Genomic DNA, 141902 nt, shown 5'->3' on the forward strand with positions numbered 1-141902 from the left:
GGGTGGGGAGTGTGTGCAGGAGAAAAAGCCGAGAGGTAACTTTTAACCCTCGAGACGCCGGCAGGGCGGGGACAGGCGGGGATGAGGGGCTTCAGGGATGCTGGCCCGGGGCGTCCGCTGTCTCGCTTCTCGGGTTTCGGGAAGCTCTGGCTCGGACATAGCCAGAAAAGCCACCTCGGTGCTCACTGTGGATGGAGCTCCGGGAGAATTCGGCTGTTATGCGAAAGATCTCCGGGCTGTTGTGTGGCTTGGGTGGTGGGAGGCAGGGGGATTCAAGCCAACTTGCCCTGTTTTGGGGCAGACTCGGCACCTGTCAGCTTTCGGGTCGGTGCACACATTCCTGACATGCGTTCACACCCCCTTCTGGTGACCTGACCTAAGCGCACCCCCCGGGGTGAGAGCCTGAACCCTGAAATGAAGGCAGGGGAATCCAGGGCTGGAGGGGTTGGTTTCCAACTTGGGCGAGTCACCCCTTGCATTCAAGACACCTCCCGGCCCCAGCCAAGAACATGGTTCTAGAGAGAAGTTCTTGCAGCCTGCATGCTTTTCGAGCTTTTTCCTTAACGGGGTCATGGTTTGCGACCCTGTAGGGCACTGGCTTGGTGCCCAGTGAGGTTGCCTAACTAAAAGGAAGACCAATCCAGTTCCAATCTAGCTCCAGCCTGGGAAGTCCTCTGGGGAAGACGCCGACCAGCCAGAAAGCTCCTGGGACTTCTTAGGGTGCTAGGGACCCGCCCACCATGTCACAGCCATTGGAATTTGGGCAGCTTTGGGATTAGGACCTGGAGGAGAAGGAGGTGGTCTGTGCGGAAGCTTCCGTGGCCCCTCAGACCTGCAGAGTATTGTTAAGGCCTCATGAGGTCTCTGGCAGTCTCTGGCCACTTGGAACAGATTCTTCATAACCATGAACTTGGTGTAGTGCCTAGCAGTAATCCTCCAGTCCCAGCATTACAGAAACGGAGGCAGGGGGAGATCACAAGTTCAAAGACAACCTGGTCCATAGAGTGGTTTCGGGCCAGCCAGGGCTACAGAGAGAATCTCATATTTAGAAACCCCAAAGAGTGAGGGGATGACTCTGTGGGTAAGGGGGCTTGCAACCAAGCCTGATGAATTAATTTCAGTCCTGTGAATCCGTGTCATCCGAGGACAGAACTGATGGCCACAGGTTGTCCTCTGACCTCCACATGTGTATGCACTCACATAAAATAAACAGGCAGTCAGATAGTAGATAGATAGATAATGCTTAAAAAGAAAGCAAAACAAACCCCCAAAGACAAAAAGCTATATGAATTTACCTTACTTGGTTTTGTGATGCTGTCGTTACATTCCCTTTTGGTTCCAAAAGTCCTCCAGGCTGAGGTTTAACTGGAGACTCTCCTGCCTCATCCTCCTGAGCACAGAGTGACAGGCCTCTGTGACTTGACCTACTTTCAGCCATATCTGTGGCTGCTGGCTCTCTTGGCAGCTTGGGGAAGTGACTGTCAGAGCTCAGCACAGCTGGGCTGTGTGCTCTCGGGGTGGCCCTCGCCTTCACCCAGTCACAGTCACTGTGCCTTAACTGCCCACACTACTGAGGACCTTCCATGGCAGCTGCCTGCCAAGGTCCTAGCCTGTGCCAGAATCTCTTGGTGCCCTGATTTTAAGATGAGAAAGCCAAGGCCCCAGTCCACAAGGCCTCTTGGCCAAGGCAGGGGTACAAAGCAAAGCCTGGCCCTGAACTAGAGCACCCAGGAGCAGGCACAAAGCTCTAGCTGAGGTTTTACACGGCCTCTGTATTCTGAGACTGATAATACCTCCCTCCCAGGACTGGGGCCCAGATTAAATGAAAGAACTGTGTGCCAGGCTCCTGGCATGCAGTGGGCTCAAATAAACCTTGGTCCCCTCTGCTTCTGGCCAGAACTCCTTCCCCATCTCCCGGGACTCCCCCTCCCTCATCTCAGCCATCCCTTACAGAGGGCAGCTGAACCACTGCCCGAGTGTAGTGGTCCAAGATTGAGGATACAGTGTCTATTTAAAAAGCCCTTTGGATTTAAATTGAACAATCCCCCCCTCCCTTTTAATCTCCACGCTTTTAACGGCTCACTTCATGGACATTAATTTTAATGGGACGATTATTACCCTGTTTGGAAGCCTGCCCCTCGAAACACTGGGCTCACAAGGTGGCACCGGGTTGGCTCCCAGCAACTTGGATGTTTTTGAAACAGAGAGAGTACAGCTTTGGCTGTGGGGAAGGGGAGGAGAGGAGAAGAGGGTTATGGAGGAATAGGGTCAAGGGAAGGCCTCTGTCTCTCCATCACTGCATCGGAGTCTCTAAAGTTTTCTCATACCAGTTATCCTGACCCTCTCTGCACTTGGTCACTGAGAGCTGGACCTTGAAATTTATCCTTTAAAAAGCATGTGTGTTTGCTCTCTCCTCTCCCTCTCTGTCTCTCTGTCTCTCTGTCTCTCTCTCTGTCTCTCTCTCTGTCTCTGTCTCTCTCTCTCTCTCTCTCTCTCTTTCTCTCTCTCTCTGTGAGAGGAGAGAACTTACTCCTGCAAATCCTCTGACCTCCACATACACTCCATCCCACCATGTGGGTCTCAGGATTGAACTCCAGTTGTCAGGTTTGGTGGCAATCACCTTTATCTACTGAGCCCCAGAATGGGCCCTTTTGAAGTTTCCATTTCTTCAACTGGGAAGTAAAGATGCCGTCTATCTCTACCACACAGGGCTCTTACAGGCCACCCCGCCCCCACTAGCCTGGAGCCTAGCATTCTATGTTCATTTAATAAAGGGGCCAGATCTGATAGCACATGCTTGTAATTTGTGCTACTCAGGAGGCTGAGGCAGGGGCATTACCAGGACCTTTTTGCACTACAGGGTGAATTGAAAGCTGACTTGGACAGTTTACTGAGGCCCTGTCTTAAAACAACTGCTAATCTGAGGGCTGGGGTTACACTTCAGAGTTTAGTACTTGCCTCAAATGCAAAGGGCCCTGGGTCCTGGGTTCAATTATAAAAGACTTTAGTTGTTAGTCACTCGGAGCCCTCAGAAGAATGCAGTACATGTGCAGCCTCCTGTCTGTGTCACCCTCAACAGTCCCTGAGGTCTAGTGTTGACCAGACAAGCAAACCCTTGGGCCAGTAACACAATGCTCTCCCAACACTTCCACCAAAATGAACTTTGCTAATAGGTTGCAGGCTCTTGTTTGACACCTGGCACCCCCTCAGGGAGTGAGTTTGAAGCAGACCTGGGCAACATAGCAAAAAGGAAGGAGGGAAGGAAGGACGGAGGGACGGAGGGAAGGGGGGAGGGAAGGGAGAGCTGTAGGAAGTTATTTCAGCCAGCCACGGGATTAAAGGCAGCTCCTGGGGCAGAGGCAGGTGGGATCTCTGTGAGTTTGAGGCCAGCCTGGTCTACAGAGGTAGTTTCAGGACAGCCAGGGCTACACGGAGAAACACTGTCTCAAAACACAACAAAACAAAAACAAACAACAACAACAAAGCCACTCCAAGAAAACCCAGTTCATAAAATTCCAAATGAATTTTTTTCTGAGAAGGCATCCCTCTCGTGAGTCTGAGAAGACTCCTCACGGGTCCAGCGGGAGTGTAGCTGGAAGATACGGGTCAAGACAAAGACTGACTGGTTGAATGAATGACCATCTCACAGAGAGAATGGATGAATAAGTGATGACCAGCTGACTCCCTGACTGAATGATTTGGAATAATAAACAGATAGATGGATGAAGGGATGAAAAAAGGAACTTTCATTGGTCTTTTTCTCTTTTAGCATACAACGTGCGGGCTGGAGAGACAGCTCAGACGTAAGTACATTCGCTGCTCTTCAGAGGACCCAGGTTCAGTTTCCACCACCCACATCTGACAGCTCATCACCTGTAACTGCGAGGGGATCCAGTGCTGCCTGGTCTCTGTGAACATCTGCACACATGTGACATATATTTACATATACACACACATACAACACATGCATGCCCACATACACATACATATATACACATACATATATATGCATACACATGCATACACATACATATATATATACATACCCTTGCATAGCCACATACACACATATATACATACACATGCATACACACATATATACACACATACATATACACACATATATACACACAATTTAAAAGTCTAAAAACACAGTAATGAGCATGGGAAATGTTATAAAACAACATACAATGGTGTCTATGTGTATGTATTTATAAGTACATGTATGTATGCGTGTATACACGTGTGTGTATGTCTGGCCCAGATCATTCTTTCATTTCCCACAGAAATCAACACTGTTTGGTTATATAGTTCTCTTCTTTGATTAATACATTTTTTACTCTCTCTGGTGTTTGAGAGCCAGGAAGCCTTTCCTCAGGTGTTTTAACACGTGTGTTTGTGTCAGTGGCAAATGAAGGGACAGCTGTTGCCTCTTCCACACAGCTGTGTTTCTGGAAGACATCTGTCAGTGCCAAGTCCTGGCACCAGGAGACAGCTCACAGTACCCTGCGTTCTTCTCGAGGCTGGGGATAGCAGGGTGATAGATTTAAGTCGGGGAGCCAGAGGGAGCTGGGTCATGGCCATCGTAAATGACAGTTGGGTGCCTTGGCAGGCTGCTCCTCTCTCTGGGCCTTGGGTTTCCCATCTACAGACTGGAAATGCCAGACGTACCATCGGGATGGCTGTGAGTGCTGAACCGGAGAATTTATGCAGGGAGTTAATGACGTGATCAACGGGGAAAAATGACTTGTGGCCTTTGTGGTTATCTTGGGATTAGTAAATATCCACTTAAGAAACAAAATAGGGACTGTGACCCAACCCCGCTGAGAAAACAAGGGGAGTCAGTCAGTTCTCAGAGGTCCTGGATCCTGTCCATCCTGGGTATCGTGAGAAGATAGGTAACCCTTCTCCAGGGGCTTCCTAACGACCCCTCCGGTGCCTTCCCCTGAGAGCCTGGTTGAAGGTAAAGAGCAGACAAACAACCACAGCAGGGGAAACACCAAATTACCAATTATAGTCTATCAAATACAGTTGAATTGTTGAAGAACTGGAAACCTCCCTCGAATAAAGCCTAGATCCTTGATTAGGAGTCAGAAGACACAGGACTGATTCCACTTGGCCCCAGGCTGTGACATTTGCACCCCATTGCCCCTCATTTAGGCAATAATCACCTTCCTAAGGTGAGAGAGACTTAAGCTGATAGGAATAGAGGGGAGGGTGACTGTTAGGACAGCCATCCTGAGAGTCCAGGGACTTAACACGGGTCCTCTTTGACCCTGGAACCCCATTCTAGATATTCAGTTTCCACCAGTAGGGACAGAAACCCAAAGGCTAGTTATGGCATCTAGCAGTCAGTGGCTAAAGCAACGCCGAACACCCTGCCATGCACAGAGAACAAATCCTATGGCCCCAAAATGTCAATACACTGCATTTGGGAACCTTTCACCAGGCAAGTTGCTCAGCGTGTATTTAATGCTAGAAGCAGCGGCTACAAACAATGTTCCGTTATTCACTCCACAACCTAGGCGGAGGGGCCTGTGTGCCCAGCTGGCCTTTGCCTGCTTTTACAATCGTTTTATTGCCGTATGGCCATCCCATTCATCTCTGTACAGGAGCTCGGTGTCTCCGTCCTGCGGCGGCAGAATTGAATCCCTTTGTGGTAATGGATAGCTCAAGAAACTGTTATCAGGCTCTTACAAGAGGAAAAAAAATAAATGTGTCAATTCCTGGCTCAAAGGAAGGTTGAGTGTGCAGTGCTAGGATCTTGTCAAGGGGTCAGGTCAAACTGATGATGCTGTCCAGCATCCTCTGCGAGTTTGTTTTAATCCCGATGACACCCTTGGATCAAGATGGCGGTACAGAGAGGGAGAGATTCGGGTACACATCAAAGCTGGCTGTCAGGGCTCTCGGGTGGGAGAGTTGGTGGGCAGAGAGGAAAGACTCAGGTTTCTCCCTAAAGCATCTGGCTGCTGCCGTTGCTCCCTGAGACAGGAAAAAAAAAGTCGGACGAGGTTCCAGAGAACTCTGTTGGTAAGGGGGGGCTTGTCTGGAACAACAAAAAGTTGGGGGTGACTTGGAACTTGAAAAAGAAGACCGTGTTGGGGCTCTTGTTTCACAAGAGTCTGGTGAACATCATGGTGGGAATTGTGCCTTGGGACTAGGAGGTATCTCACGAGTAGGAGTGGTCTCTGCACAAACGTGAGGCCAGAGTTTGAGTCTTTAGCACCCACTTAAAAAGGGGGCTTGAGAAGGCACAGCAATTATGAGTGCTTGCTGTTCCCCCACAGGCCCAGATTTCCATCTCCAGTGCCCTGGTTGAAAGACTCACAACTATATTTAGTAATCACAGCTCCAGGGGACCCGGCACCCTCTTCTAGCTGCCTTGGGCACCTGCAGGCCCATGTGCATGCAAATACACACACACACACACACACACACACACACACACTCACACACACTCACACTCACACAAACACGTAAATAGAAATAAAATTAGAAATAACAATTTTATAAACAGCTAAGTGCGGGTGCATATACCTGTAAGCCCAGTACTTTGTGGAAGCACAGCAGGACTGAACCCTGGATTTTGAGTGATACCTGTCCCATGATAGAAAGATTCTTGCTCCTCCTCCTTCCAGTGGGTGACAGGTCTGGGGATTAGGAGACAGAGGAAGTTGGGGGTGGGCAGGGATGATGGATGGATGTAAGTCATCCTGTTGGGGCAGCAGCAGAAACTATCAACAGTGGGCCCAGAAGAGGCTGCTGACGAGGGAGACGTTGCTGCCCCATTGCAAGAGTTCCCCGAGTCAGGGCTCTCTAGAGGAAGCAAACGTGTAGATCATGTGTGCATGTTTTGAAGAACAGTGGTCTGGGTGGCTGGTTGGCTGTGAGACAGGGCTAGCGAAATGAGCACTGGGCAGCTCAGTCTGAGAAGGTGGACGCCTCGGCAGCTCCAACCCGTGCTGGAGGCCAGGAAAGTTGCTGGTTCTGAGCCTGATATGAAGGCTGAAGAAGCTGGGGTCTGATGTGAGCAGGGAGCAGCAGGAGGCACATTGTGTGAGAACGCTGCCTTCCTTTATTGGAAGGGTGCGACTCAATTTATGGCAGGCCCCCTCTACCCCAGGCACTGCCTCATGTGTCAGACCTCTTTGGAAACATCCCCACATATACAGCGAAGAAGTGTTTCAACAGCCTACGGGACAAACAAAACTTACCATCACCCTGCCTGAGGCGGATACTCTGTCTCCTCTACAAGTACTTCTGGGAATTCAGTTGATTGTTATCCCTCCCGGCCCCAGCCCCTAAGGGGTCAAAAGCTGACCATGTGACTCAGGGCAGCTTCAGTCTGTGACTTCAGTCTGTCCTGAAGACCGGAACCATCTGGAGGCCACTGGGGTCGCAGAAGAGTCTCTGGCCTGAGGCAGCTGCACAGGGGCTCAGTGACTTCCTGAACAGGCCGGTTCAGGGTTGAACTCTTGAGCTTGGTGCCAGAGGATCTGCTTGACTTTCTTAGTCATCCTTCAAGTTCAGCCATTCTTAAAGTCAGCAAGACTTGGGGTCTGGTGCTTGTAAATGAAGGTTTAGGCTTCTAAGGAGCAGGTATGGCAGAAGGTGCCCCACATAGCCACATGGTTGACGATCTCTCTGTCTGCCAACGACTTATGTATGAATCAGATTGTTCTCCCTCCTTCCCTTCCTCCCTCCCTCCTTCCTTCCTCCTTTCCTCCAACTTTTTTCCCTTCCTCCTCTCCTGTCCCCTCTCTTTCCCACCTCATCCTTTTTTTTCTTCTCCTATCCTTCTCTATCCCGTCTTCCTCTCACTCTGTATATATACCAGACTAGGTTCAAAATTGCAATTCTCCCGTCTCAGACCCCTGAACACGACAGGTGGGCCCTCACACCAGGCTTCATTCCTTTCTTATTGCGTGTGTCTCTGGCTGCACACCGGCAGCCACACGTTTCTGTGCCTCCAGGTAACTGCAGAACCCAACAAGGACCACAAAGCAACCCCGGCAAGCCCAAGTGTAGCCTCTGTGATGGTTGCTAAGTTGGACACTCCAGAGAGGGTGTGGCTTTGCCTCTTACAGGTGGCAGACCTTGGAGCTGCTCAGGTTCTCCAAGGGCAAGTGGGTTTTCAAGTTCATTAGGAAAGGGTAGGGCGTTCATATGCATCAAGAAGAAACAAGAGCAGAACCCCATAGGTCCTGACCCCCAGGAGACAATCTGTTACCCCAGACTGAGCCCTTTCTCCTACTGACTAATAAAATCCTCACAAGAAAGCATTACTTACTGTAAATACTGCTTCAGCAACCAGCTTTAAGCACAGGCAACCTGACTGTCTTTAGTTTCCTGCACGAAGGAGTAGCCCTTACTTTTCGCCCTAGGCCATCTTTACTGTGTTGGTATGGGTGTCCATGGCAACCCTTTTACTGGTGCACCAGACTGGAATGGGAGGAGAGTCTCCAGATAACTGCTGCCAGCTCTCATCACACATGCTCTTTGGGCATCCTTAAAGCACCTAGTGGGGGTGGGAGAGATGGCTCAGTGGTTAAGAGCATTGACTACTTTTCCAGAGGTCCTGAGTTCAAATCCCAGCAACCACATGGTGGCTCACAACCATCTGTAATAGGATCTGATGCCCTCTTCTGCTATGTCTGAAGACAGCTACAGTGTACTTATATATAATAAATAATCTTTCTTAAAAAAGCACCTAGTGGGCTGGAGCTCAACCTGAACACAGTAGGACCAACTCAAGATAAGTTCACTGTGGGAAAGCACAATGTATAGATAATGAAGAATGCAGGCTTGGATCTGTAATCCTAGCTCTTGGGAGTCTGAAGCAAGGGGAATCTCCATGAGTTCAAGGCCACCGGGGCTACGAAGTGAGCCCTTGTCTCAAAAATGATAATCACAAAGTCCTAATTCTGTCCTCTCTGAAAAGTCCTTCTGTTGGTATTTGGGTATATATCCTCTTTCTCTCCCTCCTCCCTCTCTCCTCTCTCCCTCTTCCTTCCACCCTCCCTCCCTTCCTTTCTCCCCTTCTTCCTTTCAATTTAACCCCCCCACACATACTATTAACAGCATAATGTCTCAGCACTTAGAAGAAGAAATAGGCATAGTCCCCACCCCTAATCAAAAAAAAAACTGTGCAATTGATAGTTTTTGGGAGAGGGAAAAAAATCAGTTTACTTCAGTGCAGTGACTCTGGGTTTATCATTCATACATCAGGGTACGTGCTCAGGATCAGTGGACCAGCACAAACTGGACGACATCACTCCCATTTTCAGAAAGATTTACGTTCATGTGCACTGGTGTTCTGTCTGCGTGTCCATGTGAGGGTGCCAAATCCTCTGGAACTGGAGTTGCAGACAGTTATGAGCTGCCGTGTAGGTTCTGGGATTTGAACTCGGGTCCTCTGGAAGAGCAGCCAGTGCTTTTAACTGCTGAACTATCTCACCAGTGCCCCCATTTTTTTTTTTGTTTGCATACTGTGCCATTTTTGTCTGTTTGATTTTTGTGTTAGTTTTGGTTTCTTTCTTTTTTTTTTTAAAGGATGTATTTTTTTTTTTATTTATATGAGCACACTGTCTCAGACACACCAGAAGAGGGCATCAGATCCCATTACAGATGGTTGAGAGCCACCATGTGCTTGCTGGGAATTGAACTCAGGACCTCTGGAAGAGCAGTCAGTGCTCTTAACCGTTGAGCCATTTCTCCAGCCCCAGTTCTGGCTTTTTTTTTTTTTTTTTTTTCTTTAAAGATAATATGAAGCTGAAATTGGATGGGCAGGAACAGAGGATCTAGGGGAAGTTGGGGAAGAAAAAGAGTATGACCAAAACATTGCATAAAAACATTTAAAAATTAAAAAAATAAACCTCAAAGTAGGTTTTCTGGAGAAAAGTTAATTATTATTATTTTTAACTACACACACTGGTTGCACACACCTTTAATCCCAGCACTCGGGAAGCAGAGGCAGGCTGATCTCTGTGAACTCAAAGCCAGCCATCACTACACAGAGAAACTCTATCTCAAAAAAAAACAAAAAACAAAAATAATTTTTTTCACAATGGACATGACCGTCTGTTGCTAAGGTTGGATAAGGTTTGCATGTGGAGTGTCCCTCCAAGGTTTCCTGTGTTGAATTTAATCCCCACATTAGGTTCTACAAGTGTGGAAACGTAACTATGCTATTTTGAGGCAGGGCTTTGGGGAGGAAGCGACAATGAAGGCCCTTAGGGTGGGGCTCCCATGCCTGAATCCTGGTGGTTAAATAGAGAGACCGGAAGAGATGCCCACAGACTCAAGTGCTCCATCTCTGCCATGTCAGAGGAGGGCACTGTATCCTCCGAGCTGCGGATGCTGGGAATAAAATTCAGGTCCTTCAGGAGAGCAACAGGTGCTTTTAATCACCCAGACCCAGAATCTTTTCTTAAGGCTTCGGTTCTCAACCCTTTGACCGGGATCACAAATCAGACATCTCGGATATCCTGCATACCAGATATTTAGGTCATGATTCATAAGAGTAGCAAAATTACAGTTACAAAGTAGCAATGAAATGATTTTATGGTATGTGTGTGTGTGTGGTCACCCCGGTATTGGAAGGTGGCAGTGTGTGTGTGTGGGCACACCAATTTTGGAGGATGGCAGTGTTCAGAAGGTTGGGACCGCTGCATTCAGGTGACACACAGGCTTATTTCCTAGTGTTTGACTCATAGCATCCTCATCTGCCACATCCCTCCCAGGAACAGCTTCCAGTGCTGAGAATGGAAGGAACTGGATCCTGCCTGCGGTCTCATGGAACTGGCATTCTAGATCCTTCTATTTGGACCAGGATGGTCTATCTAACAAACGTCCCATGGTGACCTTTACATCACCTGATTGCAGTTTTCTGTCTCTCACTCGTTTTTCCGTGAAGATTGCTTCTAATCTTTAATATTGACACTCTTGGCGTTTTTTCTGTTTATTTACTCCACTTTTTTTTGGCATTAGAATGGCCGGATGGGGTGGACCATTTCTGTCGGTTTGTCTGTGTCTAACCAGTCTGTTGGAACTTACTGAGTTTTTAAAAATGGATTTACTTGGTGTTTTTTTTTTCTTCTGTTTCTCTACTTGCCTCGGAGTTTATGTGCACCGAGTACCTGCAGGTGCCCCTGGAGGCCAAAGGGCATCAGATTCCCTAGAGCTGGAGCAACCTGACATAGGTCCTGGGAATGGAACCTGCGCCTTCTGAAGGACCAGAAATGCTTTGACCCACTGAGCCACTTCTCCAGGTCTCTGATGGTGCTGCTAATATCACTCCATCAGAAAAGAGACAAACACAGGGGAGAAAGCCATCTAGTTTCTTACCTGCCTAGATGTGAGTTAGTGGTTAATTGGATCACTATCCTCTAGAGTCCAAACAAACAAGAAGCAGACAAACATACAACCCAGTAGAACTTTTGGGTTTGCAAATTACCAGTTGTGTAGTTTGGGGTATGCTACTCAGACTTTAAATTCTTGGGTCTCCTCATCTCTAGGGAGTCACTATGCACCTGGTAATTCATTACCCCCTGCCTGCTTATCACCAGCTTCTAAGCTAACAGCCGGACATCTATCTGCAGCTCTGGCAAATTGCACTAATATAAAGTTACCAAGTGTGTTGTGTGTTGTAATCTGACATGATCTGAGGGATGAGCATCAGGCAGACATGTTGGATTCAGAGTCAGGAGAAGTAGAATCCTGTTGTGATTTGAGATACAGAAGATGTGTGAGCGAGTCCTCACCAAGCCAAGGTGAGGAGATATCCCTGAAGCGGGCAGGGTAGCTGCTGGGCATTCCTGTAAGAAATAACTTCTGTTGGGTTCGTTTTCAAAGGTGCCTCGAAGAGACAGCAGGGTTGGTTTCATTACAAATGAATAGAAGACACTCCTGTGACTAGAGCCCCTCCCCCCTCTACAAACTAGAAGTTTAGAATAGAAAATTACTCACAGCCAAGCTTGCCTGCAAGGCCACACGTCTGATGAGCTTTAAAATAAACAGGATATAAAATGTAGAGATGACCCACACATGGCCTTTGTTGATAAAACATCGATGGAAACAACAGAAAGAAATATAAAACCCAGATGATATGAGCTTGTCCTCGGTTGAAGAGGAAAGGGAGGAAGAGGCTGGCTTGCGTTTAGGTTTCAAATCTTTTTACTCCTTCAGCACACACAGCCTTGAAGTCAAACTGGGTCGCTCTTCATGGCTCCGACTCTCCAATGCTCTTATTACAAAGCAAGGATCACCATGTCTCACCACTATGAAGGGGGAGGAGTGCCATCTTATACTACATCAACATAAAAACAATTCTCACTTGGAAGAGGAAAATACATAGTTTATTCTGCAGCCAAAGAGGAGTGACTGTGCTGTGGGGACTGTCCTCTGATTCTAAGAAAGGAAGAGGGTCTGGGGAGGCTGGAGGTTAAAGAGATTGTGATGAATAGAGGTCAGATGAGACACTGTATTAACCAGCACACAGGCCACACAGAGACAGGCACATAGGCCTACAGACGCACACAAATACACAGGCCACCCAGAGGCAGGTGCACAGGCCTACAAACTGACACACAGACTACACAGAGGTAGATACACAGGTCTACAGACAGACATGCAGGTCACACAGAAGAAGTAGACACACAGACCTGCACACACACACACACACACACACACACACACACACACACACACAGGCTGACTGGTGAAGGCTCAGGCCTCCGACCTGAAGGCTGTATTTATAAAGTCCGTATAAAAGTGGCAGTCTGCCAGAAGTGGCTGTCTAACAGATGACATCACCGTTTACTTTTGGGTTCTCAGGACATCCAATGTCAGCCATTTTGTGCTGACTTAGAACACCCCTCACCCCACGTTCAGCATTAGCCATCCTCACCCACATCAGCCCCATGTTGTCAAAACGTAAACTGGCCCCTATGTCTTTCTGTTCACAACACATATGTGGGGACATGGACTTAGGTCACCCTAATCCCATGCTCCAATGAGGCAGAGGTTTCATGAAAAGATGCAAAATAGGGACCCACTGTTGTAGGCTCAGGCACTATCTGGGGACATTCTGAACCTCGGGTCAATGGAAGATAGGAGTCGACCAAGCTAATATAGCAAAAGGTTTGTCACAGGGCACTAGGTTTGACGCAGAAGAGGGAACAGAATGATTAATAAGGACACGAATGATAGCCCAAGACAAACCATAATTATACTCTGGACCTGCAACATTCCAATCTCCCCACAGTGACTGTAGTTCTGATCAGTTAAGCAGTCTTGCAGAAGGTTCAGTGGGAGGTGGGGGTTCTTTCCAGAAAGTTCCTTCACAGATCCTTTCCCCCTGTACTGCCTTTGGACTTGTAGTCCTTCTGTAAATCTCTGCTGATTTTCCATGGCTGTTTTTTTTTCTTCTGTTTATCAGCTAATAGCTTAAATGACATTTCCTTGGAGAGGCCTTCATGACCACCCTTAATTGGCTCCTCTGTCTGCCAATCACTTTGTTATCTGACCTTATTTCTTATTTTTCTATATAATCTTTCCTGCGGATTCAGACATGTACATTAAAAAAAAAAAAAAAACCTCTGTTTTATTTGAATGTGAATTTTTAAGAAGGCAGAGATGTTGTTTATTTGGGTGTAGTGTGTGTAGATTTGAATGCTTACTTCAGGTTGGGCTGGCTCCACAAAAAGAGTGCTTGCTGCCCGGCCTGATGACTTGAGTTCGACCCCTGAGACTCACTTGGTGGAAGGCAAGAATTCACTCCTCCAAGTTGTTCTCTGAACGAGACAGACAGACAGACAAACAGACACACACACGCGCGCGCAAACTAAATAGATAAAATGCAATAAACCGCACTTCATTAAAAATGCTACCTTTGCAATATGTATATAGTAGCCTTTTAAAACCAAGTTTGCTGGACGAAGGAAAAGTGCTTCCTCGGTACAAAGGTGGCAAAAACCAGGGATGGGGTAATGGAGGGGCGTGGCTGCCCGGAACCTAAGAGCCGCGGTCCCGGAAGTCTCCGGCCGACTACGGACACTTCCGGCGGATGGACAGTCCGTCCACAGCTGGCAGCCCCAGAGTGACGCGTAGACTCGGGAGCGGCAAGCATGGAAGCCCATAACCTAGAAGAGTTCCGCCGGCTCTGGCTGGAGGAGTTGGCGCAGTCCCAGGCGCTCAGGCGACGGCGGCGGCTCGAGGCTGGGGAGCGGCGGCCGCGGAGGTCCGAGGCAGGAGCGCGCGGCGAGCCGGCCTCGGGGTACCTGGCGCTGGCCCAGGGTCTGCTGGAGGGCGCCGGCAGACCCCCGGCGCCCAGGCTTGGCCGGACCGACAGGAAGGATGCGACCAGCCGTTCGCGCTCACCCCCGGACCGCGAAGCCAAGGAGCCCGAACCGTTGGTGGACCAGCTCATCCGTGACTTGGTGAGTGACCAGGGCAAGATGGCTTTCCCTGTGGCCCACCCTATGGAGTGGCGGACGCGGGCACAGTTGCGACCCTCCACGCCCAGGGAATCCCTGGAAGCAATGATTCTCTTCTGGCAGCTTTGCCTATAAACATTTTGGGGTGTGTCAGTAGGTGTGTCCGTGCTCTTGGGCTTGCAAGAGGGTAGAGGAACGCTCGCAAACATCAATGCTCAGGATACTCTCCCCACCCCACCAAAGAGAATCCACCCAGAAAGGACTGCGGGTGAGTTTGAGAAATCTGCTCTAGAAACATTCTTAAGCTTGTAAGAAAGGCTGACTTTGTAGAGGAAGGTCAAGAAAATGCAGAGGATGGAATGTTCATTTTTCTCTGTATTCTTTGATTTTTCTTAATGTAACGTATTATAAAAACAAAACAAACAACAGCAAAAAAAAAAAAAAAACAAACAAACCCACAACCATAAATCAGAAGAAACTAAAGGATTACAGCGAAGAAGAATTCATTGGTCAGTATTTTTAGGAGGCTCTTAGCCTTTGGAGGGTATGGGTCCCTCAGAGAATCAGGAAGCTCTTTCTCCAGCCTCATTTACCAAGGCAGGATAATCAAATCAAGAACCTCTGACACGGATCCATGGCTTACAGGTTAAGAGTTAGGTCAGAACAGAAGGCTTTAATGGTTTCACTCAAACCAGGTTCAAAGACAATTCCTACAGTTCAGTAGGGGATACTTTTCTGTTAAGTCAAAGTTGTTTAGAGAAGTAATGGGGTAGACCTGGAGAGATGGCTCAGTAGTTAGGAGCGCAACATGTACTTCTGGAGTTGGGTTTCTAGTACCCATGTCAGGTGGCTCACGACCTCCTGTAATTTCGATTTCAGGATATTTAATGTCTCTGGCTTCCATGGGCACTTGTACACATGAGTAACCCCCTACTCTGGACACACATAGACACATAATTTTTTAAAATATGGTTAATATTATGCAGTGGAAAGCTTTATTTAAATGACACCACTAGCTTATATTTTGAGTTTTAAGGCCATCTTTCTTTTAAACAAGTAAGTGTCTGGTGCTCTGCCTTGATTCTGAAAATGGCCATAATGTGAGGCAGATGACTATTTCCTTTTACATATGAAGGGACTCCAAGACAGTTCTTTTTGTTTGTTTTGCAATTTTCTTAGGATTACCCAACTGGGAAATTCCAGGGATTGAATTTGGATTCCTGTGTTTCAACTTCACCAGGTGAAGCTTGAGTTTCCTCCTCCCCCCCTCCCTTAACCCCCCAGGCCTTAGTGCTGTGTAGGTTCCTGAATCCTCTTAGACCTGCTCACCAGCAGCTTAGGGAAGTAGCTCCACATATGATGACTGAGAACCTGCAGGGGTTTAGATACTGTCAGCTAAGTAGCCTCTGTTGGACCCTGTGCTGGCTGGTTTTGCGTCAACTTGATACAAGCTAGTTTTACCGGAAAGGAGGGAGCCTCTACTGAGGAAATGTAGCTGTAGGATTGTGCTATAGGCAAACCTGTAGGGCATTTTCTTAATTAGGGATTGGTGGGAGAGGCAATGGTGCATTGTGGGTAGAAACACCTGTGGCTTGGTAGTCCTGGCTTCCATAAGGAACCAGGCTGAGGAAGCCAGTAACCAGCACCTCTCCATGGTCTCTGCAGTAGCTCCTGCCCTCAGGTTCCTGTCCTAACTTCCTGCAATGATGGACCATTGCAGGAATAATGTGGAAGTACAAGCCAAATAAACCCTTTTCACTCCTCAACTTGTTTAGAGTCATGGTGTTTATCACAATTAAAAACCTTGACTAAGATAGACCCTAAATCCTATACACAAGACTTTCTGGGCCTCACACTCAGGCAGCATCCCAAAATCAGAAAGTGTCCTAAAGTGGAAGGCGTCATGGAGGAAGATCCAGGGCATACCAGAATCTTAAGTTCCGTATGGACTTGGCAAAAGCCGTCCCTGTGTCCTGTCCCAGGGTTGACTGATAGTAGGCACCTCTGCCAGCTCAGAAGCACCACATTACGTACTTGTTAAGGTTTCTTTAGAGCAGCGGCCCACTCTCCAATTAATGACACCTATACAAATAAAGAGGCAGTAAGTCTTTATGTGCTCAGGTGACTGGAGTTATGGAGGCTGAGCCACCCAACATGGGTGTTTGGAATAGAACGTGGGACCCTTGGATGAGCAGACTCTGCTCTTAACTATCAGTCTTGCTGTGTAGCTTAGACTGGCATCAGATTCTCGCTTTCTTTGCTCTCTCTCTCTTTTCAGTGTGTGTGTGTGTGTGTGTGAGAGAGAGAGAGAGAGAGAGAGACAGAGACAGAGACCTGTAGATGTCTGTGTGTTCAGCTTGCATGTGGCAATCAGAGGACAGCCCCAGATGTTGACGTATAGGCACCTCCACATTTTATTTGACCAGGAGCACTGTCAAAAAGCTCAAGCTAGCTGTCCTTTGAACTTCTAGAGATCTGTTTCTTCTCTCTTCTCACCTTCTGTGGGATCTCAGGCATATGTCTTCACCCTTGGCTTTTTACAAGGGTGCTGGGGGGCGAGATCTAAACTGAGGTCCTTACACTTGTAAGATCCTAGAGTTACAGACAACTGGGAGCCACCATGTGGTTGCTGGTAATTGAACTTGGGACCTCTGGAAGAGCAGCTAGTGATCTTAACTGTTGAGCCATCTCTCCAGCCCTGGCCTGGAGCTTTTTCTTTTCTTACCTCCACCTCCTGAGTGCTGTGATTACAGTGCTAGCTTGGTGCTGGCTGTCCAGTGCTTCATGGACAGTATCTTCATCATCCCAACAAGCCTCTCCTCTGGCCATTTTCTGCTGTCCTAGTAGCTTGGTTTTTAAGGGACTGTAAACTCATCTTGCATCTTCAGTCTAAGAGATGGCAGTAATGTTTATTGAAAATCCTCAAATCCCTGTGGCAGTCAATGTGAGCCCCACAGCACATGGAGGTCAAAGGGCAACTGAGCAGGTGTTGGGGCCTTGGCTAGTTCATCAGGAACTTTGTTCCATGTCTTACCAGACAGCTTTGTGATGATTTGTTTTGTAGTGGTAACCAGAATTAGGTACTAAACATGGTGGGTAGTGTAGGGTGTTCTTTCCAACTGTTCAGTTTTCTTAAAGTTTATACATGATCTGAATAAAACCATTCTATGTTCCAGCATGGTCACAGGCAAAGCACACATTACTTCAAGGAGGTTTTACTTTCTTTTTTATTTTAAAACAACAACAAATAGGGTATCTTAGTTCTGTTGCTGTGAGAAGACACTGTGACCAGGGCAGCTCTTATAAAAAAGCATTTAATTGGTGGCTTACTTATAGTTCTGTAGGTTTAGTCTGTCATCCTGGTGGGAAGCTGACAGGCATGGTGCAGAGCAGTAGCTGAGAGTTTGACATCCTCTTGATCTGCCGGCTGAGAAGTGACTGTGGCTTCTAACCTCCTCCTCTAAGACCACACCTCCTAATCCTTCCCAAACAGTTCTTCTAGCTGGAGAGCACATAATTAAATATGTGACTCTGTGGGGGCCATCCTCATTCAAAGCACCACACAGGTGTCACTATGTAGACCAGGCTGGCTTTTAACTCATATATCTTCCTGCCCTTTCTGGAATCGAAGATGTGGCTGCTATGTTGGAAGAAGTGGGTTTTGAGTGTGTTCTTTCGGTGGAACTGTCTTTTGTGAAAATTGTTTTTGAACATTTTATTAGTCATACTTTGAAATGTGCAGGTCTTAACTGCACAGTGTGCCACCTTCTCGAGTGTATGTGCATGAACACATCTGAAACAGCTGATCCTGGGACTGGGATCGTAGCACCATGCCCTCACTGTGTTCTCATCCACAGGGCCTGACCACTCACTCCGCTTTTGACTCTGCAGTGGCATCAGGCATCTTTACTCTAATCTAGGTCCTTGTGCAGAGCCTTATGGACAAGTTGTCCAATGCCACGATAACTTTGGTTAGATGGTTCAATGGTTTGAGGCATAGTGCTTCCAGGAACAAATGTCTGACCTTTGGGATAGGTACCTGTTTCTCTTGGTTACTTGCTCAGGAGTAGAATCTCGGGGTTGTGAGCATACAGGTAATAGTTACAGCAGTGTACCCCAGAGGCTTCCCGTTTCTACCTGTTGTACCCAATAGAACAAAAGCAACATTGGTTTGAGTGCCAGCACTGCAAGGTAAACTCTAGCTGGCAGGGTCTGATTATTGTGTGTTTCTCCCAGAGTTTCTGAAGCAGGAGTAGCTCCTGGAAAGGGAGGTGGACTCCCCGAGACCCCTGAGCCAAGAGGCTGATGCAACCGAGGTGTGCAAACCTGGGGTTGGCTCTTGTCTCGTAGCTGTGTCACACTAAGACCTCCTGTAGCTCACGTTGCTCTTGAACATGCTACAGCTGAGGGTGAACTGGATTTCTGATTCTTCAGCATATGCCTCCCTCACTGCTCTTAGGCAAGCACTCCTGCAACTGAGCTACATTTCCAGCCCCTGTCATGGTTTTTGGTGCTGTCTCCATTGCAGAATCACTAGTGTGAGGGCAACCAAGAGAAAAGTTGCCGTTCACTGGGCACAGCCGTATCAGAGTATCTTTGGCTCACAGACAAGCACAGCTGAAGTGAAACTGTGAAGCCCTCTGTGCAGCCTTGCCTTCTTACAAGAAGCTTTTAATAGCAGCACTTGGCCAGCTTGCCTCTGGGAGGGGCTGGTGAGTACTCATACGGGCAGTTGGCAGGCTTGGATGGGCCAGTGCAAGGGATGGTAGGCCCTGGTTCGAATCTCAGAGGCAGTAGTTACTGTCTTTCGTGTCCCCCTTCAAAACCAGGTTGTTGTGGACAGCAGTGGCATTTCAGTTATGCTCCTGCGAGCTTCTTCAGTGCAGGGCTCTGACTGCCAGTTGCTTGGTGGAATTTTGTTTATGTGGTTGATCACATCTGACCCACAAAGACGCAGATACCTAACTCAGACTGACCTAAAAGCACCCACTGGCATCTGTTGACCCATGTATTTGGATCCATAGAAGTGTCCAGGAGGTGGTGCTCATTCTGGTGCTGTCACCCAGTCCTGCTTGTCGCTGGTTGTCCCGACGGGAGGTTGTCCCTACTTTCTCTCTTCAGGAGAGGAGGGCTAGCAACTGCAGCCATGGGTTCTGACTGGTCCAGACTGGGTCATCTGAGCAATCTCGAGTCAATTACTGATTGAGATGGCCCAGATCTGTGTCCAGTGCCCACTCCTGTTCATCCAGCAGGCCTGTACCCATTGTTGAGCTAGAGCTGGGGAGTCAGTGGTGGCCAGCCTGGACTCTACACTGGCCTCTCCAGCTTCTTGACTGTTAGAATGGTGTTAGTGGATGCAAACCAGCCCTGGTAGACTCTGGATCTGCTCAACTCATATTCAGACCCCACTGCTGGCTAGCTGTGTCTCCTGGTGTGCTTAACTTACTTGGAGTGACTCCCCTGTCTCTGCTGTTCTCTGCATTCCTGTTAAGGCTCAGTTCAATTCCATCTGCTGTATCAGCTGTAATCCCATCCAAGTCTCTCTTCTAGCTAAAATGTCCTGTTCGTGCTGTTCGTTTGAGAAAGTCGCTCAGTGTGCTCACTTTGGCAGCACGTGTGCTGAGATTGGTGCGATGCAGAGGTTAGCGTGGCCCCGTCAAGGACAACATGCAAACTCTTGGAGCGTCTCATGTCTTTGAAGTAAAGAACGAGAAGGTTGTGTTTTGATTTGGCATCTCTGGTTACTAGTAGATGAGATAGTGACATTTGAAGACTGTTAGAAATGTTGCACTTAAGGAGAAAACATATTTCATTGAGCTGTGTTGTAGACACGTTTCTCATGGCTGAAATGTGAAGCAAAGGGCACACGATTAATTAGAGAAACATTGTAAGACCGAGATGATCACCCCACACCATCCTCTCCATCGTTACTAGAAATCACTGTCCCATGAGCTACAGAGTGTACAGTGCTGGAACTAAGACCCAGGTTTTCTTCTCAATCCAAAAACTGTTCAGCCTTTGTTTTGATTTTATAATCAAAATAAGTATGTTTATATTCTGGGGTGAAATAAAGGAATTAGTATAGTCATTCATGAGCTATCAGGCCTTTGCTTGGGGGCCTTTTTCCAGGATATGTGTGTGTATTTACTAACACAAACTTGCATGTCTTTACTGGAAAGTTCTGCTCTTTTGATTAAAGAGGTGTGGGCTTTGTCCGTCCATCTATCCACCCACTTATTTGTCCATCCATCCTCTCCTCAGTCCACACTATTCATTACGTGGCTTGTTAGCACCAGACATTGTTCTAAGCTCTGGGGACACAGCAGTAAACAAGACAAAGTCTGACCTATTTGAGTAGATACTTGCTGGGCAAGCAAGTGCTTTGGAGATAGAGAAGAAACCCTAGGCAGCGTGGAGAGAGTCTTCAAGGAGAGGGGCTCAGCCTTACCCAGTGCTGCCCTGCAAGGCTTTCTGGAAGACTGAGCTGCTTGCAGAGGACTGGGGGAGGGGCCAGCAGAGATTCTCTGGTGCCAGTGGCTTCATGGTTATGCAAGCTGAGTGGTCACATGGGTCATACCCTGCACTTAGTTTAATGCTTGCAGTTATTCTTTATTTTAAATGATGTGAGTATCTATATGTCAGTCTGTGCACGGTGCCAGCAGAAGCATCGAGTCCCTGCAGCTGGAGTTGGGGGTGTTGTGAGCTATCTGACATGGGTGCTAGGAACCTAGCAGGAGCAGTAACTGCTCTTAACCACTGAGTCACCTCTCCAGCTCCTACAGTTCTTTATTATTATTCCCTTGATTTGCAGCCCCACAGTTGTTAAAGTCCTCTTGTCTTAGGAACCCTAGCTCACTTGTTCTCACACCAAGCTCTACAATGTCTGCAGCAGACACTGATGGTGGGCTGTGCTGTCACTTACCAAACAGTTCACATGCATGGTCTAGCACTTCCTGAGCTGAACCCTCTTCCTGTGAGCGCCTCTTCTGCCTTCTGTTCAGCCTAGGTCCTGAATCTCCAAGCCTAGCTTTGACTCAGCTGGGCTCTGAAAGCAGAGGCTGGCCTGTTTGCCACACAGACTTTCTTCACTGCCGCGCCCAGCCTTCTGGGAATTGATAGCTGCTCTTTCTTCCTCCTTTCCGCGTACCTAGGATGGAAAGACCAGTACTGCACAGTCCCACCATGGGGGTGGATGGCATCTAGTGTCACTGTGGCTTGAGAAATAACCTGGTAGACTGAGAGAAGTCAAAGACTCTCAAAATAGTCTCATGTATTTGGAAAGAGCATCAGATATTTCCTGGGAAATCACCAGCAGGTGAGGAATGAGACTGTACTTCACAGTTTTGAAACCAGTTGTAAATAAATAAACTTCAGGTGTCTCCCAGGCATGGGCAGTGTGCAAGATACTGGGCAGGTTAGCTTCAGTAGGTGGCAGCTGTCTCAGTGGGCAGTCCTCGGCTTGATTGACTTCTTCTGCTGTTCTCCTGCTGGGCTTGGGATTACTTTCGAAGTGAAGAGAGATAAATCAGCTTTTTGTGCACTGCTTAGGAACTTAACCTCTCTTTATAGCAAGAGAAAGGATTCCTAAGCTCTAAATAGCTGACTTACTAATGAGGCCTGGATACCTTGGGGACCATCTCCTGTATTTATTCTGTTTTATATGCAATGACTTATCTCCATAAAAGATTTACCTCTTTCAATATAGAGGCCGTTTCTCATACATTTGCTAATAGCACCTCCCTTCCCCCAGCACTAGGCATGTCCCTGAATTCACAGTGTTTTGCACATGCATTAAGCTGGGTGGTGTGCCTCCTGTAGTGATATCTAGGGCCTTCAGAAGAGCAGAAGTCTGTAGAGGTGGCTCCAGTGTTGCCTCTGTTGGTCTATGGTGCACTTTGGCATTTCTATTTGCTTATGCAGGGAAAGGTATCTCAAGACAGAACAGTGCCTATTTTGAGAGCGTTTGAGACTTTCCACAGTCTTATTTTCTCAAGCCACAAGTGAAACTGGATGCCATCCATTCCTGCAGTGGGACTGTGCAGTGTGAGGGGTTGAGATAAGCTGTGCAGACAGCAGGTCTCTCCATCCCAGGGTTAGCAGAAGCGGCCTTGCAGATCTGTTTAAGTACCATCTCGACAGAGCGCCCGAGTGGCGGTTGCCCCAGAGATATGTGTTGGGAAGTGCATCTTGGAGTCGGGTTCTTCCCCCTGCACTGATTTAGTCTTAGTAATTATAATTGCCCCTCTTCTGCTGAACAGGAGAAGGCAGATTAGGTTTCTAACACGACAGTACAAAGGCTGTCCATTTATGGAGATAGGCTTATAGTAGAACACGAGGACATCAGCCTCTCTGGGGACAGATCTCGTCACAGTTTGTCTCAGCGTTTTTTTGGAGTGAGGCCAATAGACTTTGGGAAAATCCAGTATGCACTGACCTTAGCTGTAACACAGCCCCTTTGTGTGATTCCTTCCTGGAATCTGCCTATGATTTAGGGCCATGGGTCTTAATATGTAACTCATATAAAGCATCCATGAGAAAGATCTGTGATCCTTGCCCATGAAATTTGGGGGACACTAGTTCTAGGAGGTGCCCTGAACATTAAAACAATGCCACATGCGATTTCAGTGTCAGACCGACAGTCACTGAGAGGCAGAGACTGAAAGCCATAAAGCTGCATCCTCACCAGCAAGTGCTTTCTTTGTCTAGAGCTTGAGCTTTGAGAGCCGCACTGTCACCTTTGTCAGCTGACATTCTTACAATGTCCCACTGCCTTTAACACTTCTGTGCTGTTCTTTCCTGAGAACATCCATCTTGTCTTTCTGTCACGGGGTTGTCTAGGTGGCAGCTTGACAGCATCCTTAGTATCAGGTTTTCTTCACACACAAGTGCAGGCAGTGTCTGCACATTCTCTGTGCACCATGGGAGGAATGGCTTTGTGTCATCATAGGACACTCCTGCAGCCGCTAAGTGCTTGGGGGAACTGGAGTGACTGCTCTGTCGCTGCAGCCAGCCCAGCTGCATGGAAGTTAGTGTGTGGGCTCCTGACTGTGGTTGTGTGTGTCAGGAGCTGCCGCTGCCTCCTTTCCCCTCCTGCCATTCCCTAACCAGTGGTGGAACAGGGAAGCTCAGCCTCATGGAAGTAGGGGAGGGGACTGTTTTGAATTGACATTGTTAGTCATTTTAGAGTTTAGAGGCAATCCTAAGAATGGTGATTTAAAAGAAAAAGTTGGCTCTGCAGTGTTGTTTACGTTCTTATAGTTCAGCCTAGAAACAGTGGCTATCTGGAGCACAGAGTCTGTCTGACTGTTGGCACGATGGCCCTAACAGTGCTGGTGGTCACTGCATCCTGGTGGGCTTCATCTTTCTCCCCATGCACCATAGCAAGCAGTTAGGCCCTTTAGAGATGGTGCTGCTGCTTTGGGTGTGTGTGAGTCCTCCACTGAGTGGACTCAGCCTCACTCTCTAGGCCTCTTGTCACTGCTGGGAGTGTTGCTTACAGTGGGGTAAGTTAAGGGGCAGTGAGTCACTAACAGGCAGACTTGAGAGTGATGGGGAGGTCTATACGGAGGAAGAGAAAGGAGCTAGCTCCCAGGTAATGCAGATCTTCAAAAGTGAGACCGTCTTCCATGTTTTGAGCATGGGAAATGGGCCAGTGAAACAGGTATTTGTTGGGAGGCTCAGAGTTATGCCCAGAATAAAAGCAAAAGATGGCATTTCATGTTCCTCTCAAGACCAGTTTTTAGTGTGGGCCACAGCTTGACAGAGCACACCTCACCCTGTCTCATCCTGCCTGCTTAGCCTCACCCTGCTTTAACTTTTGCTGTGTGAGGATAAAGAAACTAACTTCCTCTTTCTTTGCCATGTGGACAGACACAGTAATGTAAAAGAAAAGGCTGGAGGCCATCCAGGGTAGCTTTGAATGAACCTTGCATGTGCCTGCTAAGTCAGAGACCAGAAGTGACTCCCATGGGGGCCTGAGGTGTCTCCAGTTGCATCTGGTTGTCTGTGGTACTCTTCACCGGTGAGTTAAGGTAGTCACTGTAGGCAGGGACCTTTCTTGACATGAGTCCTGCCAACTGTTTTCTTAGGGAGGACTCATGCCTTCCAATTATCCTTGCAGATTTTTTCCTGTTTTTCTGCATGGCCAGCATTCTTCCACTGAATGAACATTCTGTTCCTCCTTTGTCCACAGAGACCTGTCAGCATCCTTTTCTGGGAGAGCCTTTTGACCTATGTGCTTAGCCTGTTTTTGCAGCCAAACGCACCATTTCTGCTAAAGCTCCAGACTCCTTCAGTGCTGAGACTCCTAGATGAGTAACATGACTCTCCAGCATTCTTTACACTCAGTCTTGGGAGGGTTTGACGGCTGCTCATTCCTTAGTACAGTGGAGACTGTTTTCTGAAGTGGCCACCTCACGGTGTGGAAACTTACAGTAAGCAGTGAACTAGCAACTTGCTTCCAGCCTGCAAGTCAGTGGTGATGTCAGCCAGAGCTTATTAAATGTGAGCTTCCTTCCCATGCTTAATTTGTTGGGACAAGGGGTACACTCTGCAGCTGAGAAGCAACACCCCGATGGCTGGCAGGTGGCCCTGGGAGTGGTCATGTCATTTGGCCTTTCTTCAGCCCTCTTAGTTGCTTTTGTACGATGAGATCCGCTCGACCTTATCTTTCAGCTGACCTCTTACCTCATCTCTGGTTGCTTACCCTAGGGCAGGCGAGCTCTTGTTGCTGTGCGTTACTAAACAACACTGAGAGTGGCTTTGTTTGTACTGGCTAGCTCGGGTTAACCAGATGAGCTCCTCGCCAGAGGAGAGGTGGGCCTGCCCTCCAGTCAAGCAGCCTCCACCCTGCTCTTTTGCCCCAAAACATGTCAGTGACCTGGTCGGTTCTTCACCCACCTCCAGTGTTGAGAGGCTTGGTCGGCCTTTGGGAATCAGGCCAGCTTTCTTGGGCACCTGCTGCCTCAGGTTTTTTCCTTAGAAGTCAGGAGGTTTCTGACACACCTTTGCACCCAATCCCAAAGCGTCTGCTTCTCCTGGAACATCGTGGGAAACAGTCACATGGATTTCACAGTGACTGAAAGGAGGGTGATGTGGGGGCAGAGACCCCATTTTTTTAGGGTTCTCCCTGAAATAGCCACAGCTGTGTTTACCAGCAAGAATGTCCAGTGATGGAAAGGCCTAGAAGCACACACTGCTCTCAGCCTCGCCCTAAACAACTTTCTTTCTCCACAGAATGAAATGGATGATGTGCCCTTCTTCGATGTCCATCTGCCTTATGAACTGGCAATCAATATATTTCAGTATCTGAACAGAAGAGAGCTGGGTCTGTGTGCTCAGGTAAGCTCTTGCTCATTCATGTCCCACGGCCCCCAGCTCTGACCAAGTGGGGGAGCCCCACGAGCCGTGGGTCTGCAGAATCACCTAGTTGACAGACGGGACAGCAGCACAGCAGCTTTCTTAAAGGCCGCTCTGAACTCTAGGCTCTTGTTCACATTCCCACTCAGTTCCTGTCTTCTGGTGACCGTCCTCCATACCAAGGCTGACTTATGGCTGACATCCTGGGCTCTGCCTGCAGCGAGCTAGGCTGTGTAAACATATCACATTAGTACAAAGATGTAGCCCTTAAATCAGACTAGTCATTAGGGTGGCAGCTGAGGGTCAACCCAGGGACAGATTGGTGAGGTCATGTTTTAGACAAATAGTCTAACTTACTCTTTAAATAGCAGAACCCCATTCCTAAGGCGACTGAGAAAGGACACACAGTGAGGGAACTGCACAGGAGTGTTGTTCATGTCATGACTCTGAGCGTATGCCTGTGGGGTGGATCATTGGCTAGCTCGGTTATGTGTACGTGTGTTGTGGGAACTCTTTCCCAGGGGAGACATAAGCAAACATCAGGTCACTAATGACAAAGCACGGTCGCACCAAAGTGTTGCCCGGGGAGCCTGAGAGTCTACTGGGCTTCCTTACAGAGCATGGGTGAGGTAGACCTGTAAAGTGTAGGGGACCCCAAAGCACCATGCCCAGAAAGCTTCACCCCGGCATTGATGTGTACCCCAGGTGCATAGATGGGGTCCTCCTTCAGTTGATCTCACAGTTAGTACTCCAGTTCCCTGGAGACTCCCTGTTTGGGCAGAATTACATACTCATGGCTGGGAGGCACGTGGGACCAGGACTCTCCAGTAAGGGTCTACTGACTGTCCCCCCCACTGTCTCTGAGGGAGGTCAGTAGGTCAAATCAGGCCCCTGTTCAGCAGTTGCAGCTGCCCTGATGATGGTGATAGTTGTCAGCTCAGTGGACAGTGCTCTGCAACAGGAGACCATCAAAGTCTGGGGTCAGCAGTGGTCCCTATTTTTGACCAGCCATGCAGTGGGGAGGCTGGGGTTTATGCTCCTAAAATTGCTCTCATCTTTTTGGCCACAAGCATGTGATTAAATTACCTTTTTTCCTTTTCTTTCTTTTTTTTTTTTTTCAGTTGTCACAATCCATATGTCTATTAAATCTGAGTGAGTGCTCAAGGCCTGATCCCTAGTGCCACCACCAGAAAGAGAAACAGAGTTGCATTTGGCTAATGATGTAACTTTAGTGTGAGGCTCTGGGTTTAAATTCATCAGTGTGAAAATAAAAATCATACAGTGGGCATCTGTCAATGGTCAGCATGACTAGCATGGAAGTCAGGGAGTGTGTCACATTTCAGTGGATACAGAACAAGCACTCAGTACACTTCAGCATCCAGCACCCTTGTTCGCAGTAAAAACTGCACAGAAGTATCTGCTTCATCAGTTACTTACAGATGTTGAGCTCCTTGGGTACGTGATCGCAGCAGCGTTGCTTGAGTGGAGATCCCAGCGTGTGTTCTTGCTGCAGTATGTCCATAAGAAATGATGGAGTCAGGGAAACCTTGACACTCGGAATGTGCACGAAGCTCAGGCTCTTGGCTGAATGAAGAATACCTGTGAGGTCGTCTCTCCTGAGAATTTGTTGTTTTCTGGCTCACATGTTAGCTCTGCTCCCAAGAGTGAAGAATGAGGGCAGGGTGAGATCAGCCTGGTGCCAGGAGCCTTGGATCCTGTCTGCCAGCTCTGTCCTGCAGTCGGCACTAGATGCTCTGACTTACCTCCTTCATATCAATGCTCTGCTCTTCCATTATGTGGAGAGCCTGGCCGTAAAAAAAGTATTGTTTTTCTTTCCAAAGAATTTCTCAGGACACGATAGGGTCAGGTGACAGAGGTCCCCTGTGGTTCAGTGAGGCTGCCCTTCAGGAGAGATGGGCTCTGCTGGGCAGTTATCCTGCAGGTGTGAATTACTTAATTTGCAGTACACTGGTCTACATCTCACCAGAACGTGTCCTAGTGTGTCCATTTGGCTCCTGTGTGTACATGTGTGAGTCAGTGTGTGAGTATTTGCACACACACTCCTGTGTGTACATGTGTAGCATGGAAGCTATCCTTATCAGAGCCTCTTCATGGCAGAGATACAGTTGGCTGTGATGGGAAGCTGGGCTTTAAAGGTCTTTACATGAAGACAACCAGGGACAGCCCGTAGTCAGTAGGATTGGCTTGGTTTCTATCATTGTTAAAATAAACTACAAAGTAATAAATATAAGCAGTGTTTTCATGTGTTCTTGTATGTTTGCTTTTGCAGTGGGGAGAAAGTCCTGTTGAATAGGGACCTGCTGCTTTATGGGCTTCTTCTTCTTCTCCTCCTCCTCCTCCTCCTCCTCCTCCTCCTCCTCCTCCTCCTCCTCCTCCTCCCTCCTCCCTCCTCCCTCCTCCCTCCTCCTCCCTCCTCCTCCCTCCTCCTCCTCCTCTTCTTCTTCTCTCTCTCTCTCTCTCTCTCTCTCTCTCTCTCTCTCTCTCTCGCATAATCTTAGGCACCTTGGGATGTTAGTGAAAAGGGACATGTTGTGTGAAATCGGCACCCTGAACTTGTGCTTGTGGAGAGACTGGTTGCTTAGCTCTTTATGCCAAGCTGCTCTTGGATTAACTATAAGGAGGCCTGATGAGAGAAGCCTCATGTCCACCCTCAGCTGAGGCTTTGCCTCCCCCCACATCTCTTCTCTCTGTTTTCTGGGTTGCATGCTTTCAGCACCAAAGTGCTTCCCTTCAGCTGGCACCTGCGCACTGACCCCTGGGCGCAGTATGGGCACTGTTTCTGCTGAGAGGGCTTCATCCAGAAGGTCATGAAAGTGGCAGGACCTTTAGGAAGCATGTTCTCGGCCTGACAGCTCTAACACTTTGCTGTTCATAATTTTGTGTCCATTTTTTTCCATGCCCATGGGAGTCCTAGCATTTTAAAGGGTGATATTTTACCATGTATATTGAGGAAGTTAGCTAATTTTAGAATTACAGAATTGTTTCATTTCTATGAGAAAACTAAGTGCTGTTGTATTGCAACATGAATAATTCCGAAGAGGAATGGTTTCAGGTATTTATTTCTCCCTCCTCTACTCCTGAGACAGGGCTTCTCCCTGGGTGTCCTGGAACTCCCTCTGTAGACCAGACTAGCCTCCAACTCAGAGATCTGCCTGTTTCTGCTTCCTGAGTGGTGGGATTAAAGACATGTGCCACTGTGTCCAATTGAGCATTCTCTTCAGGATTCTGATGTATTCTGTGTGTGAGTGTCCTGGCTGCATACCTTCACACACACCACTTGCATGCTTAGCACCCACTGAGGTCAGAGGTGTCACGGATGGCTGTGAGCCATCATTTGGTTACTGGGAACAGAGACCTGGTCCTCTGCAAGAGCAACAAGTGCTTCCAACTCCTGAGCCACCTCTCTAACCCCCTCCAACATTCTTTTTAAAAATGTGAAAGTAACTTTTTAAAGATTTATTTATTTATTTTATGTGAGTACACTGCAGCTGTCTTCAGACACACCAGAAGAGGGCATCAGGTTCCATTACAGATGGTGGTGAACCACCATGTGGTTGCTGGGAATCAAACTCAGGATCTTAATCTCTGAGCCATCTCTCCAGCCATGAAAGTAATCCTAAGTCCACAGGAAGCTGCAGACAGGCTTGCAGGCAGTGGCGTGTGTCTGTGTCTATCCCTCCCCTGGGTGAGCCCTCATATGCCCAGCGGCAGTAATATCAAGGACACTGACGTTGGTCCTCCGTGGTACCTGCTCAGGTTTCCCTGTATTCCTGGCTCTGTTGTTTCTTATTGTGGGTGTAGATATGAGTGCTCCTCACCACTGTCGTCATACACAGGGCTCACCAAAGGGGTCTCTGTACTCTTCCCGGACACCAACCTCCCCCTGCTTTTTCTCCACCGCATCTGCAGCAGCCCATTGCAGCCCTTGGTCAAATGTTATAGCTGTGTGTCTTAATGTGTAGTTTTAGTGGCAGAATTGCATGTGCAGTAACATCACAGTTTTCAAATAAAGGGCAAGAGGTTGCACGTGGAGATCCAAGGCACGGTGGTACATACCTGTAATCCCAGCACTTGTGAGGCTGAGGCAGGAAGCTCATGGAGGTTGAAGACCAGTCTGGGCTACATACTAAGACTCAAGCCAGTGAAGGGAAGGGAAGATGCAACACTGAACCAGTGAGCAAGAGGCAGACAGGACCAAAACAAGCTAGTAGTTCTGGAGCAGAAGCCAGGGTGTCAGAGCCAAGCTGTCAGCTTTCATGGCATGCAGTGTCATGAGCTGGCCAGACGACGTCCACACCAGGATGCTAAACTTGCATGTTTACAGTGCAGCTCGGATCTGTCTGCACATCACCAAGCAAGGCTGAGCAGACGCGCACCACGACACCACAGGCGCCAATCCCAACCGGTCTGGTGGCAGGAGCCACTTCTAGTCCCTGGTTTCTGTGGCTGTCTTTACACAGAGGCTTAGAGAAAGGTGGAGCCACTCCAGGAGAGTTCTGAGCTGAAGGAAACAGAATCAGTGGGCTGAGTGGTGGCTACTGGAAAGCCTGTCTACTGTTAGCTGTACCATTGTGCAGGAAATGTTTATGACTGAAACATCAGAATGAGAATATAGAAGGCAGGAGAGTAAGAAAATCAGAGCCTCCTGGGCACAGAGCATATCAGGGGATATAGGTTCATGAAAACAAAAGGAGCTCCTTCCCTTTGTCTAAAAGTTGGATTTTTGAGGAATTGAGCTCACCCTTTCTTTCTTCACATTCAGAGGGTTCGCTGAGGGCCAGTGTGGAAGTTTGGGCCGGGCTGGGTGCCAGAAGTCCCACACAGAGATCTCTGGACAGAGATGGGAGTAGCTTCTGTCATCTCTGCTGCTGGGTCCAGCTGGGTGGGCCAGTTCAGGTAAAGAGGAGAAGCCCCGAACAGGGAGGGGGAACCAATTCCGCTGCTTCAGCTGATGAGGCTGGCTTGCCCTGGTTTCTTCCACTGCTATGCCGGGCTGGGCTGAACCAAGCCAGCAGGAGGCTCCAGTGTGAAACGCAAGAAGCTTTGGGAGAGGAAATCTCTGCTCAAATGGTGGTGTTAACAGCTCTTATAACTGAAGTTCTCTGACTGCAGAGTGATTCTTGTACACCTTTACTTTTGAGCAGCTCCCCCCCTCCCCATATACAGTTTTTGGAATGGTTCAGAGTCTGACATCAGATGCTTCCTATTGGCTTGGCCTGAGGTCTTGGGAAGACCTGTCTACATATTTGGGGGTGTGTGATCCTCCTTCTGCCTGGAGCTTATGTGACCTGTGGTCACATCTTCACCTGTGGAGGAGGGTTTTGGGGGGTGACCGATGTCACTTTATGGTGTGTTTGGGGGTGCGGCAGTGCAGTGCTTATGGCAGAGTGAAGGGGCCTGATTTCTTCGGAGACTAGGAAGCTTCCTACTGTCTCACTTAATATTCCCGGGGCTTCACTTTTCTCGACTGAGAACCAGGGTACCTTCACAGCCTGCCAGTTGTCCCACAGGCCAGGTGCTGTTTCTGACAGCAAGTGCCAGAGTGAAGAACTTGCTTTGCAGGGGTGTTAGTTCTGTGGAGTGAGCACCTCCTAAGCAGGGTAGAGCTGATAAAGAACAGAAGGGGGCCTTCCGATGAAAATGGGAGGGAGGGTGGGAGGGAGGGAAGAAGGAAGGGAGGAAAGAAGAAAAGGAGGGAGGGAAGGAGAGAGGGAGGGAGAGGCCATGTAGAAGTCCTGAGGCAGGTGCAGCTGAGGATGTCCTGCGGAGCCTCCTGTGAATGAGCAGTGGCAGGAGAGTCAAAATGGCTGGGCTATGGTGTATGCACAGTGGCTTGCTAATGTTTTCCTCTTACAAAGACATCATGAGGGCCCTGTACCTGTGTCCTGGTAAGAGGCCTTTGCAGATGGAGCTCAACAAAGGTCCTGATGAGAGAGAGTGGCCATGGGTACCTGGATGGGGACAGGATAGTGTAGGTAAAAGGCAAGAGCTCACCTGGGGATGCATACCGTGGAATCTTGCAGAGGAGTGGACGTGGCGATTTGATGAGAGTTATACAGTACAAGTGGGTAGAGTCAGGACTGCCTGTGTGCTGGAGGAAGGGAGAAGGGATGGTTAGCTAGGACGGCTTGGAGCATAAGCGCCGTTTCCTAGGAGCAAGCTTGGGGACGGCCAGTAGTAGTTGAGCCTGCAGTTGAGTCCCCAGTTGAGCCTGCAGTTGAGTCCCCAGTTGAGCCCTGGGTGCTCTCAGCACATCAGTAGTAGTTAAGGCCAGAGACCAAAAGAGAAGTGACATGGTGAAGTGAGTATCAGGAGGGTGCCTGGGATGATAGTGATGAGACGAGGGTTCATGTGTGAGGCAGGAAGAAGGCAGCATTTCAGTTGCCTTTCTTGTTCCTGTCACCAAATGCCTGACCTAGGGAGACAGCATTGACTTTGGCTTATAACATGAGGTTATAGACCCTTGTTGAAGAGCAGGCATGACTAAAGGTGGCCCTGTGGCAGAGGGGTAGAGAGGGCAGGAAGAGGGCTAGGTTGTAAACCCCAAGGCTCTTCCAACTTCTAGCTATACCCACCTCCTAAAGCTTTTTTGCCTTCTAAAACAGCTGCTCCCCACCAGCTGGGCCCACATAAGCCTGGCACTAAGGCCTGAAGGCGTTCAGGGCAGCAGTAGGGACCAAAGGTACAAGTATGGCTGTTTACCATGTGTGTCAGGACTCAGAAATGACCAGTGGTATCAGCCCCCTTGAGGAGTGAGCTCCATGGGGGCAAAGCTCCTGGGATCAGGAGCACACAGAATGGCCCTGCTTCATAGTGCCCTGCCCAGGTCGACCTGGAGTGTGGCCCCGTGGAGAGTGCCATGCTCTCTGTCTACTGGAAAGCCTAATACAGGCACAGCTAATAAAGCCAGGGTTTTAGCCAAAGGCTTTTTTCCCTCAGTGTGGTAATCACAGTGGTGCTATAAAGCAAAATACTGGAGTCACTTTTATTAGCAAGTTCTTGCAGCTGAGGCTCACTCAGTGGGGCTTTGAGCTTGGTATTCGAGTCCTGGGCTATTAAAGACCATTAGACCTTTGGAAATTCAGGCTTATAAAGTTGCTGGATTGTGATATAAGAAATCAAAACCATTAGAAGTGCTTTTCTTTGGTGGGGCCCTTTCAGATTTGTGAAAGTTTGACTGCATCCTTCTGTTTCCTGAGTTAAATCCTTTAAAGGCTATCTCTCATCTTCTTTCAAAGGACGAAGCCACCTATTTTGTATATTCCTGATGGCTCTGTTGGTGCATGTCTCTGTGTAATACCTGGTTATAGGTACAGTCAAGACCCTGTGGAGATCATTCTTAACCCCTCTTTTGTAAATCCTCCAAGAGAGGGGTGTGTGTGTGTGTGTGTGTGTGTGTGTGTGTGTGTGTGTGTGTGTGTATCTAGAATTTAAGCTTTATTCTGAATATTCATCTTGGAGAACACGGTCATAAAGCATACTTGTGTTCTTAGTTACTGTTCCATCACTGCTGATGGATCTAATACAGCTTGATGTTTTTCTTGGAGATGGTTATAAAAGACTGCTGTGGCTTCCAGAACCTTTCAGGTTCTCATGGCTGCTTCAGACTGGTTCCTGTAAGCAGTTCTTCCCTTCCTTTGTAGTCTCTGCACACCAGGTCCAGATGCTCCGGAGACACTGGGGCCTCCGAGGAGGAGCAGTATGATCTGGTTGCTGATTTTCAAGGGTCCTTCCTCCGGTTTAGTGTTGTGATTCAACCTCCCCAGGCAGGAAGAAGCAACCAGCACACACTTGCAGAGGGCCCAGTTTGTGCAGCTGGAGATAGGAGGTGGGGGAAGATTGCTGCCTCAGGTTACGCTGCAGAGCTGGGCTAAGATGTGCCTAGCACGAAGCAGAAGTGTCCAGAAGCAGATGGATGTGGAAAACTTGGCCTCCTGTGCCCTTCCTTCTCTTAGAGATAAACAGTACCAGACTACAGAGGCCCTGAGGAGTCTCAGCAAAAGAGTCTGTTGCTCAAATCAGTCTTTTCTTAACTGATTTCATGGTGGGCTCTCTCCTCAGAAACTTGCCAACACTCCAAGAAGCCATGCTTTTCACTGCACCTGCCAGGCTGGGGGCGTGTCAGTGTCTCTGAGCATCTGTGTCTTGTTACAGTAGTTGTATCAAAGGCTTCTCATAAAAGTTGGCATAGAGCTTTTTGTCAAAGATGATTATGAATTCTAAGGGTCAAAGTTCATACCCTGTCCTTGGAGCCAAGCCTTTGCTCCCCTTAAACATATTAGGTCCTGAGTTCTAGTAGCCTGGAGGGGAAGCACCTTCCACTCTGGAGTTGAGTGTGGCTGCTCTGTGACAGCCTCTGCTTCCTTCCCTCCTTCATGTTCAGCCTCATTCTGGCGTAGGCAGATGAACAGACATTGCTTGGGTAGAGTCATGGGTAGGCTCAGCTGTGGACCAGACCAGCCAGAAATAAAACCACAGTGTTCTGTCTAGTAAAAACTGGGGCTCCACTTTCCTGACCTTTTCCTGCTCTTTACAGCCTGACCATGTGTGCTCAGATGAGGGTTTATGTGGGCCCTATGGCTGAGGTAGAGGAGTGTGGCCTGACAGCGCGGTTAAGTGGATTTGTGACTGATAGTGCGGCTGTGTCAGCACAGGTTTCCTAATGGATCCATGGCAGCTGTGGGTTATGTCCGTGGTTGGTCTTCAGCCGTTTCTTGGTTAGCTCCCCCTTCCTTTCATTCTTCCCCTTTAAAAACAAGACACAAAGACCCAAAGTTCACATTTTCCCAATGACTAATACATGTGAGAAATAGTTTTTTTCTGTGGAGGACACAAGTGGGGCTCATGTTATCTGAGGAGTGTAGACAGTGGGCAGAGGGGCTGCATTTGATATAGGTAGGGTATTCAAAATATAAGGACGTAGGCCTGGAGAGACAGTACAGGAAGTGAGAGGTTGAATTTTGTGTGTGTAAGGGATGAGATGCACATTGCACATGAATACTTGTGGAGGCCAGTGTGGGGTCGGTCCTTGGGTGCTGTCTACTCTATTTATATTCTCTCCCCTCCCCCTTCTCTTCCCTTCCCCCCTCCCCTCCCCTCCCATTCCTTCCCATTCCCTCTCCTCTCTTCTCTGACTTTTCTTTTTCTCATTGGTCTCATTGGCCTTGGGCTTACTAGGCTCACTGGGCTGGTTGTTCCCCAAACCCCAGTGATTCTCTTCCTTCTCTGCCCTGTCACCACACTGGGATTGCAAATGCATGCCATCATGGCCAGGTCCCCATATTTGTGTGATAGAGCTGTCTCTTCAGTCATATTTAGAACATTAAAAAAGCATTTGTATGCTTATGAGTATTTGCCTGCTTGTGTGTATGGCACCATGTATGTGCAGTGCCAGTGGAGACCAGAAGAGGGTGTCAGATTTCCAGAACTGGAGTTAGAGGCCATTGTGAGCCGCCACCTTGTGGGTGCTGGGAACTGAACTTAGAAAGGAAGGGCAGCCAGAGCTCTTAAACAACTGTGCCATCTCTTTAGCCCTACATACCCTTTGGAACTTTGTAAAAATTGAACTCTAGTTCATGTTTTGAAAGACCTTCAAGAATGATGAGTACTAATTTGAAGTTGCTGATGGGAAAATGAGAAAGAAGAGCGAGAGACTTCGTTGTAGCTGGAAGCTCCTAACAGTATTAAGTTCAAGTAGGTGGCAGAAGAACAAGGCTGTCCATAATAGAAATCTCTGCCTTTATTAACGTTTGGGAGACTTAACAGCACACTGTTCCCTGAGAAACCATGATGACATGTCTGTCAGTGAATGAATGGACTAGTGTCTAAGGGTTGGGGTGCCATTGGGGGTGGAAACCAGACTGACACTTGTGCCCCGCTAATTGACAACATCGTGGACAATGGCAAAGCTCCTGTCTCAGGGTCACATTCATGGCACCCGACAACGCATGGTTTGGGGGCTGCTCCATCTTGAATATCTCGATCAAAGAAGGATTCACAGATGTTAAGTCTGGATTCGCAGATGTTAAGTAGTTTCTGAGAGGTGGCTATGGAAACCAGTCATATGACAGTGGCTGAAGGAAAAGGAAGAGAAAGGACAATGCTTAACCTAGTGAAAGAATGGCAGGGCACGTGAGGCTATGGAGGAATGCTGAGCGCGCTAGCGAGCAGGCAGGAGCTGCTGTCCTCAAGGCAGCCAGGGGGCGGGTGGTTCATCAGGCTGAGCCAGACTGTTGTGAGAGATGCTCCAGACCGCCTGGACCCCCACCAGCCAAGGACATGTATGCCTAGCTGGTGTGCACAGCTCCTCTTAGTTCTCAGTGTGAGCCTGTGTCACTGGCTCAGAAGACTCACAGGTGCTTTGCACCTTCTTGGTCATTTGTCCTGGTTTTTGCTGTGCAGTCCACTCACAGAGCTGTGGTGAAGCCTGAAGCGTTCTCCAGCACCAGTGTTGTCCCATTCATGGGTGTGGCCGCTTCTAGGAGTGGAGAAGCTATAGCGACGGTGTTGTGGGGCCAAGATCATTTGAGCTCGTGGATTCTAGCTACCTTTCTTTGTTTAAGCTTCTTTTTAGTGACTGTCCTGGAATAGTAGACCAAGTTGACCTTGAAGTCACAAGATCCACCTGCCTCTGCCCCTGCCCTGCCCCTGCCCCTGCCCCTGCCCCTGCCCCTGCCTCCTATTTTTGTGTCTGAGTATTTGCTGGTGAGCACCCCTGTGTGTGCCTGGTGCCATGGAGTTCAGAAGACAGTGTCGGATCTCTTAGAGCTAGAACTAGAGATTGATGTGAGCCACTCTGGGTGCTGGGATCACAAGCATCCACTGCTCCCATTTACTGAATCAGCTCTCTAGCCCTGTTCATTTCTCTTCATCTATTCCTCCATTGTTTATTGAGTTAAACATATTTTCTAATGTACCATTTTACTAACAGTTTTGAGTATTTTCTTTGTTATGTTATTTCAATCACTATTACTATTTTTGGTGTTTTGAAACAGGGTCTCACTGCAGACCAGGCTACGTGGAACTTGCAGAGATCTTTCTTTCTTTTCTGCCTCTGCCTATGCAAGCATTATAGAAGTGCTCCTGGCCTTACAGGAGTGCTCCACCAGCCCCGGCTTCTTCTGCTGTTGCTCAGGTTACAGTGAACTGTATGTAGTTCAGCCACTTTGTCTCATAGCACCTCAGATCTCTGCTTCTGTCCCCACAGTTTACAGATTTCTGTGCACTATGCTGTTGCTGTCCACAGTCCCTGTTCCTCTCTTCCTTAGAGTGGGTGATCTCAGCTGACCTGGTTCTCCACTCAGATTTGTCAGTGAGCCCTCTAGTGAATGCTTTCTGCAGTTACTTGCTTGTAACTCTGACACGTCTCCCTCACAGCTTCTCTTTAGTTACTGTTGTGTTGTTGATGCTGTGACCCCTGCTGGGCATCTTTCCCCTAAGCTGGCTTTCAGAGTGTCTTCAGCTGTTTTGGCCTGTGTTAGCATCTCCTCTCATGGTTGCTTATGTTTCATGCTTGATTCTTTTTGTTTACAGCATCATCCTTTCTAAATTCCTTTAAATTATTATATATATTTAAGTAAACATGTATTGATATTTTCTTAAGTTTTTTTCCATCTTTGGTGCTCTTCATCCCTCTTCCTCAGTAGGGTGAGTTCTGTGGCTCTGGGGCAGGCCTGTGCCTTAATCTCACATTTGACAGAGCTGCTCCTGCCTCTGCGGAAGGGGTGGGCTAAATACTGTCTACATGCTGCTATGGCCATTAAAGTCCTACTAGGTTAGCAGTGAATGGAGACTTCTTAACTGCTTCGATCCAGTGACCCTCCAGCCTCTGCTAAGGGCCCGTTGTATGTTGGGGCACGCCTTCCATCCCAGCAGGTCACAGCTCTGCCTGCTTTGTCCCTTGCTTCATGCTTGTGTAGAGGAGCTGGGAATGTAGAAGACATAGCTTTTTTTGATTTTCTTAGTGCACAACATGCCCTGCACGTGGCATGCTACACTCCCCATTGTTCCTCTTGAGCTGTTTGGTTGGCATCTTGTCAGTCCTAACATAGTGCCTTCTCAGGTAGCTGTGTTAAAGCAACTCCTCTTCTCCCAAGATAAGGGCTTGCTAAGTAGTTCTAGTGGGCCCATAACTCCCTGTGTAGCCCAGGCTAGCCTTGGTCTCACAGCAGTGCTTCTGGTTTAGCCTCCTGAGTGCTGACAGAACAGGCATGAGCCAGCTCGGTCCTTACTGTTGGGGTAGCTTCCCTGCAGGTCAGACAGATCAGATAGAGCCTCTGCAGTGCTTTCCAGCAGCCTGCCAGGCAAGCCTGCCAATGCAGCTCTTTAGGCACTGGGTTTGCCAAGCTCATATGGCCTTCTTTTTTCTTTGTTTTTAAAGACAGGGTCTCACTGTGTAGTTCTGGCTATCCTGGAACTCACTGTTTAGACCAGGTTGGCCTTGAATTTACATATAACTGCCTTCCTCTCATGAGTTCTGGGATTAAAGGCACGCATCACCATGCCTGTCTTCATTCTTTATTGTTATTTTACTTAGAATAGTAAATAGTTCCTGGTCCTTAGAAGGTTTCAAGCTTTTCATGACTTTCCAAGATCCTGAAAAAGTCAATAAAAATATGTGTTGATGCATGTTTAGTGTAGGTGCATGGAAGCCATAGTTCACACATGGACATCAGAGAGCAGCCTCAGGTGTTTTCAGTCCTCGCTTTCCACTTCCAGGTAGGAGCAAGTGCATGTGTGTACATTTGTGTGTGTGTGTGTGTGTGTGTGTGTGTGTGTGTGTGTATCACAGCATGTGTGGATAGAGGTCAGAGGACAACTTTGTAGAGGGAGTTCTCTCTTACCTTTATGTGGGTTCTGGGAATTAAACTCAGGTTGTCAGTTTGTGTAATAAGCACTGTACCCAATGAGCTGTCTCACTGGCCCATCCACAGTCTCTGTTTACCACTGTGTATAGTATGCTAGGCAGCCCTCAGATACCAGCAGTTCTCCTGTTCTTCTTTGTCTTCCACCTTTCCACAGGAGACAGCTTTACCTGGGCTCTGAGGATCCAGACTCAGGTCATTACACTTCTGCAACACGTGACCCACTGACCCATATTCTCCACCCTTTTTCCTTCCCCTCTGCAGTAGTAGGTATCAAACCTAGGGCCTTACACACGCTAGCTAAGCACCCTACCATTGAGCTATAGCACTAGCCCAACCAGCAGGTTTTAATACATCTTCACACTTCTATTCCAACTGTGTTCTCTTACCTCCTCCAAGCTCTGAAATGGTCCCAAGAGTGTTAACAGCATAGGTTCTTGTAAGCTTCTGGCCCCCTCTGTTTACCAGGGTGAACTTGAGCCTCAGGGTGGCAGCAAACATGGCCTCCATCTTGCATCTCCAGTGCATGCTGCAGACTGGTTATGATGGTCTGTGGGGCTGAGAACTCTGGCCAGCTTCATACATTGTCCTGTGATGAAGTAAGCCTGTTTGACCACTAATGAGGCTGGACAACAGCGCCCAGCATCCTGTTGGGGTTGGATTTTGTGCCCAGTGTAGCAGTCTTTTTTTTCTCCATCGCATGCTGTCCTGCTCAGCAGCTCGAGAGTTTTATCAGTACGATTACTATTTTTTAATCTGTGCATATTAGAGTTCTCCATGCAGCATAACTTTAATTTTATACCCTCAGAAGTTTAGGTTATTAAATCCTTCCACAGCACAGTCCCTCAGACTCACGCTCTGTCAGCTGGCCATGCTGGTGCTGTCCACAGGCCCTCAGACACGTGTGGAAAGCTCTTTGTGCTTGTGTGCTTACTTACCTACCGTGTCCGGTTTGTTGTTTAGCATTTTCCTTATTGGTGCATTTCTTTTCTCTTTCATTTGTTAGATGACAGTTTATCATGCCATCTAAAATGTGACGATGCATGGTGGTATAACAGTTTTAAAATCTTGAAAGATAAAACTGGAAACATTTGCTCGTATTTTCTCCACCTCGGAGTGTTTTGTTAATGAGACGTTTTTATGCTGCCATGAGCCTGGGGCTGTGCTCTAGGTGTTGATTGATTTTGGACGGCAGAGACCTCTCTAATTGCAGACCTTGACATTTGTACGCTCTCGTTCTAGGTGAGCAAGACGTGGAAGGTGATTGCTGAAGATGAGGTGCTGTGGTACCGGCTGTGCCGACAGGAGGGGCACCTTCCCCACAGCAGATTCTCCGATTACACCTGCTGGAAGCTCATCTTGCAAGAGTGCCTCGCCAGGAAACACAAGTTAAGAGCCAACTGGAAGGTAGGCAGTGGCCTGTGGCATCCACCGAGGCAGGCAGGCCTGCAGTTGAGGCCTGAAGCTCATTCCCAGAGTGGAGGGAGCAGGCATGCTGAGCAGACCCAAGCCCTGTGGACTCTGCTGATTTCAGCATCCACAGTAGAGGTGCTCTCTCCTGGCCTGGGCCTAGAGTTTCCACCCTCTGGCTAGGAAAGGGGCTGGGGTGGGCTGTCTGATACCCCCTTTCCTGAGTAGTTCGGGTCACTGGAGTCTTGCTCTGTCAAGGTAGCAGCCCCATGCACACAGGCCAGGGAGCTCCTGAGGCGCCAAGGAGCTGCTGCTGGAGAAGTGGAGTGGTGCTGAGTGCTGTCTGCTCTCCCCTCATGTAACCCTTGGCTTGCCGCCCCAGCACTTATCACTCCGAGGCTCTGCAGAAACATTAGATCACAGCTAAGCATTCCCAGAGAAGCGTTTCTGGAGGAGCAAGCTGTCAAGAGTCGTGTTCCAGGGCTCTGTGAGCTCAGCAAGGTGCTTGCATGGCCAAGCTGCTTTCCCACCCAGGCAGCTGAGAATTCACCCATTGGAGATAGGCTAGAGCTCAGCCCTTCTCCTACTTAAAGCTCGATGTGAGTAGACTTTGAAACAAGAAAGCCTTGTCGTGACTGGGCGTAATATTGTTTGAGTGCATGTCTATCCCTAGTCACCTTGTAACCTGATGAATGACAAATGCACTGGGTCTATAACATCAGTGAGCAAGCAGTGCTTCCCACTGTGGGATGGCTGCTTCAGCACTGGTGATGTGAGACCAGCTCACTCTTTGCAGGATGCCAAGCCGCACCTCAGGATCCCTACTAGATGTCAGTAGCGTTCTGCCCCTATTGTGGCACTAAGAAATGTCTCCAGGCGTTGCCAGATGTCCCTTGGTGGCAAAATTGCTTTTAGTTAAGAACTAGTCATTACTAGAGAATTGGCCAAGCCAGTCTTTCTTAGCCCATTAAGACACTACCAACTAAGTCAGATCTAGCTGGCCCATGATGTCTGCATCCACAGACAGTAATAGGAAATTGGAATCTGTGCACCCAGTTAGCCCTCTGACGGAAGGGCAGAGTGGTCTGTGGAAGAAAGCTGCTCAAAGGAGCCAGAGGCCTGAAGCGAAGGTGGAGGGAAGGGCGGCTTAGAGCTGGCTTCCCTGCCTTTCTGTCCAGAGAGGAGGGGGAGCCAAAAGAGTGAACTTGTCCCTGGTTTCAAAATTGGAGATGTCAGCCTGAGGGAGAGAATAGCTCTCTGTGCTGATGCTTTGGAGCATGGTGTGATGCTTCAGTGTGCATGCGTGAAGGACAGGGGAGGAGGGCAGGATGTCCTCAGTCAGGCTAGACACAGGAGAAGTAAGACCATCTGTTATCCTATAATAGTTTACAAAGATGATGTGATGTTACCCCATGTCTGTTCACTGTTTTTCTGTAGCCAGTGCAAACCCAACAGATATACATGGTATGCGGTTGTTTGACAGGTGATCTGATAGATGGACAGCAATGTGGGAGGGGCTTCTGAAGTCCTGGGCCCACCTCCAGACCTGTTAACATGTGAGGACAGCTTGGACGACATTTAAGTGATCTTTCATCAGCACATGCCAAAAGCATCATGGCAGGTGTGATATTCTGCATGCCTTCATTCTAATCAGGTGCCTCACTATAGCACTGTTCCTAGGCCTGTGGCTGTGGGAAGGTAGCCCTAGGGATGGCCTAACATGGCTTGCCTGTGTTTAAGGCTCTGGCCAAGTGACAGGTACAGTGATTTCAGGAGGGGTTGGGCAGGCAGTTGGCTTGGTGACTCCTAGGTCAGTGTCTAGAAACCCAAGAGAAGATTCTAGATCTCTGAGGACTTCCTCCTAGGACTATGAATGCATGTCTGCCTGGACCTACAGTTCAGAGCTGACCTGCAAATGGGTTGGCAGGTGGGTAAGCTTGCCATGATGCTGTTCTTCCTGGTGTTTGCTACCCTTGGCATTCTGAGGTCTGTCGAGAGTGACAGTAATGGTGTGGTTGGAGCCCAGGGTGGGAAGGCAGCTACTTACCTCAGTGAAGTCCTGAGATGCAGCTTTCATCTCAGGCCCTCTGCTTTTTTTAGTACCTTCCCCTCAGGAGAGCTTTTCTGGTCCCTTCTCCCAGGTTCCCGAGGTTTTCCCTTCCTTTAGCTCAGTTCCATCTGATGCCCCTGAATATCTGCCCCTGAACAGTAGCCTTGGCTTAAGGTCTAAGTTAGGGTCATTGTGTAAATTCTTTTGTCCAATTTCAAAGGCATAGCTGTTTAATGGCTTTAATGGAATAGATGTCATCATCTCTTTCCTAACAGAATATCAATCACCATGGCTACCAACCAGGTGTATAGTACATAGGCACTTCAGAGTTAATCCTTGGGTCGTGCTAGCAGAAGTGACAGTTGAAATGTGGCAGTGTTCTTGAACACATCTGCTGTCTGTGCTTCTTTTGGAGCTTACCTGTCTTACTGTGTTCTACTCCCTATGCAGAGATACTTAATGTCCCTTCAGAGTCCCCTAGTTTTTATTTTTAATGTAATTGACATGTTTTCTGAATTGATGACAATTGAGCTATCCAGTCTGGACAGAGTGGTGTATGACAGCTATTCTTCTGATGTTGAATGGATGAATTTAAGCAAGCAGTAGTAAAGGTGGGTAGAGGGAAACAGCAGACAGCAAGACAGGTGCTTACAGTATCTAGCAGAGGTGACTGCAGTAGCCCAGTGGAAAGAGCAGACAAAGGCCGCAGCAGCAAACTGCCTAAAATATCCTGCAGAAATGAGCTGGGAAGTCGAGGCTGTCAGATGGGCTTCCTGGTGGAGAGTTGTCTGCGTGGGTGAGCGTCCTTCCCAACAGAGTGCTGTCCCAGGATGAGCTTCCAGCTTCTCTTTTCTAGGGTTTTTATGCCATGAGAAAATGAGCTGTGTGGCCTTGTGGAGGTCATTTACCTTCATGCAGCTAGTAGCTCCCTAATGCTCAAGGGTAAGGGGTTTGTTTTATTTTTGTGAGACAAGGTCTATCATGTAGCCCTGGCTATCCTAGAACTTGCAGTGCAGCCCACACTGGCCTCAGGCTCCCAGAGGGCCACTTGCCTGTGCTTCCCAAGAGCTGAGGTTAAAGTTGTGCAGCACCTCACCCAGCTTAAGGATGAATTGTTAAATGCCTTAGCAGCTTTCTGCCTTCTCCTCTCTGTTAAGGGAGCCAGGGCCATGTTTGGGTCTACAACAGTGAGCCAGCTTCTCAGTGAGTTCAGACAGCACTACCAATATAAAGTCTATCTCAGTGATCTTGAGAAATAATGCAGAAGCCACATGGGCACGCAGCTGGAGCCTGCCCATCCTACCTCTTTCAGCATACAGCCTACTGTTCCCAAGGAGCAACCCAACCTAATGGTCATACCATTGCCTTGAGAAGCCTGACTCTCACTCAGACTGCCATCTCTCTGCCCCTTCCTGTCTGTCTGCTGCAACGCCTTTCATTTATTCTGGGAGCCCTTTTACGGATCCACTAAGTGCTCTCCTGCAAGCTGAGCTGATAATGTGTGACAGACCACTTCAGGCCCTGTCATGTCAGGGCACACTTGCCTGTGTGCACATACTTCTTTCCACTCAGTGACATTCTGGGGACCGATAGGCCTGCATCTCATGTTCACTGTTCCATACAGACTACATTCATTGCCTCTGGTCTAGAGTCTAACCTGGGCAGGCTCCCGGTGCGTGGTACTTCAGTTTTATCCTTCTGAATGCCTACTGACTGGAGTGTGGTCCATACCATAGAAGATGGTTACGGCATGTGAGAGCAGAACACACTACTGGGGGCCTACTCCAAGAATAGTACAAACCACACCCTTTTTTCACACAGAATCGAAAAGGTGCTGTGAGCCAGCTGGAGCACGTTCCTGATGCTGTTTTGTGTGACGTGCGTTCTCATGATGGTGTCGTCATCGCAGGGTAAGCAAAGCCGTGTCTCTTCGTGTTACTCAGTCCTCATCTTCACTCCCTGCCCAAGCACCTCAGCTTCAGCTTTACAGCGGGAACTGTGTGGAGCAGGTCAGAGGTCAAGCAGGGACAGTTGAGTGTTGGCACACACAGAGCCTGCTTTACTCTCTGGTTTGAAGACATCACTACCAGCAAGGCTGTGGCTGCAGGTCTTCTTCCCCTTGTCTGCAGCCAGGCATTTGTATGTCTCTTGGGTGAGAAATTTCGCATCAGCTCCCGTGAGTTCCCTCGGTTACTGTTCATGAACCCACCATGAAGAATCCTTCATGGTTGTTAGTACTGAGATCTGTTTATACACTTCTTTACTGGGCAATGAGATCAACTTTATTTTAGGGTTAGGTTGTCTCTTGAGCTGATGTCTCAAAATGTAATGTCTCAAATATATAATTTTTGCTGTGTGCCAGATATATACAGATAATGCACAGGTTGTGTGCCAAAAAACAAGACAGAGTTGATTGGCTTTGTGGAAGTGGTCTCAGGGCTGCTGCCTTGAGGACACCAGAAATAAGACTCACACAGCTGGGGGTCACTAGTCTTTTAACTTCTCTCTCCTTTAGCATTACTCAGTGAGTACCATGCGAAAGCCGGCAAGATGGCTCAGAGGTTCAGGGTGCTGCCACCGAAGCTGACTAGCTCCAAGGTTGACGCCCACACTTGTGGTGGGGAAAGGAGAACCAATTTCTGCCAGTTGTTTTATGCCCTCCGCATGTGACATGGCACCCCCAAATGAATGAGATATTAAAAGAAAAGTTAAAGCACCTTTGAATTGAATTCCAATTAGATTTCTGAAATATTTTATAATATTTCATAAAAAATTGTTTCTTGTTTGGATTTTTGTGGATATATGGGTACACAAGTACCACAGCCCATGTGTATAGGTCAGATGACAACTTGCAGGATTTGTTTCTCCTGCCACTGTGGGTCTCAGGGATTCCACTTGGGTTGTCAAATTTGGTGGCAGCTGCCCTTACCTGCTGAGCAGACTTGCTGGCTCTTCTGTTTTAAGGGAGTCTGGCCATGAGGGTTAGCATTATTTAGCTTCTGTTCACTGGCCTCAGCTCCTATATCTCCATGGGCAACCTATCCGTCTGTCTGTCAGGATGTTGTCAGGCCTGCAGCTTCATTGTGAGGTGTGGCAGAGTGCTTTATTCCGTGTTTGAGGACCGGTGATAACCACACAGGGTTACTTTATTCCCACTTCAGGTTTCTGCCTAAACCCATAAGACAGTGCTGGAGGCCATGATGCTGAGATGGGGCTAAGAGTCCTAGGAGATTGCAGATGTAGGATACTTCTTCCCCAAGTCCAGTTAGGAGCATCTTTGAGCATGGAGCCCCAAGAGGGGACACGGACCAGCAGCTCTGAAGGCAACTGCCTCCTCCTCCCACCTCCTCCCTGGGGATCTGCTCAGCACTAGATAGGCCACCAAAGGCCCAGCGATGCCAGTGTTCTGGGATCGATTGTGTGAAACTTGAGCTGTAGGTCAGAGAGGCTCCTTGGCTCCTTTCTCTGAGAGAAGCTCCAGTTGATGGCTCAGTCCGAGACCCTGCCATCTTGCTTGTGTGCAGAACATCTTGTGTTTATCATTAAAATTTCATCTGGCGGTTACGATGCTTGTTTTCTAGGTCAGCTCTTGAATCCCTTTTCATTTGAGACAGTGGTGTTTGTGGTTACCTCATTCCCAATCAATGTTGTATTCTCCAGGCTTTCGAGCATCTCCAAGGAGCCTCTTAAAGAGACAGGACCACCGCTCCTTGCTCTCATTCATGCCAGTTTCCTTAGTCTTCCTTTTTTTTTCTTTGTTTGACCAAAAGGCTGGGTTCCATGTTCCCTCCAGCCTGTAAGATAAGCCTGCAGGGTCAGAATGCAGGCTTGCTTCTCCCTAATCAGTGTTCTCTGTGCACTGGTTTTTGGCTCAGGCTGCATAGGCCCAGGCTGGCATCTTATGGACTGACCCAGTCCTGCTTCTTCTGACTCCTCTTTTCATGTAAAACGGAGTGACTGTGAAGTCACTGCCTGCTCTTGGGCTTCCTGGCTTCCCCGTGTGCAGTGTATTCTGAAAGCTGCCCACCTCCTTGCCTCCTTTACTGTTGTGGGTGTGCTCCCCAGTCACCTTTCTGATGCGCAGACCTCTGTGTAGTCCGTGGCTACCTCAAGTTATGCACCTGTGTTTGCTCAGTCTGCTGAGTCACTGGCCATATCTGTTTGAAAGTTGAGATTTGTAAACATACCATGACATTCACTCTTTGAAAGTGTGGAACTCAGTGCGTTTTAGTAATTCACACGTCTGTACAACTGGTACTCCTTCCAGAGTGTTGTCAGTACCTTACAAAGAAACCCAGGGCCCATTTGTTTGGTTTGGTTTTTTATCTGCATAGTGTTTATCTGCATAGCCCTGGCTGTCCTAGACCTCTCTAGGTAGTCCAGGCTGGCCTCAAACTCAGAGATCCCCTGCCTCTGCCTCCTGAGTGCTGGGACTAAAGACCTATGCCACTACACCCAACATCCCCAGTCCTAGTGTTGATGGGCCCAGTTAGCTCTGCCTCTCTGCAAGAGCTCCAAAGTCCCCTTGACTAGGAAGCACCCCTTTTCAGTGTGGTTTTCCCATGCACCTTTTCATTACTTAATTAGATTTACTATAAAATTCCTCAAATAGTTCCTAATTTTCTCCTTCATTCACCCAACAGAAGACAATAAACAAATCACTTCCTGTTTTCTAAATGTTCTGAGAAGTGATTTGGAGGATGACCTCATAGAATGGGCGTGTACAAGTTAGAAGGCTATGATGTCTCTGAAGATCACAGTTGTGTATGGGCCTGCTGCTGACCAGGCTCTTGTGTGGCACGCGTTTGTGTTAGTGTTATGATTATTTCATGTGGCTGGGTCTACAGATTTTTCTGTTTCTGTTTTGTTGGCACAGTTCATCTTTAAACTTAGAGAGCAGAGGCTGCTGTAGAAACGTCATGTTCTCTATAAATAGTATGTGTCCCTTTAGAGTTTGCCACCACTGCTGTGTTCATATTCTTTTAGCTAGATTCCCTATGTGGGATATTCCATCCCTTAGAAGAATTTTGTATCTTCCACACTCAGAAACTTTGAAAGTTCTTTTATAGCCCAGTATAGTTCCAGTGTAACTTTGTGATTTGAAGTCCCCAAGCCACGCTTTGAGCTTGTTCCTGCATACAGCTCCCTACTCTGTGATATTGCCAATAACGTGGCTGCCCTCAGGACGTCTACTGACCGGTGCCCTTTGAGCTTCTTGATGGTTTGACCCTGTTGGCCACGCCCTCCTTGAGATGACAGGGATTGTGTGTTAGACATTTTTGGCCCCACAGAACCTGCTTGAGCCCAGCACCCAGGAGACTTGGAGAGCGAGTCCCAGAGTCCCAAAAGAAGTCTCTGTGAGCCACTCAACCTCCTATACTCTCCTTGGGGGCCTTTGCTCCTGTCCTATTGAGTCTCTATAGGTCACTCAGCCATGAGACAGCATTCCAGAATGTGAGGACCAGCAGAGGTTCATCTGCCAGGACAGCGCCTCCTATTTCTTAGGAAGAAATGGTTTCCAAAGTTTCCCTCAAATACAGTCCCTTTCTGTCCTGCTGGGCTCAGTGTCCACCTGTATTCTTGTGCTCTGCCCTTGCAGTGCTGCCTGGGAGGCCCCAGACTGCCTTCTGTGCCACACTTCTATCTGGAGTGCTGGGTGGCAGTGCATCAGGAAATGCCTGCCCCCCCCTTCCCCCCTTCTAATTTTGACCTTTGTAAGTGACAAGCCTTAAAATTTTAGGACGTTGACTATATATAAAACTATATTATGGTTTGCATGGATTGGAATTAAATAAAGGTGTAGCTCAGAATAAATATGCTTGCCTAGAAACACAAGGTGTTAGGGCCATTCCCTAGCACAAAGAAAGCACATCAGTAACATTCTGTGTATCTCACTGAGGAGAATTAATGGGAGTAAAGAGCTATGAGAGCACCCTGCTCTGTGGAGCTTGGGCCATACGCCTTCCCGGTGGCCCTGTGCAAGTTAAGACTTGCAAACAGATGTCATCATGGGCTCAGAAAGGTCACAGCACAAGGCGAAGCTGTGGAGCCAAGTAGAGTTTGCTGTAAGTACTGGGGAGAGCCACCTAGTGAAGAGCCTCCCAGGTAGAACCTGAGGGTCTGGGGGGCCCGGGGAGCCCAGCCTAGGCTCCTTTGAGGTCCCATGCCAGCTCTGACGCCATTAAGCTATTAGCTCACCAAAAGCTTTTATCCATGCCCAGGAGTGTGTGGTGGTATGCAGTTAGCTGCCCCCTCTACACACACACACACACACACACACACACACACACACACACACACACTCACATACCCTCAGTAGCACATGTCTCAAGCATCCTGCTTCCATCAACTGGCTCCATTTCTGCACACACTGGAGCTTCGGAGTCTCTCATCTGTTTCAAACTATTGAGTCCCTTTATATGCTGAGGGATGTTTCAGTCTACCCAGGTGCCTCTCCCTGGTTTCCATGGCCACCTGTCTTTCCTGGAGGAAGCTGCAGCTGTGTGTCTGTGTTTTTTTCTCTGCAGATGGGGCTGGAGGAATATGGTTGGTCAGTGCTCAGAAGTTAACTCTCCCTTTACCTAAAAGTGCTTGGCTGTCCTGTTCCATTCATCCCTTAAATTAGTGGTCCTCCGCCCTCCTAACATTGCAACCCCTTAATACAGTTCCTCATGTTGCTACTTTATAACTATAATTTTGCTACTGTTATGAATCATAGTGTAAATATCTGATATGCAGGATATCTGTTATGTGACCCCCCAGTGGAGTCATAACCCTACAGTCTTAGAGTCAGGATCACTAGAGCAGGTGCCTAAGAAATACTGCAGCTTTCTGGCAGCCAGATGAGCCCTGGCTGTCTCAGCGGTAGGCCTGGTACAGGTTTATTTTGTCATCTGTCCACAGGATCTGGGATTTGGATGTTTGCTCTTGGACCTGAAGTTTTTTTGTTTCCTAAGCTTTGGGGTCTGAATTGCTGTTTGGTGTCATCTGTCTCAGGCATTGGTCGTTTACAGTGAAAGATACTTAGAAATGCACATTTAAACACAGTTGTCCAAGGTAAGTTAATGGAACTTAATGACACGCATCTATTCTCCACTTTCTCCGTAACTAAAAATCAGCTGTGTGCCAGTGTTGATAGAAGCTGTGTTCTGAAGCAGTGCGCATTTGCTCTAAATTTTAAAATCTTCTCTGCTCAGGTGTGGCAGTGCTTGTGGTTTCTGAGAGGTCTCCTGGGATAGCAGGGTTTGTTAAGTGCAGACTGGTGATGAGGGTCTGTTACGTCCTTGTCACCCATACACACCCTCAACAAGGACACACATTCTAGCTTTCTCCTCAAACAACCTTCTCCTGGCAGTTTTCCTTCGAGCCCCGCCCTGTGTGGATTCTGTGCTGCTGCTTATGGCTCTGGCCTGCTTCCCATAAGGGGCTCCTCACGACCCACTAGGGACAGCTTTTTAAAAATACTTTGGAATTTATTTATTTTCTGTCGTGAGGCATGCATGCTCTTCTAGTAAATAAGTCTGAGGTAACCTGCTGCTACACGAGTGGAGGAGAGCTTCGCATTTATTACATCTTTAATGAAGGCGCTCCAGAATGTCCTTAATAAATACTGATGAACTCATGGCTGCATTTATCCATCTCTGCTTCTCCAGGGAATTATGGGAAGGGCCACAGCTCCAATAACTCTGCATAATCATCATCGACTCTGACTCTATTGATTGTCATTAACCAAGATGTATGGAAAGCAGTTGTAAGTGTGCAGTGCATGCACCACACAAGGGCCATTAAGACGCTCATTATTTTTCAATTGCTACGTCTTACGCTCCCCTCGATGTCTGCTCTAGTGCATTTCCACAGAGTGGCTGCGCTGTGGACCTGAGTTCATTTTGTTAATTGTGCAATACAGCAGTCATGTTCTTAGAAAACAGTAAATACTCTGCATTTTATTGATCATGACAGAAGCACAGAGCAAGTGAGTTCTCAAAACCTCTGTGTGCTGAGGGTGTAAATACCCTCTGCTGTGTGGGAGCTGTACTTCAGCTTTCAGCAGCTTTTCCCTTCCAGGTTGGAGCCAGCAAATCCCCATTCAGGTCACAGTCAGCAAGTGCCAACCACTCACAGCACTCCTTCCACAGAAGCGCTTCCTAGGCCAACAAAAGCTACAGCTGCTGGTGGCTGCAGAACAGCATGGGGGAAGCTGGGTGGTAGGAATGGAGGGAGGGGCCAGGACACCATGAAGAGCATCCCACACAGGCCCAATACCAGGCCAGGTCCCTCCCAAGGATTGTCAGCACTTAGGAGTGCTCATTTGTAGGGAGGGAGTGTCCCTCTGCACTCTAGGCCACACTGGTCATTTGTAAATCATTGCAGCATTTGTCTGTCTTCCTAGCTGGAGAGAGCACAGTAGCCAAGTCCTGGCACAGGGGTCCAAGGGTTCTGAACCATGGACTGTGTGCTGCCTAGGCCTTCATTTGGGAGCAGCAGAAACAGGGTCCTGTGGAGGAAGAAATTCCACTGGTTTTTCTTTTCTTTTTTTAAAAGATGTATTTATTTACATATGAGTGCCCTGTTTGCATGTACACCCACATGCCAAAGGAGGGCATTGGATCTCATTACAGATGGTTGTGAGCCATTATGTGGTTTCTGGGAATTGAACTCAGGACCTCTGGAAGGGCAGCTAGTGCTCTTAACTGCTTAGCCATCTCTCCAGCCCAATTCCAATGATCTTTGTATATTCTTACCAAGTATATGAAATTGAGCGTGGAAGGCAGTCTTAGGTCAGCCCAGCCCCATGCTCTGGTTCCCTCTTCTGGAGCTTTAGTTGCTGGTATCTGACTTCCCATGAAACAGGGTGAAGGGACTGATGGAGAGAGTCTGGGGAGATGTGGGGGAACTGTGTCCTGCCCAGCTGAGCACACTGTGCTAACCACGAATTCATTGTGTTTTACTTAAATGGTGCTGGTTCTTGTGAGCAGTGTCTGTTGAAGGTCATAGTTTCACAATGTGGAGAAACTTGACATCAGACTGAGGGAGACCTGGGAGCGAGCCCGCTTAACTCTGTGCCTCGGCATTCTTCATTAAACCCACCTCCACTTGTCCAGGTGGCTTGGAAGAACCTTGAACACATTTGAGTGACTAAGAGTTGACCCTGGGGAACAGATGCACCCTTTGCTGCTGGGTGTCACATAGAAGGGGACTTGTTCATCTACCCCCTTTTCTTGTGGCTTCTTGCTTTGAATAAATCTTCTGTTCGCAGAAACACACATTAGAGAAAGCTCTTCAACTGTAATCATTTTAAATTGGTGATTTCCCTGTGTACCAAGGAGCCTGGCTTGGGAGCTAGTGCCACTCTTTTAATAAAAGTCAGCTTCCACCTCTGACCTCCATTTTGCCGGGTGTAGCATGACTGAGAAAGCACATGGTTCTTCATGTCCCTGGCCCGTGTGCAGCTGGGTCTATCCTGCCTCGCTGTGCAGAGGCCACCTGAGTTCTGTGCTCCTGCGGCAGCTAATGTAGTGGAGTTGTACGTGCACACTGTAATTACAGCCATCAGCGCCAAGGTCCAGAGGCTTCTTGACAGTGCCTCTGTCATAGTAGTGTCTTAATTGGTTGAGTGTAATTGTCATTAGGCAGCAATGGAGACATCTGGAGCCTTTTCCACCTCCATCCCTGCATCCCTAGCTCTTCCTGGCCAGTGTGAGTAAGCACACTTAGACCACGCTTAGGAGTTTGTGCTGGACCCTCTGCTTAGCAGTGTTGTTCACTGGTGCAAATGCCCGTCTGCAGCATGGCTCAGCAGCACCAGGTCTCTGCTGTCAGAGCCTGTGCATGGGTCTTGCAGCTCCTATCAGGGCGAACATGCCTGCTTCTCGTGATTCTTTATCTTTGAAGAACAGTTAATTCAAGTGGCTGTCTGAAATTCCACGTTTATGCAAATAACTGGCTTTGCCTGATGTCTCCCAAAGCTAGTTTAGTCTGGAAGGAGATGCAGAAGTCCGAGGAGATCGCTGATATATTGGAGTGCTTTACTCCAGTCAGTACTGGGGGCGGCTGCTGGTTGGGAACAAGGAGAGGTGTTGCTACCTGTGAGGGCGCTGAGCATTATCTGTGCATGAGGTGACGGTGGGCTGCATGGATGGCCAGTGGCCTGGCCTACACGTAGCCTTAAGTCAGCAAGGGAGCCTCGAACGGTTCCTGGAATGTGTAGGATTGTAAGTGTTGGAGAAACCTGGTTTGTCCTGTGATTGGACTGCTGACTGCACTGACAAGGCCAGTGTGAGTGTGATGACTTAGCTGTGCCCTGTGAGTTCCTGCCCCGTGAGTCCCTGCCCTGTGAGTTCTTGCCCCGTGAGCCCTGCCCCGTGAGCCCCTGCCCTGTGAGTCCCCGCCATTCTCCCAGAGCCTGCTTTTCACACTCTTCCCTCCCACTGTATCCCCAGCGGGGGCATCACAGAACACAGTATAGAGATCGTGCATGTGCTGAAAGAGTCCGACCAGGGTTGTCTGCCGCAAAACATCTCCTGGTTTCTCTTCATCTTGCTTTCCTCTCTTCATGTGGAATTGAACCTGGAGAATAGACTCATAGACTGGACTCCTGTGCCAACCTTCCTGTCATCAAGTAGCCTGCTCCAGTGAAGAGCTTGGGTCAGGTTGAGGGTGCCATGCTGGGGCTTTGGTGCAGCTGTGGGGAGCAGCTCCTTGTGGGGTTTCTTATCTGTGTGGTCATCCAGAGCACGTCCTGAAGAGCCTGAACCCCGTGTCTCTGATCAGTCAGGGCCACGTGAGTGTGCAGCTTGGGTTATGTATGCATTGCCACAGTTAAGGACAGTCAGGAGGGTTAGTGATCATCATAGTGTCAGTCAAGTATGGAGAGGCCTCTGCTGTGTGCCCCTCCTGACAGAATGCTATCTGAACTCTGTCCTGCAGAGTAAGCTCACCCATAGGATGACCTGAGCCACATAATATACGCATTTACTGTAGATCGGGAGGGCGTGCTGCAGTGTGTTATAAAGAGAACGACCAGGCTGAGATGGCTCAGCGGTTAGAGCACTGACTGCTCTTTCAGAGGTCCTGAGTTCAATCTACAGCAACCACATGGTGGCTCACAACCATCTGTAATGGAATCTGATGCCCTCTTCTGGGGTGTCTGAAGACAGCTACAGTGTACTCACATAAAAATAAATAATAAATCTTAAAGAAAGAAAGAAAGAAAGAAAGAAAAGAAAACAACCCTGAGTCAGGGTATTCAAAGTTGTCTCATTAAAAAATCTTTCCAGGCCTTGGTGGTACACACCTTTAATACCAGTAGAGGCAAGTAGATCTCTGAGTTCGAGGCCAGCCTGGTCTACAGATGGAGTTCCAGGATAGCCAGGACTACTCAGAAAAAGCCTGTCTTGAAAACTAAACCAAACCAACCAACAAACAAACAAAAAAATTGTTTGTTCCTTGGGTGGTTGCTGTAGCTGAGGGGATAAGAACTTGTCTTGAAAGCTGGGCGTGCTGGGTCCATCCTTGAAACCTGCACAGTGGTTTGGGGACAGTAACCTCCACCAACTTGCCCTCTGGCTTTCACACAAGTGCCCCTTATCCAGCATGCATGCACACAGTGACATAGACATGGAGTCTCACCTGAGGCTGGCTAACTATAGCTGTGGCCACATGATCCTAGGTTTCAGAGGTGACTAGATGTTTATTCTCTGCAGTGAGACTGAGGGAGTGTGGTTAGGGTCTCAGGAACACTGTTCCTTGGAATCCCGGCCCCTGCCGCTCCTTCTCAACCCTCACCCTCCTTGCCTGAGGGATTCAGCAGTAGGAATGTGGACTCTCAGAAACAGGCAGGCACAGCTTCATTTGGCTACACCATCATCCTGAAGGCCTTAAGACAGTGGGTCATCCAGGAAGTGGTCAGAGCTATCGGCCAGAACTAGGGCTCCTGCTTTTCCAGCGGGCGGTACAGGCACTTCTCACGGACACTCGGCAGTGCCTGGCAGATTTGATGTCCTTCGGGACTCTAATGAGTTAGCTGTGCTCCTGGAGGAGGCGTGAAGAGCTTGTTGGCTCTCTGCGTCCCAGCTGCATCTGTGTCTCTGCATGTGTGCGTGCTGGAATGCCAGCAGTGGCGCGTGGTTCTGTGTGTGGTTCCTGGAGTAGGAAGGCGAAGGTAATAGCTTGGTTATGGAGCTGGAGAGCCCGTCCTTCATATCACCCACTCACCCTCCTTCTCCTGCCTGCCTTCCTTCCTTTTTTTTTTTTTTAAATTTTGAGACAGGATCTCACTGTGAAGCCCTGGCTATGCTGGAACTTTGTAGACCAGTCTGGACTCTAACTCATAGGGATCTGCCTGCATCTGCCTCCCGAGTACAGGGATTAAAGGTGGCCACCACTGTCTTTTAACAGCATGGGCTGTGTCCACAGCCTTCTGTGGTCCAGTTGACAACTTCCTCATTAGCCATTCAAACCGCTATAGGAACCCCTTCCAGGCAGCCCACAGGTCTCCATATTTCTCTTGGAACCCAGAGTGTTCTTCTCTTCCAGATACACATCAGGAGATGTGAGGGTGTGGGACACCCGCACCTGGGACTATGTGGCCCCCTTTCTGGAGTCTGAGTCTGAGGAGGAGGATCCTGGAATGCAGCCATATGTCTCCTTTGTGAGGATCAACAGCTCACTGGCCGTGGCAGCTTACGAGGATGGTGAGTACCTCAGTCCTCCCTCCCTGTCTCAGAGAAAGCCTTACTCAGTGCAGTAGCTGCAGCTGCTCCCTGCCTCCTCCAAGCGTACATATACTCACATAATCACCCACCTGCCTCCTATACACAGGACAAATATGCATTCACACACACTCCTGACTCTTTACACACATGATCATGCGCTCCCTCCTGCTTTTAGGTGAAGAATCTAGCCACTAACCCTGTTCATTAGTAGGCATTGGAACATGACACCCATCAAAGCTGGTGTTGAATTCATCCTAGAATCATTGATCTGGGCATCAGTGCCAGGCATGGTGAGACTGGTCAGACCATCTTAAGCAAATGGTGTGTTTAGTTTAAAGTAATAAATGTACTTGGCCTACTTACCCTGTGTCCTTGGCAGTCTAAAAAGAATAGCAACAAGGACGGAGAGGTCCGACTGTGGGCAGAAACTGGGAAGTCAGCACCTGCCGTCCCCTGCCACTCACTCACCCCGCGCACCGCTCCTGATGGCCTGGACAGATCCTGCGTGCGTGGAGCCACTGTGGGTTTACAAAACTGTGAGAGGAATGAGGGGACACGTGACAGTGCTAGCAGTGATCGTGCCACTCTCATGGCCTCCTGCCTGCTCACTGCTCACAGTTCTGTCCATCACTTAGAAAGCGATCATCCAGGGCCATGCACAGTGGCAGGCAGCGTCCTGTCATTTGGTGCAGAACTGCAGGAGCTGTTAAGGAGCTTTGTAACCACCTAGCACTTAACAATGAAGTCCAGAGCTAAGAGTAAATGGAAAGGTTTTAAAATTGAGCAGAACTTTATTCTCTATTCTTGCGCTTTAATGATAGAGACACCGCAAATGGTCATTAGCTAAGTTGAGATTGGAGGTATGGCTCAGCATGGTACTTGCCTGCTACACATGAGGCCCTGGGTTCAACCTTAGCATCCTCCATGCAGCAGCAGGAGCAGGAGCAGCAGCAGCAGCAGCAAGAGCAGCAGCAGCAGCAGCAGGATGCTTCTACAATGGTTAGGCTTTTCCATGTATGCTTGTTGACCTCAGATACACAGCATAGCCTCTTCCTGAGCATGCTTGCTGCTTAGTCTCCAGCTGGCCTTGTAGCTTTGGACTGCTCTGAAAGTAATTCCTGTCCTGCATACTTGATTGGCACATGGACACTTTACCAATGGGGAAACTGAACGCTGGACAATGACGGTGTTGAAGACATATCTAGCGTTGTCTCCTAGCCCTGCTGTTACTGGAGCAGAGTCCCTGACAGCAAACATGGAGACTCGTAAAGTGAGCACTGGACTCACTGTAGTTTTAAATTTTTCAAAAGAGGTAGTGGGAAAGAAAGGTTATTAAGATATGGGGGAAGTGGACCTGTTTAGTAATTGTTCTTTGGAGCAACTCCAGTCTGCATTGTCAGGAAGTCAGCAGTTTCAGTTCACAGGATTCAGCAGAGCCAACTCGATCTACTCGCAAACACCCCACAAAGATACCAACAGTCCAGTTCAGTAGTGTTGGGATAGAAACATGAATCAGCAGCAGCGCCATGACTCAGCAGACCCAGCCAGGCCTCCCCCAATCGGCACAAGTCAGCAGGCCATTACAGGCGTGCTTGCTTTAGCAGAACATCCTTTCACCTGTGTCCACTTCAGGAAAACACTCCTTCACGTGTCTGCTCCAGCAAAACATCATTTGACATAACTGACTTTCCAGAGAAACCAGAAGCTTCCACTCACTCATCACATCTGAGCAGCTTGCAAATAGTGTGCTGCAAGTTAGGTGTGTGTGTCTTGTTCTGACCCTAGTGTCACACCACAGTGTGTATGGTACCAGTGTATGTATGCACGGTGTTGGGCTGCAGGCTGACATGCTTGGTGTCAGGTCATGTATCCTGCTGAATTGTCCTCAGAAGTGTCTCTGTCAGTTGTTAGGCTTTTGGTTTTTTGTTTTATTTCATGTATGTAGGTGTCTTGCCTACATGTACCAGTGCGCCACCTGCCTACAGTGCCCTCGGAAGCAAGAAGAGGACATTGATCTCTGGGACTGGAGTTATAGATAGTTGTGAGCCGCCGTATAGATGCTGGGAATCAAATCATAGTCCTGTGGAAGAACAGCCAGTGCTTCAACCACTGAGCCACTTTTCCAGTGCCCACTCTTTGGCTTTGTGATGGAATGACCCTTAAAGTTCTCTTTTCACACCTGTGTGATCATCTGTACACACCCGTGGCTCACGGAAAAGCAGTGTGTCTGCATATGCTCTCACAAGTAGCATTGTAGTGAAGAGCTTTGTACAAATGTCCTTCATGTGTGTGCAGGGAAGGCATCTCCTGTGGGAGGTTCTCTGGCAGGAGGGTGAGTACAGACACTGTGCTGTCTTCTGTCCTCCAGCAGGTGCGAGCTGTCCCTGTGTTCTCAGGTTGGGTTATTGGAGGATTTGGTAGGGAGCAGCACATAATGTGGCTGTAGCCTCCCCAGTGGGAAGGGTTCGATAGTTTCTTATGCACAGCTGACACTTGTGGTCCTGTGTTTCCTTTGTGGTTGTGTCACAGTTAAGTCCTCATCAATGCTGAGTCTGTTATGGATCAGTAGGAAGTAGACCTGAATACCGGTGGCCTCTGGCACCATGAGACAGGGCTGCTCAGGACACGGCTGACCTGTCTGCTGTCAGTGCTCACAGTTTGTGCTTTAGGGTCTCAGGTCATGTTGGTGGGCAGCCACTTTGCTGTGAGGTAAACTGCAGTCCTTCCAGGGTTCAGTATTCGCTTCAAGCTTTGGCATTGTCCGCTTAGGTGTGAAGCCCATTTCTCCTCCAGCAGCTCACCTCTGGAACCAGCAGGCTTTCACAGCTGAATCAGGTTGTCAGTATATCCATCTGTGACAGTGGCACCTTCTGATCATTTTCCCAGCCCACATGGCCTTGTCCTTAGAATCACCTGGGTGACAGATTGACATATTCCCAAAGAGCTGACTCAAGACTCACAGGTCCAAATATCAAGTGCACATTCCCTTCTTCCATTCCAAGAGCAGTGGCTGCTGCTTCTTGGGCAAAAACCCCTGTAGAAAAGGACCTTGTGCAGTTTGTGGAGGTAATGTCCGGCCTTCCTGTTGTGCCTAAGTGCACTCCGTAAGCCATGGAAGTTCAGACCCCTTGTTGAAGCGCCACAGCTGGTGCCTCCCTGCAGGAGAAAGCCCTTCAGCGCGTCCTCTCTGGAGCTGTGCCCAAGGAACCCCATACACGCACCTGGGGGCTGGGACTTGGCAAGGCGATCCACAGTTGTGATTTTTGAATTCCAACCCACTGGCCTCATATTTCTTGTGCCTTGTTTCCAATTGTCAGCACTGGCCACCCTCCAGTTTGATTTTACCACTAATTGTGCTGCACGTTACCGTCCTGAAATGAATCAAATCAAAATGCTTTTCCTGGAGCATTAGCTAAAGCAAGCGTAGGTTCTGAGTAATGAGCAGCTGCTAGTTCAGGGACAGCGGGGACCTTGCCAGGACTCCATCTGCTCCATGCTTGCCTGCCTTTGGCCTCAAGCCACGACATTAAGGGATGGTAGTGTGCTGAGACCCATTCCCCACTTGGGTTTCTCTTCAAAACTTAGTCTTCAGTGAGAAATGAGATTCGATGCTTGTTCTGTGAGGGAAGGTTCTTGGCCTGTCTGCCTGAGGTGGAGCAAAGAGGCAAGACCTGGTGGCCTTGGACCCCTCCGGTGCCACCAGGCAGGGTGAGGTAGCTCATCTCCTGGGGCACCTCCTGTAGTTGTCATGCACACATCCTGGCGAACCATTTTTCATTTCCCAAGGGATCCGCAGTAGGTGAGAACAGGTCTGCAAGCTTCACAGTTGTAAGAGGTGGACCATATTTTACTTCGGCAACTCTGGAGATGTGGTGCTCCTAGGTTTATGTCTTGAAACAAAGTGAATTATCTGATAGTTTTGTCAGTGTGTTTGATGGTGACGTCTGAATCTAGTGTGCAGCTTCCTTCTTCTCTTCGATCAGTGTTGAAGCTTTAGAAATGGAGCAAAATAATTGCGAAGTTTGTGTGAGTTGTGAGCTGCCTGCCACCTCTGGCTATGGATTGTGGAGATGTTTTCTTTTTACCCATGGGCCTTTTTCTTGTCACTTTTCTCTTGAGGGCAGACTGCACAATTGAAGCTCACTGCCATGCTGCTGCCTGAACTCTAACCAGAGCCATGTGGGTTACAGAGAAAACCTAGTCCAAGCTGCCTTCTCACCTCCACATGTGCATGTGCACGCATGGTGTCCCATGCTCAGTCCACAGACGGCCCCACACAGGACCTGCTCCCTACTGTCTTGTCAGGTGTCAGCTAAGCAGGACAATGGGTGAAGGCAGATTCCCCACAGAAGAGAACAGTTCAGAAAACCATTTAAGGAAACATTTCCCTTCCTTTCTGTTTCTGGAGCTCTGAGAATTGCTAAATTCAGCCTCTCACCGACAAGGCTCACTGACGCTTCCGGATAAGAGAAAACTATCTGTCCAGGTCAGAATTTTTGTTGTTGAATACACCACTCAAGGAAAATGCAAAAAAAAAAAAAAAAAAAAGTTTCTTGAATAGGCCACCTGGGGCTTTCCTGTTGCCCCTGCTGCTGGCCTATTTCCCATGCTGGGTTTCTCGCTGAGGAGGGAGGGAGCTTAGTGTGCCTTGCCCTCCCTCAGTGTGGATAGCTACTAGCTGAGACCAGTCCATCCTGTTTGGTCAGTGTTTTATCAAGCCACAAAGATGGACCAGAACAATGTGTCATGTCTGGACGATCAGCAGCCCAGCAGCAGTGACCACAGCTTGAGCCCTGTTCTTGAGGAGATGCTCCCACCAGCAGGAGCCAGTTGCAGGGAGGAATGTGGGTGGGGAAGGAAGAAGTTGGGAATTGTGAAAGTATCCCATATAGTGATCATGGGCGCTCGCCTGATGAGGTCCTGTCAGGCAGGTCTGGCCAGTTTGAGTACCAGCATGAATAAGTGACAGATGATGCCCATGGCCTTCTGTGATGGAAGGGAGGAGTAAGAAGAGAAGGAGGTTACACAGTGACAGGCATGAGGTCACACGGCTTCTTGTAACTTTGAAATAGTTTCAGAATAACAAGTTACAAATAAAACTTTTATTTCTGCTCAAGATGGTGCATTTGGAATTGGGTTTATACTTCCTGTTTTTTTTAAAGTCTCTGTGTATACACGTGTGTGGGTATACATGTATATGCGTCATGTGCATGTTTGTGCATAATATCTGACCTAATGTCCTCCTTCTGTGGCAGGTACTTTACACACAGAAGCATTTCTCCAGCCCTTCTGTTAAAAGCACGGAGAAACTGAATAAAACATAGTAAGCCGCAGTCTACAATGTTGCTGTCCCTTAGAGAAGAGTAAAGGTGATGCTCAGAGTTGCACTAGTGCATGGGCAGGGGACAGCACCGGACAAGGCAAGGGAAACGTAACGTGGGAGCTCCAGGATGCACTGTGGACAGAAACCTGCCTAGCCCAGGGGCATGAAGATACTTTTATTCTTTTAACAGTCTCTTTAAGAGTAACTAGTTGCCTCATGCACCATGACAGCAGAGCATTATGAGGTAGAAGATATGTAGAAGCTAACACAGAAAAACATTTCTATTTACTTCAGAGCATTTGCCATTTCATCACTAATCATGCACAGCAGTGGCTTCTTAAAAACCAGGCCCTGCTGCACGCTAGCTTGGTGCTGCTTAGACCTATGCGCTACAAGAAGAACATGAGAGTTAGAAGTGAAGTAAAAACACCCGTAGATAATTGATGTATGAAACCATACAGTATGCTTAGCTGAGTTCTTGGGTCTAGCATGAATATATAAAAACAAGTTGTGTTTAGGCTAGCAACAAACAATTAGAAACTGGTTTTGCACTACAATATGAGAAGAAAAAAAGATGGGTGGATAAGAAGGCAAAAGAGATCTGCGAAGAACTAGCAGAAGATGTGATGATAATATATGAAAGAAAAATGAGGGCGGTTGAGGATTACTTAACAAACTATGGTAAGATTTCAGTGCTAGGAATTGTGTGGAATATGCTGAGACACTAAAGAAAGCCATGCACAGGGAAATACGGCCTGCTCACCTGGCTGATAGAGATCCCAGGCAAGCTGTGAGTATGGGGAAAATGGATACACTAATGCTACAACAAAAACCAAACCATAGGGAGCTCCAACCTAGAGGATACACTACCTCTTACGCTTTACACTAAAAACCACAGTGATCAAGACAGTGTTGGCACCAGAGTGGGCCTGTGCACCAGCAGGTCACAGGAAGTCCAGACCATCCTGGTGTCTCTACTTGAGTGAAGTCCTCGGCTTTTCGGCAGACAGCACTCAGCTATCTGCTGTCCCTGACTCCACATTCACTATTTAGCCCTAGCTGGGACCTGAACTCCTACCTCCGCCTCCATCGTGCTGCAGGTACAGGCACGCACCACCATGCCCGGCCTTCTGTTTTTACTTCCTTAGCAATTATGCATAAAATTCTGTTCTAAAAGCAATACATGAGGGGGGGTAGCAAGATGGCTTGCTGGGTAAGAGGACTGTGTGTTCTTCCAGAGGACACAGGCTCAGTTCGAAACACCTGTGTGGCAGTTCACATCCACCTGTAGCTCCAGTGTCAGGGCGGCTGGCCCTGCAGGCACCAAGCATGCAAGATACATATACAAACACTTGAAAATGAAAAGTCCTCTTAAGAAACATTTAACACAAAAGATAGAAGTGACAAGTATGTCATGAGCCTTATTCCTGTCTTCTGCTTCAGTGGCTGTGAGCACATTGATTACACCCTCACACCTGTAGTGTTCTCAGCTTACATGTATAGCTATGCCGTGACTAAAAGCAACTCAGGAAGGAAGGATTTACTGGGCTTTCACTTCCAGTTGTACTCTGTTATAAAGGGAAGTCAGGCAGGAACTTAAGAATCTGGAGACAGGCCTGCTTGCTGTCCCACACAGCATTTCCTCCAGCCAGGAAGCTCATAGTAGGAGCAGTGTGCAGCAGGAACCACTGCTCACACAAAGGCTCAAGCCCAGGTAGCTTTCTTATATAGTCTAGAACCACCTGTCCTGAGAGTGGTGCAGGCCTGTGGGCCACATCCTCTCCTTTACACATCCAAAGCAAGACCATTCCCCTTAGACATACATGGCCAGAGAAGTGCGGCCTGGCAGTCCTTCAGTTGAAACTCCCCTCTTTAATATTTCTTGTTAGTATCTTACATGCATGATTGTTTTGCATGTATGTATGTATGAATGTGTACCACATGTTTGCTAAAGCCTAAGATTAGAAAACAGAGCCTCTGGGATAGGAGTTACAAGCAGTTGTTAGTTGCCACATGGGTTCTGGGAATTAAACCTGCGTCCTCTACAAGAACAGCAAATGCTACTAACCACTGACTTAGGCCAGTTCTCCAGCCAGGGGACTCCCTTGTCTGCTGTCACTAGGCTGTTTGTGGCAGGTAGACTGTTGAGCTAATTGGGACAGTACATATTTCCTGTTAGAAATAAGCAGTCTTTTAAAAGAAGGGGAACAAGGACAGCACCCTTTACTGGAGGCGCTTGGCCTGTGGGAATGGCTGGCTCCTTCTGATCCAGGGAGGTTGTATCCGTGATCGTTTTGGACTCTGTCAAAGTTGAATTCACTTGAACTAATTGATGCATCTTTTAGAATTTGAGCTTCTAATTTAATTTGGCCCACCAGGATTAAATATCCACCATAAAATGATGCAGATTGTGATTGAAAAGAAATGCTGTCACTAGTCAGATTGTCATAAAAGCGTACAACAGATGGGGGGGCACTGGTTAGCATCGCCATGACGAGTGTGCCTCAGGCAGAGCTCCAAGGGCAGTGTCCTGAGGACCTCATGCTGGGCTTGTCGCTCCACAGTCACCAGGTCCCTCCTAATCTCTGAGCTCTGTGAAAGCCCTCAGGAGCTCTCCAGCCCTCATGGGCAGTGTCGCTGGAACTTATGGCAACGGTGACTGACTTTCCAAGTCTTGATGTTGGAGCAGATGAATGAGTGAGTTTCCAGCCTCAGGAAGGACTTAGAGCTATGGGTGTGGGGACGGCCAGGTGAAGATGTTTTGGTTAGTGGCTTTGTTGTAGAAAAGCACACGCTTGGTAGTTGAGCAAGAGATATTTTTGTTTTTGTTTTGTTTTTGAGGTCAGAGAACAAGGCATTGGCAGCCCGGCTGGTACTAACTGTGCCTCTCTTGCTAAAGCTGGGCTGGTGAGCAACGCAATGATTCATTTCTTACACCCAGTTTTGCCCTTGATTTTCTGATATGATTTAATTTAAAAAAATAATGGATAGGTGTGCACCCTAAGGATATATAAAGTAGAAATGGCTGATTTTTTTAAATAAAAGTTTATATTTGTGATTCTTTTAAGATTAAAAAAAAATAAGATAAATAATAAAATGATTGATTTTTTTTCTTTGTAATTGCAAAATGTAGCCTGCCTGGAAGGGAACTGGCTGAGAATACCTTGCTTGCTTACACCTGTTACTCTGTAACAAGTTACCTAGACCTGTGTGTGGGTCCTTGGGAGTAATTTGTTTTTCACGTGTAATAGGTATAACACTCAATCAGGTAAGGGTATTGGGAGCATGCTGGTGTTTGTTTACTTATAATTATTGTAATCCTTCACTTAAAGAAGGATAAGATGTAACTACATTGCAAGTTTTATACTGTGAAAGGTTTTGCTGCGGGACAGACGCTGTGGGAGGAAAGTTGGAGCCTTGTTTCACCGAGTGTGTGAGTGTGTGCCTGCTTTACATTAGCACCAACCCCACACCTTCTCCTCGGATCCAGAACACACTGCTGCAGCTGGCCTCCCACAACAGGTTGTGGGTTTTTTACGCAGCATTGCGTGTGAAAAGAATCAAAGCACTGTGGAAGTGGGAATGACAGCAAGCGTGTCTGTCTTAGGTGCTGTTGAGCACCCAGTCATCATCCGTCCTAGCAGCATCTGACACTCTCTTGGATGCCTTGGATGTCATAAGCCGTCCTAGGGTTTCTGTGGTCTAGCCTCCTCCCGGCTTCGGGCTTGAGAGCTCATAGGAATCTATCTTCTCTCCCTCCCTCCCTCCTTGAGCCTTTAGTTGACCTGCTCATCCCAGCTTCAGCTTCTGCTCCTTTGTCCTCACCTTGGCCTTTGAGCTCATTCAGAATCTAATTCTGAATTCAGTGTCCAGAATATTTCTGACTTGTGTTTTTTCCTCTGGAGGCAGCAGCATGCAGCCTTGGGGGGAAGTCTCCTTCATTCCGCCCTTTCTCTGTCAAGACTTACCTGACACAGCCAGCCCTCAGGACTCTTGCTTGCACTGATGGGAACTCCTGATCTGGGAGGTGACACAGTGGGTAAGATGCTTGTGTAGTTCTCACATATGCTGTGACCCCAGCCCCAATGGGCAGGAGCCTAGCCAGAGCAGTGAGCTCCAGATTCACTGAGAGAGAGATCTCTTCATACAAGGTACACACAGAGACAGAGACAGACAGAGACAGAGTCTGAGAGAACCAGCTTTCGACCTCTGACTTGATATGTTCAGCCCGAGCTGAGTGTGCTGTATGCAGCTGATGAAGAGGTGCATGTTTATGTTTAGTGACTGCTGTGGGTGCATTTTAAATTCCTGTTAAAATGTTTTTCCCTTGTAGAACTCCTTCTGCGTCCTTCTTAACTGGTTGGAGAAAAGCATTTATTTCCATAGTGGGAACGGAGGATGCCAGCTGTCTGTGTAAATAGTCAGCCTCGTTCCGTGTCTCTGAACACAGCTAATTGATCCTGTCTGCTTTGCTGTGGTGATGCTGGGACTGAGCTTCAGGTGTTAACTGTGTAAGCTCAGGAGGCTGGAGCTCACAGAGGGTGTGTCCTCAAAGGGAAGGCTCCAGAGACCACAGCCTTGGTAGTTGAAGGGTCCAGTGTGTGGCTGTCTAAATTGTAGCCTTTTTTTAAAACCATAGGTACATGGAGCAGATCAGAGAGGAAGGGCAAGGCCAGTGTGTGCTTCCAAAACCAGTTCAGTGGTTATTTACCTTTCAAGCAATTAAGGTAATTACCATTGTGCTGAGAAGTAATTGGGGAAGTTCTGCCCTGAGCTCTGACGGGCCCGCAGGGACAGTTTTAGTTGGGACTTATTTTTTTGATGGAAGCCTAATTGCAGTTTTGGCTTTGTGCACACAAACAGAAGCAGCTAATTGTTTAGGCAAATAGCAGATTAATTTAAATATGCATCCCTAATAAAACAAAAATGGTATCCATTATGGTCCTTGTTCCCATGCCGAGGAATATAAATATTGTGCGCAAGCACCATTAGGCGGACTTCTTAAGGACTGTCATCGCCATTGCACAGTGGTGGCACTTTCCAGATACGAGTGATCTTTACAAACGCTAACATAAATCAGCATAAACTCATTTAGATCCCATTTCTACTATGTGCAGTTTCATTACCACACTCTGGCTGGCCTCTTCGGGGAGGTGGGAGGGACGTGCTGCACACTGGCATGGGTGCCCATCTACAGCTGCTTAGCAGCCTTTATGTCTCCTCCAAAGCCTGGCCCTCGTCACTCATGTCACTGCTAATGACTTCCTGGTCTAGGGCAAGTGCTGAGTGCCAGTAGGCCCGGCGGCGGCTGCTCATCAAGGTGGAGGCACTGAGCAGGGAGCCAGCAAAGCTGCCAAGTCCCACCCCTGCCGACTTGGGGACTTCGGCCTTCACTCACTGTCTCTCAGATGTGCTTTGAAAGCTGGTGTTGGGGACGGCCCCCTGCTGCCTTTGTTATCTCCATATGGGGTCTGAGATGCAGCTGAAAATGGAGGCACCTTTTGGGTGCCTCCTCACCCAAGGTCTCTTCCAAGCATGGTGAGGTGGGCAGGCTCACAGGACTGGAGTTTGTCTTTGGCATTGGCTGGTCAGACCAGGGATGGGGACCTGTTCATGGACCTGGGCTCACATCTTGTTTTGTGCTTGGGCTAGAAGCTCTTGTAGGATGGAGCTGTCTCCTTTAGAGAAAGCGCATAGCAGATGCAAGGGGAAACAGTTGAAGAGATTAGTGGTGAGATCTGTGGCATGCACAAGTGGCCTTGATCTCTAGTGTTACCTGGATTGCTGGTTCCAGTCCCTTGTCAGTGTGACAAAGCCTGTGCCTGTCTAGTCAGTTTCCCTTCTGTGCGGCTCCACTGCCTTCTCTTTCTTACAACTGAACATTTCTTACTGAAACAGGAGGTGTGTGTTAGCTGGGTTCATCTAATAGCACTGTTGGGGGAGTGCCGGAGCCCAGCACACAGCCTGCTGCTTTATATGTCACCCAGTGTCAGGAGCCAAGTCCACCTATCGTCCACATCAGACTCTTAAATATTGTATGTTTGAGAACTGAATTGCTTTGGTTCTGACCATTGTTGCTGTCATCTCCCTTAATAGTCATGTGGTAAACATGGACCAGCCCAAATCAGTGCCTAAAAGGTCAGCTGCTCTTTGCCAGGGTGTGAGGACAGATGGACAGATTGTGTGTGGGTGTATGTGTGGGTATGTGTGGTCTGAAGCTTATGGCTTCTTTTCTGTTGCTGGGACAAAATACTGGCCAGAAGTAACTTGGGGAAGAGGAAAAGGCTTATTGGAGTTACACTTGGCACTTCCAGGAACTGAAGCTTGGAGAACGCTGCCTGCTGGCTCAACACAGCCATACACAGCCCAGAACTACTGCCAGGGAATGGTGCTGCCCACAGTGGGCTGGGCCTTCCAATGTCCATCAACAATCAAAACATCCACACCCCACTCCCATCACACCCTCTGTGCTACTCTTGAATTGAGACTCACTTCTCAGATGACTCTAGGCTTTATCAAGTTGACAGCTAAATCTTCATGAGTGACTTTGTTGATGCCGTCAGAAATCCAGTTCATGCAGTAAGGAACTTTGTTTTATATCACCCTAAGCATGGGGCTAATAGGGCTCCTTGATGCTGCACAGGGCTGGGCTAGCACTTGCTCAGTGTGCGACTTTATTGACTCTTTTTTTTCTTCTGGATGGTATCACCTGCTATAGCACTGAACATTCTCATAGCAGAGGCATTGACTCCTCACGTCTGCAGCTCAGGCCGAAAAGTACTGTGATGGAGCTGTGTTCATTGATAATTGGTTTGGTCTGCTGTCTGTCTGTCTGTCTCTCCCTTAAGCTCTCTGCCCCTTTACTGATATGCAGATGAGGGTGTGTGTGTGTGAAGGCTGAGCAGACACTCTATCTCGGCTACCCAGCTGCTACCTTGTGTTCTTAGCAAAGCTTCTGGTTTCTGATGATGGTGAAGGTGACATTGGTGAGCAGAGGCGATGAACACACAGGAAACAGAAAGTGTCTCTCCTTCCTTATAGCACTCTAAAAGATGCTGGCCCACGGTTTCTGCAAAAGCCGGTGTGCCAAGTAGGACAGAAGTCAGGAAGTGAAATGGCTGTGTGGCTTCCTTGGACTCCATGAAGGTCAGTAGAATCACTTGTGTCTAGGCTGTGCTGACCTAAGCATGCATCTTAAGGTCCTAAAGAAGTTACCCAATGATTGCAGGGAGGATGTTGGCCAGTAAGCCAGCAGAGGAGTCATAATGGAGTAAACACATAATCAAAAACAAGGTCTGGAGAAAGATCAAAAGTGTATGTAGGTAGTGAGGCTGGAGAGGCAGCTCAGTAGTTAAGACCACTCGCTGCTCTTGCAGAGGTTGATTCCCAAACCCTCATGAGAAGCTCACACCGTCTATAACTCCAATTTCAGGGCATCCAAGGTGTCTGACCTCATGGGTACTCGTACTCATGTGGTACATATAGGCAAGCACGTAATTAAAAGCAAAAGAGATGTAAAGATGTAAATCGTCTTAATTTGTATTTTAAAAACAAAACCAAATAGATGATATCTCCAAGAAATCCATTTCATGTATTATGTATTTAGAGACAAGTTATTGCTCACCCTGGACTTGCTGTGTTGTTCAGGCTGACCTCACTGTCAATCGGCTGCCCCAGCCTCCCAGTTGCTGTGGTTGCAGGTGTCACCATGCTGGCTCCAAGAATCCCGAGTTAAAAAAAGAAAATAAAGACACAAAGCAAAGTAAACAGATGTGGGAAGCTTTTTGCTTTAACTAATCAGACAAAGCCAACATGATGGGTCAGTGGGAAAGTGAACTTCAGAACATTGAGAAATGGACAGTTAATTCAAGAAAACCTAAGAGCAGTAAATGCTTGCACACCAGAGTCAGTGTTGGGGGACTGTGGTTGCACCAACGCCATTGACAAGGGGTGGCTGGCCCGGCTGTACACAGAATATGGCTGAAGAAGAGGTTGACAGTATGGCTCTGAGTGCCTGAGTCTATTGGAGCTCACTTTGTACTGAGCTGTGTGTGCTGCAGCCAGTGCTGTTGAGAAAAGGATGCCAGTCGCATCAGCCCTCGACTAAAGTGAACGCTGTGTCCATAGCTACACTCCAAGAGTGCCAGGGTGCACTGTGTTGAACAGCTTCCACCCCAGGCAGAATATAGGCGACTTTAGTGGTCCCACCGAGCTCAGCGCTGTCACAGAGTAAGTCATGAAGCCACCTAAGGCTTCTGCAGTCCTGTCTGTGTGGGATGGGGAAACTCTGCTCTTCTCACGATGGAGAACTCAGAGCAGGCATGTGATGTTGAGTACCCAGAGGCTCTGTGTAGCAGTTCCTACTGTGTGACGCCTTAGAACAGACACAGCAGCAGTACTTGGAAGAGGCCGTGTCAAGATGGCCTCCTGGAAGGGAGACGCTAGCTCCTATGTAATGAGTAGGCCCCTGAGATGTTCATTTTCTGTAGCACATGGTCTCTGAGGCAAAATAGAGAGTTTGCCAAAGTATATGCCAGGGGACCACTCATGTCACAGAGCCTTTTGTGCTCTGCCTGTCCTGTTTGATCATAGTTCTTAGAGAAGCAAGCGTGTGTGTGTGTGTGTGTTTAAGTTTTCCCACAGAAGAGAGCTCTATTGCTGTTTGCAGCTTTCAACTGCAGCCACTTAAGTGTCTTGCAACACCTGCGTGTACAGGATGCTACATCAGAGCAAATATCTGGACTCGGGCACTTTCAGTTAGAAATGAAGACAATGGATGCATACAGACGGTTGACAGCAGGAAGGTCAGAACTAGCCCTAGCTTTATGGGTGAGCCATAGAGGAAATCATCGAATTGCTGTGGGGTCTCCCATGGCCTGTTGAGTAGTCCTGTGAGTACTGCTGTCATCAGAGGCTCATGGAGTGACCCCTAAAGTCCTGCACTCGGATGGTGGCACAGGCTCAGAGAGCCATGCACTGTCAGCCTCACACAGTATTCCGAAAAACGGCCGTACGACGGCTCTGTGTCTGCATACCAGCTTCACAATTGTCCTCTGCATTTCTCCTTCTAGGGATTCTTAACATTTGGGACCTGAGAACCGGGAGGTTCCCTATCTTCCGTTTTGAACATGATGCAAGAATACAAGCCCTTGCGCTCAGCCGGGAAAAGGCCATTGTTGCCACAGCTTCTGCTTTTGATGTTGTGATGTTGTACCCCAACGAGGAGGGGCACTGGCACGTAGCCTCGGAATTTGAAGTTCAGAAACTGGTGAGCTCTTACTGTGCTTCTTAGTTTGCATTCAGAGGACCCCTGAGTCTGACATAAGCAGAGTGACGGTGCCCAGGGCGTCTGTTGATGAAACTCCCAACAGCCCACTGGGGCAGGGCTGTAGTTTCCTCCACTCCCCAAGCAGGCTAGAGCATCTCAGAGCACTGAATTGCTTTTCTCTTGTTTTCTGAGCTAAGTTGTGACTCAGTCCAGTTGCTGGGCTGAGGCTATAGCTTAATAGTAGAACATTCCCTTGGTGTCCATGAAGCCCTGGGTTTTACCCCCCTTCTCCTCCTCCTCTTCCTCCTTCTCTCCCTCCTCTTTTTTTTTTCCCGTTGTGTTTGGGCATGTGTTCATGAGGTGTTGGATCCCTTGGAGCAGGAGTTGTGAGTGGTTGTGAGCTGGTAATGTAATGCATTTATAAGAAGTACATGCTCTTACTGCTGAGCCATTTCTCCACCCCAAAGACAGAACAACACAGCAGCACATGCAAACATGGAGGTGGCTTCAGGGCCAGAGTTTGTTTTTGCCGTGGTCCCAGCCTCCTTCCTGCCACCGTGGCAGGCTCACCCTGGAGCTCGAGCTTCATTTCTGGCCTAACACAAAAGTGAGCAGCAGTGGTGCACTGCAGTTTGTGTGCAGAAAGTATTCATCCCACACAGTTGTCTCACCTAGAGCTGGGAGTAGCCTTTGAGGAGGTGCATAGAAGCTAGTGTCTGTCGGGAGCTTGGCTCTAGGATGCCACACGCAGCAGAGCCAGCTCAGGCTTTGCACAGGGCTGACAGGTTCGGCTGTCACCATTCTTGTTCACCAAGCAGAGATCATTTGGTGATGCAGTAGTGTTCATCTGTCTGTGCTGGATTTGTATTTAATTTGAGCACACATCATTTTGGCATGAGTCAGGAGAGCAGAAGAGCTAGCCTTGAGCAAGGAGGTTTGGCTGCTTGAAACCAGCCCCCCTCTTTCTTTCCCTGTGGGATCTTTAGATTTGAATACCGAACACCAGACACCTGGGGTCACTGCCTCATCTCCCTAAGCCTGCTGCTTCAGATGAGCTCTGGGCGCTCAGTTCTCTCTAACACAACCTGACGCTGTCAGCCGTAGAGAGACTTAGGGTGCAGAGCTTCCATTTGTTCTGTGTACCAGCCACGGTTCCCATGTGAACCCCTCATGAAGTGTAAATCCTGCCTTGGCAGTCAGGTGCCATCCTGGGGCAGCCTGGAAGCTTTGGGGGTCGTTTACACTTCGCAGTGAATGGCTGCCACCACCAGTCTGCGTCTCTTGGTCTGCTAGAAACCCAGCCGGAAGATGACGTCAAATGGGCAACCAAAAGGTGTACGTTGGGAAAAAGGCTTTCTGTAGACAGGAGTGAGCGGTCCTGCTGGGGGCAGGTCAGCTCTCCGCATTATTTCCAGTCTGGGTGCCAAGTTACCAGTGTGTGCTATGCATCCCTGGATCAGGCACCCGTGGTCCATGGAGCTGGACCATCTTTGTTCTCTAGCTGTGCTTCCTGAATAACTGTGGCAATGTTCCCAGGTCTACAGTGTTAGTTTGGAGCAGCTGGCCTTTGTGACGGACCCACAGCCCAAGATGTTGGGCTTCTCAGCAGGATTTGGGCCCAGGATTAGCAGAGGCACCGGATGTTTGCTTGTGCTCAGCTCCCTGGGGCAGCATGCAGAACTCAGGCTTTTGAGCGCCTCTGGCACATTGTCAGTGTGGTGCTGTCCTTTACACCATGGTTTTCATAATTCCACCATGGCTCACCCTCAGCGTCCACGCTGCCTGTGATCACTAAGCAGGTGCAGCTGGGCACTGCTCTGGGGAGAAGTGAGTCACTCCTCGAGTGTGCTCTCCCACCACCACCCCTGCACTCAGAGAAGGTATGACAAGAGTGTGGTTTGTCTGTGCTGCTCTCTGTCCTCAGATGGTCACATGGCACAGGAGAGACCTGAGAACAGGTAGTTTGGCTCTTGTGGTGTTGTGTTCTGATGCTCACACATACTTGACAAATGTCTGTTCACTTGGAACTGGGGCAGTTTGATTGCCTCAGTGTCTAGTAAAGCAACAAAACAAGTAAAGATAGCTCTAAACACTGCCACACTTAGGATTTAAAACAGCTGGAAATTGTCTTTCCATCTCACAGCCCGATTCCCACTGGGACTTCTGCTCCCCCAGCCCCAGTTCCTCCCACTGTCACCCCATTTGGATCATAAGGAAGACATCAGGTTTTCTCCTGTGGTTGTGTGGCATTTGCGGTGTGTCTGTGTTACGTCTGCACACTGAAGGACTGGCTGTTCGTGAGCACCGTGCACAAGCTGTGCAGGTGTCTGTAAGCACTGCAGAAGTACCTCCTGGGTCACAGTGAGCTCAACCAAAGGGGAGTGCTGACGTTCTTTCCTTAGTAGGAGTTGGACTGGATTAGATCTGTTCACCTCCAGCTCTGTCCTCAGGCTTCCTGAAGGTCATGCTGAGTCAGGTGGAAGATGGTGTCTCCCTGGCCTTGGCTTCCCTTCTCAGAGTGCACTTTGTGTTTGCTGTTAGAGGCATCTTTCCATTGGACAGGAGCCATGTCCATCCCGGTTGATGGTTCCTGTGCTCAACTGTTTCTATGACCTGGGCCTGTGTACAGACTAAGTCAAGATGTCTGTGGGGGACTAAACAACTCCTCTCTCTACAGGTTGACTACCTTGAAATAGTTCCAAATCCTGGGAGGTACCCTGTGGCAATAGCCACTGCCGGGGACCTGGTGTACTTGCTGAAGGCCGGTGACTCAGCCAGAACCCTTCATTACGTCTATGGCCAGCCTGCCACATGTCTGGATGTCTCAGCCAGCCAGGTTGCCTTTGGAGTGAAGAGTCTGGGATGGGTGTATGAAGGAAACAAGGTATGGAAACGGGCTTGTATACATTAAAAAGGAAGAGTGTGGGTTTGGTTTTTAAGGCAGCCAAAAAAATTAAGCTCTTTCTGTTTTGGTTTGGTTGTTTAAAACAGGGTCTCACATATCCCAGGCTGGCCTTGAACTCACCATGTGCTGGGAGGAGACATGTACACCACCACACAGTGCGTTAACGCTCTGGATGCTCTTGTTTTCAGCTGGGGCAGTGTATGAGCATGGCAGAACAGTCCAAGAATGAAGTGGAGCATGAGATGAGTTCCTCCTCCACTGCACATAAGTGTCCATGTAGAACACACACACACACATAGACACATCTTTAGACTAAGGATGGATCTTTACAGACGTGGAGTCATGGTATGTGACCTGTTCCATGCCTAGTGTTTTACTAGCAGTGTACCTTAGGCAGAGTTTCATCTCTTAGGCCCCCAGCTCCCTGCCCTAGAGTTCCAGCTGGGCTGTGTCCGGCTCTGTGCTCCTCTGCACGCAGACTCTGCTCCCTGACTCACCAGCTACATAGGCTTCCTCTAGTCACACACTTTTCCTTTTAATACTTCTCAAGCATCTGACCAGGGAAAAGAATTGATTGTAATGATCAGCTGAATGAGACATTAATTTTTTAAAATTAATCCTTAGAAATGCCTTGTACCTTAAATAACTTATTACTAGTTCATTGCTTTTGAGGTGGAGGTGGAGGTGTGCTGGCGACGGGACGGGTAGGCATTGTTCAGATGCTGACAGCTGCACCAGTCACGTGATGTTAGTGCTGCACACTCCTCCGGTCCAGAGGAGGGGGCACACGGGACCAAGAGAGCCTTTATCTTCATCTTCACTTTGTCTTCTGCTTGCTCAGAGCAGCCGCACATCAGTCACAGTTGCACAGTTGCTGGCTGTATCAGTTAAGCCACGTACGAAGGTTCAGTGGCTCTTGTGAACTCTGAATTGGCCGTGTGCACTCACCTTGGCAGTGAAAACACCTACACTGTTTATTAGGCTGCTGTGAGCTGCCTAGCAGCAGGTTTGCCTGGAGCTACTCACACACCTTAGTCTGTGCCTCTGGCCTTTATAGCTTGGACTCAGATGAAGACTTTGAGAATGGAGTTTGATCTATCTTCATTTGTACCTGATATAGGACTGGGGCTTAGCTACAGTCCACTACTGATCAACCGTGATAAAAGCCCACTAAAGGATTCTAGTCAGGAGCTTAACTCCCCATAGCCTATAGGAGTATCCAAGGGTGCTATTTCTGGCCACTGGACAATGTCTTTGTACTATGTATGCTGACCACACTGGTGGTTTAGGCCTCACAGCCGTGTAAGCATTGAGTAAGAGTATTTCAGTGTCCACCCTCCATCCACTCAGCTGGCAGGTCATGTGGGCATCGCAGGTACTCGCCACAGCAGTGTATGGCTGGCATCAGAGTGTTAAACAGCATTATGCAAGGATTTCTCCACACTGGTCTGCTTATAAGCCATGTACAGAGCTTATCTGACTGAGCTTGGGAGCAGGGCTGCCCTCTGTGGTGCAGGCTGGAAGGCCTCAGAGAGTTAGTGCTCTGCACCCCTGGACTCTAATGGAACCATTGTTCCTAAGCTTGATTTTTAGGGCAGGGCAGGTGGCCACATAATATTTACCAGCATTTTCTTTGGTTATAAAAAGTCAAAGAAAAAAATGTCTAATTTATATTTTTGCATTTACTTTAAAACAGATTTTTAAACATTTTTATATGTATGGACATTTTGTCTACATGTATATTTATTTGGGCACTAAGCATGCAGTACCTGCAGAGGCCAGAGAGCGTTGAACTTCTGGAAAGGGAGATGGCTGTGACCCACAAGTGGGCTCTGGGAACTGAATTCAGGTCCTTGGCAGAACAGTCCTTTGAACCTGAGCCACTGCTCTGGCCCCTGGACTACTTTTATTTTGACTTGATAAAGATTTCTCCTGAATGAGATATGGGAAGTGCCAGGCGGGATCTTCTTCCCTGAGCCTGTTAGCCACTGCCTGTCATTTGGTTTTGGAACCACGTTAGTGTTGTCCATTTCTTGTGCATCCTTGTGAAACAGGCCATCTTTCTGTAAAGTGTGAATGGAGCCAAGCAGTGCCTTCTCTCTCTCTGAAGTATGATGGAGTCAAGCAGTGCCCCTCCCCCCCAAGTATGATGGAGCTAGGTGTGGTGGTTCTCACCTTTCACCCCAGCATTCTGGAGCAGAGGCAAGCAGATATCTGTCTTCAAGGCTAGCTTGATCTACATAGGAAGTTGAGGCCAGTTAAGGCTCTCCTGAGAGGCCCCGCCTCAGGAAAACAAACAAGTGTAAGTGCTAGAGCTCTCTGCATCACTGTTTTGCTCCTTGTCTCTGCCCATTGGGAAAACTTTGTAAGACATCACAAAAGCTCCCTGCTGTTCTTTGGTCAGGTTTTTGAGCTTTCTAGCATCTCACCTTATGGATGGCCTCACCATTCAGCCCACTCTGCAAGAGTGGCCTGTGCGAGTACTCACAGGGTAAGCTCCTCTTTGAGGACTCACTGGGTCAAACCAGTGTGCTCCTTCATGACATTGACAGTCCTCCTGCACTAAGGCTATTCTTGAGGGGTAACAGCACCCCCCCCACAGACTTCTGGGTGCCCCTTCTCTAGGCTTTGGGGCTGGGAAGGAGAGTAAGGCTTTGCCTGACTTTGCTGTTCAGGTCATACTTTGTCTCTCTCTATTGGATCACCTCGCTTCCCAGCATCATGTGGCAGGGCTAGCAGCTCTCTTAGGCCGGTGTCATGATGTAGAGTAGTGACATGCTCTGTTGGCTGCCTCCCATTGCTCGTGGGTACTCCTTTGGGGGTCCATGATTCTGCTGAACACTTGTTTGGCCTCTCTCAGGCAATGAGGGATGGACCATGACTTCTGGGTTTGGTCCATGCTGGGCAACCGAGGCTTGTATGTTGTCTCATTGCATCGGGCAGGAATGATGGGCCAGGAATGGAGTGTCCCAGCAAGAGGGGTTGCTCAGAGGTCTTTAACTTACAGCAGAAAAGAATTCTGAGTCCCTTATGTCTGTTCTTAGATTCTAAGACTTGAGTGTAAATGTCTTAGAGGTGCCATCACTCAATGACAGCTGACAGTAGAAGAAAAAGACGTTGTCTTGACCACGTCACCTCACACTGCATCAACTCACACTGTGGTGCACCACACGGTCCTCAGCGTGGCCCTCAACATGACCGCTGAAGCTCCAACAGCCTCCTAAGATTTGTTTTTGTCTCATAGTTGGGAATTGATCAGTGCTTTTGTTTCTGTAACCATTTGTAAGAGCACACCATCTTTATTAATCCCTTTGCTGCCTGAATGTGCTCTCAGGGTGGATGGCTAGAGGCAGAGCTGCCACAGGAGAACACCGTGCTGTCGATGAGCCTCATGTCTCATAAAGGGAGCCGGAGCCCCACTTAGTGCTCTTAGCATCGCTCAGTGGATCTGGACACACTTCCCAATTTAGTTCTGGAGCTCTTGGCGTTTGATGGCAGATTGTATTAAGCAGCACGGGGAGTGCATCCTAATGAGAGCAAGGGGTGAAGTCATCGAAGGCTGGAGTGTGCTGGGCAGGGAGGCTGGCTTGGGCTGCAGCAGCTTACATCACGCTAGAACATAATTGCCGAGACTCTGAGCTAATGACTGCCCACGTGCAGCTAGGAAGAGACTTGGGATTGGTGGCCTGCACCGGCTACAAGGTGAGCGTCTGTCTGGAGCCTCGGGTCAGAGTGTGCTGCAGACAGGCTGCCTTCTGCCATGTCTGCCAAAATCAGAGAGCCATCTTTTCTTCTGTTGAGGTTTCTGCTTCTGAGAATCAAGAGTTGATACTTCACATGCAGGACAAGCAAGCAAAAATTGAAAGTTTGTAAAACATTTTCATGTGCTCTCCAAACTTCCTTTCTTATTTACTTCATTGTTAGGGCACTGATAACTAACTCCTGGAGAGCAGTTCTCTGGAAGGAAGAGGGCCCAGCATTGTTACATCCGTGAGCATGATCCCAGGGCTCCTGGAAATTGATGAGTCAAGAATACTTCCCTCTCTGCTCTCAGCCTGTGCCGTCACAGTGACCAGGAATGCAGCAGTTCTGTCTTGTGAGGGTGGACACAGTCACCTCTGGGAATTCCAGAGTGCTGAAAATCTCAGAAATTACCAAAGAAATGAGAAATGAAGATTCGAGGTTCTGTTGTGCAGGTTCTACTCTTAAAATAATGTCAGTACCTGATCTTGGTCGTATTGATAAGGAAAGATGAATGGTGGTGCACTCTTAACTGTTAGTGGGAACCTTGACATGTCCCCACAGAGCTCCAGGGTCACTTGGGACTGTCAGTGGCCCTCAGCTCAGCAGCCTCTGGACTCAGAACTCAGCACTTCTAAGGCCGTGCAGTGAGATGGGTTCTGTCACTTGTTGGGGAGGGAAGTGTGACTGATCTGTGGTTCCTGGAAGGGTGAAGTGACATGGTAGAAGGTTTGAGCAGTGGGCTGAACAGCGCTCTCAGTCATCAGCTTCTTAAAGTCACTTGCTTTGATCGCCCAGTCCAGAACTGGCTGGTGCTTGGCATGTCTGGTGCTTCTGTGCCCACTAGAATTGGGGTGAAGTTGGAGTTGTGCAGGCAGAGCCAACAGGCTTCTAGAAAGAAGTGGACCAAGCTAGCTGGAGTCCTAGTGATCCCTGGGAGGTGTGGGATCCAGCTTCGTATCTTTTCCTGAGACTGAGGTTTTGAAAGAGGCCTATGAGTGTAAAGGGCCGGGCTGGAGAGATGGCTCAGTGGTTAGAGCACTGACTGCTCTCCCAGAGGTTCTGAGTTCAACTCCCAGCAACCACATGGTCGTTCACAACCATCTGTAATGAGATCTGATGCCCTCTTCTGGTGTGTCTGAAGACAGCTACAATATACTCACATATATGAAATAAAAAAAATCTTTAAAAAAAAATTTTTTTTTAAAGAAAAGCAAATGAGTGTAAAGGGCCACACAGAGCTGGTGTGTGGAACTGACGTGGGTGAGGAGTCACTGTAAGGCCCAGCTGGCAGGGCTGGCAGCACACCTTGGATAGCTTCTGTCTGCATACACCCTGGCATGGTTTTGTATGCCACTGATGTTTGTAATATTTTCATTTTTTTAAATTAATTTATCAGTATTCTGAAGGCATTGACCAAATTTACAAAGCATTACATTGATGTATATGATGTCCACTGCCCTTTCTTATTAGGCATTTGAATTAAGATTAGATTTTTACTTAGGGTCTAATTTTTTCAATGGCTTTGCTGGTTATGTGTAGAATTCCTGTCTTGGTTCACCATCCTACACTCAAGGGAGACTAAACTTGGAGTTGACTGTTGGGATTATTTTCCCAGCACAGATGGGAATAGCTTTGGTTTCTCTGTGCCAGATGAATCTCGGGGTAAATATTGCCCAGATAGAAGCTAGATTTGTCAGTGTTAAAATCAGCACTTTTTTCTGGATTTGAGGGACCTGGTGTTATGTTGGCCTCCTCCTAACAGTGAAAACAGTGGCTATGGGGTGAGTTGCATGCTCCCACACTGTCCAGACAGTTGAGACTGACGGGCCGAGCAGGGAGAGAGAGAGGGAAAGAACACACAGCACTGGCCTGTGTGGGCAGAGTCTGTAACTGTTCCAGATGTTTGCTGGATTCAGATAACACCCAGCAGTTAGAAGACTTAGGCTTTTTCCCAGTCCCTAGAAAACTGTGCTTTATTACCTTAGCCCGCATGTCTGTCTGCTGTAAGGTCCAGGATTAGAGGGTGGTTTCATACACCAACTATTTCCAGTTAGATCAGAAAAATGGCCCATGCCAAGCACTGTTGAGGCCGTACTGCCTATTTGTAGCCTGGCTTTCAAAGCCCTCAGAAGTCAGACACCACCTTAGCTTACAAATCTCTATCCACACCTACATGGTGAGTCTCTCTGTGCAGCCCAGAGGTATTCACGTCTTGAATGAGTGTTTCTTCCTGCCCAGGATTAGCTGATGCCTCCTTTCTATCTCCCATCTCATCTCCTCATGTCCTTCTAGAAGCATAGACTTCAGCTTCAGCCTTTGACCCCATTGCTAACCAGCACTGTAGCCCACAACGGCCGGGAAGTGGCACAGGTAATCGGAGCACAGAGGTCCTGACATGTCTGAGGTTGGCACCCACAGGAGCAGAGCTGGTGATCGGTGTGCCTGGTCAGCGTGTGGCATTACCCGATCTACCATTGACACTCCTGCTGGAACTGCATTTGGGGTGTCCTGGAGTAGAGGTTAAAGAGCTGGAGCATTGATGGCCCACTTCCAGGGATCCTACTTCCAGAACTTCCTAGCTGGATACGAGCTGTGTCCTCTGTCAGTTCCATTTCTTTATAGGAAATGAGAAAAGTGGCAGTCTCACCTTGTGGCATTTTTTTTTTTTTTTTTTTTTTTTTTTTAGGGTCAGATGAACTGCAGGCACAGTGGAGTCCTGCACCCAGAATAGTCAACTTGGGCTGAGGTTAGGAAAGGGCTCTCCAGTGTGGTAGCTGGGTAGGAAGGCCTAGGCTCTGCCTGGCTTGCTTACCAGCTAGTCTCTGTACCATGTGCAGCAAGCCATTTCAGATGGCTTTCAGTTCAGTTTCCTGGTAGATAAGTGCAGGTGGCAGTTGAGACTCGGGAGTGTATTCAGAGCTTGTGGGAGAATCGAGTGCTACACTGCTCTGCAGGTCCCCAAGGATGGCATCACAGACCACGCAGTGAGCAGAGGTTGCTATACTGTAGGGAGATATTTATATATAGTGCATCCTATCTAGGGACCATGCACCCACAGTAAAGGCTCTGTCTGTTCCCTACTGACTTTAGCCCCCTTCAGCTGCCATTTGTTTCCATGGTCTGGTTTAGGGACCTTTTCCGGTCCACCCTCTGAGCTGCTGTCTAGTCTAATTTGGAGCTGAAACAGAAGTCAGGCTGGTCAAAAGAAAGGGTAATTAGGTAAATGCCTGGCTTTCCTGGCTAATGTCATCAGGTCTACAGGCTGTTGGAGCTCTTCACTTTTCCTGTCATCTTCCCATTAAAGATACTGTAGCCTTTTCACTTTAAAAAGTATGTGCCCTGGTGTGCAGCCTCCATTTCTCCCTACAAAGTGCATGCACTGATGCCCTGTCTCACAGGGCCCCGTGGCATGTGTCCTTAATACTTGTGAAATGTGAGAAACTGTCCATGCTGCCTTCTGTGATGAGGCACACCAAGCTCACCTCAGGCTTTAGACATGTTTGCATCGTGACTCTAATCCGCTCTGGACAACAAGCATCTGATGCTCACTTGAGTGTTCACGGTGGTCATTCCCTTACCCTCTTCCTCTGGGGAGGTGCTTATGTACGGAGAGCTGAAGCAGGTATAAGCTGCATCTGCTCACTGCTCTAGGGAAACCTTCACCACCCTGAGCATGTGTAAGGAGACAGACACACAGCGACTAGAGAGTCCTGGACATCACAGGATGTGCTCACTCAGTTCCTTTCAGGCTTGGGTCACAGTAGGTGTTGGTTTGGCCTCGGTCTGGTCCTTTGTAGACATCTGCCCACATCACAAAGCCTCAAGCCTGGCACAGCCTATGTGATTGGCACTGCCTTCCCAGGAAGAGCCCAGGTCTGGAACAACCAGGGTTGCAGGTGCATTGGCACGTGGTAGGGAGTGTGCAGGCCTTGCCTACCCAGTGCCTGGCGACGCTCAGCAACACCGTCCCATCCCTGAAATATCTTGGCCTTGTGGGCTTGTCGCTCCAATTAAAACTTACGAACAAGAGCGGCCAGGCTGCTTCTCCTTTGTGTGAGGGAGCGTGGACAGTGCCAGAGCCTGTCTTGGAAGCTGTTGGGGGGCTGTTTGCAGGGAGCTGTGCTCATGTCAGGGAGCCATCTCTTCAAGCCTGCATCATGCAGGGTGCTGCTCAGGGCACCTGAGAGGCAGCTTCTGTTTGCCAACAGTTAAGTCACCTCTGAGACGGTGGTGAAAGTCATTCTCCACATGTTCACAGACACGGCTGCGCCAGGCCTCGCGCTATGACTTATCTCTGGCAAGGACTTAAAATCGTCTCTCTGGCTGGTTGTCAAAAATTACATCATATCAGAGTAAACTGCTTTTAAATCAGACATCCATTATTCATATCTATTAACTGCTTTTTTATTTTTTTTATCGGCTGTTTTGTGTGTGATTTACTTTTCCCCGAGCCTTGTTGCCCTCCCCAGTTGTCCATCTTTCTCATCCTTTTTTTAAATCTGAGCTCATCTGTGAATTCCCTGGGCCACTCACTTAGCCTTGTGTGTGAAGCAGCATGCACAACTTGCTTTGTGGTGAGACGTATGAGTTGTTATTCCTAGGACACATAGCCTTTCCCTTCCTGTCTTTTCTATGTACAACAATGAGTGCTGGTGGCTGTCTTTGCAGAGCTGCACCTTGCAGCAGAAACCACTGGGTGGACAGCAGACGTGTTCATGTTCACACTCAGAGACAGCGTCACTTGTGACCATGGTCAGACTGTGTGGGCCGCACGCTTCATCTGCTTCATCTGGTGCACAGCCAGGCACCGCTCTGGAATTCAGAGAAGTAGGCCCTTGCGCACCCTGTGTGGCTGGCATCTGGTGGTTATGGGACGTTTCCCTCCCTCTGGCACTGGACTGGAATAGGGGCTGGAGTTGTTCTGTTACTGCCCACAGTGTTGACGCCTCGCTGTGTGTGGTCAGTGTTGTTCTTTCTCTGCAGTTACTTGAGTCACTTCTCCCAGCCCCTCACACTTTTTCTGGAGTAGTTTTTAGTTCATTCACATTGTCAGTGAAGCCCAGGCTGCCCTTCCACCTGAAACGTCCTCATCTTGCTGGCCGTCTTGAAGACCAGCCTGGCTAGATTGTTGTTGTTCTAGGTTGACGGTTTGCTCAGTTCTTTGACGATCCGGCTGGTTTTGACTCCCGTTGACACTGGGCAAAGGTGGCTATGGCTGTGACTGTTCATCTCTCTGAGGACCTCTCTCCCTTTGCCGTTAGAAAATCCAGCCCTCCAGCTCTAAGCCAGCCTGGGACCCAGCAGAGCCCTGGGTCAAAAACAGAGAATGGAACCTCTAAGATCATCACTTGGATTTAATTTTCTATGGTTTCACTCCAGTGTCTTTGTATGGATTTGCTTTCATTTATCCTGTTGGGGACTTCTTATGATTCCTTTTAGCCATAGCAAATACTCAGGCAGTGCCTGTTGAAAGCTTTTCTGTTCGCTCTGTGGGACTCAGGTTAGATGTTTTCGACCAGTGTACTAATCTGGCCTCAGTCCCATCTGCAAGTCTGCAGTGTGTTGTGAGGAACTGCTCAGATCTAGCTTCTTGCTCATAGGGTCTCCCTGTATTGCCCTGTCTTTGCTTAGCTAATCCATCTACTGTGAATCCTAGAAATTCTGAGTTCACTTTCTCAAATGTACTCAGTTTGCTGTTTGCCTGCCCTACCACACAATAGGTGAGTGCACGTGCCAACCCCCAGACTGGACGCAGCCAACTCTGTCCTTAACCTGAAACTATGAGTGCTTCAGAAGCCCGTCCCTGCTTCTCTCTGTGTGTCCAGGACTCATCCTTTATTGTGAGCAGGTATTGATTTTCAAGTACCATAGAGGTCTGGGTGGCTCCAGTGGGTGTGGAAGCATCATGCTCCTCTGGGCTGGGCTGAACTGAGCTGCACCAGGGCAGGGTCCTACCTTCACCCCCACCAGTTATCTAAGCTCCACAGGCTCAGCTTTCTGCAAAGATCTCAGTTGTCGTGTCCTTTGTGCTGACAAATGCAGGGTCCCCACCTGACATGGTCAGAGTCCCCAGAGCAGCCCCTAGCCAGGCTCCCTCATCTTTTTGTAATCTCGATGCCGCTGTGGATTGTACTGCTTCCCGATGGTGAGCAGAATGGGCAAGACCTGTTTGGTAGCAGACTTGAGTTGCACTTTGAGACGCTTTTTGTCAAAGACATCATGTCTGCCACCTCATGAGACAAGAGAACCACAGGGCTGGTGTTCTTTGGGCCTTCTGCCCATGCAGAGTGAAGCACCTCTTGTATAAACCTCAGGTCACCTGGGCATGGAAGGAAGAGTTAAGCAGAAAAGGAAAAGCCCACACTGGCGTGAATTCTAGGTTCACTCAGTCCCTAGTCTAAACCAGTTATCGCTAAATACAAAAGCATGCACCTAGCCAGATGCAGGTCCACAGAAAAACCATGGCATCTGGTTCCTGCTGGTCATGCTGAGCTCTGTGTCAAAGGTGGGGCAACAGCATTTCTGCTCCAGGGAGCATACAGCCTCCTCCAGTCAAGGAAGCACTCTCCACTGTAAGTGCAGGGTAACTGCTGCACCTGGCATGCCACAGTCTTGGGGCTGTTTTTTACCCTCAGTGTTTGAGAGCTGCAAGCCGGTGACACAGTTCTGGGTGGCACTTGGGAACACCAGATGAAGCACGTGTGTGGCGAGGATGGTGCTGGAGAGAGCAGAGCACACTTGACTAGATGCAGAGCGCAAGGCTGGCTTGCACTGTTCAGAACTGGCTTCTGCCGGTGCATTTTCTCCAAAGAGCAAAGTGTATTTGGTAGTGATGGGAAAGGCCAGTAGCAAGGAGGGAGAGGGGAAAGCTGTGTCTGCAGTCTCCAAAACTTTGAGTCAGGCCTTCCCTCTGTGACTTTGGATGTGCCCCATCCCCATTCATCAGGTCCCTTGTTTAAAGGGAAGCAGACAAGTTCTCTTTGATTCAAAAGGTTCTTACAATACTGCTGTTGTGGGGAGAGGCGCATCTTCCCTGCTGACCATGCTGGTGAGGCAGCCTGAGGCTCTAAGGAGGTGAGCTAGCCACTCTCTGAAGTTTTGGTAAACTTAAAGTCAGAATTGCATTGCTTGTTCATCAGAACACAACCACAGTTCTGTCAGCAAAGCTCTTCGAAGGCATCTCTGTTTGTTGGCTCATGCTTACAAATGGGTGGTGTCAGTACCAGGTTTAGAAGGACCTGGAGTGTCATGAAGACGGGGGAGGGTATGGCAGACTTTCAGCTGACCCCACTGTGAAGGTAGTAGCTACCTTCTGGTCCTGCCATCATGATTTGTCTGGAAGGCCATAGCCTCTAGGCACCCTCACCAGACATGGTCACATGTAGAAGAATCAGGCCTCCCCACCCAGAGTAGTTGCTGGTGCTTTCCAGATGTTGGACCTGTGGGCCATCTCTTTCCTAATACTATGGCCAATGCAACAGCCCTTCTCCTGCTTGAGACATCAGCTGCTAGGACACAGCATTACGATGGCTCTGTGATCCCAGAAGAGGCAGGTCCCATGTGGGGAAGAGTAGGCCAGCTAGGCCAGCAGTAGCTGGCACAGATATGACTCTTTTATCTGGCAGTATGTGGGCTGCCACACCCATTCACTCCAGAGCCTGCTACACAGAAGATTTGTAAGTGTTTGTCACCTGGCTGTTGAATGATTTATCAAAAACCAGATAGAAACAACTTATCAGAATGGATTTATGTATTCATTGTGGAAGCTCTCCTAGCCATTCAAAATACCCAGAGCTTCTTGTAGTAGGGACACATCTGTAAAACACCAGCCTCGCACAGAGATGGCTTCCATGTACAGAGCAAGAGAGACAGACCTTCAAACTAAAACTATGCATTTATTACCAGACTGTTCAGGGTGGCTTCTTCCTGGAGATGGGCTACAGTGGGCCACCGCCTGCTTCTTTTAAATATTTTATTGTTAAAACGTCCTATAAGAGGCATTATATTTAAAACATGTCTTTATAAGTAGATGAGAGCAGTCAGAATAGTTGAAAACTAGGATTGTAAAGCTGTGTTTTATCAGAAACAATTTAATCTTTCTGAGGGAAATAAACAAATAGAAAACTTGCTGCCTGGTCCCTTAGGATGATGCGGCTCTCATCCCCAGAGGGTCCCACAGATCCACTGCACTACCGAAGGGAGAAGGAGGGCTCACAGTGCCCCGCCTGCCAATGTCCTGGAGCCTCAGCGGATGGCAGCGCACGTCTGCCTGCGCCGTGGTTGCTGCTTACCCTGCTGAACCTGCATTTGATGCTCAGCTAATCTATCGACTCGGCGGCCACATTAGTGCAGAGCACCTGCTCCCACATTGTAGCTGGGGGGAGTTTCCCCTTCTCTCAAGCATCTCTGAACACCTCTGAGAACAACTCAAGTGGTCGTGGGTTAAGACTCACCCAACCAGGGCAATAAAGAGAAAAATTAGTCTAATGCATGGTCTTAACAAGAGGGAGTGTGAGCATGAATAATTGATGTCACTAGGCTGTGGCAATCAGATCAAATGAAGTCCCATTTGCTCAACCTTATTAAAAGAGAGAGAGTGTGGGAGGGAGGGAGCCATAGTAAAGGTCGTTAAGGGACTTGTAGCGTGGAAGACCTGCCTTGGAGATGGTAATGTGTTTTCCAATCTCTGTGGTCTTTAACTAAACGCAATGGTAAAGGTTTCTTTGGATAGTTTTGATCCGTTGAATTATTGAGCATTTTAGAACTACTTGACTGCTGACTTGGGTGTCTTTATGATGAACTCGCAGAGTCTTTTTGGCGGGGATTATCTCTCTGCATCACTCAGAGATGATTCATCCACTTGTCAAAATGGAACTAAAAGAAAGTGGAGGCTGCTGCTGGCTTGTGTGAGCCCAGTTCTTATGCTTCTCCCTCTGCTGCTGACGGCCCGCCTTCCCTGTGCACACCGAAGTACTGCAGAAACAAAGTCATTCCAAAGTATGATTGAGATCTCGGTGGTGATCATTAGGTCCAAAATGGTTTCATTTTTTAAAAAGTTAATAGATCTTTTAAAATTGTTAGACAGAAGCTGTACTTGTCCAGGGGCTGCCGTGGCATTTCTGTGCACGTAGAGCAGGACCCACACTGGGAACATCTTACCTCAGAGCTGCTGCTTAGTGCTGGGGATGTGTTCCAAACACACCATCGGATGGCTGGTTTTCACTGTTCCTCTTCCCAGAAGCCACCTGTAAAAGTGTCCGGCTCAGTGCTGAAGACAGATTTGATCATGTCAGTAACAATACCATCTTAGTTATTTTAAAATTGTTTAAAACATTCTTGTCAGGAGCCAGGCATGGCCCACACCTTTAGTCCCAGCATGCAGGAGGCAGAGGCAGGTGGATCTCTGTGAGTTGGAGGCCAGCCTGGTCTGTATACTGAGTCTCAAGACAGCATGGAATACCTAGTGAGACTCTGTTTAAATATAAATAAATAAACAAGCACGCTCACCTCTGTCCAGAACTTTTCTCATCTGCTGTAGATTAGGCATTGAGGTGTTGTAGATTCTGCCTGTCTTTCAATAGTTAATTACCCTGACCGTGGTGTTAGACTACTGCAGACTCTTAAAGATTCATGGGTTAGAAATGTGTGCCACCTTGAGACTGCTGGTTCCACAGCAGAGATGATTTAATGTGTGAGGAATTTCTGGGGCACGGGAAAGCCCGCACGCTGTTCACTCAATGCTGCCCAGTTGAGCTAGAAACGTCTTTTTATTAACAACTGACCGGACAACAGGCTGTGGTGGCGTACGCACTCTGGAGTCAGGAAAGTGCGCTCCTCAACGGTGATGCGGTGGGAAGTGGGTGATGTCCTGACTTCCGGGACTGATGCTCTGTACCGTCTCCCTCAGATCCTGGTGTATAGCCTGGAAGCAGAGCGCTGCCTCGCGAAGCTGGGCAATGCACTCGGAGACTTCACCTGTGTCAACCTCCGGGACAGCCCTCCCAACCTCTTGGTCAGCGGCAACATGGATAGGAGGTAGGTCAGGGCTGAAGTGGCCATCATTTGGCCCCGAGCCGTGAGTACCTCATGCTTCAGCCTTGCCCGCAGGCCCAGCCCCCACCCTCTGGATTTGGAGCGCAGTCTCACATTAGGTAATGGTTGGACCTGCTGTGCAGCCACTCTACTTCTGAAGCTCCACAGGACAGTTCTCTTTTCAGGCAGCCGGTGGACGGTCCAGGGAGATCACTTGGAATATCTTTTGTCCCCCTGCTGCAGAATTTGTTTGGCACCGAAAAGCTCACTTTCCAACATTAAAAACAATAACCTAAGGGATGGGCTGTGTTCAGCACAATAGGGCTGTCTGCCAAGTGAGGCCAAGTCTGTATTTCAGAGCACTGTGTGTTCCTCCGGTGACAGGAAAGAGACTTGATGGGAACAGATTCCAGTTTGTTTTTAGCTGATTAGCAGCCTTCTCTCTAACACATTGGCTGAGGGAGTCAGTTTCCCCAGCACACAGGACAGTGCCAGCCTTTCCCACTGCAGGGTTAGTGTTTGAAAGACTTCCTGTCCAGATTCTAGTTTTCTCCCCCTTGTCCTGTCTTTTGCTTTGCTTTCTCTCTGCATTTTGGCTAGTTACCTGCTGTGTCTGTTCCAGTGCCCCAGAGAGGTAGACTGGATAAGGGCCAAGGCTGCTGGCACCCCTCCCCTGGGCCCGGCCTGGGCTGCAGGTGCCGGGCTGCTCGACTGTGGGTATCAGCTTTGAGGCGGGTGTTTCTTTGTGCCAAGTCCCAAAGCTCTGTCCCAGTAGAGCAGCAGCTTGCTGTTGGATCACACAGTATCTCCAACCCCTGAACCTCACCCACTAGCCCCACCCCCCAAAGAAAAGGCGCTCTCTGTCTCACGGGGGCTCCTCAGATGACTCAGAATGGGGCTTGCAAATGAAATTCTGAGTTTGGTGTGCTAAGGCTTGGGGGACTGGAGAGGTGACTCAGTCAGTAAACGACTTGCTGGGCAAACATGACCTAAAGATAGATTCCAGAATCCATGGTGGTTCACACCTTTAAAATCTTGGCACTTGGGAGGCAAAGGCAGGTGGATCTCTGTGAGTTCAAAGCCAAGCTAGTCTACATAGTGAGGTCTAGGCCAGTGAAGGCTACATACTGAGACCCTATCTGAAAATAAAACAGAACAACCAAATGAGGTGGGCTCGTATGCATCTGTAACCGTGGGGGAAGGGCACAGGCAGAACCAGAGCTCAGTGTCAGCAAGTCAAGGAGCTCTAGGCTCACTGAGACCTATAGCAAATGATGCCGTAGAGAGTAAGTGAAGATAGTTGGCATTGACCTCTGACTTCTACATGCCCTTGCTCACAGGTGCACACACATACATACATACATACATGCATACATGCATGCATACATATATACACACACACACACGTACATACATACATACACACACATACACACACGTATATACATACATTCATACGTACGTACTGACAGTCTCAGCTCTTCTCTAGTGGAGCAAATGTCAGGGCTCTAGGGACCTGCACATATCAGGCCTGGAGCCGTGGACCCTGGCCAGAGTGTGTGTGCAGTGTAAGCTTCTTGGTGGTGGTGGGAGACCAGAGCCCTGCTCCAGAGCAGAGGAGCCCCTTGTGACTGAAGACCTTAGCCCAGATAGTTCCAGGATGTCACAGCTGAGGACTGTCAGCTGACTCTTGAAAGCCGTCATCCGGGACATGTGGGTATTCCCAGTAAAGCTGCCTTTTCGCTCAGGACTGTGTTTACCTCCTCATACACCATGACTTGGTGAGGCACCACCTGCCCAGTTAGCCTTTGGAGGAAAAGACAAGACCTGCTTCACCTAAAAGTGAAGATCCTCAGTCCTTCCCTCACCAGTCCGACCAGTGTATAGTTTCTATGGAAGAACTGAAACATATGTAAGCTCCTATTGGTGAGGCCCTGTACATTCCCGGGCTAGCTCCTGCTGGGGCAGCCTGCCCAACAGCTAGGCATAGTGACGTGGACACATCGCTCCCATTAGTCACTAGTCTACTCTTTTCTCCTGAGGAAGTGATGACAGCCTCCTGCCCCACCCTGCAGTACTGTTGTGGGGAACCCCTGTTTAGGGCAGGGCCAGAAGAAAACTCTGGGATGGCGTGAAGCCTCCTGGTGAAGCCACTTCCACAGGGTGTTCCGCTGTAATCCATCAAGTTGACCGCCGTCGCAGCTTGGGGTTTGGTTTTCTTGCCTTTTTTTTTTTTTAAGGTTTATTTTATGTATGTGAATACACTGTCACTGGCTTCAGACAAAACAGAAAAGGGCATCAGATCCCCCCATGTGGTTGCTGGAAACTGAACTCAGGACCTTTGGAAGAGCAGTGAGTGCTCTTAACCTCTTAGCCATCTCTCCAGCCCCTAAGAGGCTTGGTTTTCTTATTTCATCTGTGGGTTTGCTGGCCCTCAGACTAAGGGCAGCAAACTGCAACCAGAGCTTCCAGGTCTGTCAGTGAGCAGAGGAGTCTTGTAGCTGTTGGCACAGGGCTGTATACAGTGAGACCCTCCCTGTGTGCCTCTTAAACTGCTTGTCCCTCACCAGTGATAGCCAGGCCTGCTAGTCTGAAGGCAGGAAGAAAAACGGACACTTAGAAAAGTAGTTATAATGTTTATTGCTAAGTTGTAAAAAGTGCATTCTAAGGAGAAAGTGGGAAGGTCCTAAGTGGAGAAAGGGAAAAAATATCTCTAAGTAAAAATGGTTCTCAGGGAAAAGTTCTTCTAAGGGAACAAAGGAATGGCATGCCTCTCTCTGTCCTCAGCACTTACACATCTTTCAGAACACATGATCATGTTACAGAGTTCAACATAAGTTCACACAAAAGATCAAATCATAAACTGAAATAGAAGCTCACAACAGAGAATGTTTGCATGCATATCCACTAGGAGTAATTATCTGACTAAACATCCATCACCTGTCTCAGCTCCACACTGAAGGTTTAAAACCATAACTAAGTTATTAGTGAAGTTTTGTATAGATAAACCCACTCAATATTTTATCCTCTGTCCTACACCTATAATAAATTGTTAGTTCCCTTTTATGACCTTTGGTTAGTTGTTTTACAGCCTCTTGAAATGTGCTCTTAAGTAGGAGAAAGTCTGGTTACTATCTAAGCAATTAACTGGTGACACTTGGGAGACTGGCAGAGTTCTCACTGCAGTTTTGACTATCAGAAAGGACCTAATTGTAGTCCCACTATAAAAGAGCTTAATAATCAATTATAATATTAGGAATTCTTTCAGATCATCATTAAGACTTAAGAAGTCATCTATTTGTCTATATAGCATCACTACAAGACAGTACATCTTCGTAGAACTGCAGAGACCTGCCCCAAAGGGTTGTGCTATTACTTAATGATTGTTATATATGTTTAATAATAATAGGAAAACCATATTAATAGCAGGGATCTTTCCTAAAATGAATCCCTTACAGCCTTGCTGAATAAGGGTGAACCAGTCCCAGACTACATAATAATCCGAGGCGGCCATCTCAGGATGATCACCTGCTAGTTATTAGCTTGTCCGTTATGGCTCCTGACACAATCCACAGAGAGGTGTCTATCCAAATCCTACTTTGGATATATGGTGTGTGATGCATGGTTTCTCTGTGTAGCTGAATGACCTAGCACCTGCTGTGTAGAGTTTGGGCCGATCCCGTGTGTGCTGCCGAGTTCTGAATTACAGGCATGCTCTACCACACCCATTCCCAAGTCCTTTTTGGTTTTTGTTTTTGTTTCTCAAGACAGGGTTTCTCTAGGTAGCCCTGACTATCCTAGAACTCACTCTATAGACTAGGCTGGTCTCAAACTCACAGATCTTCCTGCCTCTGCCTGCTAGGATTAAAGGTGTGCTCACCCCCACTCCACCCCACTTCAAATCCTATTTTCAATTGAGGTTTTTATTGTTGAGTTGTAGCAGGTTTTTTGCTTCTCTGGGTACAAATCTCTTGTCATATGAGTCCTCTGTAAATCCTTCCTTCCCTTGTGTAAAGGGTGTTGTCACTGCTGACAGACAGTGTCTCTACAGCATAGGCTTTAGATGCTGGTTTAGTGTGATTTATCTGATTTTCCTTTTGTTGCTTGTGTTAGCATTTATTTATAAGAAACTGATTCCTAATCCGGGTTATTGGTCTGTTTTCTTGACTTTTATAATTTAATCTCTTATATTTGAAATGCATGACCTACTGGTCAGGTAATTTGTATACAGTGTGGAGTCTAGCTTTGTGCTCAGGTGTCTCAGTACCATTTGTTGACAAGATTGTTCTTTCTGTCTTTATATGACCATAAAAATAGTGTGTTCCAGTTCTGCCCTGTTATCAGCTGGGCTGGGCTTCCTGCATTGTTTAGGATGAACTGGAACTTCCAAAGCCAGCCTAGTTCAGCGTCCCTGTGGGTGGAGGGGTTGGGTGTGAGAGTGCACCTGGAGGTCAGACAGCTGGACTGTACAGTGAGGCTCTCTATGAGAGTGGGCCAGGGGGATGGCCCAGCTGTTCCGAGCATGCACTGCCCTTCTAAGGCACCTCAGTCTGATTCTCAGCAGCCACCTCAGGCGCTCACAACTGCCTGTAACTCCAGCTCAAGGGACCAGATACCCTTTTCTGGCCTCTGCATTCACATGTGCATATAAATGCACATATACAATCAAAACTAAAATCTTAAAAAGAACAAGACAAAAATATGCAACATAGGTATGCAAAATATCTGAATTATTCTTAACTTTAATATTTTTAAGTTTATTGTGTGTATGCATGATGATGGGGGTATATGGGCCACAGTGTGCATTTGGAGGTCCCAGGACAACTGTGGAGTTAGTGCTTTCCTTCCACCCTTACCAAGCTTCTAGGGACAAAACTCGGGTTCCAGTATGCGGCAAGCATTGCCCTTGCTGAGCCAGCTCCCTGAGCCTCACTCATACTTAGAACGCAGGCTACAAGCTAGGAGCTTCTGTGCTTCCAGCTTTGATACTTTGGCTAGCAGTGCCCCAGGCTGGCTTTTCATGAACCACAGAGTTTGGGGTTCAGTAGAGTCTCTGAGCAGTCGGGTGCTAAGAGCTCAGGATCACGAACGGGGTTGCTGAATGTCCACATGCAGACCACAAGTGTTTCGGTTGCTGTGAACTTGAACATCCTAGGAAGGCTGTCGGTGCCGTGTGGGCTCTGCGTGCACTCGTGTGCAGCCTCCTTCACAGCTCAGGTACAGCATGGTCAGACGGAAGCATGTGCTAACCCTTTAAAAATAACCAGTGTACGTAGTCATGATGTTACATTTCTGTACATTTACCTGTAGTTCCTGGATAGAAATGCAGCCAAGTGTGGATTCTTCCTGAACAGCCAACCCACAGTCTGAGCACTGCCAGCTCTGCCTCTACAGTGTGCCTTGTTATCATGCAGGACTGTTCAGACCAATAGGAAGCACACCCCAAGGTGTGACCCCCCAATTAAAGAGTCTTCTCGCTTCCTTCCAGCCCGGCACACACAAAGTTGTGGTGTGCTCGTGTGTGCTGCCTGCTGCCAGGGAGCGTGCAGGGCGCGAACATTACGCTCACTCCATCTGCAAGTGTTATAATGAGTTATTCAAAGCTCTTCACACAGGACCAACCAGAGCGTGCCTCCCTCTCTGTTCCAGCGCATTTTCCTGCCCATCAGATGGATGCTCCTCTGCTGGAGTCTTTGGAAGGTTCTGGTGTCTTTTGTTTTAATTGGCGGGCTAAAGCCGCCTCCTATGGTTCGGTTTTCATTAGCAAGGGCTGCGGAGAGGGAGTGTTGGGGCTGTCCTCCAAGCCCATCCATGAATATTAAACATAGGACAATTATAGCTTTCAGACCAATTATTTTTCTTTCAGCAGGCAAAGTGATGATGCTAGATGAGGATTCGCAGTTTCTACCATTGGCTCCTTCTTGTCCCTGGAATCGGTGGACCTGGCATGTGTCTCTACCCATTTGCTGGGCTACCTGTTTCCCAGTGTGGAGTGTGCGATTTGTGCTGAGGCTGCCGGCTCTGCCAGAGCTGCTGCATTGTGGGTTGGTACTGCACACTGTCAGATGCTCTGGGCCGATACCTGCTTCCTAATGTGATTTGATAGTCTGCGTGGACAGGACACTGCAGTATGTGTACTTCTGAGACAAGTCAGATATCTCACAACTGGGTTCTGTTGTCTACACCGGTTTCTGAGTCCTTAGCAAACCTGATCTGCTGTGTCTCTGTTGTGTGTTATCTTGTTTGGCGCAGAGGGGTTCCAGCCTGAGGCTCCCCTCTGGGTCTCCCTGCCTCTAGAGTCCTGAGTGACAACGGCCTGAGTTTACTCCTGTCTTGCTGTGAGGCCTCCCCATTCCGCACCTCAAGACTGTGGTCAGCTGTTTTGTTGTTGGTGTGTTTTTTACAGCAGGATTTCTTATAACCAGGCTGATCTCGAACTTGCTTTGATGTAGCCAAGAATGATCTTTAACTCTCTTGGTCTTCCTGCCTTCATCTCCCTGGTGCTGGGATCCCAAGTTCCATTGTTCCACATTCTATGTACTTCATACTGGCTATGAGCCTGGTACACAGTCTGAAGTAAATTGGGTGTGTGCACACCAGGGCAAAGCCAGCATCCTCTAAGGCCTGATTTTTAAAAACCTCCCTGAGGGCTCTGGCTACATTTCCCCTCACAAGGAATGGATGTTAGCATTTAACTTCTGACCTGTGCTTATGGGAAGTGTAGTTCACACCCATCAGCCAGTGCGGCATCCTCTGTGCAGCCTGGTGATGGCCCCACACACTTGCTCACTTCCAAAGATCTGAGTGTCGCCCCATGGTCCACGGTTGGCATGTCCTGTGGTTGCCTGAAGCGGTGCACAGTTAATTACGACATCCCCATCCAGTCATTCGCGTTCATGGTGTCTTTAATGGTGCCGCTAATTTCCCTGTCAGCCTAACGATTACTCCTTAACTACTAATTCCTTCTCCCTTAGGCTGCTGAAGACTTCTTGTATGCTTCCATTTTTAAAGTAACATTCTCCAGTATGTATTTTTATTCTGATTAGTGTTCACTGTCACTAAGCCCAGGACATCACTAGGACCTCCTTTTGCTGTGATGCCCCTGCCAGCCATGCTGGAATCCTTCCTGCCTACTCATGAGTTCAAGGTCGGTGTCTTCATTCTGGAAGACAGATGGCTGTTTGCGAGGAGAAGTCGAGGTGTCTGGCCCCTCACTGTGAATTGAGGGCAGCAGCCTCACCCTTCCAACAGCCCCGGCTTCTGAAACAGGCACTTGCCTGTCTTGTGCTGCTGACGCAGCCTGACCCCACCAGGCAGGCAGGCAGGTAGGTAAGCTCTGAGGTTCCGCAGAGTGTGAGGCACTGAAGGCCAATGTGAGGCTGTGGTCACTCTGCATCTGCAGTCAGGAGAAGGGATACAGGCTGGAACTGGACTCCTTCCTTCCCTATCCACTCCAGAAACACCCAGCAGCAGGGCCTTCGAAGCCATTCCAACCTCGGCCTCACACGGGGAGCTTGAGCTCATTCCTTGCAGAGGGATTGCATGTATAGTATTCATGGGTCTCATCAGGCCTAGAGTCTGAGGAGTATTGAAATGTTAGTGTTTTTATAGTGCTTATGATGGGTAACTGGATGTGGCGTCCCTAAGGCATTCCCGTGTGGGGTTTTCTTGCCCTTTCTCTCTGTGGGTCTTCACTGTAACTTGAAGGGACCTGTTATGAAGGAGCTGCTGCACTCACTGTTATATGTAACTTGGCTCCAAATTGAGAAAACAAAGCATACATTAACGGCTATCAGAAAACTAAAAATTCATTTAAGATCAGATTGTGCCCACATAGACCAGAAGAGGGCACCTGGATCCCCAGGTGCTGGAGCTACTGCTTTTGTGGTCTGCCTGATGTGGGTACTGGGAACCAAACTCGGATTCGCTCCAAAAGCAATCATGTTTTTAACTGAGAATCCGTCTCCCCAGCCCTTGGAGTGTGTTTCTTACAGTCAGTGGTTCTTCATACAAACTGGGGCTGAAGAGGTTAGGCACAGGCCCAATGCTCACATGGTCGTTCACAACTGTGACCCAGCTCCTACGGATCTCATGGCCTCCCCTGGGTTTTGCACACAAGCACACATAAACATAATTTAAAATGTAGTTGTTAATTTGGGCATATTATTGATAATTTGGTATCTTTCTTGATTGGCAGTGCCTGGCTGTTGGAAGGGCCTGTTAGAGCCAGGGCCTTGCTTCAGCCCCATGGGGCTGACAAGTGCCGTTTTCTTCTGTGGACAGTGCATGAGAGATGGACTAGTCTCTGGAGGCTTCCTCTGGTCCTGTTGACTGCCTCGTGTTCACAACATACCTTTCTGGGAATTGCCCTCCCTCCCTGGGCTCTTGTATGTAGGGCTGCCGCTCACATGGCTGGCAATGCCTGTTGCTGTGTAGGTGAATGACTTATTTCTAAAAAGTCATTTAAAGTTCTGAATTTTGGAAAGTGGGGAAAAAAACACTCAAGCAGAAAACCTGGGCAGATCTAGAGACCCAGGGAACCTGGAGGGGTGATAGACGAAGGAAAGAAATGGAGTTATGAAATTCATAAAGCACTGTCTGTAAAAAGGAAGTTAGTTCTCCTTAGAGTTGGCTCCTGCTCCCCATGGACAAGGTTGTCAGACAAACTTTTGGTAAAATTTGCTCTGAAATCCAGCTCTTCTGGCTCAGAACTGCAACACTTATTCTTGTACTGTGTGTGCCTGGTGACCACACACTAACAGGCAAGTTTCTATGATGCCTTCAGGGCCTGGGGAGCGAGTGAGGCATAATCTCGAGGTTAAAGTCATCCCAGGCTCTGGACGCAGGTAGAGTCTGGGACAGCACATGCTTGTTTCTCATCACAAGACAAAGCTTCTCTAAACTGCAGGCGATTCCCCTCGGGAGAATCCCAGCGGAACGCTCTAGGGACTGTGGTGCTGGTACTTGCAGGCTTCCTCAGTTACCTCTTTTCTCCTGGTGCTCTTCTTCCAGAGTGAGGATCCATGACCTCCGAAGCGATAAGCTTGCCCTGTCGCTGTCTGCCCATCAGCTGGGAGTGTCCGCAGTCCAGATGGATGACTGGAAGGTTGTTAGTGGAGGCGAGGAGGGGCTGGTGTCTGTGTGGGATTACCGCATGACCCAGAAGCTGTGGGAGGTGCACTCCAGGTAAGCTGGCTCCTGCGTACAGACTGTGGTTCCTAGGCCACGCCCTTGCTCTACCTTCCTGAAAGCTCCTCTTTAAGCATCCTACCTTCTTAGGATGCAGTGAACACTTCACAACTGTGGTGCAGGTTACTGTGTGAATTTCTTCATATTACCAGGAAAAGGAAGAAACCAGTGTGGGGAGGTTAGTTTCCAGTGTGCAGGTGAACGGGTTGGCACAGGTCACCCCCCCCCCCCCGTGTGTCCCGGCATGTTCTGTGCAGCTTGTGCCTTTCCTCCTTCAGTATAAAGAAGGACACCTGGGGGCTGAGTTGAGCGAGCCTTAGCAAAGGGGAGTTCATCTTAGCCTGAGCAGGAGGGTTGAGATGAGTCCCGAGCACAGGCCAAGGGCTTCTCGGACTGGAGCCCTACTGTGAGATTGTTCAGGTGACCATACCTCCGTTTTGAATTTAGAAGCAACCTGGAGTCCTGTAGCTGAACACTGGCCCGGCTGTAATGAGCGGGTAGAGGCTGTCAGGTGCCCAGTTTGAGAGCCTAACATACACAACTCTCCCCAGATACAAAGTCAGTGTCTTTCTTGGCTGGCAGCTTTGATCAGAGCCTCCAGTCATCCCTCTCCACCTCTGCCTTTGCCCTTCCCCAACTTCACTGCTGATACCGTGGTGCCACCAGGTGGTGCCAAAAGGCAGCTCAAAAGTTCCACAGTGGAAAAGCATTTGCCTTAATTTGAGGAGAGCCAGTACGTATAGTTCAGGACAGCACAGCATTTCTGGGCCACTACGGGGCTCATACCCTCTCTCCACCTAGGGGAGACCAGGGAAGTGAGGTCCCTGCTGTCCAGCCCAGGGCACCACTAAGGCCTTCTCTCTGCAGGCCCCTGTGCCTGTCCCAAGCTCAATCTAGTACAGCTGCCTTCCCTCACCAACTGCTTCTTCCTCTTGGTGTGCTGTGGCATTCCTCCTCCTCGCAGAGGTGGGCACCCATTCACACTCTCTTGTCCCCTGGCTCACGGTATGACCTCACCAGGTACAGGGGCTGTCAGCTGTGGCCATCGCTCAGGACTGGGCCTTACCCATGTGGCTTATCAGATCTCTATGCCATGTTGTAGGTCTGTCTCAGGATGATTGTTCTTATATTCCAAATACACCAACTTGTTGGAGCAGTCAGCTGGAATGTGAGAAGGTTAGAAGTGTGTTTGCAAAATGACATGGTGCCAGAGAAGAAGGCCTTGGTTGCAACTGCTTTGGGAGCTGAAGCTGGTCCAGTTCCTTCTCCATGGTGCAAAGTGCCTAGAAGGTTCTGCAGCACAGTCATGGAAAGCTGCAGCGCCTTACAGTGCTCTTCCCCCCACCACAGGCACCCTGTGCGCTATATCTCCTTCAATAGCCACAGCATGATCACTGCCAACGTGCCCTACGAGAAGGTGCTGCGAAACTCCGACCTCGACAACTTTTCCTGTCACAGGAGGTCAGTGAGGGGTTGGGTGGAGTTGGCGCTGTGTTTTCCCTGCTCCATCTCAGTCCCCTCATCCTCTCAGGGTATCAGCCGTGGTCCTAATTTCGCAGAAATTGGAAGGCAGTGACTGAGTGTCTGCAGCTGTTCCTGGTGTCGGGGACAGCGGAAACACAGTCAGACGCTCTTCCTAAACAGTCTGTCGGGCCTCCCTACTCCCCTCAGCTCTGAGGTCTACATATCTGACACACTATGGCCTCGGAGCACAGTGGAGAGAGCTAGCTTAGATCATGCCTCTTCCCACGGCAGCCTCTTTGACTGATAACTTATCTCTGCTTCCTCTAGACATCGTGGCCTGATCCATGCCTATGAATTTTCTGTGGACCACCTGGCCTTTCAGAGCCCACTTCCTGCCTGCCGCTTACTCTCCGACACCATGGCTGGATACAGCTATGACCTAGCACTGTCTTTCCCCTATGACAATATTTAGGGTGTCACCTCATGTAGATGTGGGAAGGGTGGTTTTACAAATGTCAGAGCTGGAGGGAGGCTCTGCAGCCACAGTGGACATGTGGGGGCAGTGCCTGGAGTGCCTGCAGCCATACAGCCTCGTTGCCTCGTGCAGCACCCATACAGAGCCGGAGACCATTTCTGCTGTCCTCTTCCTCCTCCCCTCCTGGACTGTGTTAGGATGGGCTGATGGCTCCTCCCCCTCAGCCTGTGGCAGTAGTGACAACCTCTCTCCATCCACAGGCCAGGGCACCCAGGCCTTCACCCCCACTGGGTGTGGTGCTGAGGGTGGAACCCAGAGTCTCATCACACATGCAGGCAAGCGCTCAGCCTCCAAGCTGCTTCCCAGCTCACAGTGGTCTCCTCAGCCCAGCCCCAACTCCCTTACCTGTGTGGAGTGTTCTGTCCTGTACATGTGAAGGGGACAGCCATTGTTCCCTGCAGAGGGAAAGGACCTTTCCACAAGGTTGGGATCCATTTCTGAGCTACCCCCTCTGCCTTCAGAGTGTCATGGGCAAATCCACACACGGGGGGCCAGGAGACCAGTCAGGGTTCTTCAGAATCCCCATAGAGCAAGCACCTCACATGCCTGTACACCCACATTCGGTCTGCCGAGAAGCAAAAAAAAAGGGAGGGAGGGTGGAGCTTCATGGTGTGGAGACCTTAGAGGGAAGGAGCAGAGCGGCTCCCACACTGTGCCCCGCTGGCCTGCTCCCTTCCAGTGCTGGGACCTCCAGCTAATGTGTGGTTTTGTGGCATGAAGGGGTTCTCCTACATTGAGGCCTCAGATGTCCACAGCACAGGACAAAGAAACCTTCCATAGCACTTCAGAGTGCCCAGGGCTGCTCACCTCCCTCCTGCTGGGCTGGCGCCCCCTGCTGGCCTGGTCTTGCTATATCTTCCCACAACCACAATCCCCACCCCCTGGAGCTGAGCCACCTAGAAACTTTTGTCAGAGAAATTGGCTGAGCACTCAGCTCCCTTCTGGGCTTTGCAACCATGAAGGCTACTGAGAAGCTTTAAGAGCAGAGCAGAGGTGACTAGTTTCAGAATACCTGCCCTCCTAGCCCCCAACCCCCACCCCATTAGGAAAAGCACCGAGCTTTTCTGCTAGCCTCTGGGAAGACACCCTTCCCCACAGAGCATCAGATCTACCCCAAGATCTGCCCTCACTAGCTCACAGGGTGGAGACAGGTGGTCCCTGTTAGCTCCCTCTTCTGCCTCTAGAGCCAGAAGACACCAGGATACATCCCTGGGAGCCAGAGGTGGCCACACATCTGCAGTTTGCCTTTTGCCTTAAGCGGCCATATCTGCTATATTATTAAAAGTTCTGGACTTACGGCCTTATTTGCTGCTCCTGGACTCATTTGAAGTCTTCCTCCGCCACGTGTGGCTCTGGTTTACAGCTGGGGGTGCGGCGTCGCAACATGACATGCATATACAGACTGCCCATGCAGGTGACATGCTTTTGAACCTCACAGTTCAGGAAAGATTCTCTAGGGTGCTGTGTGGCTTTCAGCTGAGCAACAGAATTGCCAGCCTTCCCCAGTATAGGGACTTTCAGTTGAGTGGGAAGGCCCACAGCCTCAGGACAAAACACTGGTACCCTCCACGAGGACTGCAGGCCCCAGTCCACTCGTTACAAGACAGTGGCTCAGATGGAGACGCCACCACCCATGAGCTCTTGCTTGAAGCAGCAGATGGCATGGGCTGTGGCATTGTGGCCACACAACCAAGCCAGATGATTACCTAGCTCCTGCGGCAGGCCTGCGGTGACTTGGCCAACATTGCCCGTGTGTGCAGTAGCCGAGTCCCTGGGCCACAGCTTACGCTCAGTCTCTGATGCTGCTTACTGCTGTGCTTTAGGGAACTTCTCCCTGGAACCAGAGAGGAACTCCAGCCTGCGCCCAGCTGAGCCTGTGTGTGGCAGCTGCCCTCTTCCCAGAACGTACTGCCTGTCACACCCCTCGGCCTCACTGCTGAAGGGCCCCCACTTTCCCTGTGGGGACAAGCCTGTCCTTCCCTAGCCAGAGTTCTGAGCCCTCCTGTATGTGGCCCTGTTCCTGCCCCAAGCCATGTTGGCATTCGTCCAATTCATGGTGAAGACAAAGGTGCCACTGATGCCATTGGGAGTGGCCTGGTTCCGGCACTGGCTCCCTCAAGGTCACGGCATACAAGGACAGCCTTTATGGCAAGTGTTTGCCAAACCTCAAGGTGACTTCACTTGTTCCTCTCTGTCCACCAAGTTGAGCCTCTTCCAGTACCATGGAACTTGGCCTGGTCAACTGCAGGATCCAGGATCAGACCTGAGGGCCTGTCTGTTCCCATTTAGCACAGCACATAGGAGTATGAACCAGAGCCTAACAGTGGTTTGGTTTTGTTCAGGTCTTTAAGAACCTGGCTTGCCAAGGGATCAACATTGCAGGCTGCCCTGATTGTGTCCTGTTTCTTACCCATAATTTATGTGTCACTAGGCTGCAGGTATCCATCAAGCTGTTTCTGTGAGCTTTTTATCACACGGCCTTCTGGGAAATGTACCAGATTAAACATAAGCCTCAAACCACCACCAAACTGAGGGAGTGGGCAAATCTATAAGCAGAGCATAGTTTCTCACACCTGCTACCCTGAAGCAGGAGGATTTTAAGTTTGAGGACCTGTCTCTAGAAACAAAAGGTGGTAATGGGACAATACTCTAGGGTAGATCCCAATTACAACTCGCTATAGAATATAGAGAGCACACCTGACCTCCACCCACAGCCCTGGGGCCTCACAGCTCCCCAGCTGCCTTAGCAGCTTCAGTCTCCGATGGAGATCACTAGCCAGTGTCATTGATGGGGAGCCGGTACTTACCTGTTTGATGTTGGCCTAAACCCTGCTTCACACTGCTGACAGGGGTGCCTGTCTGGCTCATGCCACACAGGGATGGGAAGCCTGGCTGCACAGGGGTGGAGTACCCCCCACCTATACACAGTTCTGCAAGAAACAATCTACCTGCTTCCTGCCCTGCAGATCACAGGACCCACCCACGTGGTAGGGCTGCCCTGGGCAGTAGCCTTCAGCCCTTGTTGCTCCAAGGCCAGAAGCCCCATGGGGTTACTAAGGAATTACTGTAGTCCTTGGGAGCTGGTTTGCACCAGTTCATGGTCCTCATCCTGCATCCTGCTGCAGAGCATGCTGGGAGCCAAGCTGTAGGTACTCCTGGTGATTCTACAGTAGAAATGCAGCCTGGCCTAGCCATTGTGAACAAATGAGCTTGCTTCTGGGCCTGGTGGACTGGGCTCCCAGTGAGTCAGTCTCATTTTAATTAGCTGTTTGGATTAGCCCTGCCCAGAGCTTCAAAGACATTAGCAGGCCCTCAAAGGGGAGCACAAGCCGGCAGGCTGGATGCAGATCCAGTCCATCTCTGCTGTCTTCCCAGCTCGACCCCTGGGCTCCATTATTTATGAAAACATTTTACATTCATGAACTGCCTTTGTTGAGAAGGACACAACTGAAACAAACTGGGAGAGTCTCAGGAAACCCAGGCCTGGGAGATGCCAAGGTGACAGCTGCCCAGAGCCCACAGCCCCCTCCTTGCCATGGAAAGGAACTATAGGGAGCCCAGGGAGCCAAGCTTCAGATACTTTATGCATTGTGTCCCCACACTGACCTGCTGGCTTTCTAGTACCCTAGAACCAGTAGAAACCTGGAAGTCAGGAAATCCCCAAATTGTGGGGGACACCTTTGTGGGGTTATTCCCAAAGCTGACAGTTTGCTTGGCTCTGAGCAGGGAGGTGGGAGCCCCAACAGCTGCTCCTGCCTGCTGCTTTGCTGAGGCCTTTGCCAAACTGAGGCCTACACTCAGAAGCACGGCCCTGGCAGTGCCTTCAGACCTTCTTCCTTACCAGTCCAGAAGAGCTGGTGGTGTTGGGTGGCCCTGTGGGCCAGCATCCGTCACAGGCCAAACACAGTCAGGCCAGCCCTGCCTGCCAAATGCTTGCTCAAAACACCTGCAGACCCCTCAGCTCCTCACTTGCCTCTGGAGTCCAATATAGTAACCCATCTAGCACCTTCACACATACACACATTCTCATGTGCACACACACAGCACCATCCTAACATCCCCCGAGCAGTCTCTGCACACCCCTATGACTGGCCACATAGCATGTTTTGCTTTTAAGTAAGACATACTAGCTTGAACCTCATCCCCAGCAGTAGCCCAGGACTCGTGCACATTAGGAAGAGCACTTGTTGATGAGAAGATCCGTCCACCACTCAGAACCTCCCCAGACAGCCTGCTTGGCGAAGGCAGTATGGGAAGACGCCACTGAATCTGGCACATCACCATGGAGACAGCCTCTCTTTAGTCATGACAAGCACCCACAGGCAAAGAGGAGGCTGCAGGGGTCTCCACTGAGACCAGAACAATCCGCTCTGTTCTGGCAACAGGGTTGTTTGTTCAGGCATGAGTCACCGTCCCCTGGGCAGTACTGATGGCAGACAGCATTGTTTCACCAAATCAGGAGAGCTAAGATGCTCTGCCAGGCCAGCATGATAGCTTAAGAGGTAAAAGCATTTGGGGCAAGAGCCTGACAGCTTGACTTTGATCCCCAGAACCTATGTGGAAAAGAGGGGAGGGGCTGAAAAAACAGTTCCCAGCACCCAGACCATGCAGCTCACAGCTGCCTGTAACTTGAGCTCCAAGACTGGGACACCCACACCCACATGTACAAACAAAGGCATATACGCTTTCCTCCTTCATATTACAAAGCTGATGTGGTGGCCCACATCTGTAATCCCAAAGCCCCTGTAAGATGGGAGCAGAGACAGGACAATTTCCAGACGCCTGGAGTACACAGATGCTGGGGAAGCCCCTGCCTCCATGCCTCAAATGTGGTGGAAGGCAAGAACGGCTTGTTGACCTCTCACCTCCACAAACACACAATAGCAGGTGCACATCCATGGTCATACACTGATAGTAACAACTTAAAAAATATACACATTAGGGGGCTGGAGAGGTGGCTTGCTGTTTAAGAACACTTGAGAACCAGAGTTTGGTTTTTGTACTCACAGAACATGCCAGCACCTCTAACTCCAGCTCCAAAGGATCTGACCCCCCCCTCTAGCCAACGTGCTCTCCTATGCACAAATGCATATACGCACAAGTAATACTAATTACATGTTTAGCCACATCCACTTTTACACATGCATGGAAAAGAACTGGAAGGGGATGGAGTGAAGATACATCATGACTGCCCTCTGGGCTTTAGGGAGCCCTGGCTGCAGGTACCCATGATGTGGCCATTGACAGACTACACAAATGAGATCAAACGAGCTCAGAACAAGACGTCTAACTAAGCATGCTAACAGCAGCAGTTGCCAGTTACCCAGAGAACTTTCTGGAGTCTAGAAAGGCACCTCCCAGGGTCAACAGAGGGAACAAAGCATCTTAGAGCAACGCCCTATAGACCTGGAGAACAAATACCAGCGAGCCATTGGCTGCAAGGGCTCTGCAGACCTATTTCAGCCCCATGGGCCCCGCCCCACACTCGTCCTGAAATGAGCAGTGAGCGACTACCGGAGCCATACAAGCTACTCACCTGCAACAGGCACCTCTGGTCTCCACAGCTACCTGTGCTGGAGGCTGGAGTGTCCTAGGCTCATATTCGGGTGTGTGCTATCAGGAGGAACCGTGGTAGCCCCAGCTGCAGGTACCCACCATCAGGAGCCAGCCAGCCGTGATAGTGCTGAGAAAACCATCACCTGCACGCCAGGTCTTCTGGAAGCCTGCCCAGACAGACTCTTCCTGGCTTCCACTGGGTGGAGACCACAGGTGGATGCCCAGTCCTTCAAGGAGGAAACAGATGGAACAGGGGGACCAGCAGACAGGACAGAGAGCCTTCCTCACCAGTCTGTCTGCTCCTCAGAATCAGTCTTCGGTCACGGAAGACAGGGTTCCTTTAAGGGACGTGAGGGACGGATAGGGATGCCGGGCTCATTAGGAAACCTTTATTGTCACCATTAGAGATTAAAAGCATCAAAGTCCCACACACCAACACCACAAAAGGAGGATAACTGGAGGGTAACTGATTGTCACAGCAGCCCAGGCCAAGGGCTGAACCTCGGTCCTCAGCCACCCCCTCCCCTGCGCCATCAGTGGCAGAGGGCCATGGTCTCCATGTTGAGGAAGCGGATGTGCATCTTGGTCTCGATGTCGATGCCCTGCCAGATCTGGAATTGAAGGAGCGGCATCAGCAGGTGTCCCCACTACTGCCAGACGCCTGCCCCAACCCGGTCCTCTGCCTGCCCACCCGCTGCCCCTGCCACAGACCGAGCCGCAGATTGCTCATAGGACAGTTTCCGAGACTGAGCTAAATGAGGAAGGAGTCTGTGTGTCTGCTGGTCACTCTGTCTCTGACCTTCAGGCTCTCGCTGAGATGGTCAACATGGAGTTGGGATGAAGTCCTGAATCCAAGTGAGGGATCAATGGGCTCAATGATCTCACTCCCCCCACACCCCCACCCCGTGGCTTCCGAGAGTTCCAGCCTACTTTTCCCTAGTGCGACTCCTAGGGGTTGCCTCACCATGCTGCCCACTTTCCAGACTCAGACTGGGTCAGCAGAGCACCGTGTAGACACACCTAGGGGCTGTTACATGGCAGGCGTCACTAGACAGCCATCAGTAAATGACCTGCCAGCTTGGTCACCATAACCTTGGTGGGATAAGAGTTCATCTGTGACACTGCTGTGGATTGTCAACCCTAGCCAGTTAGGGCCTGAACATTCAGGTCACAAGGCCGTTAGCCTACAGGACAAGACCTTGTCCCTCCCAAGATCACTCTTTCTCCAGTTCCTTGGCCATGAGCAAGTAAGGGGTTACAAGTAGGGAGTCAGGATCGGAGTGAGGACAGGGTGATCTAACAGGCAGGTGCCTCGTGTCTCCCTGTGATGTTGGGGTGCCACACTGCCAGGTTGTTACTCAGCATCTACAGAGATGAGCTCCCTGAGCTCCCCAGGGTGAGGCAGGCCTCGGAGCTAGGCTTCCTTCCCACTGTCCCCTGCCCTGGTCCCGTGGGGACACAAACGGTTCCACTTCACAAAGAGCAGCCCCAACTGTTGGGAGTTTGAGATGTTCTCTGAGAAAGATCCTAGGTTCTGTGATGGATTCAGTCAAGTTCTGGGAGAAGGCACAGGCACTGGAGGGGGGGGGGGTCAGAAGGGACCAAATGGGGAGCCAACTTCTGAAGAGCCCAGGAGAAAGCAGTAGGGTTGGTTGGTCACAAGAGTCTTGACCCTAGCCCAGGCTGGCTTTGAACTCATATGTGCCTGCCTCAGTCTCCTGGGCAAACACTGCACTTGTAGGCCACCACGACACACTCAAGGCAACTGCACCTCTTCTCGATGCTCCTGCTGCCCCTGGCGTCCTGGATTGTGTTCCTAGATGAACAGGTCCCAGTCGTGCCAAAGCAGATCCATACACTAACAGTTCCTGGCTTCCCCCTCCACACACCCTGTGTAGCCTTGTGCATAGGGCTCTGTCATGAGATGGGCAGCAGCTAACCTCTGCCTCTTTCCCTGAGAGGCTGGGGCTGTGGTACCTGCCTGCCTGCAGTCGGCATCCCTCTGGTGGGCAGAGGCTCTGCAACCTGAACCCTAGAGGCCCCAGGCTTCCTCTGTGCACAGGCCTTGGGGAGGCCAGCATGTGGGAAGCTGAACTAGGAGGTCACAGGTCTTCCTACATCCTGACCTTCATCCCCAGAAGGCCTCAGAGACATGACTTTAGCATTTTTGTTTTCCTGCTTCCCAGACACCTTGGTCACTGAATCAGCCAGAAGCCAGTCTTAGCTCCCAGCCCTAGAGTGTGCTTGTGACAGTAATGGCTGTCCACCAGATTGGCTGTGGACGCCATTACAGCAGCGGGGATAGGCGAGTGACTCCCAGCAGAACTCAGCCACATGCCACCTGCTCCGGTCCATTTGCTGGACGCTGGCCTTTGTCCCTGTGCAGGAAGTTTTCAGAATATTCCAGCATCTCTGTTCTGCTGTGAAAAAAGCCAACTGCTCCCAAGAAGGGTTGCCAGTGTCCCAAGAGGGAGAGAAATTTATCTCCCATCTGCCTATGCGCCACTTAAGTCACAGACCACACAGCAACACCACCCTTTCCGCAAAGCCAAGCAGGTCAATATGGCTTGTAAGGCCTTCTTATAACACAGCCCTGGTGGGCACTTGGGATCTGCTGATGGCCACAGCTCCACAAGGTCCTCATGGTGGCCCAGAGCCCCCATCTCTCCCCTCTGACACCCACCTTCAGGAAGTCCTCAAAGGTGATCCCCTCGTACACCTGGTCCGGTTCCTGAGGACAAGACAGTAGTGGGAGAATGGCCAGTCTCTCCCAGGTTCTGAGATGGTCTGCCTCCTCCCGACCCCCAGATCACAGAGTTAGCATTTTTGAGGCAGAGTTAGAAAAGTGGGGTTATTTGCTTCTAGCCAAGTTCAGTTTCTTGGAACCCCAACCCAGGCACAGGTTTTATTCCACCAAACTCCCCCAGGATGGTCAAGGGAAGAAACAGTGGGGCCTCTAGACATGAACCTTTTTTCCCAATACGGCCCACCTCACCCTGTCCCTAGAAATCTAGCCACCAAGATACATCCTGACAGCCTGGGTCCTGCCTCAGCTCCCGGTACTGATAATAGAACTATTCTGGGCTAATCTATGCTCACAGCCCATTACAGTAAGGGGAAGGGAAGGGCATGAAGGGCCCTCTGTGTCCAGCCTCGTGCCCATGAGTCACTACGATAACCAGGGAACGGTGTGGCTTCAGCCAGGGGCTTAGCATGATTGAGCAAGCAAGCCTCCAGCTGTATCCTTCCTACCATAGGGACCGTAGGCTCCGTGCACACACTGCTGAACAAGTCTTCGAAAACAGTTCACCCAGCAGCTCCCTGGTGCCAGTGACCAGCAGTGCAGGGCCCCAAAGGTCCCTACTGGGTACTCAGAGGGTCCCCTGCACTGCCCCAGAGTCCTTCACCAAGGGGCTAGCCTCTTCTCAGTATGGAAAGGCTCTGAGATGTACACACAGCCAAGAAATAGGAGACACACAAGGGGCGAGTGCGCATGGCTCCTTGGCTTGTAGAAGTGTCACCCGCCCACTGGTCACATGTCCCTGCCAAGGGGAAAGAAGGCCATGTCCAGTCAAGGCCAGCTGGTGTAACTGTGATTGGAGTCAGGCTAAGTTAGGTGGTACAGCCTGAGCTTAGCATACACTGGGCCCTGGGTTCAAAACCCAGACACCGCTCCCACTGTCCATCCCCTGAAAATGCAAGTGATCGGACACAGTTAAACAGCAAAGACGTGTGTGTCCGCGGCTCTGTAGAAAAGAACCGCAAGGGAGGCTCCACAGGTCATGGAGAGGGAGTGTCCTTTCCTCCTCTCCCGGTTGCTCTTGGGGGCAAGGGTCAATGCCCTTTTAATGTTTGTTCCTTAAAACATTTCATAAAAGTCCCCAGCTTTCCACTGACGTGGGCCTGCCCCGTCTGTCCCCAGGGCTTCCCCTCTGTCCCCGCCTCTCCAGGACACGAGGCTCCCAGGCTGGGTGAGGAGAACTAATTATAGACTTGGGCCCCACTGTGAGGAGTGGAACAGGAGGGGGTGCTGGCAAGGACAGAAGGCCAGGAGTTGGGGAGCCCAGGGTGAAGCCTATCCCAGCAGCCCCACCCTCATCCACCAAGATTCCCCCCAGACAGGACCTAAAGATGGTACTTAAGAGTCACCGCCCAAGTCAATGAGTGGCTTGGAGCAGCATCAAAGTAGAGAAGGCGGGTGGCTCTCTGGTGAGAGGTGTGGTCAGAAGCAGTAACCAACATGGGAAGCCTGGATCCACAGCCCAGCCCCCGGCCTGTCGTGGGGTCTGTGTTGATCTGGCTGCACTCCACAGGTAGACACACACGCCAAGCTACCCGGTGGCCCAGTCCCCACAGCGCCAGGGTTCTGCACTGGGGATGCCACCACCTCAGATTTGACAGAAGTCAGCAGGCACCAGCTGCCAACGATTTTACCACAGCAGATTAAGAAAAGTCGCCAATCGAGAGTGAGGTGGGCTGGGAGTCATTTAGCGAAGAATGTAATTAAGCCAAATGGGTGTTTGGCTCCCCACAGTTACAAGGGGAGCTCCATTCTCCACCAGGTCGGGGCCCTAAGGCAGTTCACATGCAGTGTGGTTTTAAAAAAAAAAAAAAAAAAAAACCAAACCAGGCCCAGTTGCCTCTCTGGGAGAAAAGCAGAGAGATACAAGCCAGATACAAGGAGGCCAGAGCTTTGCTGTTCATCCATGGGGGTTGCCACCTACCCACCCTAGTCCTCTGTCCCCAGGGGCTGCTGGGCTACAACCCCACCCTGCAAGAGAGACCCCACATAGGAAAGATCACAAGCTCCAAAGAAATCTTCAGAGCTGAACCTCAGTTTCCCCAACAGTAGAACGAGGCGGAAGCCACTAAACAGTACACACATATCATCGACAAGCCCCTACTCTGTAGTCCCTCATTCAGTCCCTCAGTTTCCCCCACTCCCAACACCAGTGGTCTTCACAAACGAAAGGTGCTGGTTCCGGAGTCCAGGCTTGAGAACACCTCCACTTCACTCGGGGAGGACACAGTACACGTGGAGGTACTGTGCTTGGTGCTGCCCTTGGGGTTGAGGAAGGCCACAGTGGCACTCCTTAGGCCTTGCTCTCTGCTTCCCGGATCACATAGATCTCTAGACTTGCAGTCCCCCAGAGGCAGGAGAACCCACGCTGGTCCCTCCCCTTACCCCAGGGGCTCTTACCATCTGCCCCACACACACACTGGCGGCCTCCATCATGGCTCCATCTGCAATAGATCGAGCTGACTCCTTCTCAATGTGAGGATTTCCGGAGAGCAGCTCCTCCACCACCTGCCAGTGGGGCAGACACTTGGTGACCTTGGGACTCCACAGTCCGAGAAGGGGGAGACGCCAGGAGCCCCAGGCAGGGCCAAGAGAGTATACTTTACATTTCTATACTCTTCCAGGGTGATGCGGCCGTCACTGTCCGAGTCATACATGTGGAACAGAACTGCAGACAACAGAGGATGTAGGAGCCCGTTAGGCCAAGCCAGGAGTGGGTCCCGGGTCCCCTTCTCCCCAAGATTCCCGCTCTGAAGCCGTACCAAGTTAAACACAAAACATGATGGCAAGATCTAGATGCCAAAGCCTTGGAGCAGAAGGGCCCCAGGCATGGGACCTAACTGGTCTCTAGCTTGTGGGATGTTGAGCAAGTGAGTTCTCTAAGCCTCAGTCTCTCCCATCTCATAAGACGGAAATCAGAGGCAGTATCTGCTGACCCCAGTACACTTCAGACACATGTGACAGGACTAGCTATCTCATGGGCACAGAGTTTCTCAGGTATCACCTTAAAATGCCAAGTTTTGAGCCATGAGGCTCACCATCCTGATTGCTGGCCAGTCCTAGGTAGATCCTGGGGGTGGCAGAGGACTTACCAAGGCCTGGCTGCCTCTCTCAGGCTTGGCAACAGCCCAGAGAGATGAAGGCCGAGCGGCCGCTCCCCACCACCCCTGCGCTCGGCTCTGGCATCTGTCAGGAATCAAGTGCCCAGAACATGCAAAGTATTTCCTGATCACAATGTCCTAGCTGACCCCGTGAGATCAGGGCGACCACAGCCTTGACGGATGGACTGTCAAGGCTCATTAAGTGCGAAGACAGTGATCCCAAACTGGTTCAGACCAGTATTTTTCTGGTTTCATGATCCTCACTACAGCTCTCAGAGCAAACATTGAGACCGTGAGTATGTCCTCAACAGTGACACAGGAGGCCCCAGGGGACACTCGGACAACTGTTCTCACCAGCTCCTCACATACACTCCAGAGCTAAACATGACACTCAGAGCCCGAGGCGGTGGGGAGAGGGACGTCGGGAAGGTCAGGGAAAGACCACAGGGCTAAAAGGAGACGTGACCACTGCTTGGACTCTATGCCAAGATCCAGCCAAGATGGCCACGAAATGTTCCCTAGAGCTGACACCCTAAGGTGGCGCCTCAGGAGAAGGCTCCCATAGACTGTGTGCTCCCAGCACGCCATGGCGGAACAGGTGTGGGACCCAGATTCAGGGGCTCCCCAGTCCTGGATGCAAAGATCTGTCTGCAACAGAGTCCTCATCCCCACATCCACCTATGTTCAGGGTCACACAGCTGAGTGTAAGATTCCAAAGGAAAACTAGGTCTTTAAAATAGATCACCCCACACCCCATATCTCCATCCCTCCCACCCTTCCTGTTCGGAAAGGCCAGAAGCTACTGGGCTCTTTATGAGGCTGCCACTGAGGTGCAACTTCAGAGACACCACCCCCAACACTGCTGTTTAGGGGCTGATGGTGTAAGGATGCAGGTTATGTCTGCTGACCGTCTTCCTCCTTCCTACAGATGGCCTAGCCTCCTCCTGTCAGGGATCCCCACATTTGGAGAGCCTGGGAGTTAGCACCTACATTTCAGCTTCTCCTTTCGAGACAGCTCCACCTGTTCCTCGCCCAGGGTGGTGTCAATGGGCCGGAAGTAGGACATGATAGTCAGGAAGTCCTCGAAGTTGATCTCATCAGCCAGGCCGCTGGGTCCCTTGCGTAGGTTCCTAAGGGGCAGCAGGGGGAGGGAGGACACCTCAGTCCATCTCTTGAGATGGCTCTGAGCTCTACATGTATACACACAGATACACACACACCATCTCATGACAACATGGCCCCTGCCACAGTCCTTCATCCCCACCCCACAGTGTCCCTGCTCCTCCAACTAGGCCTCAGCCTAAGCTTAGCTATTTCCCAGTAATACCCATGACAGACCCATCAGTTCAGAGGTCACAGCCCCCATCATCCAATCAGATAGCTAGAGCCCCACCAGCTGGGGCTGGAACGGTGCCTTCGGCACTCAAGCCTAAGAGCACACCTGTACCTCCTGTTCTTAGCCTTGGCCACAAGTGGGAGGATAAACTGAACTTCTGGGCCCACGGACGCCACAAGAAGTCAGGACTGAAGTGTGGGTGAATCATGTGCTGGTAACCTCAGTTCTGGGGTGGTTGAGGCAGGAGGATTCCCAGCGCTCCCTTGGCCAGCCAGCCTAGCTAAATTAGCAAGCTCTAGGCCAGCGAGAGAGGTCCTGTTTCAAAACAAGGACAATGACCTGAGATATGGCAGCTAAGGTTGTCTTCTGGCATCCATGAACAGGTAAACATACATGTGCACCTGCGTACACACGGACATGGGCACACGTGTAAATGCGAAGGAAACCCAAAGCATCTGCTAGGTTGGGAGTCATTTGTCACGCAGCTAGCAGTGACTCACAGAGACGTGAACGGAGCCCAGGAGAACCACCCAAAGCCATCCAGGTCTGTCCACCCCCACCCCAGCCTGCCCGGAAGAGGAAACACACCTGTTGTCAAAGAAGGCACGGACGATTTTGGATCGGATCGGGTTGAGCTCCAGGTCAGGTACATTGTTAAAGTTCTCTTTGCTGCATTCACAAGAGAGACAGTCACAAGAGAACAGTCATCAGTGCCAACTGACACGGGCCGTGAGGTATCACTTCATCCCCAACAGCTGCACCCTCTCCTCAGGCCTTTGCCTACAGACTAGGTGCCAGTGGGGGGGGGGGGGTTGAGGAAGCCTGACAGTGGCAGGAACCTGAGAGGTGGGTGGCACAGTCACACTCGGGCTGCCGAGTTGGGGAAGGGGGAAGAGACAAGGACTCCCAGCAATAGGATACAAGCCAGAAGAGCCTCAAGGAAACGGACCCTCTGGGTACCTCATGACTGGTACCTCCCAGCATGTACCCAAGAGGCGCAGCACACACAGGCAGTCTCCACTGGAGCAGGGCTCATAAGAACCGCACAAGGGCCAACGGTGCCTGCTCTCAGACCCGGACTAAGGACTGTCCACCCCGGGGAACATTATGCAGACAGGAAAAGAACTGGACACTGATACCCACTACAGGAGGATGAACCTGTTGGAAAGGCATCGGCAGTGAAGGATCACATGATTCCATTTAAACGGTGTGTCCAGAACAGGCTGAGCCACTGAAGCAAGAAGCAGGAGAGGGGGTAGCACCTAAGGGGACAGGCTTCTCTTGGTGACAGATTCTGAATACCCACTCTGCAGAGACATTGGAATTGCTGTGCCTTTTAACTACTGAGCTGTAAGCTATGTGAGCTGTATGTAGTTCAGTAAAGGCGTCCATCCCACCAGCAGCTATGGGTCTCAGCTGCCTGTCCTGGCAGGAGGGGCAATGCCTCCATTCAGGCTGCCTGTGCCTATTCTGTGGCAGTGACCTTCTGAGGGACTTAGGGCACAGCCCAGAACTCCAGGAGACAAGAACGAATGCTCAGGAGGTGAAGGGTTGGCTGATTAAAAAAATTAATAATAGAAGGACATTAGGGAGGTTTGTGACACCAGACTAGACGGGGAGGGAGCAGAGGCTGTGTGACATGGGAGGTCCACAAACAGTCGCTTATCCTGCCCTGGCTGGCTTTACCTCACAGGAGAGAAACCTCAGGCTCCAGACCTGAGCAGAACCAGGTGACCGGATCTCTCCTGTTCTTGATACACATGGGTGGCTTCCTGCCCCTCCCTCATGGCTAGACTGGTGGCATCTAGCCAGACAGGAGCCGGTGACTAGGCATAGCCAACTTCTACATTGACCAGAGCCCAGTTTGAAAGGACACATTTAGGACAGTTGTCCCAGCATGCTGAGTGCCACCATATTTCAAAAAAAAAAAAGCAAGCAATTGGGACAGGGTGCATGCAGAAGGAATGGGGTGCTGGGGCTAATGAATGGCCGAGAGGGTGAAGAGGGTGTAAGCCTGGTGACCTGAGTTCAATTCCCAGAAGCCACATAAATGTAGAAGGAGAAAACCAACTACAAAGTTGTTGGAACACACAGTAACAGTTTAAAAAAAAAAAAAAAGAATCCAGCCAAGTGAGTATAGTGGTTCAACCCAGGGACTTGAGAATCTGAGCCCAGGATTTTGAGGCCACCCTGGGGAACACAGAAGTCTCAAAAACAAAGGAAAAAAAAGAAACCCAGCCAGACACGGTGGCGCAAGCCTTTAATCCCAGTACTCAGGAGGCAGAGGCAGTTGGATCTTTGAGTTTAGGTCCAGCCTGGTCTACAGAGTGAGTTCCAGGACAGCCAGGGCTACACAGAGGAATCCTGCCTTGAAAAACAAAGCAAACGATACTACTACTACTAACAAAGCGAACTCCAATGGCACACACCGAAGTGGTGGCTCACGCCTGGCATCACAGAGATGAGGAGGCTGAGGCAGGAGGATCACAAGTTGGAGGCCATTCCAGGCCTGCACAGACCCTGTCTGATGAGACCCTAACTAGAGGAGGACACACTGTGCCACTGAGCCTGGGATGGCGTGTGCACACATGGAGTCTGGTTTCCAGGGTGATGCGGGTGGCGGACAGGAGAGGGTTTCTTTCTGGGGTGCTTACAGGGGCTGTGCAGCTTTAGTGACTCCCCACAAAACCACTACAAACTCCCCCTCTGGCTCCCTTAAAATGAGAAGCATAGCCCACACCACCGTTTCCATAGAGGGGTTTCCACACCGGATAACCACAAACAGCCCTTGCAAACTGGCAACTAAGAGGACACAGAGAGCCTCAGGGCTCTGCCCCACCCCCAACACAGTTGCCAGCCCGAAACAACCACAGGAGGAAGCAAGAGAAACCAGAACCCTGGACTGACAGAGCTAACGTTGCCACGGACACCATCAGATCATCAGAAGCCCTCTTCTTTCCCCAGTCACTGCTCAGATGACAGCCACGGTGGCTGTGTGAGCTCTGAAGCCTGAGAGAAGCTTGATGGGGCTCCTGAGATCCCTGAAGTAAATGTGACACAGAGGGCTGGTCACCTGCCCAGGCTCACCCAGCTGTGGCAAATCACACTGGAACCCAGGCAGGGCAAAGTCACGCTCATGCCTGTGGCACGGCACCTCCCTCTCCTCCTCCTCTCCCACTCTGCCATCCTACCCACCCCGCCCCTTCTTCCGTGGGATGGGTGAAGTAGAGAGGCTGTGGCTGCTGACACAGGCTCTGCCCCCTGCAGCGGGTGGTCTGGGACGGGGTGGGGGGCATCCCCACCCCCAGCATCAGATGTCCCACTTGTGAGATAGAGATTCTGAGAATGCTCAGGACACTGGAATAAGGATGTCACACGTGGACACTGACGGGAACAGGGACATCATGGCAGTGTTGGGGTGGCAGGTATATTAGTGATGGCCAACAGTGTAGCCCTTCCAAGGAGGGAGAACCCACACCCACTGGGCCGGCACTTAGCCTGCTTTAGAGACAAACAAGGCATGGGGGGTGGGGCAGGAGGGTAGTAGAAACTGTCCCCTAGCCAGGGTTGGTAGCACCTGTTCTCCCAGGTACTTAGGGAGCTGAGGCAGGAGGATTGTAAGGTTGAGGCCAGCCTACACAGCTTAGCAAGCCCGTCTCAAAGTAGAAAAGGTCTGGGGTATAGCACAGTACAGGGCAATTGCAGAAAACCCCCCAAAAGGGAGAGGGAGGGGAGGAGAGATGAGGTTACTGCCCCCAAGTGACTTGTTGGCCTTGGTCTGGAAGCAGCTACTCACAATAGGAAGGTCTGGCCATCTGGTACCCAGAGACCTCTGACTTCTGCTGACACCCCCCCACCAACTCTGACAAAGAGAAGGCCAGCCTTGTGGCCAGTGCTGGGCCAGGCCAAGTGGAGCAACCTCAGGGTCTTGTGCCCACCAGATCTATGCTGAGCTTTGTCGCTAGGGTCAGCTCTGGGAGCAGCCCTACTCTACCCTGGAGCCATGGCTGCCAGCAGATTATTGCCCTTGGGACCAAACTGATCCACTTACCATCAGTCCAGTGCTGCCGCCCTAGTGGCCAGCAGGAAGGGCCATTGGAAAGCCCCAAGAGACACCCTACTTATTCTGCCTACTCCAGGGCAGCTTGAAGCCTGAGGTGGAGGGGTGTCTAAGCCATCTCCCCCAAATTCTGTCTTCCCCATGCCAGGCCACACACGGCGAGGCTCAATTACCCTTCACACCCACAAATGGTGACTGTAACGGGCCCACTTTCACACACAAGAGCCTGAAGCCCAGAGAGGTCTAGGCAGTAAGCTGCAGCCACACAGCTGGTTAGCAGAAGGGCTCAGGAACCGGGAGTGCCCCATGCCTGTCTAGCTTTACCTCGAACTCCGCTGGGAACTCAGAGAAGGACAAGCATTCAGCCCACAAGGGACAGACAAAACCAAGAAAACCACGGAGGGCCATCCTGGCCTCTTCTGCAAGGGCAGGGCTGTGGGCTCGTTTCCGGCGGCTTCTGAGGCTCAGCTCAGCTGCCAAGGTCGCTCTGCCAGGCCTCAGAGCAGAACTTCTAGTGAGCCCTATGTCACAGCACGCCTCCCGACTCTCTGGTTTCTGAGGGCTTTCCCACCCTGAGAACCTGTGGGTTTTCCTCTTCATCCAGTTGGTGCTTCCCATGATAGGGAAACTGAGGCCTCTTTGGGACTCTCAATGCTGCGCACAGGCATGGAGGATGGGAAAGGACCAGGAGGGTGACGGCTGAGATGGACAGGGGACAGAGGGACAGGACAGCAACCCCAGACTCTGGGGAGAATTGAGCACTTTCCGATGGACCAGAAGCAAGTGAGAGAGACAGACAGACAGCACAGGGCGGCTCTGGGTGGCGGTGGGGGAGGAGGAGGTAAACAGAAGGGCAGGCCCCATTTGCTATGTTCAAGGAGCATCTGGGAGGCTTGAGGGCTCACCTTGGGACACCAAGTGGCCTTGTAGCTCTAGTGTTCTCTTACATTTGGGCTGAAGCCCTGGTGAGGCACACAGGAAACATTTTAAGCCACAGCTTCCTCTAGGGAAGTTGTAGGGTGAGCTTCTCTCCCTTGACAATGAAGCCTGAGGCTACTGTCCCCACTACAGCACCAAGGAACCCAACTTGGTCACCCTGCTCATGATACACATGGGTTGGCTTAGATGCTTGTGATGGTTTGTACACGCTCAGCCCAGAGAATGGCACTATTAGAAGGTGTGGCCCTATTGGAGTGGGTGTGGCCTTGTCAGAGTGGGTGTGGCCTTGTTGGAGTGGGTGTGGCCTTGTTGGAGGAGGTGTGTCACTGTGGGTGTGGGCTTTAAAGACCTTAAAGATCTTAGCTGCCTGGAAGCCAGTATTGTGCTAGTAGCCTTCAGATGAAGATGTAGAACACTTAGCTCCTCTTGCACCAAGCCTGCCTGCCTTGGTGATAATGATCTGAACCTCTGACCCTGTAAGCCAGCCCCAACTAGATGTTGTCTTTATAAGAGTTGCCTTGGTCATGGTGTCTGGTCATATCAGTAAAACTCTAAGACAATGCTATAGCCTTCTTGGAGAGGCCCTGGACACCTGCTGTGTGAGCACACTCATGGGCTGAGCCCACCAACCATAGCTATTAACCATGCTAAGAGGCAGCATGTTGCCTAGAGTATGGGGGTTCCTCAACACCCACGCACGCCTTAATGTTTAACCATCCCCCTTCCTCTGATTCCAAACTCACTTCTGTGCAGACGGGACCTCTCAGGCATCCCCTTCCCCACGGGACTCAGGACTCCTCCACCCCTCCAAACACAATCACCAGCCTCTGCGTCCCATCTTAATGCTCAGATCTAAACCCAAAGTAATGGCCAGCTTCACACAGAAGGCTGGCTCCAAGAAAGGGGGTAGGGTGGGTGCTGGCCCAAAGCCACACAGCTAACGGTTTGAGGTTCGTGAAGTTTGTCTCTCAGGTTTTTTGCCCGCACCTCAAGTCTGAAGAGATGGAATCTGACCCAAAGCCAGGTAAGACTGGGTCTGACTCCAGAGCCTACGCCTTCACAATGCTAGAAGGCAAACAGTTTGTTTCTGGCCGTGGCTACTGACTCAGAGTGAGGCACCCGAGCCCATGAGAGCCAGTAAGAAGCCAGGCAACTTCGAGAGGTGCCGAGCTTCTCCTTTGGCCTTAAAGGGTAGGATGGCTACTCTGCACAGATCAGTCCTGTCTTTGAGGGTAGAGGCCACAGAACTGTGAGCTGTGGAAACCTTCTGGGTGATTCTCTGGTTAACAATGTGCCTTTGTGTAATATGCAAGGAAACGTGCGTGTGAACGTGGTTCCCTCAAAGGGCGAAACAAAGCCCGTCTATAAAGAAGGAAGCGTTCCCACAGCCCGTGCAAGGTTTGCATCCGTGTTACAATGACGTCACCTTGAGACACCCTGTGTTTGAGGACACTGCTATCTGCTAGAAAGTTTGAGACAGAAGTCTGTCCACTTTGCAGGTGCAGCCATGTTTAACCCCAGTATCAAAATAAATTAATTAATAAATAAACATGACGCAAGAGAAGAAAAAAAAACCCATCTACTTCCCTAACACGAGGTTAACCCTTCCTGTTGACAGTCTCATCTTGTCCAAGGCTGGAATAACCCAGAAGAAGTAAATTCTAGAGATAGGCCCATCAGGGTGACACCAGCATCCTGCACACAGCTCTATCAGCTGACCCTCAGACTCCCGGCATCAGGGAAGATCTAGCAGGTGCTCAGTGTTGAGGGAACTTCAGGGCAAGTCCAGCTCACACATATGACATAAAGAGGTTGAACAGGGCTGGGTGACTGTCTGTCTCTTCCCTGGCTTCCCCTGTGGGTGTCTGATCCTGTAGAACCAGGACCCCTCCCTCCCTCCCTATCCTGTCTTACAGAGACCCGGGGGAATTCAAACAACAGGTTTGCTTCAGAAACTGGGACAGACCTTGGAGCCAGCCCAGAGCCACACAAAGCCAGGGTAAGCGATTACAGATAGAAAGTAACTTGAAGCCCAAGGCTGGCTGCGTGTCTTACCGAATGGTCGGCTGGTCTCCACTTAGCTGCTTGAACCTCCGGTGCAGTTGCTCTATCTGGTCTGAGGAGACTAAGAAGGGGAAGGAGAGAGAGAGAGAGAGAGAGAGAGAGAGAGAGAGAGAGAGAGAGAGAGAGAGAGAGAGAGAGAGGTCATTGACATTGAACTGGAAGAGGTCGAAGGCTGTTCTTGTGACATCTCCCTTGACCACACTGAACCATGACTGAGGGACCCAGGAGAGCTTCACTTTCTGCCTGCTGGGACTGCTCCAGGGCCACCCTCTACTACTTTAGCAAGATGGCAGCCATTCTCAGTGATAGCCCCTGACGGTAAGCGAGGTCCCCCCAGGTCCGTCTCCCACCCATGAAAGAAGAACTTGGACCTGCTTGTTTGCCCACCCCACGCACCTCATTCCCCACCATCCTGTCCCACCTTTGCCCGTGGGGACTTGTCTGGGAGAAGGCAGAGTGAGGAAAGCAGAAAGAAAAGGAAGAAGGTGGGCCTGGAAGAAGAGGGAGCCCCGAAGATACACAATGCCCCCACTGCAGACAGAGTGCTGAGTGACCAGAGGTGACTTTACCAACCATTCAAAGGCTGAAGACCACAGCACTGGCAAGCCAGTCCCAAGCATGTCCTTCCCACATGGGACATCACCTATGTACCCCAGGTGCTTGATGCTCAGGGCCTTCAAGGCCTCCTAGGGACCATGTCCAGCTCAAGTCAAACAGTGGCCGGACTTGAGACCTGTAATCACTTCATCCCTGGCCCCGCCCCTTCCTGGCCCCACCCCTTCCTGGCCCCACCCCTCCCTGGCTCCACCCCTACTTCCTATCCAAGAGCTTCAGTTCTCAGCCTTCCTAATGCTGTGACCTTTTATATATATCTATCTATATATATATATATATACATGAGCGCACAGTAGCCATCCGCAGACACACCAGAAGAGGGCATCAGATGCCATTACAGATGGTTGTGAGCCACCATGTGGTTGCTGGGATTTGAACTCAGGACCTATGAAAGAGCAAGCAGTGCTCTAACCACCGAGCCATCTCTCTAGCCAACGACCCTTTAACACAGCTCCTCATGTTGTGGTGAGCTCCAACCACAAGATTATTTTCATTGCTAACTTCGTAAGTGTAATTTTGCTGTTATAAATCAGAACATAAATATTTGTGGTTTCCGATGGTCTCGGATGTTATCTAGCAAAGGTTGGCTCAACCCACAGGTTGAGAACCACCGTTCTAGCAGCGGCAAATACCTGAGACCATCCAGTCTTGGAGTCTCCCCTCCTTCCACCTCAGGTTCCAGCCTTGGACTGCTCAGGAATTCATCACACGGAGTTCTTAAGCATCCCCAGCAGCTGCTGCTCACCAGGGAAGACGGCAGAAGCCTGCCAGTCTGGGCTAGGCACCTCTCCAGGGATGAACTCATCTATCCCACACAGCGCAGGCAGGCAGGCAGGGATGCGTCCGCACATGGTACATGCAGTCACGAATGATCAGGAAGGCTAAATCATATTCAGGATAATATCTACCTTTCTGGAGAAAAATATAACCATGGACCTCACCAGCAAGAAAGCAAACAAGATGGCCAGTGTCCTACAGCCACTGAGCACCTAACAGACACAGAGATGGACACAGGACGATTGTGGCCGTGCTGTGGGAAGCGCCACAAATGGTCAACCGCCCATATGCCCGGCCACAGAAAATAGCTGAAGTACAAAAGGCTCCTGCAGCCAATAGATGGCACTGAGTTTGGCAATGGAGCTGGGCTCTCACCATGTGTAACACGGAACCAAGGAAAACCAGGCACGAAAGGGCGTGGGTTCACGATTCTACCCGGGTAAAACTCAGACTGGGAAACTCTTGCCAACAGTGTTAGAGGAGTCAGGGCAGTGGCTGCCCCAGGAGACAGTGTACTGTGATTGAGAGAGACTTTGGGAGCAGAGAATAGTCTATACCTTGATGTGGGCATGGGTGACTCAGGGGTCTCTTTGGATGGGTGTGGAGCTTCATGTTTAAGGGTGACATGCCTTTATTTTCTTTCTGTCTTCCTTCCTTTCTTTCTTTATTATTGCTTTTTGGAGACTGGGTGTGATGTCTCCCAAGCTAGCTTTAAACGTACTGTGTATCAAGAGATGACGTCAAATTCCCTGATCCCCCCACCTCCACTTCCTGAGCACCGAGATTACAAGTGTGTGCTTCCATATTCAAATTTACTAGGCGCTGGGGCCTGACCCCAACGCTCTGTGTATTCTCTGATGCCCACAATTCAATAAAAAGCTTAATCCACCAACTTCAGAACTTCCCTGGGAAGCAGTGAGTCCTGAAAATTAAGAACCCAACATGCATGGAGTATGTGTTTTGTGTGCATGTATATCCCTGCTTCCTGCCAGTGCCCCTGACAACCAAGTGCTTCTGACCTGGGACTGTTTTCGAAAATGTCTTTCTGTACCAAATCTGTAGTTGCTACATCTTTCATCAGATGGTCTGTTCGGTCCTGGGTGCCCTGGACTGTGTTCATGTAATCGTCTGTAGAGAGAGTCTCTTATACACTGTGTGGAAGCTTCACCAGTCAACAAAAAGCCAACGAGCCAACGGCCTATCAGCTGAGGCAGGAAATAGAAGGTGGGAGTTCCCATAGGGAGAAAGGAACTCTGGGATAGAGTCAGGCCCAGGAACAGTGAGTCAGGGAACAAAGCCCAAGCTTACAGCCCAGGCATTTATTCATTAAAAAAAAAAAAAAAAAAAAAAAAAAAAAAAAAAAAAAAAAAACTCCGAGTCATTATTTTGAGAACTGGGGCATGGGGTGAAAAGCCCATCACTACAATCCCCCTGCCTCAGCTGTGCCTTCAGCCACTTCTTCAGCACACACACTGAAGTATGTGCAGAACTGGGTTACACCACCATTACCAGAAATGTAGGCCTATTCCGTCTTGCGGGGCATCTATACCAGATGATGGTGTATACACACTCTTCCAACCAGAACAAACCCGAGGAGTGAGGATGAGTATAGCGAGTTGGCCACAGAAGCTGCCTGGCCAGTAACAAAGTAATAACCATACCACGAGGGAAGTGCCAAACCCCAGGGATCCACCGCCACCCTGCAGCATCCTTGATTGACAATACTATCTATCCTTGAAAACAAACTTGAGACAGAAACTTATGTGTCCCAGGCTGGCCTTAAACTCTGTGTGGTTGGGAATGATCCTCCTGCCTCCACCTCTCCCTCCAAGTGCTGGAACTATAAACATACATCACCACACCAGGTTTATGTATTGCTGGGGATTGAACCCAGGGCCTCCTGCATGCTAAGCATTCTATAAACAGAGACCTGAACTGAAAAACTATTTTGAAGTATCCGGAGTTAATTTTTAATGCTACCGCTGTGTCAAGGAGACAATCCAGCTAGCCACGATGATGATGATTCACGCGAAGGCATGACAGAGCTCTCAGCACCGGGACCCGAGACTTGTCTTTAGCTTCCCCGTGTTTCCCACTTTCTCTCTGTACAGTGCGTAGGCATCCGCCATAACAACATTTCCTGGCACCTGGCATATGGGACAGCAGACGCTCACAAAAATATTAATAAGTCATCCTTGGCTCAGTTCTGTGGTCCGGGTACATGTGGTCTTATGAAGGACACACTTCCCTTCCTTTTCTCTCTTCCTTTTATGAGACAGGCTCCCATGAAGCCCAGGCTAGCCTCCAACTCACTTAATATAGTTAAAGATGACCTAGAACCCCGATCTGTACCTGAGATCAGGGATTACAGGCATGAGCTGCCAAGCCTGGTTTATGCTATGTTGGGGATTGAACTCGGGCCTCACACATGGGAGGAAATGCTCTACCAGTTGACCCACAGCCCCAGCTCTTCATCCTGTACTATTTGATACAGGGTTGTAAAAGTAACTTTTATTCGCCAGATGTAATCATCATCTGAGACTTGCTCACCCTTTCTAGTTTTGAGCTCTGGCTCAAAACTCCTCTCCAACTCCTCTGACTGATTCAACCTACCCCCACTCCCTCTTGGCTTCTCACTGAATTGCCCTGCTTGGCCTCAAACTAACTCTGGCAATCTGTTCTAATCTTCTGGCTCCTCCGAATTCTCTGGATCATTCGGTCTTCACCTACAACCTGTCTCTGTAAAATTGTCCCAGTAAAACTGCCTCTTCACCCATTACCTCCCCTCACTCTTCCCTCCCCCCTTCCCCCCTCCCCCTCTCTCCCCTTCCCATCCCTCCCCTCCTCCCTCTCTCCTGCTTTCCAGTAGCCTCTCTTTCCAGTGCTGTTCTAAGAGTTGGGTGTATCCCATCCCTGACTCATTCTGTTAAATCTTTCTCTGATTCATCACTTTGTCTGCCACTCAATTGGGGACCACTTTCAAACACAGCTGCTTTCTTCTACAAACTAATTTTACCTTCGTTGTTTGGGATTAAAGGTGTGTACTAAAGGCAGCTAGATCCCACAGACCTAGATTGTCTTTGGATGTGATCCCTGGCCATAGCAGCCAAACTGCTGGATTAAACTTCTGCCCAGGGCCTTTTTCCTCATTGTGCCTCTGAAGGCAAGATGGGTCACCAGCAGCTCTACTGGAGTCACCCACGGAAGTTCGACCAGGGCTTTCGCTCTTGCCGCGTCTGCTCTAATCGCCATGGTCTGATCCGTAAATACGGGCTGAACATGCGCCATCACCGCTTCCGGCAGTACTCGAAGGACATGGGCTTCATCAAGTTGCACTAAGCCACCTTGAATGGATTATTCGACTGCCTGCCTACCCACTGAAACCAGCTCATGCTAGTCTTCGTGCACAAAGAATAAAAAAGTGAAGACTTAAAAAAAAAATTCTACCCAGGGTCTCACTAGGTAACTCACACTGTAGACCAGGCTGGGTTCAGGGGCATGGCCACCATGCCTCTGCTCCTGATAAGTGGTAAATTCTGCACCTCACATTTCTGGGGAAAGAGTGATAGGAAAGGTATTTCCAGCCCCTGGGATGGGGTGGGAGGGGATGTCTGACAGGGACCCCTACAGCCTAAGGCATGAAGCATGGGGTTGGGGGAAGCTCGGGGAGATGGCAGGGGCAGTTTTGCTGGCTTCATCCATTGGGACAAGTTTTAGAGTTTTCACCTTCAGGGAATATAGGATTCCTGATAAGATGGTGTACAGACCCAGAAAGAGCCAGGAACTGAGGGAGCCAACAGGTGCAGCTAACCCGGAGAGAAACAAAGGGCCGGACAGGCCTAACCCCTCCCTGAGCTTCCTCCACCTTCAGCTGTGCCCAGCAGTCACGACAGCTCAATAGGGTGCTTGACAAGAGGGACACAACCAAGTAGGAGCTGGGGACGCTCAGGGTACCCAGAGCTCTGTGGTTCAGCATCGCACAGACACAGGACTCCCTGTGTACATAAAGATCAGCCCAGGCGCAGGCCAGTAGCAAGGAGAGGCAGCTCTGAGCACCTCCTTAAGCAGGCACTGTTCCTGCTGCCTCCTCCTCCTCTGAGAAACAATAACACCTCCCTCTCCTCCTGGGAAGTGTCTCCCATGGCAACATGCCATCTCAGTCACAAACACTATTCACAGCTCTCCAAGGTGGTAACAGCCATGTCTCCTGTGGATGGCTGACTGTATGAAAGGAGAAATACATTGGGCGAAATTCTGTTCACAACCAAGAGAGGCTGTAGGTCCTCACTGGCACACAGGGTGTTGACAAACATCACAGCCAGCACCAAAGCCACCTGGTCCACACCTGGTCTATAGGTCAAGCGATTCCAGGTGACTCCTTGGGAACTGGAACGTAACTCTTGCTGGGCAATGGCCAGGAGGAGAGGGTAAAGATGGATAATGGATGGGTATGGGTTTTAATGGGGGTGATGGAATGTTCTGGAAACCTACATGGTGGTTTAGAACTCTAAAGGCATTGAACCCATCAGAGTTGTTTACTTCCCAGTAGTTAAAATGGTGTGTATGTGTGCGCATGTTTATGTGTGTGTACATGTGTGGACTTGTGCATGTATGTGTGTACATACGTGCATGTGTCTGTACATAAGTGTATACATGCATGTGTTTATATGTGTGTGTACATGTGTGCATGTGTGTGTATATGCGTGTGGGTTCCTCATTGCGCCTGAGTCACAGATTGAGCGGAAGGACTGGCCGCCGAGCCCCAGGGCTCCTCCCTTGTCTGCATCCCCCGTGTTGGGGATAGATGTATGTTACCACGTTTTACATGGGTACCAGGGATCCAGCTCTGACCCTCATACTCACAGGTGGTGCTGTACTGACTGGGCCATCTCCCCAGTCCTAAATTTTATGTCACATGAATATTGGCTGTAATTGAAAAAACAAACAAAACAAAAACCATCCGTGTCTACTTAGCTGCTTAGAGAAACAGAGCCATTACCCTGGCTGTGACTGGCTTGCTGTGCCCTAAGCAACCCCAGTCTCCAGGGCTGTTCCGCTGGCTCTGAGCTCCACAGGGAGGCCACCTGGGGCTCCAGACACAGCAGTGACTAATTCGGGGCTAGAGAGGGAAGGAGGGAGGGATGGAGGCTGGGCTTCCGGAGCCTCCTCGCAGGGGATCCTGTGGCAGCTGCCCTCTCTCGTGAGCACCCCTCCTCCACCTGCTGCTTTGGCAGCCGCAGCCACGATCGCGCCCACCTTATTGCCTTTAAAATCTACCAAGGATGCACCTGGCCCTTTTGAAATGGTTTTCCAAATCCAACCGGAGCACAGACCCTCAGACCCTCTTCACACAGACTTCAGGGCGGTGCAAAAGCCACCAACTCCCTGGGCAGAGCCAGCCCAGCCCACATCCTCCGCTGTCACCAGGGGTACCAAGGGTCTTGCTGGGGACACTGTGGGCTTCTTCTGTACAGAACACATCCCTGGGGGGGTGGGGTAAACATGACGGGTGCCCTGCCATGCGTCTGAAAACGGAGCACACGAGGCAGTGCGGGAAGCCCTGCAAATGGGAGAGCGAGCGCAGCTCTGAGCGCTACAGTTGGGGTGTGCCCGCCTTCCCCCAGCTCTATCCTTTACATTCGCCTTATTGCAGGAATAAAGAGGGCGACAGCCTGACTCAGGCAGGAGCTGAGCCAGGGCCGGGCAGGCGGCAGCACACCCACTTTGCTGCTCAGGAGACCGGGTCAGAGAGGCAGTGTGGCTCCCTGCGGGTCACACAGCTCTCAACACCACAGGTAGGGCTTGCTCTTTCCGCCATTCATCAGGGTGGGGGCAACGTCCATCCAAGCAGACATTCAGAAAGTGGGCGTGATGCAAAAGCATCCAGGAGACAGCTCAGCCCCGCCCCTCGAATGCTCTCCGCTCCTTTATTAGAGACTGAATCAAGGCACTAACATACCTCACGTGCAACCCCATCGAAATCAAGTCAGAGAAATTGGCCCAGCTTCTGAGAGCTATAGCACGGGCTCCACCTGGCACTCCCGGAGAAAACCCGGATCCACCTAAATAACCCGCTAAGTTTAGAAGGAAGGGCTTTCCCTGAGCAGGGCCTGGTTGCACATACCTACGAATCCAGCATTTGGGGGGCTGAGGCAGGGGGGAGCTCCAGTTCACGGACCTCTCGGGATGCCAGACAAGAACCTGTCCCAGGGAGAAAGGAGGACATACCCAAATGCCAGAAGCAAGAGGGGGTCTGAGACCCCCAGCTGAAGTTGCCAGAGAGTGTTAGAATGGCCACAAGCTCTGAGGTCAAAAGCAGGGGTTTTAAAATCCACTGAGAGAGCCACCTGGTCTTGGGACTGGGTAAGCTTAAGAACCCCACACCCAGAGGGTGGGAGGGTGGCAATGTTTCTGCCATCCCAGAGGGTGAAGGAGGTACTGCACCACCTCTGCTGAGAGGAGGAAGAAAGAAATCAAAACCAGAGCTGGTGCCACAAGCAAGTCAAAAATACGCAGTGCTAAGAAACACACTCTGGGGGCCTTACTCATGAGAGTGCACACCACACACACACACACACACACACACACAGGCACAGGCACACGGCAAGTACTTTACACTGAGCCTCCCCATCTCAGCCCTAAATTGAGTTTTAAAAGTGTTTACAGACAGGCGAGAACCCTGAGATACTTAACACAACAGGTGCGGAACATCCTGGAAGTCACTTCTGGGGCTCAGGACCAGAACGGAGCAGGAACCTGGAGGCAGGAGCTGGTGCAGAGGCCATGGAGGGGTGCTGCTTGCCCCTCGTGCCTGTTTTCTTACAGACCCCAAGACCACCAGCCCAGGTATGGCTCCACCCACAATGGGCGGGGACCTCCCATCAATCACTAATTAAGAGCATGCCTTACAGCAGGATCTCATGAAGAACTCTGATTTGTATCAAGTTGATGCAAACTAGCTATAGCACAATGAGTAAAGGCTACAACTTAGCTGCAGAGAAAATTAGTGAATTGAAAGGCAAACCTAAGGAAATGATGCTGGGTGTGGCTCAGAGCAATAAAGAAAACATGAAAGAAAGGTCAAGAGGCGTTCAGAAGACAAGAAGATCCAACATATTTTTAACAGGAACCACTGAGGGGTAAGATCACTCACAGGGAAGCAATAATTTTTGTGATTGAAGATATGACTTCTTTTTAGAACAAAATAACATAATTCATTTCCAGGCATGATCGTATGAAAAACACACACAAATTTTAAAACAAAGAAAATAGGTTTCAACAACAACAACAAAAACCCATTAGACAGAACCTCATTTATCAACAGCAATCCAAAACAGAACACTGGAAGCAGGGGATCATCCAGAAAGCTAAAATTTTATACCCAGCCCAATGTCCATTCATAGACACCAGCAGAAGAGAGTTTGGCTTACAATTCACAGACCTTTGCTGAGAAATCTATGGGAAAAATGTATTAAAGAAGAAAAGCAAATCCATAAGGAATAGAATAAGTCTTTGCCCAAAAGAATAATTAGCCAGCTTGCAGGCTTCAGAAATAAAAATCATGTAGCCAGACTAAATTAAGCACAGAGGGAGAGTTGATAGTTCACTTTTGGTATGCTGAAGATAAGAGGAGAGGATGTTATGGAATTTGGATGTAAAAATTGCCACATAGGGCTGGCAAGATGGCTCAGGGGGTAGAGGCTCTTGCCACAAAGGCTGTGTTGTGGGGAATATTCACCCACATAAGCACTGACGTGCACACACAAATATAATTTAAAACACCGTGTATTTGGGGGTGTTGCCAGCTGCATGAGTTTATCACCCTGTAATTATGACGATTTAAAAGCTTTAGTGCGCTTTTTTTTCAGGTGCATGTTTCAAGTTTAACTTTGTTACAGGTAAGGTATCTTAGGGATGAGGCCCAAGTCAAAACACAAAAGTGATTTTACGTAATAGTTTGTTTCCTGGCAGGGTCTTATGGCAGGGCTGGCCACAGACTCCCTATTAGCTGAGGATGACCTTGAACTTCTGATCTTCCTGCCTTCATCTCTCAAGTCCTGGGATCACCACACTGGTTTTATTTGGTGCTGGGTTATTGAATCCAGGGGCTCTCAATACATGCTAAACAGGCATGCTATGGGCTGAGACTCTGTATGTATATGTGTTTATATTTGGGTTGTCAAGACAGGGTTTCTCCATGTAGCCTGGCTATCCTGGAAGTCACTGTAGATCAGGCTGGCCTCAAACTCAGAGAAGTCCCTGCCTCTGTTTCCCTACTACTGGGATTAAAGGCTTGCACTGCCCAACATTTATTTTTAAGGCTTCTACTTTGTTTTTGTGGTGCTGGGGATTGGTCCAAAAGTCTCCCATGATAGGCATGTGCCCTACCACTGTGTTCCCTCCTGAAGTCTCCCTACATGTATCTTGAGTGCATCTGTCATATGAGGTCAGGGAGGAATTTTCCACTCGGGGTATCATACCAGTGCTCAGAAAGTTTGTATTTGGGGGCACTCTAGATTTGAGATGGATACTTACCCCACACTTGCCTCTTCCAGCTGTGCCATTTGGGGGCAAGATATTCTCCACAGACCACCTTGATGCAGAGCCAGTCCCCTCTTAAAGGGGCTCTGGGAGGCTCAGTCTCAGCAGCAATGCCTCTGCCTCCTGCCTCCCCTTCTAGAGGATCTAAGGCCCTGGCATGGCCTCCAACAGTTCCTGTCGCCTCCCAAGTGAAGGCCACTGGTGACAGCATGACTGTCTGCAAAGGTCACGCTGCAGGGACAACAAAGGACCTTTTGGTCCTAGTGCATAAGGTGACGGCTGCCACCGGTGGAAATGCCCAGTCGACCTTCTGGCTTTATGAATTAATAATGAAGCTGGAGGAAGTGACAGGCTGTCTGGTACCCCTGCTCCTCCCTCTGGCCCTGGCCTGCCTTCTTCCTAGAGCACTGGGTCCTTCAGAGATGTGCAACTCCCTGCCCCCCACCCCTTACCTTATGGCTCCAGAGACCAAAGTGCTTTGGGGATACAGGAGCTCATCTGTGCGCAGGGCACTGTCTGGCCTGTCATCTAGCCGTCTGGTCTGTGTCTTCCAGCCGGCTGTACGCCTGAGCTCTGATTAACCTCCCTGCTACATCCGGGGGTGCGGGCATCAGCTCAAAACAAAATAAGCCCATACGGGGCATGGCAGCTGAGTGGGAAGGAACACCAGGAAACTCATTACTGCAGGTCCCTAGGCTGGCAACTCCAGCAACTGCCACCTGCTCTCCCACAGACAGCACCAGTCCCTCTTTGAAGCAGATGTGAGCCAACCAGGAAGCCCCCAGAAGACAGAGGGGGTGACCCCCACTCCAATCTAACTGCCCACCCACCGCCAAGCATGCAAGTTCTTGAACATTCCTATCACTCAGAACCCAGTATACCAGCGTGTGGCTGTAACAAGCAGGCCTCTCCAGGGCATGCCAAGAACCCCTGGGGCTGCAGGCTCTGTCCTTTACCTCTGGAGTCTGCCTCCCTCTCTTCTGCTCCACCCCACCCCCACTCCCAAATTCAAAACCTCACTAGGGGATCTGCTTTGGATTCTAATTCAGCACCTATGGGACCATGGGCAGTCACTTGCTAAACCAAACCTGTTTTGTCTGTAAATTAGTCACCCACCGTTGATGAGCTTTTACAGTTGGGGGAGGGGGGAGGCTGTTGGGTGTGGTAGGAACTCCTTTGGTCCCTACACTCAGGAAATGGATGCAGAAGGATCTCGGGTGAGTTCCAGGACAGCCAGAGCTACACAGAGAAACTTTGTTTCTCAAAAACAAAGTAATTGATTTAATCACTTCCCCCATTTTCTAGAGACAGCTCAGTCTCAAACTCATGTTCCTTCTGTTGGGATAACAGGTATGTGACTATTGTCACCTCCTGGGCAAAAATGGCTTCTAAAGTTCTTGTAGTGAGAACTTAGCTGTGGGGTTAAGCCCCCTTTGGTGAGGCTCCTGGGGTCTACTGCTGAGGAAAGAGGCTTTGGCTGACTGCTCCCATGGCTTAGTGGATGGTTAGACATGGAAGATGTCAGCCCCACCCCATGCCAGCTCACCCCCTGTACCTCAGGCCCTTGAGCTTCTGAAGGCCAGAGGACCCACCTGAAAGTTGCTGTCAAGGTGACACATGATTGGACAGTAGAGAGTGGGGCGGGGACAAAGTTTTTGAGAGTTGAGAGGGGAAGGAGAAGATTCAAGATGGAAGACAAGAACGGCCCATCTCAGTCCACATGGCTCTGAGTAGCTATGGATAGATATGGATACTTTCTAAGGGATAGATTTCTATAGGTCAATTTACCTCATCTAAGTGGGCAGTTTATATCTTTGTCAACTGGTTGTAAGTTTATTGTGTGGGTGGATTGTAGATCAAGAACTTAACATATAAATCTATTTGATAAGTTATTGATTGTCGAGTCATGATTTTACCAGGCTGTGGAGAATGTGAGCTAAGTTCTCCGCTGGTAGAGAGGCAGCTGGGTCAGAAGCAGCCAAGGCAAGTGGAGCAGACTGTCTGGGTCAAAGGAAGCCAGGCTCCGAGTGTACTTGGGGGCAGTGTAGAGCTGTTGAGATAAAGATACCCCGCAGTACCATGTGGCCTTAATGGTGCCGGCACTGGCACGGGATAAAAGGTTACCACTATTTAATATTTATCCCAACACCCACAATCCCCACCCTCATCCAGGGCCTGCAAGCATAGGGGACAGGGAGTTCCTAGACAATGAGGAAGGCTGCAGATGCCCTCCCTGGGAGGCCGAAGCAGGAGGGCCCTGAGTTCAAGGCCAATATGGTCTACACACAAAGACCGGCTCAAACATTTTTTAACTGGTGGGTCAGGGGTGCATCTAATTGGTGGAGCCTTGCCTAGCATATGTGAGGACCAGGGGTTCCAGCTGGAGTTCTACAAGACCAGGAGGATTATGGCCCAAGCAATGGTCTCTCCAGGGTAGAACACAATAGAAAAAGCAGGAACCAGGCCCCAGCGGGCCTCTCCCCTAGAGGGAAGGGTCTCTCTCTCTCTCTTTCTTCCTCCCTCCTCCTCTCTCCTCTCATTCATCTGCAGAACCTCCATGACCTCATCCATGCAATGGGCCAGCAGTGTCCCCACAGGGCCCTGGAAAAGGACCAGGTTATTGACTCCTGGGCTACGCTTGGCGCTGGGCAAGTGGCAGGAGGCTGCCAACGTTGCCATAAGGGCTGAGCTCCGGCCCAAGGTTCTGCTTCTTCTGGCAGCTTCTTGGCCTCCCTGCAGGCCTGGAGACTGGACGGCAGACCTCCTGCTTTTCCCAGCCTCCTCCTGTCTGCCTTCAACCAAGAGCTCAGAAGTAGGTGGGGAGGGGGGCTGTGGGTGGGGACTCTCGAGGGCCCTGGCCCTGGCCTGATGTCCCTCCTAGTTGGAAAGAAGCCGAGGTCCTCACAGTCTAGGTGGGCGATGACTTGGCTCCGAGGGAGGCAGGAGATAAGACTCAATCAGTTCTCGCTGTGGAGGAGGCAGGGTGCAGCCATGGGTGTGCCCTGTGTGGGCGAGGGCGGCGGATGAGCTCCTGAGCTCCCATCAGGCAGGCGTATCCCCCCCCCCCAGGTGACTCAAGCTGGCAGGAACAAGACCTGCAGGGGGAGGCAACCCTGGGCTCTCAGCATTGCTTTCTGGGTTATAAAGAGTTCAGGGACCCCATCTCCCCCATATGTGCCTCCTGTGGTCTCACTGCCAGCCAGAAACTCTGTGGGGACTGGGGGGAAGCACATTTTAGGGGGAGGCAGGTGATGGTCTGAGGTGGGAGGGGAGGAATGCAGGAGCTAAGGGAGACCAGGTCTGAGGGTAGCCACCATGGCTGCAGGGAAGTTCTCTGGAAGGGAGCAAAGGCTCTCTGGACCCTAGATGGTGGCAGGAACTTTGCCCTGAAGTCTTCACTCAGGAGGAGGTGACAGGAAGACTCTCCCACATAAACAGCAAACATCGGTCAATATGGTGCAGAGTGGAGGGCAGTGGAAAGGCTTGTGCAAAGGTCCTGGGGTGAGGAAAGGAAGAGCAATGCATCATGGGTAGCAGTTCTTGCCCCAGAGGTCGCAATGTGTGGTGGGAAATCCTCCATCTCCCAACCCTCCCCTCCTGACTGGAGCTGCAGGCAAGATGCTGTTTCTCTCTGAGCCTCAGTTTCCCTCAGGAGAGGAAATGGCCTTATCTCCTTCCTGGAAGATGTAGGTGAAGACCTACTGGGTGTCGTGTCAAGTTCTCAGTGCTGGTATAGGCAAGCCAGAGTGCAGTGGTGTCCCCCGGCCGTCTAATCCCATGCCACACCCAGCGCCTTCCTCACTAATGTTACCTCCCAGGTCCACAAAGCTGCTCAGAGGTGACGCTCCGATGGGGCACTGAGGCCCAGAGAGACAGTGACCTGCTGAAGGTCACACAGCAGGGATACAGGGACCAAGACCTAGGTTAATGTAGCTCTGAGGGCTGGGCAGCACTACTGCTACACCCATCTAACAGGAGAGGAAACTGAGGCACAGGAGCACAAGGAACCCCTGCAGTTGGGCTGCTGAGCAGCCTGAGCTTGGAGAACTGCTATGTCATCGGCCAATCTCGCTGAGGTGACCAACTGCCTCCTGCCACAGGGCCTTGGCACCTGCCACTCCAGTGTTGTGGTCATTGTCACATGACTGGCTCCTTCCTAGTTACCTGCCTGCCCCTCTCTGCTCTTACCCCACCCCTGTTGCTAATACCTAGAAACACCGATGGGGTGGATCTGTGTGCTGTGCAAGCTGCTTGGAAATATTGACCTCTCTGGGTCACCTCCACATCCTCTAAAATCCTCAAAAACTTTAGTCCATAAAGATTTGCCAAGTGGGTGAAAATGTCCAGATTATACCACCAGCCACCTTCAGGGCCTGTGGGACCCTAGGAAGCACTGTTGTGGGGGATGAACTCGGCTTCCCCACTCCAGCTCCCTTTAAGAATTGAATTCTGAGCCCTGGCAGCAAGAAGCCACCCCAGCCACCTCCAGGCAGCCACTGAGCCTGAGCATCTGTCACCGTGGGAGGCTGGGCCCAGGAAACTGACAAGGCTCCCAGCATGCTCTGCGGCCCATCACTGTCAAACCCACAGCCCGCTGGAATTCCCCCAGAAGGCCCTGGGTGCTGCTCTCCCAGTGGGGACCCAACCTGCAGCCCGAATCCCAGCTCTCCCCACACCAGCTGGGACAGCAACTGGCAATCGGTCAAACTGAGTCAGAAGTGGGCGGAGACTCCTGCCGTCCTCCATCCCGTAGGCCTCGGGGCAGGTTTATGAAACTTTCTGGTTTGTGGTCAGTAAAATGAATTCAGAGAGAAAATTCAAGATGCGGGGGTTGGGGGAGCCGCTGTCCTATAGTCCTAGAACTGGGGAGACTGAGGCAGGGCGTGTCCCAGATCACAGCAGCCTGAGCCTCAAAGTGAAACCACGCTTCAAACAGCAGTGCATACAGTGTGCACACACAATTACACACTGTGCACACACTTCCGTTGCTTTCAATGCTGTGTATACACTCCGGGTTTTTACACTTACACAGTGCGCACAGTCAGGCCTGCACGTATAGTGCCCACACTTGTTTGCCTCACACACAGTGCGCGCACACACTCGCTTGCCTCCGCACACAGTATGTATACCCTCCCAGCTTTCACAGGGTGCACACACTCCCGGCTTACACACAGTGTTCATGCTCCCGGCTTTCACACAGTGTGCGCATGGTCCTGCTTGCCTCCCACACAGTGTGCACACACTCCAGCTCGCACACCGTTCCTCTTGCACGCGGCAGCGCTCCCACAGTCGCGCTCGCCCGGACCGCCCCGACGGCGCGCACCCTCAGCGGGTCCGTAAACGACTCTCCGGGATCCGCTGCCCACTCCGCATACCGTGTGCGCGGTGCAGACACAGCAGCTGGGAACTTTCTATGACTTCACCGGGCTCTGGGGAGGCAGGTGCCAGCCGGGTCGCCCCTCGGGTGGGGCTGACTGGGTGCCCTCAACTCAGCAGCAACCTCCTGCCGCAGCATCCCCGGGGGCGCTCCAGCCTCCCATTCCTCTGAGGAGGCAAACTGAGACGGGAACTGACTGGCCCAAGGTCACACAGCCCGGCAGGGCTAATAACCCGTTCTGTCCGGCCACCGAAGCAGGCTGCGCCCACGCGCCTGGCCACTCTCCCGCAAGTCCGTGTCCCCTCATCGCTCCCGAGCCCAGGGTCAAGCGCGGGGCGGACGGGCGCTTCCCCCACGCGCGCCCCGCCCGGCCTCTGCGGTCCCCGGAGTGCGGGCCAGCCCTGAGGACGCTGGGCTCGGTGCCCGAGCCTGCAGCGGGGGGAGGGGCGGCGGGGGGACGCGCGGGGAGGCGGCAGGGTGACCCCCGCCTAAGGTCACCGCGGACCGCGCGGCTGCTCCTGGTCCCGCCACTTCCAAACTTTCCTCCCCGCTCATCCCCAGCCGCAGACTTGCCAGTGAGGCGCGGGCTCCGCGCTCTCCGGGGCTGCCTGGGCGCCCGCCCTAGTAGCCGCGGCCACCTGCCCGGCTCCGCCCTGCTCTCCGCCCTGGCTGGCTTGGGGAGACTTTGGTCGTGTCGCCTCTCCGGCCACCCTCCTCCCCCACCCCAAGACCGGGGTCTCCGCCACAACCCCTCCTGGCGGCGTCGCCGGCACGGCGGCTGGCGGGAACCCATCTGAAGCAGCACAGAGAGGGCCAGCCACTAGCCCAAGGTCACACAGCGCGGTGGCGCGAAGCGGGGGTCATGCAGGCGACGGTCCCGGTCCGCGAGGGTGCCCGGCCACCGTGTGGTACTCACAGCCGGTCTTGCCCTCGAGCTCCCGCACCTCCTCGGATGCCGAGTGGGCAGCGCCCATGGTGCGCCGCGGGGCCCCGGGCGCCCCACGCAGGCTGGGGATTGCCTGGGCTGCGCTGCGCTCGAGCCGGGTGGGGACGCGGGGACAGCGGCGCAGAGCCGGTTCCGCGTGGGGCTCGAGCGGCCTCTTATAGCGGCGGGAGGCGGAGCGGCGCGGTCCTAGCGCTCGCCCGCTTCCCTCGCGGGGGCGGGAAGTGGGTGGGGAGGACACAGCGTGGTTATGCCCCTGCAGCAGCCCTGCTGGAGAGCTTGCGGGCAGTGCAATCCGCATCCCTCCGCCCACTTTCCGGGGTCCAGCGGCTGAGTCCTGGCGACTGGGACAGAGGACGGCGTGCGAGTGAACCCAGTCTGAAAGCCGCACCCCGCCCCCGTGCACCCTGCACACAGGTGGGCGCCCGCGCCGCTGCAAGCGACAGGCGTGGACTGAGTGGAGAAGGTGGGGGATCGATGGGTCCCTGAGATGGGCGGTCCTGACTGACCGACCAGTTCTGCTGCTGGTCTACCCACCATCCCTCCATTTCCAAATAGGGGCGCGGTGAGATGCTCACCGAAGGGCTCACCCGGGGAGAAAGGCACCGGGGATACTGTGGGATGCTGAGGGAGGGGCTGGTTCTCCTGGAAAGAGAAATTTAACCCCAAGGCTGCGCTGGGGACCCGGCCATGTCCTGCTCTGCTTGGTAACGTCCAGTTTAGCTGCCAAGAGTCTGTCCTGGCTGGAAGTGCTGGGGTCCCCAGGATATTTGACCTCGCCGTGCCTTGGGTGAGCCCACACCCCTGGTGCTGGGGTTCTCAGGAGCTCACTCTAGCCAACCCAAGACTTGGGTCCTGGCAGCTTTTGCAGGAACAGGGGTCCAGGCAGAGCCAGAAGAACCGGCCTTACCTCTGAAACCCCGATTACCACCCACTCTGGGCCTCCGGGGAGCTGGGTCTGCCCCGGGGGATCCTCCCTGAAGGTCCTCCCTGAAGGTCCTCCGTCCTCCTTACAGCCGCCCAGAGTTACCCAAAACTGTCCCCGCCCCCATCCCCAGCCCCCATCCCCAGCCTCCAAGGCAAGGGAAGCAGGGCTGTGGGGCATCGCTGCTGAGTCGGCTGGACCATTTCACTGGGATTCCATTTGTGGCTCCAAGAATTCTAAAAACCCACACACACCTTTGTGGGGTGGAGGGCAGGAAAGGGTTCCCCAGGTCCTGGGATGTTGGGGTTCCTAAAACATGCCACGACCTATGCCTTCCTGAAACTAAGTTTCATGTCTGGATCCTGGTTGGGGCTTCTTTTCAAAGAGGATCTGCATTTTCCAGATCGGGGACCCCCAGAACCCCCATCTCCCAGCAACCCCAGGCACACGCACACCCACACCCCAAGCTGACAGTGCATTTCCTCCGTGCTCAATACTTCTGCCGAGACACCCCCCCCTCCGGGATCTCTGTGTAGGCCTATTTTCACCAGGCTGGGGTGTGGTCGCCAAGGAGAGCCCGCCCCTCCCCCCCCGGGTCTTCGAGGGGTCCTCGGGAAAGGGGGTGACAGTTTGACTTGTGCATTTGTTCACTGCGTTTTTCCTGATGTCCCACTATGTGCCGGGTCCTGACTAGGCCTTTGAGCCTCAAACAGGGATAAGGCACCACCTTCACCGCAGATGGAGCGGGAGAGACCCGAGGACGGAGTGAGAACAGCCAGGGGGAGCTCTCCCGGGAACCAGGCAGAGGCCGGAGTAACCACGGCCAGCGGGGAGCTCTCTGGAGGACCGCAGAGATCTGAATGTCCAAACTGAACTTCAGAGTCCATAATTGTCCTCACCAGCGGCCCCACAGAGACAGCCAGCTCTGAGAAGCTGCGTGGGTGCTGGGGCGGCACCCGCCCTCCCCTTCTGGCTTCTGGCAGCAATTGGAGCACCCAGCAGGGCTCTCTGTCCACACAAAGCTGCTGCTGGTCCATTCAGTCTTACCAACTGCTCTGTTGGCGTCATCAAAGCTACACTGAGGTATGGAGGAAGCTTAACAAGAGGAAGGCACCACGGGGGCTCCCTTCCTCCCCAATGGGCTGTCTCAGTCACCAAGTAACAAATTGCCTGTCCTTGGAGGCACGGGTTCCCCCAGAGGAGCTAAAAGCCAGGAGCAGACAAACCTGTTTGTCTCTGTGCCAGTGCGATTTGCAAGTCTGGTCCCTAGGAAAAACCAGAGTGCCGCTGAGCCCAGAGAGGTTGAGCTGGGCCTTGCCTATAGCTCTGCTGTGGGGTCACGCTTGCTCAAGTGGTGACTTCAGCTCCGGGTACCTCAGTTTCCCCATCTGTAAGATGGCAAGAGCAGCGGCGCTGTCTTCCCAGGGTAGCTTCGAGGGTTAAATAAGGGCTCATCTGCTCCAACCGGCAGAAGTGATAATCCCCAGGTAATTACTCTCTAGGAAGTCCATCAGTGGCGTTTGCCACAGTGTAGACATCCAGATTCAAGCCAGCAGTAGTGAGCAAGGAGCTCTCAGGATCTCCCTAAGTGACAAGATTCTGCACAAGCTCTCTCAGTCTGTGGGGGGTCTGCTCGGTCTGTGGGGGTCTGCTCGGTCTGTGGGGGGTCTGCTCGGTCTGTGGGGGGTCTGCTCGGTCTGTGGGGGTCTGCTAGGTCTGTGGGGGTCTGCTCGGTCTGTGGGGGTCTGCTCGGTCTGTGGGGGTCTGCTCGGTCTGTGGAGGGTCTGCTCGGTCTGTGGGGGTCTGCTCGGTCTGTGGAGGGTCTGCTGGGTCTGTGGGGGGTCTGCTCTTTTTTGCCCTTCATGAGAGCCAGGGACATGGGTGACCCTACGGACCCCAGTCTGCAAACAGATGTGAGGAGCCATCATTGCTCTCCAGTGGGTGGGCACCAGATGCTGCAGGGGCTTGAGGGACACCGGGCACTCCCCTGTTTGATTGGTCGGAGACCCCAGTGGTCTCCTCCCATGGATATGAACTCTGAGCAGCCGTTTGGGGTGATTTCCCCCTGGGATTTGGAATACCACTGGGACACAGGACAATTTTCTTAGCTTATAGGTCACAGACTCCAAGAAATTAGAAGGGACTCTAGGTGCCAGCCAGCTGGACAGGCAGGCTACACCAGACAGGAGCCCATCAGCCAAATCCTTAAAGGGTACAGCTGTTCTGGTGCAGGCCTTCGATCCCAGACCTGGGAAGCTGAGGCAGGAGGATTGCTGGGAACTCATAGACAACCCAGGATACATAGTGTGAGCCTGTCTCTAAAAAGGAGGGAGCTAAGACTGTGGCTCAGTTGGTACCACATTGGCCTGGCATGCAGGAAGGCCTGGGTTCCACACCCTCCCCCCAGACCGGCATCAACCAGGAATGGTAGAACACACCTGTAATCCCAGAATTTGGCAAGTGGAGTGTCGGGAACTCAAGATCGTCCTTGGCTACACAGAGTTCAAGGCCAGCCTGGGCTACGTGAGACTATTTCTCAAACGAGGGTGAGACCCCGTGGTGCACTCCCCATGTTATATCTCCTGAGTGCAGGTCAGTGAGTAATGAGACCTCAGGCTCTACCTTTTATCAGCCCCTTATTAAGTCAAACTCTGATATAGGACCTCAGGAGTCCTTCCCATCATCCTCAGGGACCTCGAGACATCCCCCCTCCGGTCACCCATCAGCCTGGGTGAGGGTCCCTCTGGGTATTGACCTCAGACCTCTCAATCTCAACCCCGACCCCTTCCAGGTCACAGGACCACTGAGCCCCCAGGATCTCTTTCTTAGCTTCTGGCAGGCCCTCAGAGGGATGCAGATCATGGGCCAGGGGGCCTAAAAATAGGAGACGAGGTCTCCTTGGGGAGGCGGCTTGAATGTGCCTCTCCATTATTTACACAATTATAAATAGTGACCAATCACTGGAGATGGTGGGGGGCGGGGCAAATGGAAGCTTGTCCCTGGATGGACTTCAAATCCGCACTGGAGTGGCGAGGCAGAGAGGTGGCTGGAGCCCAGAACCCACTTCAAATTCACTGTGCCTTGAATGGAGCTTGGGGGCGGAGGGTGGGGAGGACGGGAGCTCTCAGGAGCAGTGCACACTGGTGGGTGAATGTGGTTCTCTTCCCACTCCCAGCAGGCTGTATCCAGTCAGTGAGGGGCCCTGTGCAGCGGCAGACTCCTCCACAACAGGAAGCCCAAGGGAGCTGTCCCACCCCTCCTTTGAACCCGGGACTGTGGGGTTGTGGGCCTGGCGGGAAAACAGGAGGCTGCTCTGTGCTGAACACGCACAGCATACACAGGGATGAGAGAGATGGGGATGCAGTTTAGAGTCACCAGAGATGGGACACTGGCCCGGCCAACCATGCTGGCTTTGAAGAGAAGGGGAAGGCAAATGCAGCCTCTACAAACTGAAAACTGCAGGAAAACAGCCCCGCCCCGCCCCCAGGCTGCTAGAGAGACATCATCTGCACCTTCCTGGTGGCGTGGCCCGGTGAGACCTCCAGCTCCCAGAACCAGAAGATAAATCGCTTTTATCCTTCTAAGCCACAAAAACAAAACCAACCAAATAAAAAGCAATGCATCGGGACCAAGCCTCAGAAGATTCCCCGGCGCCGTGACCGTGGCGGGGACAGGTTGGGGCGGTCCGCTTAGTGTGTGTGTGCATGTGTGCACATGGCCTCCGGTTCTGCATCCTGGACCCAGACGCTGCAGTCAAGGGCAGAGGACAGGATGGGGACATTTCACATCACAAGTGTGGGTGGCTCGGAAGCTGACTGGTTGTGGATGTGTTAGAAGTGTCCACGGATCTCCCTGATTAAAACGAACAGCCTGGACAGTTTTAGTTTCTCCTCAGGGCTGTGTGACCATGGCTCCGGTCACCTTTAGAACATCCTTTTCAGGCCCACCCTTTCAGCAGTGATCCCACAATACCCCGTCCTCCCCAGCCCCCCAGGACTCACCAGCCCTGGATCTTTCTTTCATGTAAACAGAACCACGCATCTGGTGGTCTTTCACATCTGATTCCTCATAGTGTGAGTTTCACCGTTCACTACTCTGTAGTTCACCACTGTTCACCACTCTGTAGTTCACCACTGATCACTACTCTGTAGCACAACTACTCCTTTCTTCTTCATGGCTGAGTACTATTCCACAACCGGGACAGCCATTTTTTTGTTTGTTTGTTTGTGGTATTGGTGTTTTGTTTATTAGTTCTTCATAAGATGGACACTCAGTGGGCTCTGTCTTTTGGCTGCTGTGACTCATGCTATCCTGAACATTGGTGTGGAGATACAAGAACGCAGTGGTGGAGAACACTCCTTTTCTATGTATTTACTTCCAAAGCCAGAGTCACAAACGCAGCCACAGGAGTGGGGTCTGCGGGGGTACTGGACAAGGAGGGTCTTCACATGCCAGTAGCTTCCCTTAAACCATCTCAGCCAGCTTGGCCAAACAAGAAGGCACTGCCCCTTTACCGTCCCATGTTCCAGATGTGAAAACTGAGGCTCAGAGGTGCTCAGATCTCTGGCTCAAGTTTACCTAGTGAGCAGGTAACTGAACCTTCCTGGGTCCCAGTCACTAGCCCATGAGTGCTGACACTTCTAAGAGGTGTCTTCAGTCACCAGGGTGACCCAGCTTGGTTACAGGCTTGTATCCTCACAGAGTCCAGTTTTTATAACTAGAGGTGGTCCTCCCACCCCTAGCAGGCTGGGCTCTCTCCCGGTGGAGCCACGCCCCTGTCCAGGTCCCCATTGCTTCCGAACAAACCCTGGACTTCTGGGCAGAAATGGGGTCTGATGCACTTACCTGAGATCCCTTCACGGACACAGTGTGCTGTATCCAGATGGCAGGGAGTGGAGAGACCAGAGACAGTTTCTGGAGTGACTGCCCCTGTCTGTCTGTCTGTCTGTCCTTCAGCCAGGCTCCCAACCTCCATCTGGGCTGGAGGCTAAGGCTTTATCTAGAGGCCCAGTGTTGTCCTGCAGGGTGAAGGTAAGAGCTGTGTGGGCTGAGCCTGTCACCTCCTTCCCAGCCTGGGGCAGTGGAGGTGAGGGGAGCTCTGCAGAGGGTTCTCCTCCCCCTCCTCCCTTATAAACATCTGCACCATGGAGGCACAGAGACGCAGGGGTGATAAACACAGGGTGGGTTGCAGCCTTACACGGGGTAAAATTGGAAGCTAAGCAAGAAGAACCTGTGTCAAGGAACCAGCCCAGGCAGGTGCTGCAGAGCCAAGGGCCCAGCCCGGCCACGTTGACTCAGCAGAACCCAAGCCATTGCTGCTGCTGGCTGCTGACTAGGCAGGGGCAGGAGAGGGGAACTGGCTTCCAGCTGTCCACTCTGGCTGGCACCGAAACCCTCCAGAGCTACAATAGCACTAAAAAGCAAAATCTATTCCTTCATCAGCCAGAGGGAGGTCTAGGATGTAGGTCAGTTTCCACTCGGGGACCCAATATGGGCTAAGGTGGGGGGGGGGGCCGGCTTACATGCAGAGGTAGGTGAGGGTCATGTAGCTGGTGGAGGGATCTGGGGTGGGGGAGAAGATGGTGCCCCACCCTCCCACTTCCTAAAGGAACCAAGTTGCTGACTCCAGGCAAACTTGAAAGACTTTCAGGATTAGCTAGTCCATCTGTGCTGTTTTCACGGAGAAAGAAACTGATGCTCAGAGTGATCCCAGCAAGGGTGCGGCTGGATCTAGACTCAGGCCGGGGGTCTGATGTGCATGGTAGGCTGTGACTTCCAAAGGCATCTCTGGGCCACTTAGGCCAGGGCAGCTGGCCTGCTTGCGCACACAGGAAGGCTCCTGCATTTGTAAGTATACCAGAATGTCAGCGCCCCTGCTGCAGATCTGAGGGTTGAGGGAGGGGGATCCCAGGGGACCAAGTAGTTCAAGCCCCAAGACAAACACCTCACCGTGAAGCCTCAGGTCAGACCACACAGACAAAGCTCACTCACATGATGCTCACAGAACCCACAGCTTGATGGGGGACAGGTGTGACTTCCTTTCCCACTGGCTGGAGGCACGGAGGGTCAGCTGTACATCTGAGTCGATTCTCAGTGGGGACAGCCCAGGGGAGGGCATCTGCCGTGGGGATAATCTGGCTGCCATCCGTCCTTCACTCCTCTCTTTCCGGAGAAGCCACCACAGAGGAAGGAAAAAAGCAGGCACACAAAGAGAGACTTCAGGACCGTGGGACAGGGATGCGTAGGGTTTGGGTAGACCTGGGATTTCTGGGCAGAGAGGAGGGTGTGGAAAGTATGAACTCAGACCCCTGGGGCCCCATGGAACAGCAGATTACACACAGAAGGCATATGTTGTCCTGAGGGGACCTCAGTCTAAGAGGTAGGCAGCGATGGACGGCATGTGAGATGGCCCTGGGGTTACAGCAAAGGCCCCACCCGGCAGCACGGTAAATGGAGAGCCCCCATTTCCCTCACAAGATGTTTCCCACAGCAACCAAAGGGCACAGACCAGGGCACATTCCTTTGGTCAGCAGGAACCCATAGACTTCTCTATACACATACAAACTTAGAGGCAGCTACAGGTGCTAAGTCCTTATGGGGACTTGTGGATAGTCCCTGTCTGCTAGGCCATGAGACCCCTTACCAAAATGAGCTGGACCCCGAGCATGCTCCAATGAGGCTGTTCATTAGCCTCTGCTCCCAGGAATAGTTAAGACTTTGGCTCAGCCATGCCTGTACCTTCATTAAATAAGACATGGTGGGGGACAGGAGTGTGTCCCTTAAGGTGACTCCAATATGTCTAGCTAGATGCTTCAGCCACCAAGCCCGATGGCCCACATGGAGGAAGAGAACTGAGTCCCATCAACTGTCCTCTGACTTCCATATGTGCACATGCACATTCATGTGTACACACATTAGAGAGTTACAGGCCAGAAGCCAAATTCAGTTGGAGCTGTGTGTGCATGCATGCATGTGTGTCTGTGTGCCAAAGTGCAGTCAGAGGACAACTTGCAGGATTTGTGCCCTTCTCTATCAATCCAGGAATTGGACTCTGGTTGTCAGGTTTTGCCGAAAGCACCTTTACCCTCTGAGCCATTTCGTGGGCCCCTGTTAGGCTTTGAGCACATTCCCAGTGTCAGTGGCTCCTCTGGATGCCAAGGTTCTAGCAGGCACAGGGACCCCAGAGCACCCGGTTTGAAGACGGGACAGTCTGGAGTCCTGGCTAAGCAAGAAAGCTTGCAGTGTACAGGAGAGAAGTCCACAGGGGCTCCATCGGGCTGACCCCTGCCTCTTGTTCTGATCTGGGCAGGTGGGCAGCCAATCAGGACTGGGGGTGGGGGGGACTTAGATCCACAGAAGTAGCTAGCTTATCTGTGGCTTTTAATCCCTCCTTCCACTTGATGAGATGCCCCAGGCTCTGCTCAGCCTGTGCAAGGGAGGAACAGGCAGCCTCCAGAGCAGCTGTGGCTGGTTGTGTGTGTGTGTGTGTGTGTGTGTGTGTGTAGTGCTGCTAGTGTGAGGGTGGTACACGCCTGGTGGCTGCTCCCAGATGATGTCG

General features: G+C 50.3%; 3 protein-coding genes across 4 annotated transcripts; 2 read left to right on the top strand and 1 right to left on the bottom strand.

The window, feature by feature from the left end:
• Nucleotides 1-14088: 14088 nt before the first annotated feature.
• On the top strand, nt 14089-98607 carry FBXW8 (F-box and WD repeat domain containing 8). The gene is made up of 11 exons (XM_080941220.1): nt 14089-14438; nt 25671-25775; nt 39920-40084; nt 43959-44047; nt 54672-54829; nt 69245-69441; nt 72119-72325; nt 85998-86125; nt 95135-95308; nt 96662-96772; nt 97103-98607. The coding sequence occupies exons 1-11, from the start codon at nt 14127-14129 to the stop codon at nt 97245-97247; spliced, it is 1791 nt and encodes a 596-aa protein (XP_080797346.1). The 5' UTR covers nt 14089-14126; the 3' UTR covers nt 97248-98607.
• Nucleotides 98608-103296: 4689 nt separating this feature from the next.
• Nucleotides 103297-133526, bottom strand: TESC (tescalcin). 2 transcript variants are annotated; one of them, XM_080940485.1, is made up of 8 exons: nt 133393-133526; nt 117158-117227; nt 110692-110772; nt 109758-109897; nt 108273-108334; nt 108067-108174; nt 105550-105597; nt 103297-103477 (listed from the first exon to the last, which is right to left on the bottom strand). In XM_080940485.1, exons 1-8 carry the CDS (start codon nt 133448-133450, stop codon nt 103400-103402), a joined length of 645 nt encoding a protein of 214 aa, XP_080796611.1. In that variant the 5' UTR covers nt 133451-133526; the 3' UTR covers nt 103297-103399. The 2 variants fall into 2 exon arrangements, with proteins under 2 accessions (XP_080796611.1, XP_080796612.1); XM_080940486.1 differs by lacking the exon at nt 133393-133526 and adding an exon at nt 118414-118518.
• On the top strand, nt 121727-121897 carry LOC308439248 (small ribosomal subunit protein uS14-like; the record flags this gene model as incomplete). Its single annotated transcript, XM_080940995.1, has 1 exon — nt 121727-121897. The coding sequence occupies one exon, from the start codon at nt 121727-121729 to the stop codon at nt 121895-121897; it is 171 nt and encodes a 56-aa protein (XP_080797121.1).
• Nucleotides 133527-141902: the final 8376 nt, after the last annotated feature.

This window comes from Micromys minutus (genome assembly GCF_963924665.1).
Source record: "Micromys minutus genome assembly, chromosome: 29".
Taxonomy (NCBI): Eukaryota; Metazoa; Chordata; class Mammalia; order Rodentia; family Muridae; genus Micromys; species Micromys minutus.

Bases quoted from the DNA above. Each gene is read 5' to 3' on its own strand.
- FBXW8 (XM_080941220.1), top strand. From the start codon at position 14,127: ATGGAAGCCCATAACCTAGAAGAGTTCCGCCGGCTCTGGCTGGAGGAG. The intron at 44,048-54,671 runs GTAAGCAAAGCC...CTTCTCTTCCAG, and splicing joins GATGGTGTCGTCATCGCAGG to ATACACATCAGGAGATGTGA. The intron at 54,830-69,244 runs GTGAGTACCTCA...TTCTCCTTCTAG, and splicing joins CGTGGCAGCTTACGAGGATG to GGATTCTTAACATTTGGGAC.
- TESC (XM_080940485.1), bottom strand. From the start codon at position 133,450: ATGGGCGCTGCCCACTCGGCATCCGAGGAGGTGCGGGAGCTCGAGGGC. The intron at 108,335-109,757 runs GTAGGTGCTAAC...TGTTGTCTGCAG, and splicing joins TCGAAAGGAGAAGCTGAAAT to TTCTGTTCCACATGTATGAC. The intron at 103,478-105,549 runs GTGGGTGTCAGA...CTTCAATTCCAG, and splicing joins CCTTTGAGGACTTCCTGAAG to ATCTGGCAGGGCATCGACAT.